This window comes from Kryptolebias marmoratus, linkage group LG22 (assembly GCF_001649575.2).
Source record: "Kryptolebias marmoratus isolate JLee-2015 linkage group LG22, ASM164957v2, whole genome shotgun sequence".
Classification (NCBI taxonomy): domain Eukaryota; kingdom Metazoa; phylum Chordata; class Actinopteri; order Cyprinodontiformes; family Rivulidae; genus Kryptolebias; species Kryptolebias marmoratus.
In genome coordinates this window covers 7,838,585-7,980,173 of record NC_051451.1, presented here as the reverse complement: position 1 = coordinate 7,980,173, position 141,589 = coordinate 7,838,585, and the positions used below count along the sequence as shown (strand labels likewise).

The window sequence follows — 141,589 nt, the reverse complement described above, 5'->3', positions numbered from 1 at the left end:
GAACGGGGCTCGACGTAACAGCAGCAACTCGAGCACATTGCTGCCCCCTATATGTCAGGAGGACAAATAACACCTTTTCTGTTCAACTTGCCAACCCGCCACAGTGGCGTGTGTGTTGATCAAATTCACCCGCCACTTCAAATATTTACCCGATTTTGGCGGGTGGCGGGTGCTAATTTCCACCCCTGCATTCAACTCTGCTACCTATATGAGAAAACCAGTAAACACGAGCACTTATTTTTTATATTTAGTTATTATTTCGAGTCACTATCTGAGCTGAATTGTTAGTGAAGCTATTTGGAGCCGAGGGATGGTGTGGTTTTAGCTGAAGTTCATCTCATTGTGATGCTGGAGCTCTCACTGCTGCCACAGTGTGGCTGAAGAGAAACTCTGAAAATTTTTAAAACCAGGAATGAACAGCTAAATCTCTCAGAGAAAAATAGTTTGATGTTTCAGAAACAGGATATTTTTTCAGACAGCTTTAGGTCCTCTACTCCTGTCCATGTCCATCAAAAATACCTGGGATCACGTATTTACTTTTAATTTAAAATCTTTTCTGTGTTTTATATCAAAATTGCTTTTTATTTAGCTATATTAGTAGCTTGTCTGGCTTCAAAATAAGACAATCTGATTATCTCAAGTTTAGAAAAGCAGATTTATTTCTGTAATCAAATCCCATAATTTCATTTTATTTTCACGTAGAATAAAAATAATAATATTCAGAGCGCTTTTTGGTGTGAGAGCGTCACATTATTTGTCTCAAGGTAAAGTGTTAGCTTCAGTTTTGTGTTTCAGTGCCAGAGGCAAATGGATATTTTTAATTTATTTATTTATTTATTTCATATCAGCATCAGTTTCAGGTCCAACAGGTACAGAAGCCCATTTCTGCCGCTTTGATGAAAAAATAAAGAGTTCCGCTAAGTCACAAGTAAGAAATACTAAGCCATAATCTTGCTTTGCTAATTCATAATTTTGAGATGCAAAGTCAGGGGGCTGCAACCTTTAGAATCAAATCAGACATTTCTGCCCCTTGTCTCACATAAAAATAAAGATTAAAACAACTGAACTGTATCTTAAGTTTTAAATAAATACTACATATAACAAAATATTTGATCTATTCTAAAATCGAAGAACTTAAATAAATGGTTGAAAATTATCTTATCTTTTTTCACATTTTAGGACAAAGGAGAAAAATTATAAAGAACGGAAAAATATTTAACGTATACACCTTTAAGAAAAGTGTAACCACTGAAATATGGAGACCCATGTGAGTCTTTGTTATATTTGTACAAAGTAATAAATACCACTCTCGGAAAAAGTAAAATGTATATTTGTGTCCCCCAAAAAATATTTGAGTAAACATAAAACTACGGATAATTTGTTGGATATTTTAATATGATTCATTGAATTATCTCTAATAATAACTGACTCTTTCTTTTTTACTTAAACTTTTATTAAACTTTTTGTGAAAGACAAACCTTTACTTGTTTACAGAACTCAAGAGTCACTGTGAATTTTGGAGACTGGAGCCATTTCAAGATGGCAGGAATCAACCTCTGTCTTCGCTGCATTTGGTCTAGCTGTTAGCTTGTCATTCCAGTCAGAATAGATGAATTGTGCAATCCGTGCGTGCATGTGCATACCAGACTGGGATTAGAAGGGTCAGAGGTCCGTCTGAGTTCAGCTTGGCTGCCTTTTTGAGAAAATCGGTAAATATTACCACTCTTTTTTTATCTGTCCAACCATTTTATTTACCGACTTTTTCCTGTCCAGATTGCAGGGAGCTGGTTTCTATCTCCAGCAGTGACAATGTGACAGAGGCAGGGGACACCCTGGACAGGTCTCCAGTCCATCACAGGGACACAGGGAGACAAATTCACACTCTGGCTCACATCTAGGGACAATTTAAAGTTACAAATTAACCCAACATGCATGTGTTTGGTCTGTGGGAGGAAATCAGAGTACCCGGAGGAAAGATGTGTATGGAGAGAACATGCAAACTCCACAGATAAACTGGCAGTGAAGATATTTAAGTGCCATCAGATGGTCTGGTTCCTGCGTTGCTGGTTTATATTCGCAGGTATGATACAAACTTGGACCTATGTGAGCTGGAAAGCCATTCAAATACATTGACAAACATGGCCTGTCTTTGTTCAACAGGGATGTGCAGTTGTAAAGTTTGAAACCGACATCCTAAAGGACCTCCTGGCTTGTCAAATATCAGAGCCCCAGTGAACAGCAGCCTGTGAGGATTTGGATTTTTGTGTTTTCGGTCTTGTTTTCTTTATTATTCTTGTTGTTGTTTTCAGTTTGGGTTTTTCCTGTTTGTGTTCCTGCTCAGTATTCACTCCTCCTCCGTCACTCTTTTGCCCTCCTTGCCACGCCCATCTCCACCTGTCCGTAATTATCCCCACTCACCTGTTTCTACTTACCTCATCACCCTTGGTATTCAAAAACCCAGTCACTTCTCTCATTATCCGTCGGTTCATTGTTTGTCATTTGTTGGTTGTTGCTGTTCTCCGTACCTTGGTTCCTTGATGTCTTGCCCTGCCGTGCTTTTTGTTCTGTTTTTGTTGCTGCCACCTCAGCTTTTGTTTTGTTTTTCTTTATTTAATAAATTAGTTTATTCCCTTCACTATGAGTCTGCGCTCATAGTCTGTAAATAAATTGTTTCTTGAATTATTAATTGTGTGTTTTTATGATGACTTTGTATTTTTGTGTTTTCATGATGTAAAGTACTTTGAACCATCTTGTTGCTGAAAACTGCTTTAGAAATAAATTTGACTAGACTTGAAGTCTTGGAGAAAACCTTAAAGGAGCACAGAGGCTGACACAGCAGTCAAATATTCATTCAGAGACGGCCAAGAAATAAACAAGAAATACGCACCAACAATGCAAAGATCACTCCTCTCAATCAGCATCAGAATACGCATCATCACAGATATGTTTTAGGAAACAGTTCTCACCACCACGTAAATATGCTCTAAAGACACTTAAATATCTGCGCTACTAATTGTGGTGAAAAACCGTCGTGAAATAATAAAGAAGAGTGCTGATATTTACTGGGTTTTTAAAAAAAATAAAACATCATTACTGTCAATGGCACGCAAGCTCAATGTGTCTGTGATTGACCTCTGACCTTTCTAGTCCTGGGCCCATTGGTGCATGCACATAAGGATTGATTGATTCCTGTATTGAACTCTATTTCTCCAAACAGAAGTTGTCCAAAGAGCTACCAGGTAAGATGTCACCTGTTAATATCCATCCATCCATCCATCCATCCATCTTCTTCCGCTTATCCGGGGTCGGGTCATGGGGGTAGCAGCCTAAGCAGGGAGACTCAGACTTCCCTCTCTCCAGCCACTTGGGCCAGCTCCTCCGGGGGAATCCCAAGGTGTTCCCAGGCCAGCCGAGAAACATAGTCCCTCCAGCGTGTCCTGGGTCTTCCTCTGGGCCTCCTCCTGGTGGGACGTGCCCGGAATATCGCAGAGAAAACTCATTTCAGCCGCTTGTATTCGCAATCTCGTTCTTTCGGTCACTACCCAAAGCTCGATGAGGGTAGGATTGTAGATCAACTGGTAAATCGAGAGCAAAGCTCAACAAAAGGCAGGTTCTGTGGAATGGTTAATAACCATTCCACAGAACCCCACTTTAAAATGTCTGAATTTGTCCCCTTAATTGTGACTTTTCTCAAATGTATTTTATAGATCAACTTCATTTGAGATGGGTTTTTTTTTAACGTTGAGTTGAACTTTGTAGCTTTTGGGTTACATCAAAATTTGGAAAATTATAGTTAAATGCCAGATACAAAGGTTCTCCTTATGATTCTTTTATGTTGGCAAATTTCTGTTGTTGGCGCTGCAGTTTTAGGCGCCGGTCACACTCTTTAAACCTGAGATTGTTTAAAACCATTATCTTCAGTTTTCAAAAAAAAACAAAAAACCTTTATTTGTTGTTGGAAGATGTAGCATTTTAAAGAAGAAAATGGGAAGAGTTTGTTTCATCATTGACCAAAGTTTGTTTCGTTTTTTTTATTTCTGAAATCACCTAAAAGAATAAAACAACAACAGTGTCTGAACAAATTAACATTTATTTGGAAGAAGCATTGGTGGCTTTAATGTTTTGTTTGCATAAAAACAACAGATTTTTGACATTTAACCTTTGCATCTGTAGCTATTTTTTTAAAATCACATTCATGAGGTAAAAAAAATCCAAAAATAAAACTTTGAGATTATCAGGCTACAATCTCATCAAAGTTACGAGACCAATATAGAGCCACATTTGCACATTTGAAGTATATTTTTAAAGGCTTCATTTTGCTGGATCTACCTGAAACGATTTAAAGAATAGCCCCACCCCAAATTTCTTTTTTAACTTATCACCATGTTCAGCTAAAATGTAGTTATTGTCTGATATTTACTGATTTCAACATTTAATCAACATTTAAAGATGACACAGTACAATACTCGAGGGCCAGATCTGTACAAAAGAAACAACAAATTCTGAACTTTGAAGGTACTTATTGCAAACTCATGAAAATCGTAAGTTAGAAATAAAATCCACCCAATATTTTTCTCACATCAGTGGTCAATGTGTATTTAAATTAGGAATTTGTAACCAAAACCTGTGACTGTGTGTTTGTTTACATACAGAAGCAGTTGTCTTATTCAGTCTTTCTTTAGCGGCAGATTCATTTTTATATTTCCACCTAAAGGTCTCAGATATTCTTTGCTTGACTGATTCCACCATATTTGTTTGCCTACACAGACTACGGTCAGCCTAATGTAGGTCAGTCTTGTGACTCAAGCTTCTCCTTGGTTTTCGGTGGATTCAAATGAGTGCTTGGTTTACGCTGAGTGCGTACCCGTGTTTCAGAATTTTATATCAATGTATCTGGAAAACTACTGCAGTAAACTCTTTCAAACTGCAGCATTTGCTATAGTTTTGGAATAACTTTTTTATGTTTGATTTCATACTTTACAATGAGAACCTTCAAGTCTTGCTTTAATCCAAATAGTCAAAGTTCCTCTGCAAGCCAGAAATATCCTTATTTAGTTGTTTTAATGTGCCAGAAAATTAGTATTTATTTTCTTATTCGGTGCATCACTTTTGCAGTCAACATCGTCAGACTGACAACCTGATGAACATTCATTAATTGGGACTTTCATGGCCCAAAAGTCATCGCTGGGGCGTTCCCTGTTTGAGTGAGCTGGTTTGTGTCCCGTCTAAAACTGGCCTCGTGTGGAGGCAAAGCAGCAGCTTATAGTGCATCGACAAATTCAGGGTTTTGGTCTTATCGATGCTGCTTGAATCCCTGAGGACGTGGAACAGTGACATTGTGATGAAGAACACTGAAGTGAGGCGATGAGGCGACTTGTGGAACAAACTTGGTCGACTAAACCCCCCTTCACACCGGATGACGACCCTGAAACACCAGCGGTTCCCAAACTTTTGTTCTTTCAACCCACAAAACAGCAGATGAGGCTTGTGGCCACCACCATCACCGGTTTATGTAGAAATATTACAAAAAAAATAAACAATGACGCATGGTAGCTTAGTGGTCTGGTAATTCTAAGACTATTTTGCTGTTAACTTTTAGAGTCAAACCTATCTGTCTATTAGCAAAATATCTCACAAATCACTGGATGGATTTTAGTGAAATTCTCAGAAAATAATCACTGCGTGTACATGTACAGCAAATTAACTTTAACTTATATATTTGCGTACTAGGAACGGGGTTGTACCCTCTAAATGAATGTCCCACCTACACACACCCCTAACATGTCACATTGTCAAACACAGTGTTATATAACATTTGTTTAAAAAATCCCTCAAATAAACAACTTAACTCAGCACATTTAAAAAATGCATATTTGAACATACAGCAGCACGGTAAAAGTTACGTGAATCAACAAAAATCAACACCTGAAAACAACGATCTGAGGCGAATTTTAATTTTTTTTAGTCAGGACAACAACAAAACAGAACAATTAAAAAATTGTACTTCAGCCAGCCTAGGGGGCTCTTGTCCTTTGTGGCTTCAACTTCCAGCTTCCTGTCCTCTCTCTAGTTTTAATATATCTCCATGGTTAAGCCAGTCATGATGCTGCTACGCTATACTCGTCAACTACATGGACATAAAGATGGATGTGTTTCAGTGTTATCTTCCTGTGTATAGTTTTTATTATGTCAGTGGTCTAACAGGCTTTTCCTGATAATTTTAGCATCTCTCTCCTGTGCCCTTACCAGGCTCTGTACCCCCTGCCCTGGCAGGACTCTCTTGTATGCAGCAACAGATTAGATCACACCAAGCTAACAGTTGTTTCCATGGTCTTGTCAGTCAAGGTTGTAGCCTATCACAAGGCTAGTTCAGATTCTTAAAGACCAAACCACACTGGTGCCTATGGGCCCCACCTCACAGATACACTGCTACCAAGATGTTAATCCACCTCAATACAGACGTTTTGTCCATACTCAGAACCATCCTGGACCTTTCACACTCTATCACATGTTCTGTCTTATTAAAACCCTCTTGAAGACCTGCCAAGACACTACAAAGACCATCCAGGTTCTAGCTGATTTTTAGAGGGTTGTCATCCGATGTGAAGCAGAACTAAAGATGAACACACAGAATCTTTAATCAGCTTTGATATTAAAGTGTTCCTGCTGTAGTTTAACCCCAGAATGTTCTGGTTTCTGGTGAATCAGGTTCTGTTTGTTTCCTGATTGCACACGTGGCTTTTTGTGACATTAATTCAGATTACAAGGCGGGTTTATGTTCCAGGTCTCACAGTTTACATTCAGCAGCATGTAGGGGGGTGGCAATGTGTGTGTGTGTGTGTATGTTGAATTAGGACGCAGGCGTCTTTTTGTCCTTCTGTCTCAGGTGGATCTTCAGGTGCCTCCTCCTCTCGTCGCTCCGCGCGAACTTCCTACCGCACTGCTCGCAGGAGAACGGTTTCTCCCCGGTGTGCGTGCGGATGTGCGTGGTCAGGTGGTCGCTGCGGCTGAAGTTGCGCATGCAGATGCGGCACTGGAACGGCTTGTGGCCCGTGTGGATGCGCAGGTGCCGGCTCAGCTCGTCCGAGCGGGAGAACCTGCGGTCGCAGCTCTCCGCGGGACACGGGTACGGCCTCTGGTGGACGGGCGTCTTGCTGGGCCGGTTCGGGTACTTCCTGGGCCTTAGGATGGGCCTGAGCGGGAGATTCTGGTGGCTGGGGAACGCGGCGGCCATCGGACCTTCTGCTGGTGGCGCCGCGAGCGTAAAGTTCCTGATGGTGTTCAGAGGTGTGAGAGGTGGGGGGACCCTGAGGGACTCCAGGGGGTACGGGAGGGGTTTCCTCTCGGGGAACCCGCTCTGTATCTCCCTCTGGCAGCTCTGCTGGTAGAAGCCGCCGTACTCCGGCATGATGGACAGGAGCGCGGCGCCGTCTGGTGGTTTCTGCGCGGAGCCGTACGGCTGGTGGTAGGGCGCGGCGCAGGTGGAGGGAGCCAGGTAGCCCCCTGACGCAGACTGGTCCTGGTACATGTCCCCGCTGCAGGAGTAGGACGGGTGGGGGTGACCGGGCGCGTACATGTGGCTGATGTCAGGCGGCCCGTGCGCCATGCTGCTGCAGTCTCCTCCTCCTGCTGCGTAAAGCTCCGAGGCTTCAGGTGATCCAGACACCGCAGCCGGCACCGAGGCTCCGATGTCGGCGCTGACCACGTTGATGATGTCACTATGTGTCCACGGTCCACCCGCAGACCTGGAGTCCACCGAGAACTTCCCGGTAAACACCACCGGCTGCGTGCGTAAAGTCTCCGCGTAAAGGTCTCCTTGGATGTGGAGCGCAGGTGAGTTCCTGGCGTCGAACAGAAGATCACCTGCAAGCGGGAAAAAAGCAAAAGAGATGACATTATGGGATGTTCTCTGATCCCCCCCTTTTTCAATGAGATCAAGTCAGAGTTGGAGTTCATCCACAAACCGACACGAATCTTACCGGCTCCATCTTCATTTGTAACCCCTTCATGTTCCTCCTCTCCAAGAGGTTCCTCCTTAAAAACAATCCCTGAAGTCAGCGCCCCCTCCTCGCTGAACACATCCTTAGTGATGCTGTCCACAGCAGAAACCTCAGCGGTCATTCTGCAGGTGGATTTAAACTGGTTTGAATTCCCTAACAAAGCGTTTCCAGTGAAGCTGTCGAGCTGGTTTTTAATCCCTCATCGTGTCAGCTATTAACCTCCGTGTTTTCAGCCTCTCATCCCTGTTAAACAGCTCCAGGAATGTGCGCTATGGTTATAAAGGGATTTTCTGGGTGTCCCCTGACGTCATTGACCAAATATGGACTTTTAAAAAAAAAGGAGGGAACTCCAGAAATAGGAGCAGCGGAGGTTGCCGTGACGATACATGGAAACAAATGCGACTGTTTATTCGGCAACATTTGAAAACACGCAAACTGGTTGAATTTAAGGGGTTTGATTTTGATCGCGAGCATCCTCGGGAATCTTTTCAGACTGGTTCTGAAGAAAACAGAAGCTCCGGGATGGTTCGGGGAGTTCCGGTGAGTCCATAAATGGCAGGTTTCTCCGGTGAGGCGACAGGAGCTCCGGCTGCTTATATGGCTGCCATCCGGGGAAATGGTTCTGCGCTCGTGCCAGCTGAGCCCACACACAGAACCGAACAGAGCCATTTGTTATCTGCTCTGCCTGTCAGGAGCAGATGATTGTTGCTCGGCTCAGATGGATGAGGTGATTAGTGACAGAATAATCACAGCTCCTCGATTGGTTTTGTTGGACAAAAATGAATAATAATAATAATAACAATAATAATAATGAAAAAAGCATTTAGAATTTGGTTCTGATGTGAAGATAGTTTAATGTCAAGCAGGCAGCTGCAACTTTTTCAGAAGATAAGTTAGGTTTTGTTTGAGACTATGTTAAGGTAGAAGAACAAAATGTTAATTGAACTCCCAAAATCAATCACATTTTATTTTGAACTCCATTTAAGGAACTCTATATTAAGAATAAATTAAAGGCCTACAAATCCTTGACTAAATGCATATTACTCCTTTCATGAGGGAGTTTTCAACTAGAATTATCTTTTTTTGAGAAATGACAAAGTACTCTTATCATTTTTCCAACTTATCCGGTGAGGCAGGCATGCAAGCAGGTGCCGGGGTGACCCGCTCCGGGGTCAGTGGCAGGTGGGCAGTTTGACTGGGCTGGTACACCTGTCAAACGGTAACACAGGTGTCATAGGGACAGCTCAGTAAGGATACTTCCTGTGAAGCTGAAGCGAAGTTCTGCACAGTGGATGGGCTGTTACTCTTCTTTTTGTCTCCCACCAAACTCTTCGGTGCACCTTTCATTTTGCAAGTGCAAAAAATGCACACAGCGTCAAGTTACAAACACAGACATGATTCCACACAGCTCTCTAGAATTGCTGAAACTTAAATGGGAAGGGTTTGAGACAAGTTCCTCAGGAAAACTATCTGAGAACCTCCGCGAACGTTTCGAGACATTTTCAAATCTCCCTTGCGAATGCAATTCACAGATTGTCACCAAAAGTTGCAGCTTAGTGACATACTATCTTTAGAGTAGTCATAGTTAACATTACATGGTTATGGTCTGATCCATCCATCCATCCATCCATCCATCCATCCATCCATCCATCCATCCATCCATCCATCCATCCATCCATCTTCTACCACTTATCCATGGTTGGGTCGCAGAGGCAACAGGTCCAGACATCCCTTTCCCAAGCGACACACTCCAGCTCCTTTTGGGGATCCCAAGGTGTTCTCAGGCCAGAGAGGATACATAATCCCTCTAGCAAATTCTGGGATTGCCTCAAGGTCTCTTCCCAGTGGGACATGCCCAAAAAACCTCCAAAGGGAGGCATCCAGGAGGCATCGTAATCAAATGCCCAAACTACCTCAACCGACTCTTTCAGTGAGAAGCAGCAGCTCTACTCCCGGATCATGGAGCTCCTCACCTTATCTCTAAGGCAGAGCCTGACCACCCTATGAAGGAAGCTCATTTCAGCAGCTTGTATCCGGGATCTCGTTCTTACAGTCATCATCTAAACCACATGACCATAGGTGAGGGTTGGAATGTAGATGGACCAGTGAACAGAGTTTTGTATTTCGACTCAACTCTTTCTTCACCACGACCGACTGAAGCAACGCCCTCATTCCTGAAGACGAGGCCCAGATCTGTCAGTCCACCTCCTGCTTCATCCGACCATCCGTCATGAACAAAACTTCCAGATACTTGAACTCCTCCATGTGAGGCAGAGACTCATTCACAACCTGGAGGGAGCGTTCTGCCCGTTTCTGGTTGAGAACCATGGCCTCGGAGGAGCCGACTCTCATCCCAGCCGCTTCACACTCGACTGCCAACCGTCCCAGTGAACCCTGAAAGTCATGGCCTGAAGACGCCAACAGAACCACATCTTAAGCAAAAAGCAGAAACGAGTTCTTGGGGTTCCCAAACCAGACAAACTCCTCTCCACGACTGCACCTCGAGATCCTGTCCATGGACATCACAAACAGGATTGGGGACAAGGGACAGCCCTGGTGGAGTCCAACCTGCACCAAGAACGAGCTCGACTTTGTGCCAAACATGCAAACACAGCTCCTGCTTTGGTTACAGGGAACGGATAGCCCTTAAAAGCAACCCAGGCACTCCGTACTCCCGCAGCTCCCCCACAGACCACCTCGGGGAACAGTCATAAGCCTTCTCCAGATCCACAAACACATGTACACTGAAGAGTCAAACTCCCATCACCCCCTTAGCAACCTTGCAAGTGTGAAGATCTGGTCCACTGTTCCATGACCACAACAAACATCACACTGCTCACACCTTTGGTCTAAGCTGGCCTAGTACCAACTACACTTATGTTCCACCCTATGCTCAAAGATACAGATACACAAAAAAACTAAATAGTTAGAGTCACATTCAAAACTAAAACCTGCATAGTTGGGTTAATTTACTAAACAATAACTCAGGTTCATGAAAACAAACATTTCTGTGTTTCTCTGCACCAACAGAATTTTCTATTTGGTTCACATCGCTCTGTTTTCCCACGTTGTCTGCATTGTAAATACTGAAGCTCCTTCCAGGATCGACCTTTTGGGTTTGTACATTTTCAGCGCGATCTGAACATATTTCAGCTGGGGTTTGATGTGCTGATGTGAGAAGCCTTCTGCTGGAGTCGAGCAGGAGGACTGCAGCTCTCCGAGCCTTTTGAACGCCCACAGTTACAAAAATGTTGGTGTGTATTGTCGTTGTGTGGCGAGCCGCCCACCCCGTGGCAGATGGGGGTTCATTTTGTCTACACACACAAGCACACACACACACACACACAGCAATGAATCGAGTCATGCAGGAAACACAATCTGACGCGTAAACTCACAAACACTCCCACACACACTTTCTCTGTGCAACAAACAAACTCAATTTGGCTCGTTTTCCTGTCAAAATCTGTCGCTGAAAATCTTTATTTTTTCCTCTTTTTTTATGCACACACACACACACGAATGCACAAACAGCTCCATGGGGACGGTGCCCTGCTTCCACCCTTCGCCCACGCTCCTCCAGGCCGCCGAGGCTCTGGGGGGTTTTTGGTTTTGTGTTTGGTGGCTCGGGGTGTCAGCCGGGGGTCCAGCGGCTCGGCAGACCCCACCGTGCCGATTAATCATCTGTCATCTGTGGGTTTTTGTTAATATGGATCTTTGTCTTCGTCTTGAAACACGTCGAGCCTGCTCACCGCCTGCTACCCTCTTTAACAGTTTCGCAAACAAAACAAGACGAAAAAGCACCAAAAATAACCCAACTGGGCATTTTTGGGCCTTTCTCTTAAATCTGTGGAGTCGTGAGCTGCTGTTGGAGCAGCTCTTGTGACCTCTGAGACCTCGCACCTCCACTGTCAAGAATACAGCAGACCTTTTTATGTATTTATTTATGAAACACAAGAAGATTGGAGCTCTTTCGGTGTGACTGCACATTAGTTTTCTAAATCTAGAAAAAGCAGGTAGAAAGCTTTTGCTGAAATAAATACCAACTGAGAAGGAATTTCTGATCTCTGTTCAAGAACTTAATTTTATTCGCTTTGGTCCAGTTACCTCAGCTCTATGTGTTTTACTTGTGGGAGGTTTTAGGTTTGAATATTCAGAAACACACATTTTGGTTTTTTTTCACATTTTGAAGATGTTCAGGCCCAAAATAGACATCCTAATTTTCTGCTACCTTTATGTGTCGGAGCTGCAGGTCTTTTAAATATAGTGGGTGACTCATTTTGGAAGGAAATCCGTTTCCTGGTTTATTCTGCAGCTCAGATTGGAGATTTGGGGTTTATTTGAAAGAAAAATGGCCGCAAGAGTTCTGTGACAACTTATTAATGTAACAGTTGAATTTCGAGTAATTTAGTTACTAATACTGTCTCTAAATATTTACATTAGAGCATGATAATACAAAAGTGAATCCTTTTCTCTAGATGTATTTAAATGGAGCTTGAATTTAACCTTTAAGCAGCAGATATCAGGTGTCTAAATGTAAAACCAATCTCTAAAAGTTTATAATAATGTATGTTAACTTACAACACCCTCTCAAAGTCTAATCTTTAAATTTTATAGCTGTTGCTGTATTGATTTCACTCCTGTTTTAGTAAGGGTGCCAATAAAAAAGTTTTGGCCCCCTTATTGTTGTTTGATGGCGATTCTTCTGTTTACGTCAGTATTTTTGCTTCACGTCGCCTTGTACAGCTTTGGAAGCACCCATAGCAGTGGCAGTACATCGTACGACAGATAAAATTTGCTAAAACATGCAAACAGTTTCCCTATAGGTAATAAGATTTTGGTGAAACAAGCAGGAAAACCTTGTCCTGTTTGGAGCTCTACAACTCAGACAGACTTCACAGCAGAAACATCCTTCAGAGTTTAAACAGGTCACAGAAAGATTGACTTTACATGAAGGAGCTGGGGTTTGGATATGTTTAATGGTTTTTACACAATCACAGTTTCAGGTTTGTGAGTTTTGGAGATTTCACTACAGAATATTTAACTACTACCTTTGAGCTGTTTTTGAGAACAAACTCTTCTCGTCCCCGCAGTCTTTACACTTCCTTTACAGTTTATACATCAAAATAAAGGGATTTTTGTTGCTGTTCATCCAGCATGTCTCTCACAGCTATAGGACTAATAGTTTTCTTTCAGATCCCCCCCGAGTGCTGAATGCACAAACCAAGACTCCCATTGTATCTGTGCCCAATGGAGAGTTTCTTTTTTTTTTTTTTAAACCACCTCCATAAAACACTGTAGATAAATAAAAATATACACATACGACCACCAGAAGTTTCTGCTGCTCACAGTTTAAGAATTTGTTCTCCTAAAGGACACTATGGTTTAGGTGAATTAATATCAGCAGCACCACTGAATGAACTGCTTGTTCCTGATCAGATCTTCTGTTTTCGGTTCTATTTCTTCATCGACAGTCAGATGGATTAGGTTTTGCGAGGTTTAGGTGAAGCTAAGCCGTCAACCTAAGTGATTGCATATTCATGGGAAACGTATCGACTGCTGGGTTTCAGATAATAGACAGGCACATCAATGAGCTGCAGAGAAAGGCTCGGACAGAATCTGTGAGTCCCAGAGTGAGTCGACTGAAATCACACAAGGACAATTAGAGGCGAATCCGTGTGTGCAACATTCATGGAGTTGAACAGATAAATATCCTGATGGTTAGAGGATTTTTTAGAAACTTAAGTGATTCTTATGACTTCTTCTTGAGAGTAATTCTCAAAATTCTAAGTTTTCTTTGAAGTTTTTAGAAACTAATAACACAAAAAGGCCCCAAAACAAACAAAAAAATGTTGATAATATCTGAAAACTTTTTGTTTATCAATCCTTTTGTTCATTTCTGCATTAAACAATCTTTCCAAATTATTAATATGAACAGTTTTGAAAACATTTTCAAATTAGGACTTCAACTAAAACTTTTTTTATTCAAATGTTGTTGTTTTTTTAAATAACTTGTTTGCATTGTGCTCGTAATTTTAAAGGAATACATAATACATGTTTATAATAACTAGTTTTTTTAGATCAAGACAAAGAAACTGATCCATTTCTGATGTTAAAAGGATAAAATTGCTTTTTTGTGTAACTTTGTCTTGAAAAACAAATGAAATTATTAACTGGTTATTAAAAATCCCACCTATTTTATTATTCATGGCTAAAATTTGCCCCAAACAAGAAACATTTATTTAGCCTACAACATATTTAAGTTGCTTTTCCAAATAGTTTATTTTCATCCTTTTTTCTGACTCCTGGCATTTTCATGTTTGAATATTTTAGAGCCATAACTAAACTGAATCACTGATAACACAGAAACATGAAGATAATTTCATATTTGTTTGCATTTTATTCAAAAACATTTAAACCCTATTGGTTGAATTTTATGTTTTTAGACTATAGAGAATCTAAAGGCCTCAAGCTGTGATTTTAGATGTGTTTAAATGTTTTCCTGCAGCCATTTAGATGCACAAATAAACGCAAATTTCAAATAATGGATCAATAGAACATAAAAATGTACAGTTATTGTTATATTTGGATTCACTTTAAAAAGCTTTATTGACTCAAATCTCTGCCAAACCAGCTGATAAGGTTGTTTGTTCAATATTAAGTTCTTGTTATTTGGCTCAAACTCTGGCAGATTTAAATTTAAAAGTGAGAAAAAAAAAGCCAAACTAAAACTCACTGAGAGGAAATCCTCCGTCAGGGTCGTCCAGCGGGCCTCCTCCGCCCCGTCCCCCTCCAGAGAGAGCCGAAGAGCCAGATGAAGATGTGAAACCAGAAAAAAAAAACCTGATCAGATATGTTATATGTGACCGCAGGCCAGTGTTCGGACGGAATAGTTACCCGCTCCTCTGGATTTCTGGCTCGCCCCCAGAAAGGGTCATCGGCTTCCTGGGCTCTGAGTGGGCTGCTGGTCACAAAAAGACTCAGAGAAAGTGTGTGTGTAGNGGGGGGGGGGACAATAAGACTGTTCCCACCTCACTTTGCTTCCACCCTCGCAGTTAAAATTGTTATGGTAATGAAGTGGATTTTTTGCTGGACAGCAGATTGGAGCGCAGAGAGTTGTGGAGAATCGGCAGAGAGGAAAGGACAACACACAAATGGCTGAAACTCAGCTGAACAGATGTTGAGCTAAAATTAGGTCTGGTAGTAGCTGAGAGTCGTCCACACCAAATGCTCTATGCTTCAACTGATCACGGGAAATTTTTGTTTAAACTCTTGGCATGCAGGGCGGTGCTCGATATGCATTCCTTCAAGGAGTCCTAGTTTGATTTACCTCAGGTGTAGAAACATCTCAGGCACATGAGCTAAAATTCAAGTGTTGTTGCGAAAGCTTCGACTTCTAATCAAAACGTGACATTTCAAGGTTTTTTTTTTCCTGAAGATATTTATAAAACAGTGTTTTCACTTTGTCTTTAAGGTATATTTGGTGTAGATTAATTAAAAGGAGAAAAATTGAAACAACCAAATGCCCAAATTAAAGGTCTGAATACTTTGTCATGCCACTTAATATGAAACCTTTCAGAGGTTGGTTTTACACTTGGAGGCACCTTCCTGTTTGCTTAAAGCTCAGATTTTATGCCCTAGTCAGAGCCCCGCCCTGATAAATCAGAGGTGAAAGACCGATCTTATTTATCGAGCTTCTGTCATGATGTTTGTAAAGTTTCAGTGATGAATTTAAAAGCCCAGCATTGCTTGAAAGATTGCACATCACCTGCCAACTTTCATAATAAACTTTTAATTCAAGATGGCCCCCACAGACAAATCACATGTCAGGAGATTTTTTTTGTGTGTTTTTGCAAAGGTCAGTTAGTTGTGGTGGCCATCTTGAATTGGGTTGACTACAACAGTCAATCAGCTGCAGATGTGCATCCAATGATTACTTTCTGAGAGTTTCATTAAAATCCATCCAGTGGATTATTAGATATTTTGCTAACAGACAGACAGGATAATGCCAAAGTTTAAAGAAAAAGCATCATGCAATGTGTAGCACTCAAAGTATGTGTTGGTAATGACTCTCAGCTGCTATCACACCAAATTTTAGCTTAACGCTTGTAAAGTTAACTGAGTTAGACCTTTTTATGTTAGCTAAGGTTGAAAAGCTGTGGCAGCCATCTTGAACTGAGTTGTCTGCAAACATTAAAGGCCCAGCAATTCTTGAGGGGATACATGTCGTCTGTTAATCATTCATGCTGGCATTCTATACTAATATCATCTTATTTAGCCATTTTGGTTAAACCTTGAAAATAACATTATGCACAATCTCAGACATTATTTCGCACGATAATGATAGTGAACGATTTTGTTAGTGTTTGGAGTACATGTTGCAAGTAACTCTCAGCTGCTACCACATTAAGTTTAGCTCAGTATCTGTAAAATTCACGGAGGTATAACCGTTTTTATATGAGCTGAGGTCAGTTAGCTGTGATGACCTTCTTGAATTGGACTGACTCCAAAAGGTAATCCGATGTAGACGTACAGGGAATGATTACTTCCTGAAAGTTACATTAAAATCCATCCAGTGGTTCACGAGATATTTTGCTAACAAACAGGGTCAACTCCGGGCTCAGCTGCTTTCACACCAAATTTTAGCTAAATATCAGTAAAACTGACTCACTTCTGTCAGTCTAAACTGTGGTTTCTCAAGGTTTAAGAGTTTACAGACATGATGGTTTGTGGGTTCAAATGTTATCCCAAATCAGGGACTGCTGGGATTTGAATCCAGGATTTCCTTCTTACAAGACAGACACTTGGTTTCAATCCATTTATTTATATGTTTGTTTATTTTCTACACCCACTTTATCTTGTTCAGGGACACAAGGAGCTGGTGTCAATCTCCATTAGTCAGCAGATACTATGTGGACGGACAAACAGCCATTCACGCAAACACCGAATCTGCTTTTTTTTTCTTTTTTTTTTGTGGAAGAAAATCAAAGTACTAGAAGAAACCCCATTTACATAATGTGGGGAACACGAAGAGCCAAGATTCAAACCTAAAAACGAATGAAAATAATTTCACAAAAAAATCAGACTGAGCTGAGTGTCTGAATGAGAAACTTCCTGCAAAGGAACAGAAACTTCAATATGTTTTTTTAAAATTTGCAACTATAATGAATTTTGTTTTAAACAGAAGCATTTTTAAAAGTCTGAAGAGTTCTGTTTTCAGTCAAAGACCTCATGAGACCATTTGAGAACAGCAGAATAACAATACAAAACTTTGTTTTAGATCTCTGGACTGAAATTATTATCCAGCCATTTTTGTTACCTGCTTCTCCTTTCCGGGTCGTGGGAAGCTGGAGCTTATCTCCAGCCATCACTGTGCGAGAGGCTGGGGACACCCTTGACATAATTTTCTCCAAAAATCATCATCAGATTATCCATCTTGTTGCTGGAAGAACGTTTTAATGGTACCAAGTTTGTTTGGTGGATTTCAGGTCCCAGATCTGTTGTGGGGAGATCTTAGAAACCTCTGCCTGGAGTTCAGTCCAGATTCTCTGGAAAAGCAGCCTTCTGATTTTTAGGAATTAAATCTTGGCCAAATGTGACTTCTGGATTCAGCTAAAGACTGGACTCTTTTACAAGCTTTTCCTCTGGCAGCTGCTCAGAGTCTTCCACCTGAATATCTTCTGCTGACTAGTTCTCAGACTCAGAGACCTCTGGTGTCACTGAAAACTGATCCAGAGTCACTTTAACTGACCTTAGATGAAATTGTTTTCTGAAGACAGTCTGAAGAGCTCCAGTCTGCAGAAACATTTCTGGTTGACAGCTTTCTTTGAGTTTTTGAGGGTCTAAGTTCTTGGTGTCCCCAGGCTAAAGTTGGATTTCAGCTTTTGTGGACTCCCATTTTCCACCATTGTTCTTTGTTGCGCTCACGGTGGCTCTGAAAATAAAATTGTAAATAAATCTGAGCTTTTCTATTTCTTTATTTGCACTCATTTCCAACAGATGCAGAAGTAAAAATGTTTAAAAAAATCCAGGCTGAAGTGATGAAAAGTGAAAACAAGTTGCAGTTCTGGTTGTAGCTGATCTTCGTCTCTGACATCGAAGAATATCATTCTGCAAAACTCATGGTGGTTGGAGCTATTTTCAGATGCCAGAGATCCACTGTAGTCAAAAAATGTTAACATTTCTGCAAGAGGTGCCCTTGACTGCAGTAACAACAGCTTCAGCTGCTATTAGAAATAGCTGCACCAATCGATGTTAAAACCATTTAAAATGAAACTGATGCATTTCTGGGATACAAAATTAACAATCTCTGTCACAAAGCTCTAATCAGATGTGTGGATTAGTCTCTGTTTACAGAACAGTACTGATTACTAGCAGTAAACAAAGATTTCACCTCCATATATTCTTGTTTTTTTTACTTTTGTTCATTGCTGAGGCTTTTACATGACAAGACAGCTGTGTAATCAGAATGACTTTGTTGGTGATCTCAGGCCATTTTCATCAGTGATCACTGATGATTGATAGATGCAGGATCTTAATACCAGCTGATTGTTGCAGTCTGACTGCTGAAGGTTTTGAAATTTGGTTTATTTTTCTTTAAAACTTTGAATGTTTGTCAGTGGTGGGAACACCTAACCAGAAATCCTCCTTTCAAAGGTGTGAAAATCAGAAAGAGCAGAGTGGGCTGAGCATCATGAAGCCACTATGAGAAAAACAAAAAACAAACAAACAAAAAAAGATACAACTAAACACCAAGAACGTTATAAAGAAATCTAACAAAACCTCCATTAGCTGCTTTAGGTGTGACATATTTACTGAATTTGAACAAAAATTATCATTCTTTCCTTATCAATTGTTCCTGCAGTGTTGTAATTTCACCGCTAGATGGTGGTGGTTTACTGGAGGATTTTTTTTTTACCTTCACATTGTTAAGACATTACCGTTTTTAGCAATTGTAAACTTTTTATTTTATCATCTACATCAAATAACACAATGAGATGCTAATATGTATGGATAGTTATATTTTATTTTATTTTAGATGTGATAAAAGGGTTGAACAGTTGAACAAATCTATGAAAAAGGTTTTAATAAAGTTAGCCATGTGGCTCTGACAATAAATAGGGTTTTGAAATGGCTATAAAAGATCCTATAAAAGATCCCTAGGCCTCAGCATCATTAAAAAATAGTACATTTTTTTCATGTATTACACAACATCAAGTGTATGCAGGAGTCAGATGGTATACAGTATGTTGATATGACTTTGTATGCATGTGGTTGGGTGTTTGGTGGAGGTCGGAGTGGATGTTGGTGCAGAACGTCAGTACCTTCTGTCAGACGGCCCCAGGGCAGCTGGGGCTCACCACCAGAGTGAATGAATGAATAACATAATGGAAAAGTGTCTTAGAGTGTCAAGAGAAGCACAACATAAAACTGATTTTATTTTTATTATTATTATTATTATTGTAAATAATAATAATAATAACTATGATAACTATGATAACTGTCTTGTTTCAGGGGTTTTAGCATATGTAAACCTTTCATGTACATGTGTAAATAAGGTTGTGTCACCACAGATAAGTGTGTGTGTGTGGGTGGAATGTGAATATACAAAGAATGTGAATATAGATAAATATTATGTGTGTGTGTATCATATAGATATTAATAAAAAATATATAAAAACGTATCAGTCGTTCAGTCGCTGTGTTTTGCAAAACTTGTCATACAATATAATATTCTATTAACCCCACCAAAAATATTTAAATTCGCTGAACCAGATTTAATGGCTGTATGTCTAAGATTAAGGGGGAAAGCGTGAAAATGAGTTTAGTATTCAGCGAGCTATGACTGATCAAACATGCAGAAACTTCATTGCTCCTGTCAAACAGATAAACTGACGGGCGACCGCTCCAAGATGGCGGCTCGTCAGCGCAAATAGGCGTCTACTCTTTATTATGTCTTTGGCAATTACATCGCAGTAGCCCACACAGCAGCAACCATTTTGAGGCTGCGCTATAGAGAGAGTAACAGGGTGTGGACCCCCTCATGAAAAATATCTGGGATATCTGCTGATATAAAAGTCGGAGTCCGGTGGATTAAATCCTGATCTGTGGAAATGAAGATAGCGGCTGGTTTTCTGCTCCTGGCAGCGGGGCTGAACGCTGTTTTGGCCGAGGATGTTTACTTTGAAATCGGTGGCGAACTTTCTTTAAAGCCCGTGCCTCTGAGAGGATCACCAGCATCACCTGGAAACTTAATGGAGACATTGTGGCTGAGTGGATTGAGGGAGCTGGTGATTTGGAATATTTTAGAGATTTCAGAGGCCGATCAAATCTGGACTTCAACACCGGGGTGTTGATCATTAGATCCATGAGCAAGACCGATGAAGGAGTCTTCACTGTGGAGATCAACAACAAAATCCAGGGTCTTGTGTATTCTGCCAAGGGGATCAAGAGTTTACATGATACACAGGTTGAAGTCGTGGTGAGACCTCTGATGTGCAACCATCTGTCACAAGCTTGTAACCTGAGCTGTTTTGGAAACATTACAGATGCTGGGCCTGTTCAGTACTTCTGGAAGCGAGGAGAAGGAGAGTGGAAGGAGTCACAGGAGGACTTGGACATCACCAATAATGAGGAAACACAACAAATCAAAACGTTCTCCTGCAACATGAAGAACCCGATCAGTGAGAAGGAGAGTGGACCGCTGGACAATCCATTCAACAAACAACCACAACCACTGGGACCATCTGGTTCTGGTACAGTTCCTTAAGACCAGAACCAAACCATACCAGAATCAGACGACGTGGAACACTGGTGGCTGGAATTGTTCCCCTGGTTATATGGCCGGCTTCAGTTATAAAGAGATGAGAAATGCTCCACGTTCTCCCGGCTATATGTAACAAAATATAATGCGGTATTACTAAATGTCTCCCGGATGCCTCTTGAGTGGGTTAAATGATTACAGATAATTAATCTCATATAAAATTGTATAATGTTTAAGTCATTTCTAATAAGAGTGTTTAGCCTGCTAATCATTATAATCACCCCCTGTATTATGCCCTTAACTGCTTTTATATAATCTTGACTGTCTCACTGCACAGCACAAACTTGTCATATTAATCAAAATAGTGTTTCAAGTAATTATAAGTATTAACGTAACAACATGTTTAAACATTTAATTAAAAACTGGCATTTCAAAATGTTCTGTGTGTCGATGATGAATCTCTGATTTTAGACACAGCTGCTAAAAACCAACTATTGCTTTGGAAGTGGAGTCAACAAGATGTGTGAATTATTTGGTTGTTCATGGCTGCTATAACTGCAGCTGACCAGTAGAGGTCAGTGGTGCACTGCATTTTAGAGGCTTTGAAGCCCCAAAAGCTTCACAGGGCTTCATCTACCCATCTTTACCTACAAATATCTGTAGAAAATTGCACCCTGTGTTTCTGTGAAAGGAGGTTAACCGAACTCTGAGGAACCTAAAGGCAAGAAGGAACATGGCATGTCCTTCCCTCTAAGACAGTGTTATGTAATCCTGGTCCTGGAGGGCCACTATCCTGCATCTTTTAGATCTTTCCCTGCTTTTCAGCAGGTCTTCAAGTTCTACGGAAGCCTGTAAATCACTCATCCATTCAAATCATGAGTGTCAACGCTGGGAAGCAGCTAACATATGCAGGATAGTGGCGCTCCAGGATCAGGATTGGACACTGCTGCTCAGAGAAAACCTGCGCCTGACACAACAACTACACTGGTGAGGTGATGCTGAGGATCCTCTCCTGTACTGAAGCTTCATTTTGGGATCAGATCAGTCCTGGTCTGTTTCTATGTAGGTCTTTCTTGGACAAACACCCTGACAAAGTTTTTATTTTTATTTTTTACTGCCATACATATGTATATAGCTTGTCCAAATACATATAAACAATAAAAACTGATAGCGACCACCTTTTAGGTTGTCTCATATTTCACAAGTGAGAAAAGAAGTCTGAAGATGTGAGATATTACCACAGCTATTTACCAGTGCTTTTATTTTTCTTTATTTTGCAGAATGTCCCTTTTTATTCTGATTTTATTCTGAAGTAGCAGGTCAGCTTAAAAGTTTTACTCCTCTCAGTCCACAGTAATCTAAATTATAGATTTATATTTTCATGACTCATCTCTTAATCACCCGTTTGACCCTTTTTAATATAAATTTATTGGAACCTTTTCATTCATTATTCTTTGATCTGCAAATAGTTTGTAAATATTCATTTCATTTAACAAAATGACATAACATTTAAGTACGTAATTATTTTTTGTGTGTTTCAGAGGGTCAAACTGTGCTATGAACCTTGACTCCAATACATAAACCTGAGCTAGAGGTGCATTGTTATGAAATTTTAATATTTTTCTTTATACATTGAAGGTGTTTGCTGCAGAACACTTTCAATTAATAAATTTTAAAACCCAGTAAAGACCAAATCATTTTTATTATGTCTCGAACATTAAACTCTTCAAGTGAAAGAGGGTGGACTTTCTATTCACGGAGACTATCATGAATGGTCCTCATTTAATGCACAAAAATCTGAATTATTTGTGAGACTGCTGGGACTGTAGAATAAATCCATATTTTTCTGTCTCTCCTCCAGCTGATTAAGGGTTGAAGTAAGAGGGAAATGAAGACCCCCTCCCCCCCTCATGATGACTTATTAGCAGATCCAGATGATCTGTATCTGTAAGAGCTGAAGCTGTTTTCAAATGTCTTTATAAAATGTAAACAACTACAACTGTTTACTTATGGTAAAATGCTAGAACTTTATGAACTGTTTTGAACTTTCTGCTGATTTTGTAACTGTCTCTACACTTTCAATTTGCCTTTGACTTTAAAGACATTCAGATTTTCTTCATTGTTTTTTGTCAGTATAATTGAAAAAATTGTCAGCAAATGTTTCAGTGTGAGCAAAAAGATTTGAAGAAATTAATATTAAATGTTTTATTATTTGAATAATAAGTATAAAGATCTTGCATACAAAATGATATGCTTGTTTCTTTGAATATTTACAAGAAAGGTATGTATAAGTCATGCCAAATATTTAAATTAAAATAAAATATACTTATTTGTTTTTTTTCTTTATGCAAATCATGTTGATGTACAGTACTGTACTGAATACTGTAGCTTTAATGTAGGCCGCCTCCGGTCGTGCGTCCTCCTGACCAGCACGCGGCGCTGAAAGACTTAATGTTTACTGCTACCGAACCGGAAGTATCAGATTTCATCCCAGTTTCGCAGCAGCCATTTTGAAGCTGCGCTATAGAGAGAGTAACAGGGTGTGGACCCCCTCATGATAAATATCTGGGATATCTGCTGATATAGAAGTCGGAGTCCGGTGGATTAAATCCTGATCTGTGGAAATGAAGATAGCGGCTGGTTTTCTGCTCCTGGCAGCGGGGCTGAACGCTGTTTTGGCCGAGAATAAATATTTCGAAATCGGCGGTGAGCTTTCTTTCCAGCCTGCGCCTCTCTCTGAGAGGATCACCAGCATCACCTGGAAACTTAATGGAGACATGGTGGCTGAGTGGATTGAAGGAGCTGGTGAGTTGGAATATTTTAGAGATTTCAGAGGCCGATCAAATCTGGACTTGATCACCGGAGTGTTGGTCATTAGCTCCATGAGAAAGACCGATGAAGGAGACTTCACTGTGGAGATCAACAACAAAGTCCAGAGTGTTGTGTATTCTGCCAAGGGGATCAAGAGTTTACATGATACACAGGTTGAAGTCGTGGTGAGACCTCTGACTTGCGACCACAACTCAGAAAAGTGTACCCTGAGCTGTATTGTAGACATTACAGATGCTGGGCCTGTTCAGTACTTCTGGAAACAAGGAGAAGGAGAGTGGAAGGAGTCACAGGAGGACTTGGTCATCACCAATAATGAGGAAACACGACAAATCAAAACGTTCTCCTGCAACATGAAGAACCCAATCAGTGAGAAGGAGAGTGGACCGCTGGACAATCCATTCAACAAACAACCACCTGGTGGATCAAATGGACCACTGGTGGGTGGGATTATTGTCCTGGTTTCGTTAGTATTGGCTGGGGGAGGACTTGCAGGTGTTGCCTACAAACATCCAGAGAAAGTTGCACCTTGTATACCATGTGTTGCTGGAAATGGCAATCCACCAAATACTGAGGACTCTAAAGACAATAAGGAAGATGTTGAAGCGAAAGTGCCTATGGCATCAGGACCAGGGGCTGACTCTGGAGAGTCTGGTTAGGTAAAGCTGAGGATCCTCTCCTGTACCGGAGCTTCACTTTGGGATCAGACCAGTCCTGCTCTGTTTCTCTGCAGGTCTTCCTCGGACAAACCTTTTCACTGGATTTTTTTAATTTGTCGTTTTGATTTGTCGTGTTTAATTTTATTTTTACTGCCATACATATATAGCTCATCCAAATGCATGTACACATTCAAACCTGAAATGAGCTGATAGCGACCGCCTTTTAGGTTTTCTCATATTTCACAAGTGAGAAAAGAAGTCTGAAGATGTGAGATATGACCACTGTGTTAAAACAATCAATCAAAAGTCAGGCATTTATTAATATTGAAAGGAAAACAATGAGAAGTGTCCATTTTTGCAGAATGACCCAATTTAGAGTGATTCTTGATTATATTTAAGGTGAATGTGAAATAAGTAATCCATACAGTGCTTAACAGCATGTGTTTTAATGCTTCTAATACAGCTTATTAATTTTGTTTTATATGTCACGTTTCTGTGGCTGTATGTATTATAATTTTTTTTTTTTCATTTATATCATTGATCATGTTTAAATCCATTAGCAAGTCCTTTACAAGATATGTAAACAAACAAAAAAACAAACTTTATGTTTCTTAATTAAATGCTTGCCGTCACCTTGCAGCGTTTAGACGGTCCCCATGGTATCTTAAAGGGGACCAGGAAACCACTTCTGCTTTTTACCTGTCTGTGATTGTGTGTTTCCGCTCAAGCTCCTCGGACTGCTGCACATGCCGGAGCATTTGCATAAGAGTGACTCAGACAAACATGTTCGTCGTGCAAGACGGCTCGTTGTTTAAATTGTTAAAACAAGGAATGTAAAGTGTTTGACTGTTTGTTAATGTTTTAGCAGTGCTGTGCAAAAGCCTGAGAATTATATACTTTGATTTCTTCTTTTTTAAAAAAAAATATTTTTAATTTTTTTGTCCCTGAAAACGGCAGTATTTTTGATAAAGTAGATGAGCAGCAGAAGGATGATCCTGTGTCGGGTTTCTGTAGGATTTTTTCTTTTTTTTCTTTTAAAACATGACTTTTAGAAACGTTTTGTTTGTAGATAGTGTTTCAGGGCTTCCATTTTGTTCTAGTTCATTTTTAGGCAATTGTCCACCATCCTGAAGGTTAAATAAAGTATAACACAAGTTCGTACTAAAAGCATCTGGCTACTCTATTGTGATAAAATATAAAGAAATAAGATGTATATGAAGGCTTTTGCACAGTCTGTTTTTAACAATAAGATCATGTACATAATTTGTAATATAATTGAATGCGTTTTCATTACAGAAAAGACAACTGCTTAAAAATCTGTGATCATTTTTAAACCCCACTTTTTTGTTTGTTTTTGCACAGTTAAAAAATGTTGCACTGTTATAAATGTATTGGCTGTCTGACACTATTCTTTGTTTGTGAATGATGAATTTTTAAAAGCACTCTATTTGTATTATTTATTGCAGTTAGGGTTTATGTTTGTTCAATGTCACGAACATGTGGAAAGTGTCCTTTAAATCTGTCACTGCTTCACAGACTCATTTTCTAAAGCCTTAAAACGGGGGGGGTGAAGAAACGAAATCAGAATGAGGGTAGGGTTACACTCTTGCTTATCTGCTTTGGCGGTGATGCTAGCTCAGAATCAGTTGTAACAAATAACCTTTGAAAGCATTTTATGCCATATTTTTAAAATAATACGTATCGTATTTAGGGTTTATTAAAAATGTGGTTAAATTGCGTTTAGTACATTTTTAAAAATGTTGCTTCAGAGACGAACCCGGAAGTAAATGCGGAGTCACTCTCTTGCACACCTTTTGTCTTTGGCGGCGATGCTAGCTCGGATTGCCAACCGCTCGCCCTCTTTGGCATGGATATTGAGGCAGCTTTTCAGACCGTCGGTGAGTTTGGACCCTATCAGAAGCGAGCGGTGACCGTGCTCGTCCTGGCTCAGGTTGGTGGCGTTAAAAAAATAAATCATTTAATTATGAGAAAGAAAGCGGAGAGGGATGACGTTAGCAGATGCAGTGCTATTACGTGGCTCTCACTCGCAGCCAAAGTAGCCTGAAATGCTAAAACACGTCAAAGTTCTGCTTTATTGACAATAAATAGTCCTTAAAATGACGTAAAACTGTTGCCGAATTTATCGTAATGGTTCCCTTTTTTCTTTGTTATCTAGAAGGGTTGGTAATTAAAATATTCAGTACGTCCTTGACATGTTTAAATAAAATGTTACAAAATCACTGTTTAAAATGTTTCTTTATGAATGAATTTGAGATTCGGTTTTGTGTCGAACAGCAGAACTGTTTCCATTGAAGAAAACATCCTATTAACATTTTTAAAACAAAAAAGAGAGTCCGGTCCCAGCATGTTTATGGCCCCAGGTAAAACCCAGGTGTGTCTGAGTGTTTCTGAGGAGAAACCCATGTATATACAGCAAATAAAACAGACAAAAACTAGATGTTGTTGCCTTTTATTGTTGCCATAGCATGAAGACATCCCACTTTAATATCAAAAGTGTTCATCGTCCCGTTTGAACATATTTATCAGCCTTATCAGGAGTTTTTGTGGACCTCTGCTGTGGTATCTGACTCCATAATATGTGTAAATAAAATGACAATCATTCTACAAGTGTACACCTGATGAATAAAAGAAAAGTCCTCCATTCTTACAGTCACTTTGTTTTTTGGAATGGTCATCCATACATTTATAATAATTCACCTTACTGGATCCCGATAATTACTAGTAAGGGGGAGGGGAAATATATCACCTTATTTTGGTGCATAGTTCTTATCAGATACAAAGAGTTTCCTATTCACTTTTCCACTCTGTTAAACAATGACTAATCTGGTGCAGTGGTGTCCAATCCTGGTCCTTGAGGGCCACTATCCTCCCATGTTTTTGATGTTTCTCTGCTTCAACACACCTGATTTTATTAAAAGGGTAAGTCAACCATTGAACCAGTCGAGTTAGAGCAGGGAAACAACAAAAACATGCAGGATCGTGGCCTTTGAGGACCAGGATTGGACACCATTGGGTTAAAGGGTTTAGACCTGAGGTCTTCGGGCTTGGCCCACTTTACATCCACCTTGATAGCCGCCATTTTTATGATTTCATCTCCTGGAGTACACTTTCTTTAAGTGTGTGTGTGTGTATGTATATGTGTATATATATATATATATATATATATATATATTTATTTACTATAAAGATACAAAGTCTTTTGTTCATTATCGTTTATTCTCAGCATGGTTTTTATGAACCTGAGACTGGACTTATGTTTTGGCACCACTCATCTGTCTGTCAGGGACAATTTCTTGTCCGAGCTCTAAATTGATAACCCTTTTAACACAGAAATGTCAAACTGCACAGCTGGACACCTCATGGGTCAGGGATGATTTCTGTTGAAAACCTCGTCTGTTCTCCAACTCCAGACACATATTTAGGATTGTTGTGTGAGGAATTTCCTGCTTTGGATTATGATTATTCGGACAGTTTTCTGACAGGTGTGCTATGCACAGTTGGTGGTACAGTTGTTAGGTCTGGACATTTGTGGCTTTAGTTTTGGATGTTTTGTGAAAAAACCCTTATCTCAAGATAGACAAAAAAAGTTTAAACAGCAGTTCTATACAAATTGGGCGTTAAGCTCCTAAAATAATTCACATTTTTTTGCCTAAAAATTCAAGCGAAGTCGGCTGTACTCTGTCTACAAGAAAAATTAGACTCAAAACACCTGCATTCATGCATCAATAAACTAAATGTAGGCTCTTGATCAATGTGGTGGGGGTGAACCCTCTGATATTTAAGGGCATCACAGACCTGTTATTCCTCTATCGGCCGTGGTAAAACGCCACTACTCTTGTTGTTTTTTGTTTTTCCTGGAAGCACCCAGGCTGTGGTGACCCGCTCTGGAGATGGTAAGACGGGTGATGTAAGGAGAGCTGAAGGAGAAAACTTCCCGTGAAGGGAATCTCTGCACTGCGTCGATGAACAGTTACAGAAGTCCAAACGTTATGATGAACATTTACTTTGCAAGTGCAAACGACGCACACAGTGTCACGTTACAGATGCGTCCACACTTCCCCATCCAGCGGCAAAAATAACTAAATACACAAGTGGTATTTCAGAAAAGATGCGGCTTGAACGCGACAATTACTGAAACTAAATTGAGAAGCTCATAATGACTGAGAAACAAATTTGAGAGAAAATTTATTTTCGCTAACAGTCGCAGCCCAGTGAAATATTGGCTTAGCTATTTGTTAGCAGTTCAGGATAACATAAATCAGTGGCTTCTGCATGAGTTATACTTTAAATGTTTATTTGGTGTTTAGATTTATTTTCCAGTGACAGTTTTTGTAATAGTTTAGCACTCTTTATCATGTAAATGCTATGTTACCGGCCGTAAATCTCTTAACCTAAATTGACTCAAATTTTGTCTTTTTTTAAATTTCTTTTTACTTTTTAGGTATAGTAGTTACACTTAAATTTGTTATTTGAAAACTTTTAGTTTCCAAGAATCAAAGCAGCAGAAAAACGAGCGTGTTTGTCCTGTTTTTAAACCCCAGATGTGCAGGTTTTTACAGTCGTGCTTGTGCGTTTGCTTTATGTTAACGCCGTTAAATTCGCTTCAGATTGTTGTGTTTGGCGTGCATTTCAGGTGTACATGGCCTGTCAGTCCATGCTGATTGTGCTGGTTGGATATACACCGGAGTATCGGATTGAGCAGCAGAACGGGGTCCCGTCCAGTCAGCAGGAGCTGCAGCAACATGTTACCTTTACAGAAGACGCTGAATCCATCGTGACAGAGGTCAGAGAGCCAAACACACTTTTTCCACATCGGTCTGTACGCTCGTTCGGACTTCAAAACACCTGAAGTCTGCAGCTGAAACAAAAAGAACCAGCCCACGTGTGCCCACTTTTTCCTTTGTGTCCCTCAGTGGTTTCTCATCAAGCAGCAGGCCTATAAGGTCAGTCTCGCCGGATCGCTCTTCTTCACTGGGCTCCTGGTCGGGAACGTTGTTTTTGGGCCTCTCTCAGACAAGATCGGTAGGAGACCCGTTTACCTGACAGGTGAGGAAAAACGCCCATTTTGACAGGTTTTCTTCCATAAGTGAAGTAGACTTAATTTTTCTTGCGTCCTGGCAATTCTGCACTGATGAAGATTAAAGTTTTTGGGGACCGGTTCAGAAGGGCTGCCAGTTCTTGGTAAAGTGGTGATCATTTATAATCTCAAGACACTAATTTGGGGTGCCAAATCATAATCATTCAAGCATTCTTGGTACAGTTTTTTTTTTTTTTTTTTTCTTGTTTCTGTAACAATTTTTAATTCACTGCTCCTCTCCCAGCTTTGGAAAAGCTGTGGGAAGAAAAATCCATACAAAAAAATCATCAAAATATTCAACTCCATCAGGAATAGTTTGATGTAGCTTTTGGTAAAAGTGTAATGTGTAGACATAGACAAAAAGCAGAGGCAACACAGTTTAAGTTGTATCATTTTTAAGATTTTACCACAGAATAATCAGCTTAGGTGTCAAACGTTCCAAAACCTCTTCAAAGAAACATTTTACTTTCATAATTTTTTCCCTTCTTATACAGTTTATTCATCAAAACGTAGGCATTTTTGTCCTCTTTCACCTCGCGTGTCTTTCACTGTTCTAAGATTTTTGGCTTTTTCTCAAATTTGCGTGGAGTGCACACCGAAACACTCATTGACTTTCATTATATCTGAGCTCTAAAGTTTTTTTTCAAACCCTGAAGTGGAAAAAAAAATGTACACACACGGCCACCAGAAGCTTCTGCCCCTCCCGATTCAAGGATTTTGATTTGACCTATAGAGCATTTGAGGCTCACTCTCTAGTTTGTATTTCTGTCTGCCTGTCTGATTAGGAGTGCTTCTGTGTGCACATGGCAGTCAGTGACTCAGCAGATCCTGAGCCAGTGGATCTTCAATTATTCACCACGTTCTTCTTCATAATATTATTTCATCATGGTCTCTCCCATAGATTTTGGCAGCATTTTAGAGTTTGAAGTCCAAAAATAAACTTGAAGGACAAACATGAAGAGGTTTTGATCTGAGGTTTCAAAATAAATCTCATATCTTCCCTTCAAAATAAAAGTCTGGCTCTGTCATAAGTTATGTTATTATGAAAGTAAGTCCCAGAGGAATTTTGGGCTTTAGAGTTAAAAGCTGATGAATGATGGGCTGTCAGGCAGCAGCTGCTTTGGCCGTACGTCAACATCTCTTCACGGGTTTTCTAGTTAAATTAAAATTCAGGTTTCTATGAGGAAACAGTAAAACGGAACAAGAACTGTAAAATAACCGAAGCACCACAGATGAACAATATTCATTAAACAGTAACATGCCAATACAACAAACTTTTATTGTAAATAATATTTCCGTAAAAATGTCCAGAAATGCACATTTTGTAATTCCAGATTAGGACCCAATGATTCTGACAAACCTGGGGAATGAAAAGTGGAGTCATTCTAATCAAAACAGCTCAGTTCTGCTCTGTTTGCTGTTTAATTACAGTGTTGGCTTGCCAAGCTTTTAACATCTCCCTAAGGCGGAAGAAGTGAAGGGTGTGGACTGGATGGGTCTTTAAAACTGCGAACAGCGTTTTCTCAATATGTGTTGAAGCACGCCATTGCAGCTGCTGTGCAAAAATGAAGTCTTATCAAAAGAATTCTTAAAGCATGATGGCATAAAGGTTACAGCCATCACAAATGTTTCTTTATGCGTTTCTTCAGTATTTCAGGTAGGCGGTATGACAAGTTAAAACCCTCCACTTCCTGCTTTGAAGAGAAAATGCTGAGCTCGGATACAGTGGAAGTCAATGAGTGTTTGGGTGCGCACACTCTGCACCCTGGGGGGATTTGAGAGAAAATCTCATGTAAAGTTCAACTCTCTGTTACCGTTTAATCTCTGAAGGATGTTTCTGCTGTGAAGTCTGAGCTGCAGAGCTCCAAGCAGGACTGGGTTTTCTCACTTGTTTCAACAAAATCCCAGTTGTTGTTCATGGGTCCATTTTTATTGTTTATTTATTTGTTTTTTCTTGTGAGAATTTGGTCTACATCGTTTCACGTACTGTTAACAAAAGTCATAGTGCAGTATTCCTGATAGAACCACACATTCTGATACTTTTTTTTTTGGGGTGGGGGTGGGGTTTGAGTTTTTCCAAAGCTGCAGGAGGAGCAGCCAAATGAAAACTGTGACAGAAGCATAAAAATAAGAAGAAACAACTTGCCAAATGTATCTATGTTGCTCCCTCCCTTTCTCCCTCACACTTCATCTCATTAGCATAGTTTAATTAGCTTAACCTATAAGTAAACCAACATTAGCATAGTTGCATTTGCTGAAACTTCAGTTGAATTAGCTTTAGCAAAGGTATAGTTTATCTTAGTCTGTTCTACTGAGGTCCTTAAATGATAGTTTAGTTTAGTTTAATGGTAGTATAATTATATCTTAGTTTGTTTTTTCCCCAGTTCACTTTAGTATGACTTGGTCAATTTGATCCTGCCTTTGCTTGTTTAAACTTATTTTAGTTTAGCAGCTTTTATCATGTCTGATCTGTTCGGCTGAGGTTTTTAAATCCTAGTTTGGTTTATGTTCTATCATAGTTTGGTTCTCCTCAGCTTATCTTTGCTTTATTTGTAGTATGACTTAGTTAGATACATTTTACTCTCTACTTATTTAGTGTCTAATATTTTAGATATGTTTAGTTTCCTGATTTCATTTAGTTGATCTTAGAATTAATTTAGATTCATATTTTAGATATTGTTGTGTGTTTTATGATTCTGTATTTTTGTGTTTTTCATGTTGTAAAGCACTTTGTATTGCTTTGTTGCTGAAAGTATTATATAAATAAATTTGACTTGACTTGTCAAATAGTATATATAGTTTTTGACACTTATTCATTAGCATCTTTTACTAACACATCTGTAGGCTGATTTAAATATTTATTTATTGTATATTTTTTTAAAATAAAAAAGTAACTAACAGCAGAGCTTTCAAGAAAGCTAAAACTGAAATCAGCAAACATCTCACAGATGACAGAATGAGAAATGGAGCCACATTTATCATGAAAATGTAATTTGATTGTGGCTTTTTGAGACTCTGAACTTTTTCCCCCTTGAGTTCCTGATTTCACACCGAGCTGTTGGAGTTAACATAAACTTCATTTTGTAGAAACAAAAAAAATTGATAAAATTAATGATTGAATTTTATCCTCTTCTCTTCTCCACATTATTGCTTACCACCATTCATTCTTCCCCCCCCAGGTTTGTTCTTTGAGGTGATCTTTGGTTATGTGACGGCCTTGGCGCCCAGCTATGAGGTTTTCGCTGCGTCTCGTCTCCTGGTGGGGCTGATGAACGGCGGCATGGGCCTCGTCTGCTTTGTCCTCACTCAGGAGTACGTGGGAAAGTCCTACTGGGCCATGACGGGTATGAAAATGACAGTTTCATATCATTTTTTATATATATATATATATATATAAGTACTAACAGAGCTGAACTTGTTCCTGTTGTAGCTTCTGAAAAATGAGCTGCTTCGGATTTACTTAGATTTAACTCCTCTTCTTTGCAGGAACGCTGACCAGCATCATTTTTGCTGTCGGCATCGTCGTGTTCGGAGCTCTGGGATATTTCATCCGGCCGTGGAGGACTCTGGCCACAGTGGCCAACTCCTCAGGTGTCCTCGTCTTCCTGCTGTCTTTGTGAGTCCAAACATGCAGACAGGACACATGAAATGGAAACGCTTTTCATCCATGATGACTCCTTAAACTCAAAGAATAAACAGACAAAATGAAATGTAGTAAATAATTGTATGATATATGTTTTTACTCAACTTCAGATCCAGGCAAAAAACTTTTTACTTAATATAAAACAATGCAAAGTTTGACTTTTAATCAAGTTCAAGAAAAACACTTTCAGATAAAATACTGAGTTGGGTTGTCAGTTGTAGAGGTATATCTATCAATTATTTTCTGAACGTCTTATTAAAGTCTGTCCAATGGTTAATCTCACACTCACACACACACACACACCTCTCACCTTTCAGTGGTGGCCAATAATTAATAAACTCAGAGTGTAAAAAGTGTTAAAAATACCAAAGTTAATTATAGAACATGTTTGAAAGGTATTCACACATATTTTGCGGATCAGGTTGGAAAGTATTTGTTCGGTAAAGTCTCACTCTGACGCTTTGACTTTTAAGCTTCACATTAATCTAGTTTTAAAATCCTCTATAAGTAGTACCAAGGAGAACAACTCGCCTGGCACAGAAGTGTTTGTCTTTGTTTTTATCACAAACGCCAGGGTGGTTAAGACGTCACATGATTTAAGTTGCACCAACACCTAAGCTTTAATGGTGACAGGTGTATTAAACAAAAAACAGGGCCTTATTGTCCATTTAAACCAAAACCACCCATTACATTCATAAAAATGTGTTGTATTTTCCTGCAGAACTCTTCCTGAATCACCTCGGTGGCTGTATTCTCAGGGGCGAATGGAGCGAGCTGAAGAGGTAAATATTGCCCCTTTTCTACTTGCTCTACTTAAGTAGTCCGGCTCTACTCGGCTTGGCTTGGCTCAGCTCTATAAAAACTGCATCGCGTTTCCACCGGCCAGTTTGGTCGGTAGCAGAGGAACGCGTCCTTATGTTGCGTTTTGGGGTGGGGGGTGGGGGAGGGGGTGCTACTGAAACTTGGCGTCATTTATGGAGACAACTGAAGCGCTATGGACAATGTTGGCCCTGTGTTGTTGCTGGTTTTTAAACTTATGGGGATTCTCCTGAGACTTCAGGAAGAGAGGCACAGTGGAAGAAATGCTCTGAATGCCGGAGTAGGACAGCTGTTATCCATCAGAGATTTCAGCCTTTACAGCGCCTTCAGCTGGGGTCTACACGTTGCAGGGTAATCTAACGCTGTTGTTTATATTCCTATTACTTTGCTACAGTTCCAAAATTGTCTTTTGTTGTTTTCTTCGGTCTTTACTTTTGCATCTGACCAATGAGTGAAGAGGAGTTAAGCTTGCGCCACCCAACAAAGCAGGGCTGACCCAGCTGGCCCTGCTCCAAAGCAGGGACCGGTGGAAATGCGCGCAAAGCAAGCCGAGTAGAGTGGAGCCGGGACCTTTAGAGTTGGTGGAAAAGGGGCATATGTCTGTCAGTTCAGAGATGGAAACAGCTGCGGATGCACAAACTATTCCTAAATCTGGTCTTTAGCATTGGAGGAATGTCAACACTGTCGGTGTTAGCAAAATATCTCTAAACATTTGACAGAATTTAGTGAATTTGTAGAAAATTATCATCAAATGTGTATCTACAACTCATTAACATTCAGAGTCAGCCAGTTCAAGATGGCCACCATATACCTTAAATCAATTTAGCTGATATTCATCTAATTACATTTCTGGTTATATTTAACACACTTCTGTAATTACAGTGAAATCATCATTTGAACGATGGGGCAGAAATTGTGATTATAAATTAGCTAGCTTTTACAGATTTTTTTATTATTTTATTTATCTTGGTTGGATCAGCCCAATTTCTTCATTTGTTTAGGAGTGTACTGTTGTTAGTGAAGTCCTTAGACGTGAAAAGCAACCAACATGAAATGAGCAGAGTTTAAAGAAATGTTGCCACACCCACATTTCTTCCAGATAAGCCAGCACTCCTCCCAGAAAGTGGGTACATTTGCAACTGTTTGAATATTCTCGTGTTCTTTTATTTGCATTTGCATTTATTTTTTTATCCATAGTCCAAAACAAGGAAAATGGGTCATACAAAAGAACCCTCTTTGTCTGCTTATGTTTATGTTTTAGGTCTTATCAGTGCAAAAAGATGTCAAAGTGTGGCCATTAAATGTAACATTTAGGTTTGAGGGTATTCTGCAGCACAAGCTGTCTGTGACTGATCGATATCCTAACCTGGCTTTTTACATGAACTCACTCAGAAGCAGAGAAGATATCCATCTTTGACTTTGTGGTCTTTTTGTGTTACGGGCTTCTGATCTGTGGCTTAAACCTCACAAGAGTTATCAGATGCAAAGATGCTTTTCTTTTCCGTTTAGATCATGTGTAAAATTTGCATGAAGACAGGAAATGAATACTGAGTAGCAATGCACAGAGTTTAATGTGCTTTTCCCTTTAGTGATGTGAGAAATAGGCCTCTTTTTAGGCTTCTTCATCTTATTTAGACTCTGTAACGTTTCCTGGATTAGAGTGGTGAAACAAATGACAACGTGTGCAGAGAAGGCGAGCTGTTGTCTTTTGTCTTTCCAGACTTATTTTCATAGACTGTATGAAAAGCATGAGCTCAGGGGGAAATGTGCTGCTTAGAGAGTATTAGTCAGATCTGCAGAATGAGTGGACATTTTCAGAAACATAAATTATGTGTTGTGTTTCAGTGTATTTTTTTTTATTTTTATTTTGTTAATAACACTAGATTTTGCTTCAAAATTAGTCTGCAGGGTTTGTGTTTATATTGTTTTCTTCGTGCGTGTCTTTTTGCACGCAGCTGAGAAGGTTTCTGTATTGGCTTTAGTTTGGAGGAATCGTTAAAATTGTCTCCTCGTCCTACTTGTCGGCTCTTACAGTGAGAAAATGCAAGTCAGTGTCGGGAAGGAAGCCTGACAGAGTGTAACGCCTTCCTTTTGTTGTTTCTTGCTGGTTGGTTGTTTTAAAAACAAAGTTGACCTTCAGGAGAGTTGTGATAGGGCTGTGTGATGTTATACAGTCAGCACAACAAGATAGTCCACCGTCTTTCAGTTCTATGATTTTTCTGTATCAGGACATATTAAAAATGTTCTGGGTTTTACCAAGTTCTAACAATAACCTAATAAGCACACAACGGACTCCACAGTGTCATTATTTATTAAACAAAAATGGAGAAAAAATTAAAAAAGCTGTGTGTGGGAAAAACTATGTCCACCTTTGCTGTTTCCACAGAATTTAAGAGGTTCAGTATCAGCCTGGAGCTGCAGATCAATTGATCATCATCAGTGTGATCACCTCAGTAAAAGCAGGAGTTTTGGCATTTTGCTGCTCTGGAGCATACATGTGTGTGTTAACACAATGTCAAAGTGGTAAGACATCAGCAATGACCTCAGAGAAGCAACTGGCTTGAACTCCTCCACAACCATTTGAGAGAATGATAATTTTCCATGACTGCATGTCTTATCATTTCAAAACACAGCTGTTTGTTTTTTGCTACAGTTAGGAAAAACAAAACAATAATAAAAAAAACCCTGGTATATTCAAAAGGCAGGATGAGTAATCAACATTATTTACCATTTTGAACAAAATTACAAATTCCAGGTTATGTTTCTGGATTGCAGGTTTTGCGCCATATGGCTCTGAGGAATGGCAACCATGCCAACAACCTAAAACTGCAGCGCGTTGGTGCCGCCAAACCTGGTAACTGTGACAACAGGCGGTCTGGTGTTCTGCAGCTGGCGATCCACCCGGTCCTCCGCCTGCGGACGGTGGTGCTCATGTACATCTGGTGAGTATCGTGCAGCAGAGATTGGACGGAACACACGATCAGATTCATAACCACACAGTTCCCGCCTGAAAGCTCGAGTTCTGGGAAGGATCAGAACCGCTGCTGCTTTAGTTACACTGTTATTGCTTTTACCCCATGGGTTAAAGGTGATCCCTATTGATTTCAAGGACGCAGTGAAAACCTTGTCTGTGCTCCAACTCTAGACACATGCATTCAGGATTGTTGGGTCAGAGAATTCATTCTTTGGATTTTGATGACTCAGTTTTCTGATGTCCCGTTGTCCCATCTAATATCGTTAAACCTGCTGTCAGACTGCAAAGAAAAATGCATCTTTCGCTAAAACAGCCTCAGTAATCATTTTTCCATTCTGAGTTTTAACACATTAATAAATAAAGCTGCTGCTTCCTCTCTTGTACTTCCTGTTTTGTGTGTATATTTAACATCTCTTAACATGGAGCATAAATACTCAGCTACTTTTAGCTGGATGGCTGTAAAGGTTTGCCTCTGATGTGACACCGTTTTGTTGGAAATCTTATACTCATGTCAGTATATTAATACAAATTCTCTTTTAGTCATTGTTCCTTTTATTTAAGAGTTTTAAGTTCCTGTTCATGCCTCACTGAGCCAAGGGTGTAGTTATAGAAACTTGCATCTGTTAACTGACTTGTATCATCTTTGGAGGCCTTTCTGATGATAAAGATCGAACTCTCCCGGTAGGTAGGAAAGTTAGTTTAGTGAAAACTCTGAGTTAGTTGACCCAGAGTTAAGGGAATGTTTTCTGTTCCAGAAAGAGGTAAATTAAACTCAGTGCACCACCGTGGTTGATAGGCTGCAGGTTGAGTCAGGAGGAGCATCCGGCGTAAAGCAACTGTCAAATCTTTACTGCAAGTTTGCTCGATGTTGCAACCTCTGCAGCAGGAAACAGCCAAAAAAGGAAAACAGAAAGTATCAGACTTGTTGTCACTGAACATCATTTCAATCAAAATGATTAAGTATCAGAAAAAAAGTGATTTTTTTTTTTTTTTTTAGAATCTCATTTTACAGACGCACTATCTTGAAAACAAATAGGTTTTCTCATATCCTTAAAAACAGCCAGCATGAGTTAAGGCTTTGGGATAGACCAAAGAGTTGAGCTGAACTGTGATGTCATCAGCTGTTCCTCCGTTTAGCTCCCCTGTGTTCTCACGGCCGGTTTTTAGAAACCGACTGTCTTTGTCTGCTGCTGTTAAGATGAATTAAGGTGTCCGTTGAAAATGGCTTTCTATTCTGCACATTTATGCTCTTATCTCAAGGTTGTTTAACCTCATCGTAATCAGCTTCTGTAGAACTGAAAACCTGGGGTTTTCTCCCTCTGGGTTAGTTAACTCAGAGTTTAAGAATAAAGTCAGAGTTTGTTAAACCTCCTTTCTGCAGTACCATTCTGGTGTTTATTTCCCCTTTCACTCTTAACATGATGTGTATAAGTTATTGTATCTCTGTGAAGGAATTAAATAAACCTAAAAGGAGGAAAAATACTCAGAGGGTTTGGTTTGAGAGTGTTTTTCTTTCTGTCACAAGGAAGTAAAGGAAATGAACACTTTACAAGGTCCATGTTTTAGAGGTCACCGTCAGTTTAGCATTACTTGGCTTTTCTTGCAATAAATCTTTCAAATTAGTTTCTATCCTCAAAGACACTGTCATGTTCATTTTCTATTCTCATGAATATATATATATATATTTTTTTTGTTGTTTTTAGTTTGCAATTGTGAGGTTATGACATCGGAGTGGCTTCAGTGTTTGTTTACTGTAAAAACAGTTTACTGTAAACAATCCTCTTTACAAGAGAAGACAGGTTGTTCCTCAGGACACAGTGCAGTATGATGTGGAATTAGTTTGTTTAAAAAACAATAACCATTTATGTTAATGTAAAACTCCATACATCCATATATTTGTGGCGTCTCAGATCATTTCTGAGCTGAAACACAGAAACTGTCAGCCTCCTTTTCTGAAGAACCCTTGCAGCTCTCAGGTTGAACTTTAAGAGTTGGTTCTTTTAAAATATGTGAAAGTATGCAGCTCAGTAAGCAATAGTGTTTTGACCTTTTATAGCAGTACATTGTGTAATGCAATACTGTTTAAAATTACAGTTTGGTTTCTTCACTCCTGACACTATCACAAAAGTAAGTCCCCAAATTGGGCTTCAGAGAAAGAAGGTGGAGTTTCAGGCAGCTGCTTCAGCATTTCTGCAGAAACTGTCCGAGTTTTTAAAGATCGTTTCTGAGATGGGTTCTGTACCTGGTACGTGTTGCAGGTATGCGTGCAGCCTGGTGTATTATGGTCTGACTCTGGGGGCCAGTGAGACGTCCGGTAGCCGTTTTGTTAATGTTGCCATGTATGGCCTGGTGGAGCTGCCCGCCTACCCTCTCTGCATTTACTTCATCAATAAAAACTGGTGAGGAACACACACACTCTGAACTTCCTGCACATTTGATCCGCTCACACCTCAGAGTATCTGCTTTCCTGCCCAAAGAGGTTTCTGAAAAGTGGTTTTCGATAAATCCTGGACTGATTAAATATGCAGCGCTGCAATGTTCTGCCTATTTCTGCCTTCTTCTGACAAAAAGAAATAGATTTAACTCTTCAGAACGCTGAGCAGTGCTACTGTCAGATGTTTCTTAAGTGAGTAAAGTTTATTAAAAAAATCTAAAATGGAAAGATGGGAGGGAAAAACGAAGCCCCTAAATATATTTTAAAATGTATTTAAAAATAAAGTAATAAAGTCAAACAGAAAACATTAGAAAGATATAACTAAATCATGTATTTTGTTTAACTGATTTCAGGTTGGATTACGTGAATGTAAGGTGTTTAATTGTCAGGAACTTCAAAAATCCTAAAAAAAATAAAACCAAGAATGAGGGAATTAAAATAAAAATTGACTGCAGCAACTCTTCTGTTAGTCCTGTGTGGACTCGTGTTTAAAACCCATTACAGAAAGCTGTTTTAACACAAAAAAAGTGTTGTTTTTTATGTTTTAAGGACTGAGTCAGTCTGAATGCATCCTGAAACATCTCATTCCACAGTAAAGAGTAATTTTGTGTGAATAAATTCCAGTATTAAATTTTTAAAGGGGAGTAAAATCAAACATTTAGTCATGAAGGTCCTGGAACAGCTGTTTAGTTTGTGCACGACATAAAGATGTGTTTTTAGGACATTTTTAGTGGAAGAAACTAGACTTTAGTGTAAATGTGGAAGTTTTCTTGTGAAAAATGTGAAACTCTCTGATAAGTTGTTTGTGTTACTGCTTAGGGCTGGGAGAAGGAAAAGCATGGCCAGTTTTCTGTGTCTTGCTGGCTCCGCCTGCCTCTGCACCATGTTCATCCCTGAAAACACAGGTGAGGCCCTGGTATCTGCTGGTACTGGTGAATAACCAGGCTGTGAAGAGAAACTAAATCACTCCGATATGACTGCAGTATGTCAAGTTTCCAGTGAGTCAGAGTTCATCAGTGTTTTAAAAAAAGGAGACATTTTGGGAAACTCAAGGGTGGAGCTGATATGAGGTCAGTCATGGTGGGAAAATCCCCATGGAGTGTAAGAATGGTTTCCACGACACTATTTCAGCTGTTGTTTTACACATCAGAACAAAATGGAAACGATCAGGTCTTTAGCAGGTCCTAACATTACTCAAATCTAAATTCAAGTGTACAAAAACGCGCAACGGATTCCACCGTGTCATTATTTATGAGATAAAAATGAAGCCAAAACGGAAAAGCTGTGTTTGGAAAAACTAAGTCCTCCCCAGCAGAACCTCCTTCAGCAGCAAAAACTCCTGTTAGTGGTTTTCTGTCTGACGTTATCAGTCTCTCACGTGTTTGTGGAGGAGTTTTGGCCCATTCTTTCCAACGTTGCTTCAGTTCCCTGAGGTTTGTTTCTGCACAGCTCTGTTAAAGTACCACCACCTGGCTGATACTGAACCTCCTTATTCCTGAGGAAGCAGCAAGGGTGGACTTTTTAATACATTTTTTTTTTACACAGTTTTCATTTTGTTTTTGCTTAATAAAAATAATGACACGTTGAAATCTGTTGTGTTTTTGTGCACATGAGGTTAGATTTGATAGCGAATTAAACTCTGCCACTGTTTCTATTTGCTAACAGGAACTTTGCTGAGCATCACAACTTTGGCTCTTGTGGGAAAACTAATGGTCAGCGCGGCGTTCAACATCGCCTACGTTTACACGTCTGAGCTTTACCCGACTGTGATCAGGTGACCTGAATGTGCAGAGGGTTCGGTTACGTGCAGGACTCCGTTGCGCCGGAGTCAAACATTGAGTTGTTTGTGTTGCAGAAATGCTGGGCTAGGAGTCTGCTCCATGTCATGCAGAGTCGGAGGAATCCTTGCACCATTTGTTCCTTCTATGGTAGGTTTTTGTACCAACACTTTTTTTTCATTTTTGACCCAACTTGTGAAAGGAGAAGTTCAGCTCAGTTTCTGTTTGTAACCTTCGTCGATCTTTATTAAGCGCCAGAGGTTGAAAATGTTTTAAGGTCAAATTTCACTTCCTGTAAAATGAAAGTAAAACTATTCTGCTCAGATGAAGCTGAACATTCACATAAACCTGGAGATGAAACACAAATGCCAAACATGAATATAAAACAACTGTCCCGTGTGTATAATGTTGATCTGAAGAGCCGATTTAAAGCATACATGTAATCATAAGTGTAACTGTTAGTGAACACATAAAAGATGGGTGATCATGCAGTTGCCTGTGTGTGCGTGTGTTGGTTCGTGAGATTTTGACAATCGGGTAAATTTTAATGAAACTCTCAGAAGTTATTAGATCTACATTTACAACTAACGTGTAGAGTCAACATGGCTGCCACAGCTATTTGATCTTAGCAAACACAAAATGGCTGTAACTTAAGTCAGTTTTACAGATGTAGAGCTAGAACTTATTGTGACAGGTGCTGAGATAAACCACAACACGTACTCTGAGCTCTAACTGATCACATTAGATTTTGCGATCTCTCATGGGATCCCTCCCCTCCCTCCTGAGGGTCGTTGGGCTCTTTGTTAAACTCCTCACCATGTGAGATGTTTCACATACATGAAGGTGTAAATTAGTGCGAAACTGTCTGGGGATTAAACTCAAAGGTGTATTGTCAGTGCTGGAAAGTTAAAACCTGAGGCCGCCTCTTCTGTTTAATGTTGGTTTTACCCATCTGACACACAATTTTGTTCTGTTGCAGCCTGATGCTACAATTGTTTCAGGGTTTTTTTCTCAATGTACAGTTAGTGCCCCATAATGACAAATTTTCTACAATTGTGTAAATGTATTATATTAAACAAAAAGCTGAAATAACACATTGACATAAGCATTCTCTTTAGGAGGCCTCCTAGCTGACAATGGATATTAAAACAAGAACCAAGCCATGAGGTTAAAGGAACTGAATACACCATCCAACAGTGAAGCATGGTGGTGGCAGCATCATGCTATGGGGTTGTTTCTCAGCAACAGGGCCTTCAGATTTCAGAGAAAGGTTTGTTGCAAGGCACAGACCTGGGGAAATCTACAAAAAAAAATAAAAAATTTTGCTGCGCTGAAGGTTCCTTTAAAGCTCAGCAGCCTCCTTATTCTCAGACTGGGCTGGAGGTTCTCCTTCCAACATGACACCGATCCAAAGCACACAGTGAAGACAACACAAGACCGTGTTAGAGACAACTCTGTGAATGTCTTGGAGTGACCCAGCCAGAGTCCTGACCTAAACCCTATCAAGCATCTCTGGAAAGGCCTGAAATTAGCGATCTACTAAAAGTACACATCCAACCATACTAGGACTGATAAGATCTGTGAAGTACAATGATAGGGAATCCTCCAGCTCGGTGTGCAAAGGCTGTTGCATCAAACCCAAAAATGGAGGATGTAACTGCTGTCAAAGGTGCTTCAACTCAGTGCTAAGTTAAAGCTCTGAATACTGTGAAGTGAGGACTCTCTGAATCTTCTCTTTTACTGTATTTTCCGGACTATAAGGCGCACTTAAAATCCTTCAGTTTTCTCAAAAAACGACAGTGCGCCTTATAATCCGGAGCACCTTTATATATGTAAGAAGTCGTGATGTTTTAGTACAACTTTGGTTAAACTACAAAGCTGCACCGCTTGCAGCATTAAGGCTCAGTTATTGTCACACTTTGCTGTCTCGCCCAGAGCTCCGCGCACGGCACGTAGACCTGAGCGAGCGTTGGAGGCGTTTATGCTTGACGCTTACATCGGTGCAGTATTCTTTCGAAAAGACGGGGGTCCGTTTTGTTTCGCTTAATAGTCCTTAATAGTCCTTTCGCCTTATAGTCCGGTGTGCCTTTATATATGACAAAAGTTCAAAAATGGACCATTCATTGACAGTGCATCTTTTAATGCAGTGCGCCCTATAGTGCGGAAAATACGATACTTCTCAAAGCCTCTCAGTGCTTCCTGACCTCAGTCCAGGTTTTAGAGTTAAAGTGGGACCTTTGTGACGGTCTGTTAAAAAGGCATTGTTTCTGTTGTTGGAAAAATGCTGAAGTCTTCAACACAACTTTCAGTTTTGATTTTTTAAAAAGAGCCCAGAACCCTAAATATGTTTAGCACTTCTTGTAACACCCAGTTATCCTTCTGTCACATCTGGACTTCATGAGGTTGTTTTGGGAGTTACTCTGTGATGGAATGTGATGACCATATTCCTGGCAACAAACACTTGGTTCAACAGCGTCTCCTGTACAGAATATTATCTTTTACCAAAAGGCATTGTGTTTGTTAGTTTGTCTGTCTGTCAGCAAAATCTCATGAAGCACTACAAAGACTTTGATGAAACTCACAACAGAAATTGGACATCTACAACTGATTTAGCTTTTGGAGTCAACCCAATTTAAGATGGCCATCACAACTAACTAACTTTAGTTAACACAAAAATAGCTCTGATTTAGTCAGTTTTACAGATATTAAGATTTGGGATTAAAGTTCTCCGTTGCCATGACAGATTTTTGGTATCTGCAAAAATGAGAAGGGGGAGAATGTTTTATTTTTATTTATTTATTTATTTATTTATTTATTTTGTGGTCCTGTTAAAGCTGTCCAATCTAATTTTAATACAGGGATTAAACTGACTCTGCTTTCAACAAATAAAGCAAACCAGAGCCAAAGTTTTAGCCAACCAGAGCAGAGTGGAGCAGGTTTGGGTGCAGGCAGCGTTGCCAGCTTAGCTGCAGCGGGCCATCCTTCTTCTTACAGCCCTCTCAGGCAGCTCAGTCCTCCTGCAGCGTCCCTCCAGCCGCAGTCAGAGCACAGACACACACTCCACTCCTCGGCACACTGCAAACGAATCACGCATGCGCGTAAGTGCCGATGATCCCGCCCTGTCTGTCATCACCTCCTCAGAACCTGTAAAACCTGCTTAGGGTATTTGGTTTCACAACTGGAAAAAAAAAAAAAGATCCATTTGCACAGTTGCACTTTATGGTAAATAGTTCTTTATTGTTTTTGCTTATTGTTTGAAGTTTGAAACTTGCACTGAAAAGTTATGGAGATGGTAGAATATTTGTATGACTACTTTACATCTGACTCCAGCCTTATTTAAAAAGGTTATTATTGAATAGATTGAACACACTAAAATGACATGAAAGTAAACTACAGAAAAGCTGCTCAAAATCGCCCTCTTTCTTAAAAATACTGTTGGTCTTCAGGATCTAAATGGTGCAGGTTAAAGTCCTTTTTACAACACTATAAAACACTATACTGTGTACTTTGACTAAGGCCATGTAGACAGTATACTCCTCTTTACATGAAAACCTTTGGGAAGTGACCAATACGCAAAAAAAGGCTCTCAAATGTGGAGCGGGCGGTAAAATGATTGTGTAGAAAAAATATCAGTGAAATGATTGTTTTGCTTTAGCCCCTATGAGCTAAAATTTGATGTTGTAGTAACTAAGGTCCATCCTCATCGTCATCACACACTCTGAGCTCTAAAAGATCACGTTAAATGATGCGTTACACATTATTTTTAAGGTTTGCCCAAAGCGGCTACAGCTCCGTCCCTTGTTCACAAGTTGTATCTATAACGGTTTATTGGATTATAAACCCCTTCAGTCTCTGCATGGAATACTGTATACTCCTTTTTTTTAAGAGTCATACTGGTTTGAACTGACGTTATCTTTTGATCCCGTTTTAAAACTATGACAACTAGCATAACACACACACACACAAATGCACGAACGCACCCTCGCAAATGGGATTGTTTGGGGAAATTTGAAGAAAGCTGTTCAGAGGTTAGAAATCCCCGATCTGAGCTGATCTGTTCTGAACTCCGGGAGTTTCCCGTTCTATTTAACTTGTGAGGAGCTGAAGCCCGACGGTGTTGCGACACCTGGTGGTGACTGCAGTGCACGTTGGCAACTAAACGACAAACGTTGTTTTTAAAAACGGCAGCAGATGAAACGACAGAAACATTCACAACTTGAAAAACCCTGAGTAAATTCATCCACGACACGACTGTATTTGGAATGAGGAGACACCTGGTGTAGATGTACGAATTTGCATATACAACTACAATAAATGCATGAATAGAAGAGAAAGTGAAAGCAAACAAAAATACCTTTCAGTTTCGACTAAACATAGTCATGGAAAAAAAAACAAAGTTCACCCTCTTTCCGTTCTCCGGTTTTACGTAACAGGACAAAATAAACATGATCTGGTTTTGAACAGGTTATAAAATTATCCAAATCCTATCTCAAGTAAACAAAAACACGCAACAGATTCCATCATGTTGTCATTTATTTGACAAAAATAAAGCGAAGATAATTTTTATTATGTCCTGATATGTAAAACCCAAGAGCTGAAATAAGGTAGGCTTTTTTTCTTCATGATTGTAAGGTTCTGTTGACCCCACTGGACCAAACCTGTAATCTGTAAACTCAGAAATCTACAGTTGAAATGGATACTGATCAGTCGTTTGTTTTTATTGTTTGTTTTTTTTCCCAGCGAGCTCTTCACACCTCGATGCCCTTCACCGTGTTCTGTCTCAGCGGCCTGTCTGCAGGATGTCTGGGCCTCCTGCTGCCTGAAACCCTCAACAGACCTTCAGCAGAAACTCTGGAGGACCTGAGCAGCCCGATCCACAGCCGTGTTCTGGAGAGCAAGGTGATAAAACGCAGCAGTAGCTACAGCAAACAGCAGGAGTAGCTTATTGACACTACAGCATTCCCTTCCGACAGTCATATAAATAATATAAAGCTAAATTCTGGGGTTTAATCCTATCTTGTTTTCTGTTTGGGTTCTGCATACAAACCTTAATGATCTTCTTTATATTTAACACCTCTAAAATCGCATATTAACACTTCTTAGAGACAGAACTAAATAATAAAAGTATCTGCTCACTGCAAGGTAAGACTTAATTATTTCCAAAAATAAAACTGGATAAAACCTGTTGCCTAGAACTTATGAAAGCACAATCCCTATTCCAAAAATGTTGAGACATTGTGTAAAATGTAAAAAAAAAACCTCATATTTTCACAAACTCATATTGTACTCACAGTGGAACATAGTAAACATATCAAATGTGTAAACAAAAAAAAATAGACAATGTTTAAGAGAAAATATGGTTATTTTGAATTTGATAGCACCAACACTTCTCAAAAAGTTGTTCCAGGTTCATGTTTTAGGTTCTGTGAGCCCTCTCGTCCTCTCTTAACATCAGTCTGTAAACATCTATGAACTGAGGAGAGCAGCTGCAGGAGGTTTTAGAGGAAATGTTGTCCCATTCTTGTCTGATGGAGGACTCTAGCTGCTCAACTCTACTGGGTCATTGCCAGATTTTCTTGTTCGTGATGCACCAAACTGCAGGTTGGCCAGTTCAGCACCTGGACTCTTCTAGATGAAGCCAAGCGGTTTTAATGGATGCAGTTTAGGATTGTCTTGCTGAGATATGCAAAGCCCGTTCTGAAAAAGACGTCATCTGGATGGGAGCAGATGTTCTAAAACCTGTATGTACTTTCTGCATTGATGGTGCCTTTCTGAATTTGTAACTTGCCGTTGCCATAGGGTAATACACCCCCATACCATCAGAGAGGCAGTTGCCAATTACCTGATTTAACCTCAGGTTCCTCTAGCTGTTTTTCCTACTGCTTTTTTACAGCCTTTTGTTTCCTCTGTCACAACCTGACCTTTTTATGGTCCAATTTCTTAGTTTCAACATTTGATATATTTATGTTCCTTTTGTGATTGAAAATATGAATTTGAGATTTGCAAATCATTACATTCGGTTTTTGTTTTTCCATTTTACACAACATCCGGGATTTTTCATAATCGGGTTGTAAACTCACAGTTTCTAACTGGCTAGGTTTATTAAATGAACAAGGAAAGTTGTCCAAGTTTCAGATTTTCTGGTCTTACACTAAAAGCAATGTTTACCTTAGACACAAACGTGAAACTTCTTTTCTAAAATCCCGTCTTAAACTTCCTGATCATCGCTAAAAAAAACTGCAAATCTTTATTGATTTGAGTTTCTTTGATTGACCAAATCTTCCTGTTTTTTTTCTGCCTGCAGGCTTTGCTGTACGAAGATAACAAATGGAAGTCAAACCACAAGTGAAGCCAGTTGTCTCGTCCTAATCTTTAATCCTGTGGGAACATCTTCATCAGAGCCTTTTCTCGTGAACTGGGGAGGGCTGATGCTCACCAGGTTTCCTTTAATGTCTGTGACATGATGCTGCAGGGATGTTCTGCCTCCGTGACGAGGCTGCACAGTCGATCGTCTCTGCATTTATTTCCTGTGTTCTGTTGCGTTATCGGTGCCTTTTTTTCTGGAGGAAAACAGGACTGATGTGTCTCAGTGATGCAGAGAAGAGACCAAAACAAATGTCTTTTTAAATTATTGACTTTATTCAGGTCAAAAACCCACATTCTAAGTAAAACACAAAACATTCCTTTTAAATTCTTGGAGAAAGTTTTCTCAGTCAAGAATAATGTTTTTTTGTTTTTTTTAATTTCTTTTTGTAGATTACTTCAGAAAGACCAGAGTTAAAGTTTACTGATAACAAACACTAACAGGAGCTCTGAGTTTATGTGAAACATGAGCTGCTGGGACCAGAGTTTGGTTTAGAAACGGAAACGGTTCATCATCATCATGAAACAAAGACAAAAGGGAAACATGATGGATGAATTGTTTTCACTTTAAGTGACCATGAGCTTTTTTATTGGAAGCTCGTGTGTCAGATACGTTCCTCTGAGTTTGATTTTCACCCACAGAGCTGGCGATAAACAGTGTTGGAAAATGGAGACGTTACTTCAGTGTTCTGACTTCATGCTCAAAGATTGCTTACAAAGTCTTATCTTCTTCATAGTTTAACATTTGTATTTAGTTTTCTGTGTAGATTTTCAGTTGTTACGGTGATCCGAAAGGCTTTAAGGTGCTCTTCACACTGGATGATGACCCCACTAGGCTCTCCGTGACCTATTAGAACATGGCTGGATTGCGAATTTGGAAACCCTCCCTTGGTGTAAAAATAATCATGACACTGCCGCACCTTTATTACTCTATAGTTTTTCCTGCCATTGAAATGCTGCCAGTATGGTGAGGGAGTAGTGGGGTCATAGCCAGTTTTCATGAATAATCTGCTATCATAATAATGCACCACAAACTTAATACTAATATTTTGTGTATGCTCAAAACCCCTCATGGACTCCCCCATGGTCTTGTGCGATTGCTCACTGCATTCCTAATACATCGCTGAAGAACTCACCAAAACCATGCAAAGACCATCCACAATCTGGCTGTTCTTATTTATTTATTTATTTTAATATTGTAGTGAGATTTAAAAGAAGAAACTGGACCAAGTAAAGAAGTAGAGTACACAGATTATTAGAAAATGTAAACATTCATTCCAGGCAGCAGAGTTACAGGTTAATTTTGCTTAAAGATGCTTTGATATTCAACTGATATTTGATATTCACTGGGCTGAAAACGTCTTGAAACGTTTGTAGGGCTACAATAATTCATATAGTCATCTCAGGCATCTGAAACCCTTCTCAAATAAGTTTCCAATATTCTAGAGATGTATGTTTTTTTTTTTAAATTGATGCCTGTTAATTTATTTATTTCCTGTGTTTGGTGAAGTTGAGTGAATCAGTGAAATTTCAGGGCCAGTTTGGGTAATTTTAACTAGAATCCCTAAATAACTGCCTGCTTAGAGACAAAATATACATAGAAGAGGGACACTCAGGCTTGGTCGCAAACAGAATTAGGTGTGAACGCAACCAAATATTTGTGTATTGTTTTTCACAATTTTGAGTCGGCTCCTCCCTCAGCAACCTGTCATATCCTTTTTCTAAATTAACAAAAACACAATGAGGTTCTTTCTGACCCTCTCTGTACTTCTCCATCAGGCTCTCAAAGCAAAGATGGCATCTGTGGTGCTTTTTCTTGGCATAAAACCATCCAGCTGCTCACAAATAGTCACCTCTTGTCAAAGTCTAGCACCCAGATCATCATTATGTGGTTCATCAACTTAACCCCCCTGTAGCTGCTACAACTCTGGACATCAGCCTTGTTTTTAAAGATTGGTACCAGCACACTTCTCCATTCCTCAGGCATTTTCTCTCTCTCAAACTTGCCATTGAATAATCGAGTTGAAAATCTCACTGCCATCTCTCCTAGACATTTCCATACCTACACTGGTATTTCATCAGGTCCAACTGCTTTCCCCTTCTTCATCCTCTCTAAAGCTTTCCGAATTTTATCCTCACTAATCTTTTCCACTTCCTGGTCCACAGTTTCTATGGTCTCTACTCTTCTTTCTCTTTTATTCTCTTTATTCATCAGCTCCTCAAAGTACTCCTTCCATCTTCCCATCACACTCTCCTCTCTTGTTAGAGCATTACCATTTCTATCTTTAACAAGCCTATCATGCTGCAGATCCTTTCCAGCCTGATCCCTCCGTCTTTCCAGTCGATGCAAGTCCTTCTCTCCCTCCTTAGTGTTCAGCCTCTTGTACAACTCATCATACACCTTCTGGTTTGCCTTTGCTACCTCCCTCTTTGCCCTGTGTTGCATCTCCCTATATTCACGACTACTCTCTTCAGTCCTCTTATTGTCCCATTTCTTCCTGGCTAACCTCTTCCTCTGGATAACTTCCTGCACTTCACGATTCCACCACCAGGTTTCATTATCATCTTTTCTCTGTCCAGATGACACACCATGCACATTCCTACCTGTCTCTCTAATCGCTGTAGTAGCCCAGTCATCTGGAAGCTCTTTCTTACCACACAGGGCCTTTAACAGCTCCTTTCTGAACTCCTAACAGCATTCTTCTTTCCTCAACTTTCACCATTCGGTCCTCTTCTCTGCCTTTACACTTTTCTTCTTCTTCAACACAACAGTCATCCTACACACCACCATCCCCTGCCACAACCTTGCAGTCCATAATCTCTCTCAGGTTACCTCTTCTGCACAGAATGTAGTTTACCTGCGTACTCCTGCCTCCACTCTTATAGGACATCCTGTGTTCCTCCCTCTTTTGGAAATAGGTGTTGACTACAGCCATTTCCATCCTCTTGGCAAAATCCACCACCGTCCATCCTTCCTGGTTCCTTTCCTTAAAACCAAACCTGCCCATCGAGATCCTTCCAGAATTTCTCTTTCTCTTCTACATCACATCCAACCTGTGGAGCATAACCACTGACAACACTGAACATCAGACCTTCCACTTCTACCTTCAGACTCATCAGCTTATCTGACACTCTTTTCAACTAGACTACATTCCTTGTGAACATCACCGGTGGTGGTTGTTGTTAACCAGGGCCTCGACCAATCTGGCATGGTGTTGCTTGGATGAACTCACATGTTTGTTTTGGCAAAAAAAAATTTATACCAGATGCCCTTCCTGTCACAACCCTCACTGTTGACCCGGGCTTAGGACCGGCACGATAGATACACTGGCTTGTGCTCCCTAATGGCTAGATTCCACGCAGATCCATTCATCCATCCATTTTCTTTCTCTGCTTTTTCGTGCAGGGTCACAGGTGTCTATTTCTAGCAGTCATTGTGCGAGAGGTGGGGGACACCCTGGACAGGTCGCAAGGGACACATGGAGACAAATGAGACGGGGGTCTGGCTTCCACTCCTGGATCTGTTTGCGCCACAACCCAACCTCTAAAAAAATGGAAAATAGTCTGAACCACTTTAGCCTCAAAGAATAAGTGCCAAACTCATGCAAACACAACAGAATGACAAATGTTTTTTTAATACCCCACTTCTGAGACATCTACCATAGTTGCCATAAGAAAGTTGTTGTTGTTATATACATCTGGTAAAGAACCTCTGTTTTTCTTTTTTTTTTGTAAAGGTGCTAAAGCCTCTGTGGAGCTGATCGGGGGAAGTACCTCTCTGAGTGTAACCATTTTAACAATCTAAAACTTTGTCTATGTTCTTTTGGAAACATTTCTTTTCAGCTCAGCTTAGCAGGTCATCTTTGGTTCTGACTAAAAGCTACAAACTTTGAGGTTTGACTTTGATGATGATTCGAAATTTGGTGAATAAATACATGCCAAACATCGGTAAAACGGGTGCGAACCAACATTTAGTTGACAAATCAAGGTGCACAAAAAAGCAGAAACTGTTTCAACTTCCTTTTTGATATTTATTTTTGTTTTTTACAAAGAAAATGTTTGATTTGGAAATCAACAACTACATTTCATTTTATTGTTTTCAGAAAACCCAATCTTTATTTTGACATTTCTGCACAGCAACATATGAGGGCGAGCACAAAGGTGAAATGAAATGTCTAATAATCTGTAAATACGGGAGTTTTTTAACATACTGTATTTTTCTAATTCTAAGCTGCTTCTCACTTAAACTTCCTGTTTGGATTGAACAACCCTCAAACCTTGTTGACACTTCATGTCTGACTGAAAAATCTCACTGATTTAAAAGATAAAGTCTATTTGACACATCTGACTTAACTTGATGAGTTAATTTCTGCCAAAAAACAAGCACTTTAAAAAAAAAAAACTGAAGTTTTCCATTTGAGTATTGCAGATTAAAGGGACCAAACATATTTTGTTTAAATTGAAGTTGACATAAATAAAGTAGAATAAAATTACGTATTTTGATAATTTCATCCAATGTAAAGCTGTCCTGAGGTTGAGTTTAGTCAGTCTGGATCTTTGTTTCCTTTTGAGTAAAACTACAAATTTTGATGTCCTGAAAGGTTTGAAACTGCAGCAGTTTGTGAACGCTGTGTGTGGGTTTGAGTCTGAAAATAAAAGTCCTAATAAACTAATAATTATTCTGGGTGTGTTTGCTTTTTAAACTTTGCTGCATTCAGATACAAATTTTGCTGAAACAGTCTAAAAAAAATAACTGCACTGCATTTTTATGGTCTTGTAGTTTAATGTAACACAGAGTAGAAGTTCCCCTTCGCCATCGGTCCACAAAGAGGATTCAGTTCTTGCTCTTGTATCTTTGTTGTTTTTGTCTGGTTGTGTTTACAGTTTGAACCATAGTCTGTACAATATAATATATACAGTCTATGGTTTGTACTCAACATGAAAGCTTTGTGCATGTTCCACGTCTAGTTTCCAGTTTCTGGTGTATTTTCATAGCAGCGTTACAGCGCCAATACCTAATACTTAAAAACAAACAAACAAAAAAACTATTGTGATTTATTGATGGTATCACTATCAAGACTCAAATGGTTTCTGGCACCAAAACATGATCATATTTGAACTCTATATTATTTTATAGTGCCAGGATTTTCTGGTTTCTTATTTAACTTCTGAATCTGCTGAAGATCCACCTTTAGATGAAATTGAAGATAACAGATATGGGATTTTTATTTGTCAATTTGTACTGTATTTAAAAAAAGGACTATTGCACGGACCTTCACAGTTAGACTGTAAAGGACAAGATCAGTATTTTATACCTGTAGCTGAATTTTAACGCTGCAGAGTGAAATGTTCTGAAAAAATGCTCTAAACAGACACTAGACCAATCCTTTTCTGTCTGCTCCTATTTTAAAAACAACATTTCTAAAATGGCTTTAAAGTTTTAATATTGAGGCCTGAAAAGAGGCACAAAACTTTATACTTTCCCACCAAACATTAGTTTTTATTCTTTCACATCTGCAGCTGTGGTTTAAAGCTGCAGGCTGAGGTGACATATTTGTGGTAAATGACTCTTCAGGAAGCTTTAGACTGATTTTAACTCCTGTCTGTGACTGAAATGATAAAGTTGTTTGGTCGATGCCTTAAAATACTAAAAATTGGACCGACATGCAATACAGCTAAAAGATTTTGACAAATTAATTGAAAAAACAAAGGTATAAAATTATTTTGAAAAGTTTTTGAAACTTGTGGACTGATTTCTGTAACGCCACGAGGGTCGGTTTTACAAAGATGAAACTCAACAAGGAAACAGGAAGAATGTGTATAAATTTTGTGGTTCTCTGTCAGTATTTCACTGACGTGCGATCATGAAGACACAAGCTGGTTTTCTGCTCCTGGCAGCGGGGCTGAACGCTGTTTTGGCCGAGGATAAATATTTCGAAATCGGCGGTGAGCTTTCTTTAAAGCCCGTGCCTCTCTCTGAGAGGATCACCACCATCACCTGGAAACTTAATGGATACATTGTGGCTGAGTGGATTGAAGGAGCTGGTGAGTTGGAATATTTTAGAGATTTCAGAGGCCGATCAGATCTGGACTTGATCACTGGAGTGTTGGTCATTAGCTCCATGAGAAAGACTGATGAAGGAGACTACACTGTGGAGATCAACAACAAAGATCAGAGTGTTGTGTATTCTGCCAAGGGGATCAAGAGTTTCCGTGATACACAGGTTGAAGTCGTGGTGAACCCTCTGACGTGCAACCATCTGTCACAAGCTTGTAACCTGAGCTGTATTGGAAACATTACAGATGCTGGGCCTGTTCAGTACTTCTGGAAACAAGGAGAAGGAGAGTGGAAGGAGTCACAGGAGGACTTGAACATCACCAATAATGAGGAAACACAACAAATCAAAACGTTCTCCTGCAACATGAAGAACCCGATCAGTGAGAAGGAGAGTGGACCGCTGGACAATCCATTCATAATGATGCCAAAATCAGTTTTAGGTATTGTACTGAGATCTTTGGCCCTCCTGACTTTCTGTTGTTGTTCTTGGTTCCTTTGGCAAAAACGAAAAACGCTCTGTCAGTGTAAGACCACAGAAAATGAAGTTAATGATATTTAGCTTTGCTTCAGCACATGGGAATCCTTTTATTGTATTTTACAGCAGTGCCACAACAGTTTATTCACCCTTTATGTATCCAGTTTCTACGACACTGTTCCATCTGGTTAGGTTTAAATATTCAGGGGATGGTGAGTAATGCCTGCTCTACCAAAACTTAAAGGAATGATGAAGGCATTTTGGTATCTGAACATCATCTCCATGACTGATGAAGAGTGAAGCAATAATTTGAAGGTAAAACTCTGAGCTAACAGCTAATGTTAACATTTATTATGCTTCCTATTTTCTGCAACACCTTTTACCTTTTATATTTTGTCAAAATAGACATTTTTTCTGTTTACATTTACTTTTGTTACTAAAAAATACTTTGTCCCAAATATTTCTGCAATTTCTTTTTTCTTGTGCTCTCGGTGAAGCGAACACTTTTCTCTTCCCCCCTCCCCCCGTAGCTCCATTCCTCCCTCCTCCTCTGTCTTACCTTAACCTGTGTATGAATCAGCATTAGCATAGCTGGGTTGGCTGAGACTTTCATGGAATTAGCTTTTAGGTATAGTTTATCTTGATCTGTTGATCTGTAATCATTTCTGATCTGTTCAGCTGAGGTTTTTAAATCCTAGTTTAGTTTATGTAGGCTTATTCTCAGTTTATTATATCTTAGTTTGGTTTTCCTAAGTTTATCTTTAGTATGACTTGTTTAGTTTAGCTTTTTCTGTTACTTTTGCTAATTTATCTTATTAAAATTATCTTAGCTCATGTTTTAGTTTAGCTTTTTATGTGTGTGTTTTATGGCTGTATTTTTGTGTTTTAATGATGTAAAGTTCATGATGTTTGAACTGTCTTGTTGCTGAAAAGTGCTATATAAATAAATTTGACTTGACTTAATTTCATCCTAAGCCAAAGTTCTGATGTTTAACTTTTGTTATTTTCCACTGAAAAGTGAAGTGTGGGATGTTTCTTGCAATGGTTTTGTTTGTTTATGGGTAAATGAGGTGCACTTACACAGAGTGACCAGCAGGTGTCAGTGTGTATTTACCTACAGGGATATTAGTGTTGGTAAAAGATGACAGTCACACTAGGACTGATATTTATTTTCCTTTCCTTGTTATCACGCTGCCATAAAGCAGGAAATGAAGTAATAGTAAGGAAAGTAAGTGTGTGTGTGTTTGTCTCTCTGTTAGCAAAATATTGCATGGACCACTGAACAAATTTTTCTGTTTCTTTCAGAGATAATGCGATAACGTGAAAGTTTTATTGAAATTTGTTTTGTGGTTCATGAGAGAAACAGGCAAGTCTATGATTGCTTATCCTTCATGGTGGCAGGCACTTAGAGACATAAGATGTTTAAAAAGAGTTTGTGGTTTAATTTCTACAGTGTCACAAGTTATTTTTTTACAAAAATCACCACCTTGAGAACATGTTCTCCCTGTGTTTACTCCGGGTACTCTGGTTTCTTCTCACAGACCAAAAACATCCATGTTAGGTTAATTGGTAACTCTTAAATTGTCCCTAGGTGCGAGTGAGAGTGTGAATGGTTGTTTGTCTCTACGTGTCTCTGTGATGGACTTGCGACCTGTCCAGTGTCTCCCTGCCTCTCTCACAGTGACTGCTGGAGATAGACACCAGCTCCTTGTGACCTGAAACGGAGAAGCGGGTAAAGAAAATGATGGGTGATTAACAGGCTTCTGCAGAACATGAAGAGGTACTTTAACCACTGAATAAGGTGTGTTGGTGCAGGGAAACAAGGAAAACATGCAGGATGGTGGCACTCGAGGATCAGGATTACCTGAATGAAAACACTGAGGCCATTCAGATTCGCTGTTACGAATCCATTGCAGGTGATCTGAACGCACGTAGTCAGCCTCTAACACCTGTTCACATTTGGAGGTCAACTGCGAACGCAAAAAAGTTTAGCAGCCAGATGTCAAACCTGTCTTGTATGCACAGCCATGCTACACAGACGGCTGTCAGTGCGCAAAACAGGACATCAGCAAGTCCGCTCATATTTCTCTAAAAATGACATTTGGACTATTTTGTTGTGATATTTACAGTTTGGAGCCATTTGAGGTATACTTGTGGTCATCTCTTGAGCTTAATTATTACTTAACAGATACAATCTAAGAGAAATAAAGGCACATATACAATGATTAGAGACTTCACAGAGCAAATAATGAAGAATTTAATCTTTTAACAAGCTTTACTGTAAACGTATCAGCAGCTTCGTGTTTAATAAAGTCAGTATAATGCTGTTTAGATTGTTGCCCTCTGACACACACCATTATAGCCTATGGTGACCGCAGAGGTTGAAAAACAATCAGAATAAGCTGTCATGGTTCTTAGTAAGCTGTCTGACCCACATGCAAACACTCTCAGGAGACAAGAGTTTTAAGATGTTTATTTACAAAGATAATGAACGGCCTTGAACGGTCAGGATCACTGGAGGAGGAACAAGAGACAGTGAAGTTTTAGGAAGATTAATGGGAAATGATTCGAATATTTGCTTCTTACTGTGAGAATGATGGAGATCCGTCAGTGAGAGATGAATGGTTGAACCCAGAAGTCATGAGAATGGAGCAGTGGAGCGACGAATGCATTGGAAAAATGGAAAGGTTACACTGAGGGCTGGACAGAGGAGGAAGAGGAGCCTTACAGAGCCAGCAGTGGGTGGATGAAACTTAGCCTTCACAGAGTGTTAGTAGATGATCATCTGGAGAGTCCCAGAGAATCAGGTCCAGGATGTTGGTGAAGGTAACCTTTAGGGAAAAGAACAAGAGTATTGAGCAGGTTAAACACACAAGGAAAAAAACTCAAAGAGACCTCAGAGGGCAAACACTCAGGCACCAAAGGGCTGGCTGCAGGCTTCTCTTATCCTTCTGTTGATGAGAGCAGATGAGCTGCAGGTGTACGACTGCACACGTGCTGGAGATTCTACCCTCCTGCAGGTACGCTCCAGGAGGACCTCTGGTGGACAACTGCTGAAACTGAAAACAGGCAGAGACCCCGGATCCCAACACAAGCATTAAACCAAAGACAAACTCAGTCACACAGTGTCCTATAATCCACTTTGATTTATAAAATTCAGACAAATTGCACTTTCATATTGAGGATTCAATAAAACCTTTAGCCAGATATATAGAGAGTACTCTCAAGGATAGCTGTTTAATTACCTTTAATCAGCCAGCAGCAAAGCAGACTTTTTTTAAACACCCTGCTGCTTGTGTGGGGTCTCTTCAGTTCAGTAAGAGGTCCTACATCAAGGATAAAGGACAGATTGTCTTCAGATTACCAAACATATGCAGATCACAATGGGATAGTTAAAAAAAGGGTTTAAACCACTTTAAACAAGAGGTCTGAACAACCTCTTTAAAAAATTAAGAAACTATTCCATGGAATTTAAGGTATTTTGCATGCATTTCTTATTTTATAGCAACACAAAACTAAAAGCAGATTACAAAACAGACCCATTTAATTAAGTTTGCATGTTTTTATTTACCAGTGTTGTTAGTGTTTTTATATTATCAGCCTTTGTGCTCATGTGTAAAACTGCCTACGTGAGACACGAAGGTCAGACGGTGGGCGCCACACCATCTGGCTCTCCCAAACAGAGATGTGTTATGTGTTTTTGCTATGAACTGGACTGGTCTTGGCTGGCTCAGATCAACCCCTTTTTTCTTCTTCCTTTAATAAAAGAGAAAGCCCAAGTAAGGAGTCAGAACTTCCTGGACAGCACGCCGTTAGGAGCTGTTGTGGAATTTCTCCTCTTTGCAAAGGCCTTCACAAAAAGACAACGAGCCTCTCAGGTGTGATTCTTTCTTAGCAGGTTGAATAAATCAAAACCCTGACAAGTGTACTGTGAGGATTAAAGTTCTCCTGTGAGTTCTCCTTCACTCTCTATGGTGAAAAGACTTGAACATTTAGAAACTAAAAAGGATTCCGCTACACTCGCTGCATGTCTGGTAAACCCAAGTATCCCCCTCCTCAAAATGGTCGCCCCTTCCTATCAACGGCTGACCAACTGACCCCTTCCAGCTTATGAGGAGTGGGGGGACGTTGAAGTGTTGCAGGTCAATTTTGCATTCAAGGCTTTTGGTGTGACTTTCCAGGCAACAAACAAAATATTTATTTTCCTGGTTCCTACAAACACACAGAGGTTAGTGCGCACAAATGGCAGTTGCACTGCTGGGCTGCAGTGAGCCCCGAGAAAGAGGCCAGTAATGAGCTTCTCTTAGGGTGAGGCCCCAGGGCCAGTCACAGCCATACCTCACACAGTACTGATCGGCTCGGAGATAAGTGTGGCCCAAAGTCCTTAACCCCTCCTCCATCTTGTCTTCACCTCTCTCTCCCTATTCTTGATTCGGTAAAGATATAGCTGTACTCGTGTCAGGGTAATTATCATTGATCCGCTGCTTAGGACAGTGGAAAAATTCTGCTGTTGCTCCACCTGGCTGATCTGGACTCTTTCACCGACTTCTTCATGGTGTGGACAGGAGCATGTTGTGGTGAGGGCTGCACTCTACTAGTGGAGGAGTTTGGGTTGCGCAAGAGAATTATGGCATACTAATGATAAACAAAAATTAAACATCGAACATATAAAGACTGAAATTTTGCCCATTCTTCTGTGCAAAATAGCTGCAGCTCAGTCAGACTGGATAGAGAGCATCTGTCAGCAGCAGTTTTCAAGTCTTACCACAGATTGGATTTAGGTCTGATCTTTGACAGGGTTTCTGCACAGGTATTCTTCCAGGACTGTCCTGTATTTAGCTCCATCTTTCAACAATTACGTTCTTCTTGCCGCTCTTCCATTAAGGCCAGGTTTGTGGAGTGTAGGACTAATATTTATCCTGTGGACAGATTGTCCCACCTGAGCTGTCGATCTATGCAGCTCCTTCAGAGTTACTATAAGCTCCTTGACTCCTTTTCAAATTAATATTTGCCTTGCTCGACCCTGTCAGTTTAGGTGGACTGCCATGTTTCAGTGGGTTTGCAATTCTGCTATGTTCTTTCCATTTTCCTTTCTCCATGCTCAAAGCTTCATTTTGTTTTATAACCTAACCCTGCTTTAGACTTCTCAGCAACTATGTCCCTGATATGTCTGGTGTGATACTTGGTCTTCATGATGCGGTTTGATCACTAATGTTCTGTAACAAACCTCTGAGGCCTTCAGAGAACAGCTGGATTTATTTTGACATTAAATTACACGCAGGTCAACTATTTGCTATTAAGGTGACTTTTGAAGGCAGATGGTTGCTCTGGATTTTAGTATCAGAGTAAAGAGGGATGAATACAAATGTATGTCACACTTTTTAGAGCTTTATTTGACAAAAAAACAAAAAAAAAACATATACCATTTTCCTTTCACCTAACATAAAATGAAAGGAGAATACTTTGAAGTTTGCGATTATAATTTAACAAAATGTGAAAACGACAAAAGACCTGCAGGGACCTTGACATAGAGAACATGGAGCTGAAAAAAATGGTGAACGGCCTCCGCAACAAGATGGAGTCCTCCAGAAACAAACAAACAAAAAAGAATGAGCATATGCAGACTGGAAAATTGTTGACATTATGAATGTTTTTGTGCTCTCATTTGTTGTTGTTTTTATCATTATTGGATTATTGTGTGTCACATCACGTGACCGGTCTAATTGAACACACTCGTGTATAATAAAGGGTGTGTCCTTCAAACATGGGAGGAACAACACGAAAGCAAAACGGTTTTGAGTCTCATGATGTCACGTTGAACGCTGTGCCGAAAAGCGATTCTGCTAACAAAAATAAAACTTTTCTCTGCAAGAATAAAGCTTCGCTAGGAAGTTGATTCTCTGTGCTACCGAAACTTGGCGCCAGTTGTGGGAAGCGCTATGGACAACGTTGGCCCTGTGTTGTTCCTATTTTTTAAACTTATGGGGATTCTCCTGACACTTCAGGAAGAGAGGCGCAGTGGAAGAAATGCTCTGGGTTCTGCGATTGTTGCGTTGAGTAGGACAGCTGTTATCCACCAGAGATTTCAGGCTTTACAGCGCCTTCAGCTGGGGGACAGACGGCAGAAACGATGCAGGGTAAGCTAACACTGTTGTTTATATTCCTACCGTTCGCTCTTTATGCTTGTATCTGGTCACACCCACGACCAATGATTGAACAGGAGCTTGCGCCACCCACCAAAGCAGGGCCAACCCGGCTGGCCCTACTCCGAAGCAGGGACCGAAAAAGCAGGGACCGGCCTCAAAAAAATGCTGGTGGAAATGCGCGCAAAGCAAGTGGAGTAGAGTGGAGCCGGGACCTTTAGAGCCCATATGAAAGGGGCATTAGTTACTTGTGGCTTCATTTAACCACACATGATGTCATCCACAGTGACTTTTAGGTATTACACCAAAATAAAATATAAACACAAACCCCAAAATATGGCTCTAATACAAGGACATGGACAAACTCTGTCTGCACAACCAGGAGCTGAAAGTCACAATAAATGACCTCGAGACGGATAACATCTCCTTAATGCAGAAGGTTAAAGAGCTCCAGAAAAGTTTGCTCACAGGTGAGGAGGCCATGAAACAACACAACCAGGGACTCAAAATGCAAACCAAAAGCTACAAAATGTTCTGGCAAAACTGCAACTTATTGAAAGTGACTGTGCTGAAGTCATAAAAGACAATGAGACCCTGCAGCAGCAAAACAAGGCCTTAAAGAGAGACATTTCTGAGACCAATAAAAAGCTGATGGAGAGCCATCAGACCTTACAAGAATGGGATGGAGATCGTCAAAGACAAGGCCAGGAGCTTCAACTTACTCTGGAGGCTCTCAATGCGTCTGAAGATGGCTGTAAAACTTTGAGTCAAGTGAATTCCTCCCTGACTGAGGAAAACCAGGTCTTGAAAGACAAAATAAAGCAGTTACCCAGAAATGTCTGTGAAGATCAGGAGGCTGTGGAACTTGATGAGGCTCAGCAGCACAAGGCCAAGGAACTTCAAGCTGTTCTCACTCATCTCAAAGAGGTTCAGTCAAGAGTTTCAACGATTAGGTAATAATTAAAGACCTAGCATTCCCTGAAAAAATGCAAGTCACACTGCCTTTCATGACTGTTTTATTTCAAGATGGCCACTAAAACAACAATTTTGCAAGATGTGTTAATGCTCGGAGTATGTGTTCAGAATGACTCTCAGCTACTACAACTAAATGTACGTCATTATCTGTAATTTTGAGTAAGTTAAAGCCATTTTTGTGTTGGCAAAAGTCAGTTAGCTGTGGCAGCCATCTGGAATTGGACTGACTCCAAATGTTAAGCAGTCCATACTTGCGGACTCTTGGACTCTGCCTCCTCGGCAAACCTGCAAAAGAAAGGGAAGTCAAGATTCATCTCCTGCAACCAAGCCTTACCCAGTCATTGAACAAAATCCTTTCCCTCCTACAGTCTAGGCATCCTGAGAAACTGTTTAAGAACTAAAAATACACTGAAACAGAAGAAACAGGCAAAATAGTTCATATGTACAAACAGATAAATACAAATTTAAAAAAACAGTAAAAACTCCTGCATTGTTGTTCTGGTTTCTAAGCCACAAAGTGATAGTGGCCATGTGTGGAATATTGTTTATCAAAGGTTTCGTATTTTGAGTTCAGATTGAAGTTGAAATATCAAAAATCTTTGTGATGTAGAGATGTAGAGTAACAGGCCTAAGCTTTTAGTCTCTGTTCTTTTACACACACACACACACACACACACACACACACACACACACACACACACACACACACACACACACACACACACACACACACACACACACGTTATTCTGCTACTAAGTCTCTTAGGTCGTATTCAGACCTGACACATTTGGTCCGCTTTAATCGAAGCAGAGTTCGTTTCCAGCGTTGGTCCGGACTTTTTGTGCAGGTGTGAATACAGTCATGCGAACTCCGGTGCGGATCAAACAACTGGACCGAGACCCGCTTTTTGAGGTGGTCTCGGTCCGCTTTCAAACGAACTCTGGTGCGGTTCGCTTCTGGTGTGAATACAGACTGGACTTGAACCAAACTAACTACGTAAAGCATGCGCCTTTTTGGACTTCACGGGCCATCGTTGCTAAGCATCATGGGACAAATAGCATTATTGCTGCTAATGCTAACACATGTACCAATGACTTATATGTATATACTTTATACTCCATATAAGTCATTGACATGTAAGCTAAAAACAATGAGTCGTGGACAGACCTGGAACAACGAAGAGACATTGGAAGAGACACTGTGCCTCCTCGACATTTCTGGGTCTGTGCTCCAACCGCTGCCCCCGTCTTTCTGTCCAATGGGAGCAATGACCGTCACCCACGTGGCTTTGTTTATAAATTATAGTGCGTTACAAAAAAGCACAATGTGTATGCAAACCGCACCAAACGAAAAAAATAAAGTCCACTTTTGGTACGGACCAAACAAGCGGACCAAAGGACTTTCCTGGTGTGAATACACCCTAAAATTACAGCTTGTCATTTTTTTCTATGAATTGACTATTATTTTGCAAGAAGTTAATTTGTTAAACATAAATAGAGTAAATCAAATGTAAAAATAGATTATATTAAAAGTAGCATGCTAAACTACTAAACAGGCTAATTAGGCCTAAATCTTTAATTATGTACAATGTCATAATTTGTTATTATCATTATTAATAAATCATCTCCCCACCTATTTGCACATGCACATGTGAATGTTTATATATTTATAAATGTGTAAAGATTGATACATTGTATATACAGATTACTGTATTTTGAAACTATTTTGTTTCATTAATACACTGTATTGCTACTGTGTGGCATGTGAATTTCTCCTGCTAAAGATCAATAAAGTCCTGTCCTCTTTTATTATTATCATTGTTTGTTTTTTTTTCTATATCAAAGGCTGCCCTCCGTAGAGTCTGATAAAAGAGTAATAGTCCCTGACTAAACAAATGTTGTTGGTGACCCCTGTTTTATGGGGTCAAAGATGTTTCAGGTGCAGTTACACAGAGTGACCCGCAGGGGTCACTGCTAGCCTTTCATCGAATGCCGATTGACGTCATTGTTGGGGAATTTTCAAGATGGCGTCGGTCTGTGGCAGGAATGCCGCTGCTGCAACAAGCTGAAGGGATTTAATTAATCTTCCAGCCGGCGGAGTGCTCCACTTCTCTTCACGGTGAAAAGATTTGAACATTTAGGACCTGACAATGATTCTGTTACACCCGCTGCACGTCTGGTAAACGCTGAAGTGTCCGCCGGCTAAAAATGGTAGCCCCTTCCTCCGAGAACAACAGAAGCTGTTGCTGCGGAGCACCGGAGCCGGAGGAGGAATTCACGCCCGGGGCCGACGCGCCTATGGCGGACTGAGTGGTCATGGAAACGGCGAAGGAGAACGGAGGGTCGTTTTCCGTCGACTTGAACGACAACGAAGAGGAAACCGGAGGAGGGGCGGTGAAACCGGGTCACAGACCCTACAACGCACTCAAAGACCGCAGCTTAGCGCTGCTTGCCGGTGTCAGCGGGGGTCAGGGGGCTGTGAGGAGCCGGAGTTATGCGACCAGAACCGGGAGGAATGTAAACAGTGACGACCTGGAGAAAATGTTAGTGGCTGCAGATGGCTGCCTCCCCGGGCGGTTTGTTGACAGCTGTGCAATTTCGGGGGTTTGTGGAGGCCTGAACGGATTTTCTGAGTCACTCAGTCCGGAGGAGCTGGAAGCAGGAGAGGGAGGAGGAGGAGGAGGGCTCGCTTCCTGTCCAGCTGTGCTCCGAGATCTGGTTTCCTCACAGATGCTACAGGAGGAGGAAGGAGGAGAGACCCCGGAGGGTTTTGCTCCAGCGGAAGGGGGCTGCATCAGGACTTCTGTACCCCATGGCCTGCTGTCATGTCCGGGGAAACTCCAGCAGATCTGCACTGAGGTGGGTCTCTCCTGCCCGCATGTAAACATGCCCAACGGGGTTGTCGACAGCCCGAAATGTGGAAGTCCTGAGGGGGACATGGAGCTGCTGGCCACCCGGATTCTGAGCCAGAAGCTAGGTTTGTGCGACTGTGAGGAAGTGAAAGTAGCCAACGGTGGTTTGCACATTTTTAACCCCGCATGTGAGTGGTCCGGTTCGGATTCTGACTTTGAGACAAGGCAGGGAGAGAAGCCTGGGTGGGGTTATTGTCAGAGTGACCCCAGCGGGAAGTTGGACCTTCAGTACCAGGAGCAGGAAGCATCGACTGCGGCTGAGCCTCCTCACTCTCCACCTCCTGCCAGGGACTCCCCCACCCCAGGATCATGTGCCAAACCCCCCTCGCCCTGCCCATCAAGCCCCTATAATGTGAACAGTGACAGCCCGGTTTCTGAGCCCAACATCCAGGAGGCGGGGGAAGAGGAGGAGGACGAGGAGAATGTCAGGGACCTCTATGTCCCCATCAGGCCTCAGAGTCTCAGGACTAACCCCAATATATCCGTGTCCCTCAGCTGTGACGCCACCCCGTTGTCCCCAGATGAGGATGGCGGTTTTTACTTTGAGCAGGAGGGGTATGAAGGAGACCTGTGGACTGTTTCGGACTCAGGTCGGCGGCAGAGCGCCCCGGACCCCCTTAGTGAGCAGACAGACAACCCGAACCACAAGGTGATGCCCAAGAGGTTCGGCATCGCTGATTTCTTCACCAGGTAAAAGTGTTTCCCATTTGGATAATGTCGACACTCCAGAAAGTGACAGAACCGAACACACCGCCCCCCAGAACCTGGCTTTATTTACCAGAGAAACGCTTCCTCATATAAGAAGCAGAAGTTTCTGATTAAAATAACATACTTACACACCACTCCCATCCCACTGTCACCAGCTCTGAAACAGAACCAGAAGAGACATGTCAGCACACTAATTACAGTAAAATTTATCCTGATGTAAAACATTTAGAAAAGTGAGACTTTATGAATTAACAAGGCTTTAACCAGCAGCCTAAACATGTAGGATTAAATCATTTTCTGCACGTAAAATTATACATCACGTGTCAAACTCAAGCCTCCACGGGCCAGATCTGGCCCTTATTACAATTACATCCAACCATGAGATACTTTTTAAGTGCGTTAGAACTGGCCTGCCATTTCTTCATTTTCTTTTGCTTTAAAAATGACTGATGGGACTTGCGTCTCTTTTCTGGGAACCCAGCTCATTTGGCCCCACCTCACCAAAAAGAAGCAGCTCTTTCAGCTCCTTCAGCTTCATTGAGTTGTGCTTGTGAAGAGCTGGCTTTCAAGCAGCTTAAAGCCGGCTGTTTCAGCTCCTGAATGACTTTTTAAAAAGCCGATTCTCAAAGAGTTGATCATGAGATGCTGCAGACCTCGAGGTTGTCTGCTGAGTTTGCAGCTTTTAGAATAAAACACTTTTTGAGCTTTAACTTTGAGTTTAGAGTTTTGTCCTTGCAGCTCCACACACTCCTCCCTCTGGACCTGTAACCTCCACCGCCTAGTGCGGATGTCATTAAAAGACATTATATCTCCACCTGTAGGATTTGGTATTTGTTCAGCAACTGGATGTGAACATTAAATCTTATTTGGGGGAAATTCACGGCCAACTTTTTTCTTGTGATGAGCAGCTTTGTTTTGGTTTGTCCAGTAAGATTGGAAAGTAAAATAAATGTTGTTTGGAACATAACTTACTGATAATTTAGTCTTATGTTTGTAGAAGTCATTTTTACTTTCTTTTATTATTGATTTATTGTACTTTAATTTTGTTCCTTAAGAATATTTCTGCTTTTTTCTTACTAGTTAATCAGCTTCAGTTTGATCAGTTTGCAGCATAGTTTCCGTTCGGGTCCATCCAGCGGGCGGTCATGTGACTTTCAGTGAAGAATGGTTTCTGTTTGACCCAGGGTCCTGATTGGTGGAGCTCTGCTCTGATGTTTGATTCTCACATCTCTACAAAGGAACTCATTCACGGTTTTTGTGTCAGGCCGAAGGTCCTCATCATCGATCAGCAGCCTGATTCATGAAGTCTTTCCTTGTTTCCAACATGTTTCGAATGCTTTGGGGCGCTTTACATGTTCTTGTGTCTTTGTCTTGAATCAAGTCTGTCATGAAGCTTTAACAGACTATTCTCTCGTCTTTATGACTTGTTTCTTTCCTCTGACATCCACTTCCAGCTGTGGGAACTTATTTTAGACTGCTGTGTTTTTTTTTTTTTTGACTCCACTTTAGTTGTAGAAGCATCGCTGATAGAAGTAAGACGACCTAGAGCTCAGTTTTGTCACAACAAAAAGTCTGAATACTTTTTATTTATGGTTTTGAGGAAATGTTGCTGTAATATGGACATCTGTCAATCAGAGAAGTCTGGAGCATCTCTTTATGCAGCACTGCCTTGTTCATGTTCTGACTTTATTTAGTTACGTGCAGAATCCTGCTTTCATTCTGCACTAAAAACTTTGATTTTTCTTTTATAAATTGCACGGTGTGGTATTGAAATGTCACCTTTGCGATGTGTTCAGGTGCAAACTTTTCTCTCTGTGAGGCACAAAGAGACAAAGCTGCAGCTTTTTGCCTCTCCTGGTTCTTAAAACCAGAAAACCGATGGAATAAAAATATCAAAAGAAATAATAAGATATACTAAACCTCTTTTTTGCTGTTTGTGTTTGTATGTCTTCTTTACATGGCTATAAGTTGTGTCAGATAACATAAAACCAAATTTCCTACAGAAAACTCCTTATTCTCCTAATTCCCTATCGTTTAAAGTAGAAATTCACAAGTTTTTTGTGAACAGAGTTCGAAATTCTGGGCTTAAATTCACTGAATTAAAGATTTGTTGAAAACACATCCTGCCATCCAGTGTTGATGTTTGTTGGACTGTAGTTGAGATTTCACATCAGTTTCTGTCAGTATTGAGTCAGAACTGACCACTCAGATCGGCATCTGTGTGTTTTTCCTCTCCCTGCAGTCTGGGCCCTGTAGCTTTGTTTTAGTGCATCTCTTAACTGACAACAGCAGCGATCGGTGAGCTTCGACTCCGCACAGCCTCTTTCCTCAGGGCCGAGCACACATTCACTGCTCCATCTGCTCTCTGCTGCGTGTTCCTGCAGCAGATTCAGGCACCAGAACGATTCATCACACCGTTTAACCTTCACACAGCCACCATGATGCAGCAGAAACGTTGTGACTCTGCCTCTCAGGCGTGAAGAAAATCACATGGTCTCAGTTCCTGAAAGCTGAAGATACACATTTCTTATACAGTCAAGGCAAAGAAAAGTCCTCCTTCAGTTCTAAGGCAATTTTTGTATTAGGACATAACAAAAATTATCTGTTTTTGACAAAATTCTGTAATTATTCAAATCTAACCTGAAATGTACAAAAACACAACAGATTCCACCGAGCCATTATTGATGAAACAAAAACAAAATGGAAGAGCTGTGCATGAATAACTAAGTCTACCCCAGCAGCTTGTAGAACCCCCTTGAGGAGTAGGAACCTTTGGTCGTGGTTTTTTGCAGGAACCTTATCAGTCTCTCACATTGTTATGGATTAATTTTGGCCCACTCTTCTTTCTAATGTTGCTACCAGTTCATCGAGGTTTGCAGACATTTCTTTCTGCTCAGCTCTCTGAAGGTCCCACCACAGCATTTCAATCAGATTGAGGTCTGGAGTTTGTGTGGACCATCTCAGCAGTGTTTCTTTTCCTTTTGAGCCATTCTGTTGTAGATTAGCTGCTGTGTTTGGGATCATTGTTCTGTTGACCCAGTTTGGTCCAAGCTTCAGCTGTCAGACAGATGGTCTCACATTTGACTCTAGAATCCTTTGGTCTACAGAGGAGTTCATGGTCGACTCAATGACTGCAAGGAGACCAAACCATCACACCTTCACTTCTGTGCTGATAGATGGTATGTGGTGTTTGTGCTTATATATTGTTTAGTTTTCTTCAAACATGGTGCTGTGCATGATGGGTAAACATCTCTATTTTTGTCTCATCTGTCCAAAGGACATTGTTCGTTCGGATGAAACTTTACAAACCAAAGTTGTTGCCATGTTCTTTTTAGAGAGAACAGTTTTTCCCCCCCACAACCCTTAATTAAGGGGGGAATATTGGATGGTACCTTCATAATCAACAGTTGCTTCTCTGAGGTCATTGCTGATGTCTTTCCATCTTGGCATTGTGTTAACAAACACCTGTATGCTTCAAAGCAGCATATTGACAAAACTCCTGCTTTTATTGAGGTGGTCACACTGATTATGATCAGTTATTCAATATATTTGATCAGCAGCTCCAGGCTGATACTGAACCTGTGAAATACCCTACAAGCAGTAAGGGTGGACTTAGTTTTTCGCACATCCGTACCATTTTGACTTTGTTTTCATTTAATAAATAATGACATGATGGAATCTGTTGTGTTTTTGTACACTTGATTGGAATATTTTTAGAATGTGATAAAGAAAGATTATTATCATTTTGTCCTGATACGTAACTCAGCAAGAGTGAGCATCATTTTATTTTTTATGATTCAACTTATTTAGACTCAGTTTTGAGCTTTCTCTTTAAAGTCTCAGTCCAAATTCTTAACAGCTCTGCTAAAAAAAAAAAACCCCGCCCCAGATGTTGTAAAGTTGTTTCTGGCACTGAGTTCAGTTCTCAGACTGACACCAGGAAACAGATGCAGCTTTTTCAGACATGTGTTGGCTGAAGAGATGAAAACTTCAGCTGATATCTGAGGTGTCTGTTCAGAGAGTTCAGGCTGCTTTTGCAGCCACAGCAGAGCTCATCTCTGCAGAAACACATCATCATTATCTGTCTTTGTCTCTGGCTGCTGATTAGATTTCAGTCCTGAAATGGATCTGGGATCAGATTCGGTGTTTGTCTGCTGAAACCACAACACTGGCTTTAAGCGTCCTCTGAGAGATTTGGGTACTGCGATGGCCTGTTTTTGTTTCTGGTTCTGTTCTCACTTCAGATAGAAACCATGAAGGGGTGCATCATACAGCTGCAGACTGTAAACTGGTGAAAAATCACTTCACAGTTTTCACTGTCTGTTTATTGCTCTGCTTATTTTCTAAACAGTGTGAACAGTATTTAAATATACATTTCAGTAATGCTGTTTTGTGTTCAATTCAATGCAGAAATTACAGATGGCTTCCTTTGTGTCAGGAAAGTGCCTTTAACATGTACAAGTTAGAACAACTCATAAATTAAAAAGCGGTATTGTAAACTCTAATTGGTGGCAGTTAAATAAGAAAATAGAAGGTGAAGTTTCTTCAAACGTTCCTGCAGTTTGAAATCAACTTTTTACAGAGTGTTGTCTTTAAAATGATTGTAACACTCTCACAGAGCACAGAGTGGTATCCAGCCCAACGCAAGCCTTTCTCAAATTATACTGCAGTACTCAAATTATGCTACTTTGTACGATATTACAGGTTGCATGGAAAGGCTTCTTGTGGTGGTGTCTTATTACTGCACCTACTGTTATTTAGGGCTTGTTTTATTAAGGGTGCCAGTTCTTAAGCACTGAAGCAGCTTTATTAATATTCACCTGTTATTCTTCAGTTTCCATCACAGTGTTTGTTTCAGAACTCCCTCATCCATTCATCCATCCATCCATCCATCCATCCATCCATCCATCCATCCCTCCCTCCCTCCCTCTTTACCCGCTTCTCCATTCCGGGTCGCGGGGAGCTGGTGCCTATCCCCAGCAGTCACTGTGCGAGAGGCGGGGGACACCCTGCACAGGTCGCAGGTCCATCGCAGGGCCACATAGAGACAAACGAGACAAACAACCATTCACACTCTCACTCACACCTAGGGATAATTTAAGAGTCAGAACTCCCCCCGCAACTTTGAAAAGAAAAAAAAACATACAAAAAAATACCCACAATCGTCACAATTCTTATACAGAATATACATCAAAATGTACACATTTTTGTCTTTTTTTCACTCAGTGTGTCTCATCACACCCAAACTCTTGTTGATTTCCATTGTATCTGAGCTCAGAACTTTCTCTTCAAACCCTAAAGTAGAGGGTCACTTGAACTTTTCATTAACAATGTAGGTAAATAAATAAAAAGAAAAAAATACACCCACTGCCACCAGAGGTTTTTGCCATTAATAGTTCAAGAATTATTTTGGCACAACTTGTGGTTTTCACACAGCAACAGTTTTATAGACTTAGTTTCTAGAAGAAGTCGGCCGATGTGAGTTTTTTTGTAGCTGATGCAGATATCGATATCAGTCTTTCGAAATCAGGGCGGCTGATAAACAACACCAATTTTTAATTGTATTTTGGCCTGTATGTATTTTCCATTTAATAAAAACAGTTTCTTAAATTAAATAAACAAAGTTTTACAACACTTAAAAAACGTATAATTGTATAAAAGAGCGTTCTTACTGGGGAGAAAAGACAACTGCAGTAAGCCAGTTGTAGTAGCTGTTGCTGCATTTTCATCTTCCTGCTTGGTCACCGGTTAAAGTCTCCATCATACTCCATAAGAAGTCAAGAAGTTGGATCGCTGCCACATGGCTGCGAGACATTTGTTTTCACACACAGCTTTTATCATCCACGAGACACTCTGATCAGAACTCCCAGGAAGCTCTTCCCTCCTCCTACAGCGTTAAAATGGGTTTCTTCCCACTGGCTTCTCAACTCTTCTGTCCTTGTACAGATTTTAGCTTCCCTTACTGCGACTAGACTGGTTTATTGACCCAACTGAGACAGTTACAGCCACAAAGAGCCGCCTCTGTCTCTGTTCATTTTTTTTTTTAAGTTTGTAGGTTCATAAGTTTTGTTGGAACAGTAAAGACATCATCCGTGGTCAGGTCACAGAGGCAACAGGTCCAGGAGAGAAACCCAGACATCCCTTTCCCCAGAGACACTCTCCAGCTCCTCCTGGGGGATCCCAAGGCGTTCCCAGGCCAGAGAGGATACATAATCCGTCCAGTGAGTTCTGGATCTGCCCTGAGGTCTCTTCCCAGTAGGACATGCCCAGAAAACCTCCATCCTTCCTCTTTGTTATATTATTCCATCATGGCTGCCCCAGTAGATCCTGTAGAATTTGAGCAATTTTGTCCTGATTTGAACTTTAAGGTTTGGATTTGTATGAAAGGCTCTGCATAATTTAATATTTGAAGTCCAAACTAATTTAAAGGGCGCACAAGAAGAGGTTCAAAATTAAGCTATTTAATGTTCTTCAAAATAAGAGTCTGGCTCTGTCATAGCTTAGAATAGTACTCGTATTTCCCAAATTACTATTGAGCTTTGTAGAAAGGAGTTGATGTTTGTTGTTTGGCACCCTTTAACAGGAAAATCTGCAGTCTGGCTGGCAGGTGGAGAGAATTTTCTCCATCCGAGTGTTGGTTTGGACCCCAGCCTTGGCAGCAGATTGGAATGTCACAGCGACTCAGAAAAATCCAAGCAGACGGAGAAGAACCCTGAGGAGGAAGCTGAATATTGCTGATCACATGATCCACACAGAGCAAACACAAACATGAGTCTTTCTGCAGTTAAAATCTTGCCCTGAACATTTTATTAACTCTCAGAAACTATTTTTTGCTCTTTTGATTTCTATTGAAGGACACCGGAATGATTTTTATATATTTAAGGATATAATAATCTGTCGTCACTTCTGCGGTTTAAATATTTAAGCATTGATTCTGTTAAGTGGCTTCGATCATAAACCAAATCATCTCTTAAATACTTGCGGCCTGTTTGATGTAACCAGCACAAAGTGGAAATCTACCCTGTTGCTAATTTATTGTATCCTGCTTCCAAAGCCTCATACTTATGTTCACAGATGAGACTGAAACCCTGGATGGTTTTCTCTTTTATTGTCAGTTAAACCACAATTACACCAAAAACATTTAATATCAAATAGATGTTACTGTTATAGGTCGAAGAGAAACACATTCCAGTCGGTAAGAACAGAATAAACTTCCTCTTTTCTATTTTTGTTTGTTCTTTCACTTGTTGCACCACAACTACAAGTGAGACAATAACAAAGTTTAAACGTTGGTACTTCAGTGCGTTTAAAGTGGCCTTTCCAATGCGTAATATACAAATGACCATTTTGTAAATTAAGAGGAAGTGGTAAAAACTGCTGGTGTGCACTTTTTTTGTGTTAAAATGATTTGAATCAGTTGTATAAAAAACAGACTTCACTGTCAGTTCACTTGTTTGTAGTTTCAGTTCCAGTTTTGTAAACTGGGGTTTCCAGGTTTTTTTTTTCTTTAAACAGGAAAAACATTCTGTTCAGTCTGCTTTGGATTTTAGAACAAAATTTACTGAAAGTGATCTTAAATCACCTTATATGGTCAGAGAATATTGACTTATTCGTGAGAGTAAATCATCATAGAGAAGGAAAAGGAAACATTAAACAATAACTAGAAGTAGAACATTTCTGAAGGAATGTTGAAGGATGCCAACGCAGCTGCGGCCTGAAATTCCAACATCCAACTTTTTTCTCTTAAGCCCAGTAGTAATTTCAAATTTATTTTGTAATAATCACAGATATAATAGACTGAAAATCTGTCACTGGTTGGTGATTCCAAAGTTTTCTGGGGAGCAGAGGGGGAAGAGGCAGCACACAGCAACACTTCAAACAGGCAGACATAAACACAAACTAGTAACTGAGCCTCAAACAAACAGTCACTGTGAAAACTACAACTTGTATCAAAACAAATCTTGAACCTTAAACAGCAGAAGCTTCTGTTTATCACATAAGTCACCTTGTAAGTTTCTACACTGTTTCATGTCGGAGATATGGCACATTATTAAGAACCTTTCACTTCCAGCTTGAAAGAGAAAATTCTGAGCTCGGATACAATTGAAGTATATGAGAGTTGGGAAGTAGCTATAGCAGTGAAAGAAGACAAAAACACCTACGTGTTGATGTATAAACTGTATTAGAAATATAAAGTTTGTGGGAGAATACGTTACAGGGTTTCCCCCAGAAATGCCGGCCGTTCGCTGGCCGACTGTGATTTAGTAAAAAAGAAAAAGATTAAAATTGATAGGAAAGTTGAAAATATAGCTATTTATTATGTGATATTTTAAGATATTTGTGCCAAATATTTATTCAACTACAATTTTACAAAAAGGCATTTTGAAATACTTTTTCAAACAAAAATACAATTAAAATAAATACAAATTGTTTGTACCTAATTTGAATCCTAATTTATGTCACATTTACAAATAAATTAAATTAACATAAATGAAAAAGTGCAAACAAGGCACCAACACACATCTCATATCGAGGCCAATGAGTAACAACAGAGAACTCTGAAAAACAGAGAGATGCTGTACTGTACTGAGCTTTTTGTGGCACAGGCTGCATGTTGGATCACTACATAAAACAAAACATATCTAATGCTGAATTTAATAGCATGATTTTACTGGTAAACAAGGATAATATTTTCACTAAGCACAAAACATGCATACAATATTCGGTCTTGTAAAGCCACCTGCTGAATTTTAGCTCAACTAACCATTTTTGGTTAAACCGGATAATGTTTATTGCTAACTCCAGCGGGAGCTGAATGAGGCTCGGCCTCAGGGCTCATTAGAGTCGTGCAGGGCTCCACAAACAGTGCGCGGTGGAAGTGTTTATACTTGGTGCTTACGTCGGTGCAGTTTTCTCCGAAAAGACGGGTGAAATACGGTACGTAACCAGTGGAAATACGGTTGAAAAAGAGCAGATGGTTGTCACATCAAATATGGCCGTACGTATTTAGGAGGAACAGCTGTTGTGTTTCTGGCTGTGATACAGAGAGGATGTTTAAACTTAAAGCATTCAGTTTGACTTTCATTGATTTATTTGCTTTAGTGGTGATTCGCCCATCATAGAACTAATATTTCTATAAACACTCCTTTTTATTGGCTGCAGCAGTAATCTCCTTCCATGAGTTTTGAACCGTTTGATTATCTTTGTGATCTCTCATAGAGGGATCATATAAATGCTGATACAGGCAAACCAGCTCCGCTAGAGCACCAAAATCGTCCATTTTGAATGAAGCGTGGCGTGCGCGGCCTGCGCCAAGTTACAAAAACGACCATGCAACGTGACACCACGCGGGACCTTCGTGCAGGGGCAGGGACAGCGCAATTGCGTCACTGATGGCGCACCCTCGCGCGGTGAGGTAGATAAAGGTAGTGGTTTTGGGGGTGCAGGTGGAAAAAAAGTGTATAAAAAATGATATATTTATAATAAACAAGCGGAGCTTAGCCTGGCGGCAGTGTCAGCAAAGCCTGGCGGCCCGCCAGGCTCATAACACACTGGGGGAAACCCTGCGTTAGTGTTACAATATCACACTTTAATTTGAACTTTCTGTGGTAAACTCTCTAAAAATCATAAAACTTAAACTGCAATTGTATAAAAATTATTAGATATCAAAACAGCATTTCAGTCATATAAAGTCCAACTGTTCTCAGTCATTTTACCAAAATCACGTTGTCTGTGGGGGGAATTTTGTAAATTTGCCTACGTCGTACAATCTAATGCTACCAAAGGTCAGAGTGCACAATTACCAGTGGAGCTGCACACTGTGATGTATTTTTGGCTGAGTATTTTTAAAGCTGCAGGGAGAGTAGTGGACCGAGAACTGTGACGGAAACAGAAAGTTTCCCTCTGAATAGTTCAGAATAGAAGAGGAAAAAAGACACAAAAAAGCTGTGCATCAAAGGGTGACTTTAAGGTTTAAGAAAACTAAATGAACTACTTACATGATTGTAGTCTAGTGAACAGTGTTTTATAATTAAACAGATTAAATGAAGTAAACTCTGTCTCTTGAATTAAAACAACTTTAAAGACAAAAGGCTCCACAGAGTCACTAACAAGATGTCTATCTCAGTGGGATTTTTCTCTGTGATGTTGAGTCTGTTGGGTTTTGAAAGGTGAGCGTTTGTTTCCAGTGATCAGTGAAAAGAATCTCGAGTTTGCAGAGCGTAGATAAATCAGCTCTGTTGTGTTTTTTCAGCTTGATTTACTTTGTGTTTGTTCTCCTTTCTTCAACGTCTTTTTCATAAATCCTCTTCGTCTTCATTCTGCCCTCTTCTACCTCCCCTCAGTTGTCCAGAACTCTTCCACTGAACCAAATGTAAAACTGTTGATTCAACAACTTTTTTCTTTTTCCCCTATCGTAGCTTCTAAAAGTGCTGCCTCGGCACAGTCAGTGGATACATGATGTTATGTCTGTAACCACAACTCTTGCCTAATTTTTCTTAGGAACTAAAGATTTTGTTTGGGTACGTTTTTCTTTAGTCATCAACAGCTTTACTCCTTTTTCGGGAAATGTTTTGATAGTGATTATATTCCCAACTTGATCAAAATAACCAAAGAAAATTATGTTGTCATGAGTTTGAAATGTGGAAAATGCAAAAGGGGACATTATCAGGCTTAGTTTTCAGTTTTTGCTTAAAGTGTTTCATGAGTTTTAAATTTTCTGGAAAATATTTGTGACTCAGTTTGGGCAATGTGCTATGTGTGTTTTATTAATTAAGCTGCAAGGTTTTGTTCTATGATTCTATATTTCTGTAGAGATTAAATGAGCTCCACAACGCCGAGGGTTTTCTCTCTGCTCGATACCCAGTACAGTGATCAGATAGGCTTTAACAACAATATTTTGTTCCGTTTTTCTTTCAGGAGCCTGTTTTCTAGGAAATCCAAAGAGCCCAAAGCAGCATCCCACAATGCAACAGGATGGAGACTGTTTGGCAAGACAGCAGCCCGAGAGGAGGATGAAAGCAAAGAGGTCGCCTCCCCGTCAGCCCCTCAGCAGGTCGGTTCTTTAAACACACAGACTATTTGCTTTAGGACTGTCTAAGTAACAGCGGCGTGCACATCGTTTAGAACATTTTATTGTTCAGGTTTAAAGGCACGTATCGACTGTAAAGTCCGTTTCTTTTCTTCCAAATCACAGAATCCAGATCAGATACAATCAGTCAAATCATTTCATTTGTTAAAATCCATCCATTGCTCCATTTCAGGCCGCAGCACTTTCCAAAAAACTTCTTTCAGTAAAGGCTTTCTAATTTTGTAAAGTCTCCATTCCCTTTACAACACTTAAAGAGATAGTCATGTCATTTTTGAAGTCATGTTCTGTCAAATAGTCTTCAGAGTTACCTTATCAGCTCAGTTAAGAAGCTGCTGAATGTATCAGTGCACCTGATTGGTCTAAAAGTGTTTTTAGTGAACTGATTCAGCATCTTCTCATCACCAGCGGTATTAACAGTAATGGTTTACCCTCAGTCTACGTTTGCACAATAACAATAATTGTTCAGTTGATAAAACCATGACAAACTAAACAAACAGTGTCATGCTAAAGTGAAGAGATTTAATATTAGCTGATGTAGTAGTTTTTTTCACACAGGTATGTCGTTTTTGAGAAAGAGTTGTTTTATAAGACTACTAATAATTTGGTGCTTAAACGTTCAATCCACAAAAAAAGTTGCAGCAACTTATGACCCTTTCTGTTGTTGGTTGAAGTATATAAACACAGCTAAAAATCATTTAAACAAAGAGGCTGATTAACCATTATATTATTTTTTTTATTAATTTATGATTACGACTTTGATCGATTTGTAACAGTTAAGCCTATTACACATCCAGCCTAGCCTTGTTTTTAATCAGTTTAATGATTTTTTTTGGTCTCACATTTGTTGATAAACTGGAAATTCTCTGGACAAAGTTTCCTACTCAGAAACCTTAATGGATGCTGATTTTGGACCAAACCAAGGTTAGATCAAAACAAGATCACCTGCTTGAACTAATAAAAATCTTTTTTGCCTTATTAGTAACCTTAACTCGCCCATGTTCCAATTTTTTTTAAATGCGTTTCAGGCTTTAAATGCAGACAATGATTTTGATGAAAACTGAACAGGAAATATCTTCGTTTTATGCTGTTCCCAGTGACATAAAAGACAAAATAAATGTATGAATTCTTGCATTTTTTTATTGTGCCTTTCCCCACCATCCCAACTTGTTCTGAATTTGAGTTGTTGAACAAATTTTTATCCGTTTTCACATTTTTATTTAGAGTCAAAAGGCCAGTCAGATCAGTTTAAACTAGTATCTCCCTTGACTGCATTGGTTGGAGACTAGTTGGTGAGTAGAAATTGCGAGATATTGGGTGACTTTTCAGTTGCAGTCTCACTGAAGTTTGAGTGATTGTGACCAGCCAGGTTTGGAAATCTCGGCTTATGTTTGTGAGCACGACTTGCAGAACTGTATTCTAGGCTGTGCCCATTATTTTGTTGCCAACGTCCTACTCGCCTCAGCCTGCATTTGCTTCAAAACACCTGCACTGAGAGTCTGTGACTCATGTTTATTTATGCACCGATTGCAGGAGTTGGAGAAAACAAACAAAATGCAAGCTGTTAGATAATGTGGACATGTAAGGGCATCACAGGCCTGATTTTGCTCAATCAATCATAGTAAAATGCCTCTCCTGTTATCATTTTTTTAATATTTATTTGGTGTGGCAGGGAGGCGAGTCCTGAGTGGTGTCAGGCGCTCAGGCTGTGATGAGCCGCTCTGAGGACAGTGGCAGGTGAGGAGTTTTACTGTCAGACAGTAACACACGTGTCATAAGGAGAGCTAAGGGAGGAAACGTCTCATGAAGCTGAAGGGAAGCTCTGCACCAAGGCTGAACAATTACAGATTCACATTTTATATAGCAAGTGCTAACAATGCATAAGATGTCAAGTTACAGATGGTTCCATACTGTTTCAAAAAAAAAAAAAGCAGGTAGAAATTCACCAAAATGCAGTTCTCGTGCTCTAGAATTATGGAAACACGATTTAGAAGGGTTCAAGTTCCCTGCGATAACTCTTTAAAATCCATGTGACGCTGATGAGTGGCTCTGTGACTCGCATGAGAAATTTGAGAACCCCTGTGAACGTTTCCAGACATTTCAGAAACTCCCTCATAAATGCTGTTCACAATTTGGCGCAGCATAGTGAGATTCAGAATTCAACCTGCTGATGGTTGATTGTTTGGTCTGACGTGTGATTTCCGTTCAGATTCTCCAGACGTTAATGCTGTTATCTTGCATCTGTTTAGATGAACACGGTGACAGTAATGAGCGTGTTAAATGGATTTACTGGGATTGTGTTGGTCGCTAAGCAACTTCCACATACACGCATCCCAGTTTTTACTGCTTGGGGTTTGGATTTAACCAGCAATGACACGCAGCTGCTGCTCTTCTCCCTCCAGTTTTCTAAAACAGACACAGATTTTTACCAAAACAGGCACCCAGCAGCAGGTTCCTTCTCCGTGGAAGAAAGCTATCAGGAGTTATGATCGTCCAGTCTTCATGAAGTCCCCTCCAGCCTTTGCTATGGCTCCTCGGCGTGACCTCTGACCTTCCCGTTCAGCAGCTCAGACAGCCCGAGAGCTGAGCGTGCTGACAGCTGCTGGTGTTCGCTTGACTCCGATGATTCATGTGGAAAGGAGCCCAGCAGATGTGGTTTGGCTTAAGTTGGTTGACACGTCAGACACAGAACTGTGGAGGAGGAAGAAAAGGAAAGGGTGGATTTATTTAAATTGCCTTAAATACAGTTTGTGCTGCAGTGTAGCATGAGCTGGTCAGAAAGGATTTACTGCCACAAGGCTTAGTGTTGTTAATTATGATGTAAATACTAAAACAGTATTCTGAAGAAATGTTGAAGAGCTATTGCATGTACAGCCCAAAACTCCAGCATCCATCAACTTTCCTCTATTAAGCCCAACAGGAATTTAGGATTTACGTTTGTAATGATCTAAGATATAACAAAGCTGGACTTTTATTTTGAAGAGTATCCACGGGCTTTGTTTTAAAGTCATGATGGAGGAATTTGAAAAAGAAAAGCCTGCTGGGTAATTTCAAAGCGAGTGACCCAGATTCTGCTGACTCACTGGTTGCCATGGCATTTTCCACCTTTTCTGGGTTGCAGAAAGGAGAGGGGCAACACTTTAGGCAGGCAGAATTATAGACTAGAAAGTAAGCCTCAAACAAACTGTCATCGTGTGAATGTCTAAGTTGCATCAAAAAAACATTTTACCCATAAGTGGCAAAGGCTCTGATGGTCATACTGTATGTTGAATTTGATGTTTCCATGGGGTTTTATGTTTGGAAAAATAAGTTGAAGAAGATCCTTCTCTCTCAGATCTGAAGAGAAAATTCGGAGCTCAGATACTGTGGAAGTAAATGAGAGTTTGGGTGGGCTCATTCTGCACTCTAGGGGGGATTTGATTGAAAACCATAGGTCCTGATCTACGATTATATTGTTAAAGTAAAATACTCCATATCCATATAAGTGTATTTTCTAAAGAGAAAGAAGTTATTTTATCTGCCAATCCCATTTTTCATGTTTAATTATGAGCAGTTCCACTTTATTTGCAACAATTTAGGGTTCAGCTTTTCCCCATTTCAGCTTCACAATAATTCACAACAACAATTTTTTTCTGGAATTAAAAGCAGAAAAGAACCTGAAGTTCAGAGTCATGGCATTAACCCCGTCCAGCATCTTGTTGAACAGGAAATGTGCACGAATGCTGTTGTGTCTGAACGGGTAAATCCCTGCACATCTGGAGTGAAAACTAAAACTTGAGCAGCAAGAATGTGCACACTGGAGTGACAACAGCTCCTGTTTTATCAGTTTTAGAACCATGTATGTTCCAGAGACCTGTCTAAACAAGTCAAACTGAAGTCATTCTTCCTGAAATTAAGATTTTATGAAGGAAAAAAACCACTTCTGTTCCCAGGTTTTCTGTTTGAAGAAAAACAAAGACGGCACATTTAGATAACCATTTGGCTGAAAGTTGATGAAAAACAGAATTTCAAAAAGGTCACAGAAAAAAAACTACTTTTAAGTAATTTTTATTATTCGTGAATCCTTACATTTTTATACACTTTTCACTTTAAACATGGGTTATTTACTATGACTCTAAATCAGAAGATTCAACAGTAAAGAAAAAAATTTAGGGACTTGATCAGTTCAGTTTACTTTTTTAGTTAAATTTAGTTAATTTTTAATCCAACACACATTCCTACAGTTCAGGCCTGCAATATATTCCGAAATATATTTGGAATGTAAAGTTTGACCATTTTATAATCGTCCTGTGTTTTTAAGAAAGTATTTTGTCTCATTTTTGCAGCACATGATTTAAAAAAGATAATTGTAAAGGATGACATTGATTTCAGAAAAGGGGGAAAAAAAACCAATGAAAATCTTTCATTCATGCCTTTGGGTTCAGACAATCGTCCATTTGTTCACCAGTTTCTGTCCATCAGCTTCAGCGTACCCGTGAAACATTTTATAGTAGATTTATATCAATGTGTCACCTGCTCCTCAGCCTGGTTGTGATCTAGAGAAAGTTTTCTTGAAGTCTTTTGCCAGGAAATCATCAGATCAGTCCCATGATTTTATTTTTACTCATGAATGTAGATACAGATAGATTTTCAGAGTCAGAAACTGAGCTTTGTCTCCCCCTGCTGGTCGAGGTGAGAAGTCTGGTCATAAAAGACGTGTTGTGTGACCCTCAGCTGTCCTGCTCCTGTCAATGAGCTGTTTATTGTGCAGACTGATCACACACAAACACACAATTCATTGCTTTGACCGTTAGATCACACACACTCGGGTTCACACTCTCACCGCGATACAAACATTTACATTCATCCCGACTGAAAACGCGTATAAAACCACACGTGGGCTCTTAAACACACATTTATTCTAATGCGGATGCTTCTTTCTGAGATGAATAACACCTCTGTTCATGTGTGTCGGCCTGTTGGAGAGACGTTAACGTTTTGTAAAAACGATGTAAAACCAAGATGTTTAAACAGTAAACACAACTAGAACATTTCTGAAGAAATACTGAAGGATGCCAGTCTAGCTAGTGCCTGAAACTCTAACATCCATTAACTTTCTTTGCTAAAATCTAATAGGGTTAATTTAGGACTTACTTTTGTAAGAAGATAAGCTGACAAAATGCTGACTTTTTGATGTAAAAAGTATATAAGAAGTGTAAAGTTTATGAGAGTGAAAGGAGTTTGTTTGTAGAAAGTACATCACACTTTAAGTTAAACATTCTGTGGTAAAAACAATAAAAAAACCTAAAACTTAATGATTTAGACAAAATAGCAGTTTCAAAATGCCACTTTGGTCATGTAATGTCCAACTTTAAGTGAGCTGTTTAAACTCTGAATGATGTTTCTTCTGTGAAGTTTGTCTGAGCTGTAGCACTCCAAATAGGGCTGGGTTTTCTCACTAATTTCATCAAAATTCCATCGTTGTCTTTGGGGAAATATTTATTATTGTAAACTGCATCTGCTTCCAAAAGTCAGAGCACACTGTTCCTGATCAAGCTGCACATGTTGGCATATTTTATTTAGATAGAACTGAAAATTGTGATGGACCCATGGGGATTTTAGGCATACATTCATGTAGGTTCTTCAGTTCCTATGGATTAGCACTCATGATAAGTTGCAGTAACTTCTTACACTAAAACTGGGTAATCTCCTCTGAGATGGATGTGAGTTTGAGCAGCTCATGGTACAGAAGTGAGTGAAGCTGCTGGATCTGTGACACCTTCTCTCTGTGTTTATTGTCTGCAGGAGGAGGAGGTGAAGGACTCTGGAGCATCCTCGTGTCCTCAGCGTCCCCCAGCTGCAGGAAGGAGGAAGAACCTAGATTTCGAGCCTCTGTCCACCACAGCTCTCATCTTGGAGGACCGACCAGTGTGAGTTGAACAAAACCACATTTTCATGACAGAATTGCCTCGTCTGACGTCGTTTTTCTTTGCTAACTTATTATTATCCAAGAGAACACAAAGAGGTTCTAAAATTATTTTTAATCTGCATGTCATTGGCTGTGTATAAGTCTGGGCACATGCAACAGACTGTTGGACAGGGAATAAAACACATCCTTTTTTCTCTCAGGTGTAGACATTGATCTCAAATTGAGCTGTTTGTTACAAGTTCAAACCACTTCAGGTTTCCTTAAAAAGCTGCACGTCTTCCAGCAGATCCTCAGTTATCACTCAATTCAGAGACCAGCTGGAGCCATTCACGGGGCTCAACGCCTGAGATGAGGTTAACAAACTGTCCAACTGGCTAATTGATTGTTCATCTGTGTTTGTTTTTTAGGAATCTGCCTGCCAAGTCTGTGGAGGAAACTCAGAGGCACAAACTGGAGTATGAAGAGATGGTGGCAGGAGCCAAGAGGAGAGGTAAACGCACACACACACACAGATATCTAAATTTCTACAACTTTGAGACCTTCAGAAACTCTGGAAAACCATCAGTCAACACTATTAAAAATATTACAAGTCAGTCTAGCTATTTGGAAGGAAAATAAAAAGAAATGAAGACTTAAACAGAAGTTTTAAACAGGGAAAAAATAGAAAGTCCACCCTCTATCAGTTTTAGGGTTTTATGTATCAGGACATAATAAAATTATCTGGTCTTTACCAGGTTCTAAAAATATTCAAATCTAACCTCAAGTGTGCAAAAAACACTACAGATTCCACCGGGTCATTATTTATTAAACAAAAATGAAGCCAAAATGGAAAAGATGTGTGTGAAGTCCATCCCCTGATTCTGCAGCTCCTCCTCCTTTCGCAGCAAAACTCTCAGTAGCTGTTTTCTGTAGGACTTTATCAGTCTCACACATGATTGTGGAGTACTTTTGGCCCACTCTTCTTTCCAAAATTGCTTCAGTTCATTGAGGTTTGCAGACATTTGTTTCTGCTCAGCTCTATTAAGGTTCCTCCACAGCTTTTCTATCAGTTTGAGGTTTGGACTTTGGACCTTTGCAGCACTTTGATTCTTTTCTTTTTGAGCCGTTCTGTTGTAGATCAGCTGCTGTGTTTGGGATCATTGTTCTGTTGACCCAGTTTGGTCCGAGCTTCAGCTGTCAGACAGATGGTCTCACATTTGACTCTAGGATCCTTTGGTCTACAGAGGAGTTCGTGGTCAGCTCAATGACTGCAAGGAGCCCAAATCATCAGCCCTCCACCTCCATGCTGATAGTTGATGTGAGGTGTTTCTGCTGATTGCCTGTGTAAAGTTTTCTCCAAACATGGTGCTGTGCATTATGGGTAAATATCTCTACTTTTGAACATTGTTCCAGAAGTTTTGTAGTTTATCAGACAAAACCTGACCAGCCTAAATCATGCTGCCATGTTCTTTTTAGAGAGACGAGGTTTTCTCCTGCAACTCTTCCAAATAAGTCATACTTGTTAAGTTGTTTTTTAGTCATTTCTCTGAGCATTGCACAGTCTGACTGCAGGTGAATTCACTTGGACATCCAATCCTGAGAAGACTGGCAGCTGTCTTAAACGTTTTACTCTTGAGAATAGTCTTTCTGTCTGTGGAATGATGAAGTCCAGATAGTTTAGAAATGACCTTTAACCCTTTCCAGCTTGATGGGCAGCAACAGTTCCATTGCTGATGTCTTTCCGTCTTGACATTGTGTTAACACATACTTCAGAGCAGAACTAACGACACTCCTGCTTTTACAAAGGGGATAACAGTGATGATGATGATGATGATGATGATGATGATGAGTTAAACCTCTTAAATCCTGTAGAAACAGCAATGGTTGACTTATTTTTTCGTACAATGTTTTAATTTTGGCTCTGTTTTTGTTTAATAAACAACGACATAGTGGAATCTGTTGTGTGTTTTTGTTCACTTGACGTTAGATTTGAACAATTATAGAACCTTGTAAAGACCAGATCATTTTTATTATGTCTTGATATGTAAAACTCTTGAACTGAAAGAAGGTGGACTTTCTTTTTACCATAACTGTATGTAAAAACATAAAAGCTGATCTCTTGGTTGGATTTGACTGGTAGAATGGATCAGACTGTTTGCAGCACCTAACAAAGACAATATTTCTAAATTCTCTGCAGAGATGAAAGAAGCTCAGAAGAAGAAGCGTCAGATGAAGGAGAGACATCGACAGGAGGACAGCATCTCCAACGCCATGGTCATCTGGAACAACGAGATCCTGCCTCACTGGGACACCATGTATGACCTTGGACTTTTGTGTTGGTGTAAATCAGTGTGAGTGTGTTTCTGCAGCTTTATGCATTCCTGTGTGTGTGCGTGCAGGAAGGGAACAAGACGGGTCAGAGAACTGTGGTGGCAGGGACTTCCTCCAGGTGTCAGAGGACGTGTGTGGAGCCTTGCCATCGGCAACGAGCTCAACATCACACCAGGTACAAAACAGAGATATTACAGAACGCTCTCAGCTTTGAGACATTATTCAGTTTTATTCATGTTTGTTAATTATAAATGCTCAGACAAACCAACAGAAATTAACAAGCAGTGTGTGTGTAAAAGACTGTCAGGACTTCATTCTGTGAGGCATAAACCTCCTTTATTGTTAAAACATGATAAAAACCCAATCAGTCAGGGCCCGAGTTACATGGTGCAGACTGAAAGGATTTCTTTTATATAGATTACTGCAGAGTTAGTTAATGTTTGTGTGCAATAGTTTTTGTACTAATTTATATTAAAATATGATCACAAGGCTCTTCTGTGCTTTTGTTGCTGTGACTGTTTGAAGCAGAATATTTTAGTTTTCACTGATTAAGTGGATCTGATAAAAACAAAAAATGGTCAGCAAACAAAGTTTTTTTGTAAAAACTGTGAGGAAGTGGGATAGCATTAGCTTATCATCTCAGGAGACTTCTCCGTGTGTCAATAAGATGGCTGAAAAGAAACATTTGGACCAGACATGATTAAGTACATGACTCTCAAATTAAAGGTTGCCAACAGAAAGATGTTTTTTTTTATCCATCCATCCATCAAACATCAGCCTCATAGACCATGGAGGTTTACTTCACCTTTGCCACAGGAAATTGTTGAACTTTTTTCAAAGCAAGTTTTTAAAAACACTCTCCGCTACTTGAGGTAAAGACTCGCCGACCTGGAGAACCACAGCCTTAGACGGAGAGGAGCTGACTCTCATCCCAGCTGCTCCACACTCACCCGTGAGCCACCTCAGTGCACACTGAAGGTCACGGCCTGACAAAACACCAACAAAACCACATCATCTGCAAAAATCAAAGATAAGGCCCTGAGGTTCCCAAACCAAACACCCTCCTCTGCATGACTTCACCTTGACATCCTTGTCCACGGACACCACAAACAGGATCTGAGACATGGGACAGCCCTGGAGGAGTCCAACTCGCACAAGCTCCACTTTGTGCCGAGAATTCAGACACAACTTTGATTTTTGGTATACAGGATCTGGATAGCTCTTAAAAGGACCCTGGCATTTCATATTCCTAGCAACTCCACAGAATGACTTGGGTAACTCTGTCATAAACATATGTAGACTGGAGGATCAAACTCCTTAGACCCCTTCAGTAACTCTGAAAGGCTAAAGATCTGCTCCACAGTTCCACAAAAGCCTCACTGCTCCTCCTGAAGCTGAGGCTCGACAGTTTGTCTGAGCCTCCCTTCCAACACCCTAAACCGGCTTTAGCCTTTCTCAAAATCTCATATAAAAAGTACTCTAGAAAAACCATAGTTTAAATAATACATAGAGTTCAGTAAAATCTTGATGTTTGTGTTTTTGTCCAGAACTGTATGAAATCTTCTTGTCCAGAGCCAAAGAGAAGTGGAGGAGTTACAGCGAGACGAGCTCTGTGAACGACAGTGAGAGCGGTACGACTGCATTCATTTCCAAACCTCTCAGAACGGAGGTTTTTACTATTAACTAAAAGTTCTCCTCCTGAAAATAATAAAACCATCATCCAAAGCTCTGTTCTCTGTGTTTCTCTATCAGATGGAGGAGCGTCGCTGGCTGACAGAGAGTCCAGTCTGGACCTCATTAAACTGGACATTTCCAGAACTTTCCCATCTCTCTTCATCTTCCAGAAGGTAACACACCTGTTCAGGTGGACCTGCTGCTATGACGGCTCAGATCTAAGACACTTATCATCTCTTTTTTTTTTTTTTTTCCTGCAGGGTGGTCCGTACCACGACCTGCTCCACAGTGTGCTGGGGGCCTACACCTGTTACAGACCTGACATCGGCTACGTGAGTTTGTTTCATCCATCACAACCACAACAGTTTCTTAGTTTTTACCAAACTCTCTTTTTATAAGCCGAATCGGTCATTTTAAGGGGGGGAGGGGGTTAAGACACATTCTGTGTTTGTTTGTTGTGTTTTTTTTACACAAGAAACTTAAATTCTCAGCAGTGATATGAGAGCACTGCATCTTTAATGAAGTCTTGAACTTGTAAATATCTTAGAGCAAATAAATAAACTCATAATGAATTCTTTTTGAAAAAAATCGTCAGCACTTTTATGTGCTTCTTTGCTTTATAATTTAGTGTGCATTAAAGTGCAAGTTTCTGGTTAATTTTAATTAATTTTTTTTTAATTTAATTAATTTTCTGAGTAAATCCACTTCTCTTGGAGCTGAACAAAAAATGACAACAAATTTGATCAATTTTTATTAAAAATTATACTGTAGGGTCTTAAAAATATTATTATTGAGGGGGCCAATGCAGAATTACTGTAGCAGCCTTTATTACTATTTATTGGTACACTTCACAATTTAGTCCTGCAGTTTAAATAAAACTAAAAAAAAAAAAAAATCAAAACAAGCAGCTCCATGGGGGAAAGTGTGCTATGACTTTTAGCAGTAAAAGTACAAAGTCGACGAAATTTGGATAAAAATCCCCATAAACAATGGGATTTTGGTCAAATGAGTGAGAAACTGAGTTTTGTTTGTCTCTACAGCTCAGACTTCACAAAAAAACATTATTCAAACTTTAAATGAGTCACAGAAAGATGGGCTTTACATGACTGAACTGGCACTTTGATATATTTTGTAAGTTTTACACATTTACAGTTTAAGTTTCATGATGATTTTACACCCGGATGTTTATTTTGATCTTGTCACACAACCACCTTGAGTTGTCTAAACTTTTTCCAGGCGAACTCTTCTTACTCTGACAAACTTAACACTTCTTATAGAGTTTATACATCAAAACGTCAGTATTTTGTCAGCTTAGATTAGTACAAAAAAAAGTCAGCAAGTAGCCGCATTGGCATTTTTAAAATATTTCTTCAGAAATTTTCTAGTTAATATAATTATTTGAAGATAAATTACAACCTACTTTCATTACAAGGTTTTATGTATCATAAAAAAATTGCATAAAAAAAATCTGATCCAAATCAAAACTTAATATGAGGTAAATGTCCTCAGATTTGACAGTGTTGCTGACTTTAATACTTATTCTTAAACTGGTTATATTTAGTACTTTATTGCATATTGTTTACATGTAATAATTGGTTTAAGTCAACATGATGTTATGCTTTGGAACAGATAAAATCCAGATTGAAAAGTAAAATAAATCAAAATGTTTGTTACTGCTCACTGAATTAATGATTTCTAATCAGGAGCAGAACTTAAAGGGAATGTTTTGGTTTTATTCTGACCTTTAGTAGTTAAAGCTAATTTGCTTATAAATATCCGACACATTGTACAATCCTTGTTTAAAGCTGCTTTTTCTTCTCTTTATTTTTGGTGTTTCAGGTCCAGGGAATGTCTTTCATCGCTGCAGTTCTGATCCTGAACCTGGAGGAGGCCGAAGCGTTCATCACCTTCGCCAACCTGCTCAACAAACCGTGTCAGATGGCCTTTTTCAGAGTCGACCATGATCTGGTAGGATTTATTCTCCTCAGACTGCAGTCACTCCACTCTCGTCATGTGACACATTCACAAAGAGATCGCATGTAGAGGAAAAAAAAATCTGCTGTTGTGTTTCATTTAATATCATTTAATGGTGTTAAATCATTTTTATTTGTGACTCATAAACAAGATGTTTCAGATCACTTGGACACAAACTGAATGTGTAAAAACCACCTTGGCTTTCCTTTTCTTTTCTCTGTTTTGTGTCAGATGTTGAAATATTTCGCAGCCTTTGAGATTTTCTTTGAGGAGAATCTGCCGCGTCTCTTCAGCCACTTCCAAACCAACAACCTGACCCCTGACCTTTACCTGATCGACTGGTGAGTTATTGAACTCAGCCATCCAACAAAGTGTCTCTGGGATTAATATTTAAGGTTTCTGAGTTTTACAAAGGTGAAAGTCCACCCCCAGTTATTATAATTCATTAGTTAAAACTCAGATAGTAGCGAATAAAGCTTCACTAAGAACAATTTGAAAAATAAATATTTAGTACCCATTTAAATAGAAAATGTCAGAAAAATTAAAAGTAAAGGCTGTTAGAAGACATATTATTAGTATTATTTTTAATAAAAAGTGCAACGGAGTTAAAGGACATGAAAACACACAAGATTCAAAGACAACAACATCATTTTGTCCTAAATTTATTTGATTTACGTATTTATGAATTTCACAGCAAAACTTGTAAGGTTTTGCTTCTGGTGCAGAATAAAACAAATAAAAAAATAAACATCTCAAAGCCCCAACTTTCTGCTGTTAAGAGTTGATTGGATAGAAATCCACCAAAAAATTACGTTTTATTATTAAGCAGTGAAAAACAAAAAAATATATATTTTAAAATTAATCAAATTAAAGTCAAAAGTCATCCTTTACCATTTAGCTCACTTAGCACCAGCTTTGTTTCTACCAGTGGCGGCTGGCCAATAGAGGGCGCAAGGGTGCCGCCCCACCACTCACATTACCTTGAATAAAAATGTAATAATAAAATTAAAATATTTGTAAATATATGTATATATATATTAAGTTGTGTAAGATAAATATTTTATAGTTAATGATAAGTAAAGTTGTTTTGTTCATTGACGTTGTCTAATTGGTGACGTATTTCCACCCTGGGGCGCAAAAATCTTTGTCCATAGACTCTCGTTAAAAGTTGTACAAGCGCAGTAGCTCCTCTTCAGTACAAGAGATAGGACCGTTCAGGGCGCACCTCTACTGCGCCCAGAGCTGAATGCAGCTCGGTTTGCATTTCACCGCCGGAGCGTGGGACTCCCGCCACGGGCTGACGTCACATCCGTCTGTCATAAAATTTGCCTGATTGAAAAATCGAGCCGCGGGTGTGCTGCTTTTTATTCAAAGACAGTAATATGTTCATTACGTGACTAAGTTACATACAAAAGGTAATAAATAAGTTTATAGTTAATGATTAGTTTAAGAAAATTTATGCTAAAAAACTTAAAATATTTGGCTTGGAATTCTAATCGAAGTGAGACATCTGATCTTCGTTATATTGTTTGTGCAGAATACGTGACGTAGTGAGTGCTTGCACCATAAAACAAGCTTTGATGTATTTCTCCAGTAAAGTTTTGAAAAATAAAGGAGAAAACAGGTCTTATAAACGCTAAATGAATGTGTCCTTCAGGCTTGTGCCTTGGGAGACCTCCGTCTTTATAAGTATTGGTCTGTTCAGGAAGCACTTGTGCATTTATATGTACATTATAATGTTGCTTTTGTTGTTTTAATTCATGTAAATACACTGGTGTGATATCGTTGTATATGCTTTGTTATATGTCTATTTTGGACTTATAGTCCCCCCCTGGAGAAAACTCCACCAGCCACCACTGGTAACAATATATAAATATTTAACAAAAAAAGAAAATTATTCAAGTTTTAACTCAGGCGTTGAGCCCCGTGAATGGCTCCAGCTGGTCTCTGTAAACTTATTCAAAATTATTCATCTTCAAAATGAAACGACACATTTTGAAACCAAACTTATTAAATTTATAAAGCACTTTTAATGAAACCCAAGAACATTTTAACATAAAAGATCAGACTGAAAACAACAAAAAAAAAACAATATAAAACCACAAATAGATATAAATATATAACTAGCTTAAATTTAATATTTAAATTTTGTAAGAAAACAAAAGCTGCCCGAACTCTGTGTAAAGTCTCAGTGATGTGTTTTTCACCAACATATGTAATGTTTTTCTACATTTCTACAGATTTTTTGAACCATATTTTGGTTCAGAAGGTGATGAACGCATAACATCCTACCTGTTACAGATAGCTCTTTCAAAGACTCAAAATAAGTTTAATTCTGACTGGACTGATGAGCTAATGGCTAGATCAAAGTGCATCGCTGATGTTGTTGTGGTTCGTGTGAAGCGACATGGTTGTGAATTATTTACGCAGAATCTGGATATTTTCCAACACACAAATAAGAGCGGAAGCACTTCCTGCAGGAATATCATAATATTTCTGCTGGATTAGCAGAGTTATGTGAATCTGATGGCAAATGGTTCCCAGATTGGAGTTGTTTTTATACAACTGAAACCTGCGTTGGTCTTAGCTGGGTTCAGACTGACTGTTCTCTAATGTAATCAACTGTGTCACACAAAATGGGCTAAAAAATTTTAAAAGAGCATTTGTATGAACTGCTGTGAAATTTTTAGAGATTCAAGTTATTTTAAGACGGCAACAGTCCACTCTAGTTTTGGTCCTGCTCGGACTAGCCATTAGTTCATCGGTCTGATCAGAATGAAACTCTATTTCTTCAAACCGAGGTCGTTCAAAGAACTATCTGTAACAGGTAAGATATTAACCATTTAAAACCTTTTAACAAAACTTCCCTTTAAAAAATGTGAAGTGTCCCTTCAAGGTGAAGCTAACATACAGCAGAAACATGAGCCGTCATTATGGGCTTTTTTCCCCCTGATTTTAAATCTTAAAGAAAAATTAATAAAAGAAAAACTGAAGTGCAATAAGAAAGAAACTCATACTTTTTAGCTTTTTGTTTAAATTGTTCTCTGTTTGACTTGATGAGCAAATAAAAGCAGAAAAAATACAGAGAAATTTTCTAATGAATCAAATTAAAGTCAGATGAACAGAATCATATATTTAACGGTATATAAATGGTTTTAAGTTTTATTCTAGCAAAATCAGCAACACAGTTAAAAAATTATTTTACCTAAATTAAACAAAACATATGTCAAATACATTTTTAGTTTTAGCTTGCTCTAATCAACTACTTTCTTTCAATTTGTGTTGACAGCTATATTTTTTCTGGTTTCCTACATAAAATAAACTTCTCCGGAGTTTTTCGTCATTCCACCTTTTACTAATGAAGAGTGTTTTTCCTCCCTGTTGTCCAGGATCTTCACCCTGTACAGTAAGTCGCTCCCTCTGGATGTGGCGTGTCGAGTCTGGGACGTCTTCTGCCGAGACGGGGAGGAGAGTTTGTTTCGGACGGGGCTGGGCATCCTGCGTCTGTACGAGGACGTCCTGATGCAGATGGACTTCATCCACATCGCTCAGTTCCTCACGCGCCTCCCCGAGGATCTGCAGCCCCAGACGCTCTTCAGCTCCATGGCCAACACTCACATGATCAGCAGGAACCGCCGCTGGGCTCAGGTCAGCGCCGTCACTTCACCGAGTCTCTGAGGGCTTTTAGTGATTAGTTTGAAGCGATCTTTTTCCATGCTGGAATGATTGTAGAAAATACAACTTAAAGCTGCAGTAGGTAACTTCAGAAATACACCGCTCCCGGTCAGAAACAACCAATCAGAGCCAGGAGGAGTGTCGTAGCTGCTCACAACCTTCCCCCGCACAGCGTGGACCGTCATTCAAGCTCAAGATTGCCGGTGTGCTGCAGCTGTGCTAATGGTGGAGAAACTACCTAATGTTACAGGAAAACCGCCAAGTTCTCGAGTGGCACCTGCTCAGAAAACAAAGACAGGTAAACAGAAGAAGACCCGTGACGAAAAGCAAGCTAAAAAGAAAAAAACTACTGTAAACATCGGAGCGGCTTGTCAGAGATGGAGGGAGTTAAGCATCCTGATACTGTAACCGTCAACATCTTAGTTGTGTAGTTATTAAAAAATAAAACAAATCAAGCAGAGATACTTGTCAAGCAGAAATGTGTCCAACTCTGCATCGGTTTTGAATCCTTTCAAGACACTTTTCTGGCCACTTTTCTTGGCAGAATTGGCAGAGTTCATTGTAAATGGTTGGTTTCCTGGTACGGGCCTGGCTCTGAAGAGTAGCCCACAGCTTTCCGCTCAGGTTGAGGTTTTTACAAGTCCAGTCCAGAAGCTCAGAAACATGTTCTAATGTGTGTTTAGGATCGTTGTCCTGTTGGAACACCCAACTGTGTCTCAGTTTCAACTAGCTGTTGATTTGAGTTGTTTTTGAATAAATTGGAGGTAGTCCTACTTGCACCAGTACCACAGCATGGTGCTCCCACCACTATGCTTGACAGTCGGTGCAGCGTTCTTCGGTTTGAAACCGTCCCCTGAGGCCATTTGGTTTGATAAGACTGTGCAGCTGCAGGTTGGTGGTTTGGCGGCCCAGCTGTGGTGTTCCCCGTCTGGGACTGGCTGCCCTCTCCTAGCTCCTCCTGATGGACATCCTCTGCATGTCGGGCTGTTCGTCTCCTGCTTCTCCAACCACAGAAGAGGCTCATCTATTTAAGTCCATCTCTCCTGTCAACAGTGGAGCTGGACTGAGCAGCTCACCTCTCATTGTTTGGTTGTTCTGTTGGACGTGGCTTGTTTGTTAATTTAAACTTATTATTATTGCCAAAGTCTTGTTCCTAACAGCGACCACTTGTTTGGTTTGAGGCTTGTCTTGTTGTGGTAACTGTTCAGACAAAGTTGTAAGAGAAGCTACCAGCTGCAGTCAGTTCTGATCACTAAGGAGAAGTTAATACACTTTGTCAAGTTAAAAGACCACCAATTAACAGATTTAGGTGAATGTTTGTGTATTTGAAGCCTGGACACTGTGTGGATCAGAGAAAATCCACAATAAATTGAAATTGTGTTCCCAGTTCTTGTTTTTAAAAATCATTAAAGTTGTATGTTGTATAATCATTCCACTCTGGAAAAACCAGTTCAAATAAATCATTAGAAATGGAAATTAATCATGCTCACGATGAGTGTACGGGAACTTCTGTATATTGTCACGTTCAGTGGTTCTCATCTGGTTCCTTTCAGGTATTTTCTGCTTTGATGAAAGACGGAAACAACAAAGAAGTGGAGAAAACCGGCAGCCCGGCTTTAAGAAGCTAACACTGGCTAATCCAAGCGCTAACTCTGTTCAAACTCCAGCCGTTAAGGTGAATACTCAGCCTGAAGCCAAACTTGATGCAGACGAAGTGCTTGTTTCTTTACAAGCAGCAGGTTCTGGGACCAGAGACGTTAAACCTGGCTGCTAGATGAACTCTACGTGTCATTTCCTCTCTGCTGGCTGAGAGCGAAGCTTCTGGTGGTCCCGCCTCCATGTTGGGAGGCCACTAACACCGAGCATCAAGCCCTGTGTAATTCTAAAGAGACCGCAAGTCTAACCGTAGGTGCTAATGATTTCCTAAAGGCTTCAGAAAAGACCTCCGTGGTTTCATTCTTCATGTGGATCCTCTTCATTTGCTGCATTTCTGGAACCAGGACTCTGGATTGGAACATGGGTGTGTAGCTGGTTAGTTTGGCTTCTGTAAAAGTCTTCATCTGCTGGAGAAGAAAAACCCTTGAATCTCAAGAAAAACCAGAGATTTAAAAAGGCGAAGGTTTCAGAAGTTTACAGGTGTTAAATGAGCCTAAAAGTCGTTATTTGAGGTGAATACTCTTTAAAGGCACAGAGGAAGGATTTTGATCTAAAGTATATAAGAAAACAAATAATTTGGACATCAGTGAGCCCAAGTTGTGGTTGTTTATTTGGGCGTTTGCATCAGTGTTTCAAGGATCCAGATTTTCTCTCAGAGCACTTTATTCACACAGCTCCGAAGCTGAGGAACAAGAACCACGATGCAAACTCAGAACGAGCAGAAGGAGTTCGACTAAAGCTTCAGGCTGCAGAATGAAGCTTTTGAAAGTTTCTGCAGAAGTTTAAAGCTGCAGAAAGTTTCATATTAAAGGGACAATTCAGACCTTTTGAAGTGGGGTTCTACATGAAGGTTGTAAACAATATCTGACTTGTTGTAGAAAGCTTTTTGAACAGCTTCAGTTTAGAGAAACTGAGTTGAATTTTTACAGAATTGACAAGCTAATGCCTAGTCTGAACAGAGCAAGGACCAAAGTAAATCACTGCCGTCCTTAACAAACTCCAGTCTCTACAATTTCATAGCAGTTTGTTAAAACACTATTTTACAAACCTTTACATCGCTGTCAGTTTCACATTCCATGGTTATTTACATGTAATTCTGTGGTTGTTTGTAACACTACATAGCAGCAGTAACTAGCTATAGCACTTTCTGTGCAGCATGGGGCACTTCCTGCAGGAATGTGACAAGACTTCTGCGAGATGACCCACGTAATATGAAAGTGAAGGCAATGTAAAGGTTTTCTTAAACTGCTGGATAATAAAGTCGTTTTAGGACTACAGTGATCCACTTTTGTCTTAGCGCCACTCGGAGTCGCTCTCACTGTTGGAGACTCGAAACTGTGGAAAACAGGCAAATTTTCAGTAGCAGTCTCAGTGAATTCTGAATGTTTGCAACCAGCGAGCCGAGCAGTGGCATCTTACATGGCCAGTGTTTGAAAATCGTGGCCCATTTTCATGTGCATGGATTGTAAATTTGTATTCTTGGCCATGTTTGTCATTTTATTGTTCACCTCCACCCACATCATACCCACCCCAGCAGCAGCAGGAGGAAGCCCCATTTTTGTTTTGATTTACTGGAGGACAGAAATATTATAACATTCCTGCAGGAAATGCCCCAGGCTGCACAGGAAGTGCTACAGCCAGTTGCTCTTTGCTGTTACCAGTAACTATTAAAGTTTAACTTCTGGTGATCTAAAGCTGGGGTTGAAACACCAACTGTAGGGTCTTGAGATGATCTCCAGAGTTTAAAATAAATTTGAAAATGGCCGACAATAGTATGTTTGGGTATAATTATAACAAAAAAAAGAGCAAGCAGTAATTATTAATGGGGAAAAAAAAGAGTGTGGCGGGTGTTTTTGTTGTCAATATGCTCTGATTTAACAGCTAAGCTACAGTCGGGGTCAGATCTGTCGAAAGCTAGAAGGTTTTAAAAGCACTAATGTAAATATTTATAAGGGTTTAGAAAACTGGAGTCGTTTTAAGACAGCAGCAATCCACTTTAGACTTGGCTTTGCTCAGAGAGCTCGTTAGCTCATCGATCTGTCAGAACTAAAGTATTTCTCCAAACTAAGGTCGCTCAAAGAGCCATCTACAACAGGTAAGATATTGTTGACAGCTTTTCCACAGAAGCCCACTTCAAATTGCCTGAGCTATCACTTTACAACTCTAAAAATCCTGAAACCTGCCTAATCATTCCTGTTAAACTAATTCATCAACAGATTTAAACGTTGATCGTTCAATCACGCGAGTCGCTTTTGATGCTAAAATGCGAAATATTCTTTCTAAAGGGGATTCCCTGTTAACTAGTGATGCACAAAACTGTTTTTCATCCTAAAAGTCGAATTAAACTTTTGTTTTTCTGATGTTTTGTCGATAATCTAAATGTTGCTGGAGCTAATAGTTAATGTCATCAACAGAACGAGTCTATTTACACAATAATGTCTTTAAATAATGGTCCAGTTTTACAGTGAGGGTGAGGTTAGCCATTCCAGCCACTAAGAACTACACATCAGTTGTAAATTATGTCACAAGGGGGATCAAATTGCGTTGAAGTTTAATAAGTAAATAAATCTGCAGCATTTGTTTAAACCCTCTCTGAAAGTAAAGGTGGAACTCCCACATCCACAAAAGGGACGTGGGAAAGAAAAAGTTATCAGCTTTTCACTTTAGTCATTAAACACCAACACCTCACTGTTAAAAAAAGGATCTGTGACAGACACAAAGCTGATCCGTATTTAAATCCAGTCATTTTTCTTTAATCAGACAGTAAAAAAATACTTTCTCAGACATTTTGCAGACTCGCAGTTTATAAATTTAATGAGCTGACTATTCAGTTCAAACTGTGTTAACCTTTAAAGGTTGGACATTAGGATACTTTAGCATCTTGTTTTGTTTTTTAATATATGTTTGAACAAATGGACAAAGCTTTATTTGATATTTAAAGTTTCTTTGCAGGATTAGAAAAGTTTCCAATGACGATTCTGACAAATGTGTTGGGGCAAAAAATGTAGCTTCTCTAGGTCAAATTGTACAAAGAGAAAAATTATTTGAAAAAACTAAATAGTTTTGTTGCAGCCTCTACAGGACCTCAAAACATCAGAGAAGATTTTGATGAAATGTATCTAAAAAAGATTATCACACATCTCAACCAGTCTTAATGGATTCATTCAAAACATGTAAATTCAACTAAAACAAACCTTCCTAAAAGTGATTCGTTAATTGTTCTCAAACGTCTGCAGATGGATTTCGGAGACGCCGAGCAGAGAACTGATCTGCAGATTAGCAGAGGTGTCGATCAGAGTTACAGTAACTAAACCTGCAGAATGTTGGCGCGCCTGTTTCTGCGCCTTTGATTTACAGACACCATCAACGTGCCGTTCAGCTCCAGCCTCGGCCACACCAAGCTCACGACTACTCGCCCCTACCTGCAGAATGCGTTCTTGCAGCATGAGGAACCGTTCCCTTTGCAGCTTTTGGCTCACTAGAGCAGAAATATCACCGGGGAAGCTGAGCGGAGCTGCGAGACGAAGGAACAGGAGAGGTTCTTTAAACAGTGAAGGATGTTTCATTTCTGTGCCTGCTGCTTAAATAAAATCATCACTGCTTGATTCTACAAGTACTACAGTGTTTTAAAAGGAGGACTTCAGACATTTAGTGGTGGGATTCTGTGAAAAAGCTGCAAACAATAGCTTACCTGTTGTAGATATCTCTAGGATTGACCTCAGTTTGGAGACATACAGTTCGGTTCTGACCAGGCTGAAAAGCTAAAACTGAACACTTTTATAAACCTTTATGTCATCACTACACAGGTATTTGCAAGCTCAGATAACTTCAGCTAGCTGTAGCACTTCCTGTGCAGCCTCGGGACACGACCTGCAGGGTAATCAAAACATCTCTCCCAGAATACCCGTTTAATGAACCACAATGAGAATTTTAAGATTGGAGTTGTTTTACGACCCACTCAGACCGTATTGACGAGCTAATGGCTAGTCTGAACGAGGCCAACTTCAAAGCAGAGTGTGCCGTCTCAAAGCAACTTCAGTTTTTAACATTTTAAACAGCGTTTCATGTGAATGCTATAGATAAAACTACAGTCTCACATTAAACGGTTATTCCAGCAGAAATGTTCTGCTGTTCCTGCAGGAAGTGCTACAGCTAGATGCTGATGTTGTTACTACTGGAAGAAACTACGAAATTCCATGTAAGGAACTGCAGAACGATGAGGTTAAAAACATCAGCGTGAAGTGCTGTGACATTTTAGAGACTAAAGTTGTTTTAAGACGACATCAATCCACTGGAGCCGTGGTCCTGGTCAGACAAGCTGTTAGCTCTTGAGTTGGGTCAGAATTAAACTCTCCAAACTGAGATTGTTTAAAGAGCTGTGTGCATCAGGTAAGATACTGACTGTTTGCAACCTTTCCTCAAATCCCCACTTTAAGATGTTCGAAATATCCCAGATCAGAAAAAGAACTAAATCTGAAGTGATGAAACTTTAATTTATTTTCTTAATTGTCTTTTCTGGGGAGTTCCTCTTTGTTGCTCCAGTAACAAGGGTTTGTTGTGTCAAAGCTGGGATCAGTGATCTTGAATTTTTTTCTTAGGTAATAAACACGCGGTATTCATCAGATGGCTCAGAAAGAGAAGTTTACATTTAGGGACTGGTTGTTTGTTATTTATAAATATAATAATTAAAAAGACAAACTCCTGCAAACGATCTGTTCTTCTACACTAAAGTTCTTATTTGTTGTTTAGGGGTTTTAATGAAGGAAGTGTTCTGTTATTTTCAAAATAAAACGCAACCAAAGCACTTAGCAGTAAAAACTTGAAACAGATAAGTTTATATATATATATATATATATATATATATAATAAACACATCCATAACAATTCTCACAATCTGATACAGTGAGACTTTAAAACTTGACATGTTTGGTTTGTGATTTATCTCGAGCACTTTGTGTTTCTTATTTTAACTAATTCAGCTGACTGCTGCTCTTAGAGTTAACCACAAACTGGTCTCCACAGATCTTTTTTTTTTCTTCTTATCTCAACAATCAAACAAACCAGACAAGATCAGCGAGTCTTCCTCCAGATTTTGGTGTCTGTAAAAAAACAACAAAAAAACAACACTGATCTTAAACACATTTGAAGTTATTTTAACTGATTTTTTTCATTTAAATCAAATCAACAGCACCCTTCATGTTTGTCTGAAACTGGTCAAACACTTTAAATTCTCACTTTTAACCATAAAAATTGCATTTAACCTGTTAATGGCATCATTTAAAGTAGGATAATAAAGAATAGTTCAGGTTTTTAAACAGTATTGCAGATGTTAAAGATACTCATTTGCTGTTTTTACCTAGAATTCTCTGCAAGATGTAACTCCTAACACTCCATTATTCTGCTTCAGATTAAACTAATAGGATAAATTATTCCACATAAACACTTTATTTAAACCTTATTGTTGCTTTCAGTTGTGTTTGTATTGTAAATTTAATTTCTCTTTTATTTTGACTTTCTTGTACAATTTGTTTTCCCCCATAATGCCTTACAGATGGTGTAAATAAACTGTAAATGTTCTTTTTTTTGTCATATTAACAGCCACTAGTTTAACATGTAAATAAAAAGTATCTGAGCAAAAAGGAGTCCTGGCTGGTCTTTATATGTACATCAATGAGCCACAACATTATAACCACGGACAGCTGAAGTAAATGAATGTTATCAACACACATTTGCTGTCAGGCAGCAAAGAACAACTTCGGATGTGTTTGAAGCAAACCAGTAAGTTTATAGTCTCAATGTTTTTTTCAACTTTTGTCTAATGCTAACAAACTTTACTCAAATCTGAGCGTGAATACATGAAGCATCAAAATTGTCTGACTGTTTGATCCAAATTGGTTCTTCCATGGACATCACCATCGTTAAACTGTTTTCAGTCACTTCGGCTGTTTCTGTAGGTAAATAAAACCTCCTGGTAGTTGGCAGCCGTTCACAAATTTAGCTTACAAATGTTTAACCATCGACTTGGATCGGGAGGACCCACTAACAGCTCGCCTCCATCCTCTGAAACAGATCCAAGCTCAAACACTTTCAAGGATGTCTGAGTTCTTCAGACAATTCAGGGGCTTTCTGCGTGAAATGTTTTAGTTTTACTACAAGCGACTGTCTGATTTCTGCTCTCAGACACGACTCTGCTCAGTCCTTCAGAAAGAGAAATGTGCAAAACCTGTTCGAGAAAATGAACACATTTCAAAGCAATAAAGAAATTATTAACACTGAAGGAATGCATGTCTCCTGCCCTCTCATCAAAATGAAGTTTTGATGAGAGGGTTTCAGTGTCTTTCCCAGGGACACTCGGCATAAAAGTGGAATTAGACCTCCATTTATCTCATTGGAGGATGACTCCTCTAACCACTGAGCCACAGCCACCTCTGTGACTCTCAGCTACCACCACAACAAATTTTAGCTTAATATTTGTAAATGTTACTGAGGTGTAGCCAATTTTGTGTAAGCTAATGTTGATTAGCTGTGGCGTCTTAAATTGGAATGACTCCAAAAGTTAATTGTGTTGGTTGTAGAAGTACAGCCACTGATTACTTTCCTAGAACTGCATGAAGCTCTGTTTATTGATTCATGAACTATTGTGCTAACAGACACATGAACACACAGACAAGTAACATCATCTTCTGCCTTTTGGTGGCGGGCAATAATGACGGCTGAACAGTAAGAACACTGGCAGAAAAAAAAATGCTTTGACTCGGTTGTTTTAAGCTTTGCAGACCTAAACTTTGTATCGAAGCAGCAGTTTAATCCCAGAATGAATCTGCAGCATCATGTCTCTGCAGCAATGAACCTACGATGTTCTCCTCTCTGCTCCTGGTGGGAGGCGGACGTGTTTCTTTTCTCTCCATCTTCTGAACATGTTTTAGCTTATTTAGCCTTCCTGTTCACTTAGTTTAGTTCTGTACATTTAGTTTAGTTTAGTTTATCTTAGCTCATGCTTTAGATATTGTTAGATTCCTAACTGTTGTTTAGTTTAGCTACTTTTTTGACTGTCTCAGCTCATGCTTAGATATGTCTGGTTTCATGATTTTATTTAGATTATCCTATATTCCATTTAGATTATATATGATTCATTTAGATAAGACATGATTGATGTTTTTTATTTTGTGTGTTTCATTGTGTTTCATTATGTAGGGATTCTGTTTTTGTTTCTGTTGTAAAGCACTTTGGATCGCCTTGTTGCTTAAAAGTGCTATATAAATAAATCTCACTTCACTTCACTTCACTACGAAGCCAGCAGGTGGAGTCTCAGGACCACTTTACCTCCGCCTCCTCCTCCTCACTCTGCTGGTTTTCAGCAGCTCCAACTCTGTTGTCTTTAAATAATCAAGTTCACTGATGCTGCTGGGAATAAATGTACCATGAAGAAGCACCCCTTTTTCATGACCCCTGACCTCCTGTCATCTTTCAGAAACTGTTCTCTCTGAAGTTCAATCTGATCTGAGTGAATCCTGACTGTTTTGGGACACACTTGTGGACGTCTAACCAGATGATTTCCTAAGGCTTGTGAAGAAAAACATGATTCATTGTTAAAATGAGACATGTGATTAACCTGATGAAACATGAAAAATGGTAATTGATCATTATTTGTGAGCAAATATTCAATATGAGAAAATGTTCAAGTGTTTTAACAAGCTTTTTAAATTTTGTCTTACAGGAGAATTGTGCTGAGTTATGGCCGAAAGAATCTGTGGACAGAGTGAGAAAAAAGCTTTTATGCTCAACCCCAAAATCTGAATGTCCCAGTTTTTATCAAACTAAGTCTGATTCCTGCTGTATCAGCTACCTCCTTCCTGAACCTCTGCAAACACCACCTCAACCTCAGGTGACCTTGGAAGGAATGCTGACTTCTGACCCTTAGTGGGTCTGGGTCCTAACCTGCCTCCTCGTCATGGTTCTGTTGAGGCCAGAGCAGCTTCCAAGTTCCTCAAAGACGAAGTGGCAACTGGCCTGATCAGAATATGTGTTAGGGATCAGTCTCAGCTACAACCACAAAAAAATGGGTCAATAGCTGTAAAATTGTTTGAGTTATAGTCATTCATGTGTTTTCTAAGGTCAATTAGCTGTGGAGACCATCTTGAATTGGGTTGAATTCAAAGGTTAATCAGCTGTAGATGTACAGCCAATGATTATTTCCTTAAGGTTTCTTTAAAATCCATCCTCTGGTTCAGGAGATATTTTGCTAACAGACAGACACACAGACAAACAAACACATAGACAGAGAAGGTGAATGGTAGGCAATGAAGAAAACCATGAAGAGCTGCTGTTTGGGAACATGGGTATTGTTGCCCATCAATGAAAGGCAAAAAGCAGGAGGGTGATAATGTTTTTGTTTGTGTCTGTGAATTTCTGTTAGCAAAACATCTCATGAACTACAGGACAGTTTTTTTTTTTTTAACTTTCAAGAATGAATCATCTGATGTACATCTACAACTATGGATTCACACCAGTTCAAGAAAAGCAAACACAAATATTGGTATAAAGCAGTCGATTTTACAGGTGTTTGGTGTGGTAGTAGCTGTGAGTCATTCACAACTCATAATCCAGGACCTGGCAAATCATCTGAGAACTCACAAATACAAAAAACTTATGATGAAAAAAAATAGCTACAACTCTGTCATTTCTCATTATAAGATGATCTTAGTCTAAAACTCTGGCATGAGGGTCAGCGGGCGACATGCAGTCCTTCAAGAACTTGTTTCCTTGTTTTAATTCGTCACTCCTTCATTGGAAACAGTTTCATTTATGTAATGTTTATCTGAAAAGATACTGGATAAGGGTTAGAGTTTAAATTAATAAATGTTTCTGAGCTAAAGAACTTGTTTTTTATGTCAAACAGAGAAACGCCTGTTTTTTCCCCCCCTCCTCATTCAGATCTAATGAAGACAAACCTCCCAGAGGAGATTTGATTTTGTCAGAAAAATGTTCGGAGCCCAGTTTCCTCTCATGTCATGTGGCGGTATGGCTCTGGGTCAGAATCTTTAGATCTTTATCTGCACTCTGATTCAAACAGGGTGTGAAGATCCTGATGGCGGCACAAAAATGGTGCCCTTGCTCAGGGATCTCAGGTATTTCCGAGGACGTGGAGCGAAGCGGCGAGGGGCCTCTCAGTCTGTGGAGGTATTCGGCAGCAGTCTGAGGGTTTTCCTGTGCAGGCGGGGCTGCAGGGGAAGAAGGAGCCCGGGCGCCCCCGGGGGGCCTCTGGTATACCTCAGCAGGAGGCAGGGAGGTCAGGGCAGAGGAGTGCTGCATGGTGTGGAAAGGATGAGAGTTTAAAAGCAGAAAAAAATGTCTGAGAGTAAACCTGCAGAGAATACTGAACTACTGAGTCATGAGAGGTTGTTCGACAATGTCTTGTTCCATTCACACTATTATTTTCCTGTTTATAGTTGTTTCTGGATGTTGTTCGAAATCAAACCACTTGCTATTTTAATCAATCATATATAATATCAAGTTATTCAGGAGCTGCAACAGTTCAGTTATCATAGGGGCTCGTAAGCCTGATGCTGCAGGTTCAAGACAGCATATGTCAGGAGTTGCCAAATCTTTTGTATCTTTTGGATGATGGGTGCAGAAGAGAGCAACCCTTATATACAAGCTTATAAATATCAAATGCATACCCATGTATAAATATATATGTATTGTTGTATCTCGTCAATCTCTAGGCGTGATCGCAGGTTTCGCTCTCAAATGTGGAAACACTGGGGTCAAAGTTGTTTCTTCAACAGTTTGGATGATGGGTATCTATGGTTTCATAATTCAGCACTTTGGTCCGCTGTAGTGTTTTAAAGTGCTTTATAAATAAAGTTGAATTGGATTGGATAGTTCCCACATCCTTCCCATATAGGCCTTCTTTGGGCTTGTTCATATAGTAGCATTCTAACATTCCAACATGTGTGTATGGGTATATATATATACACATATATATATATATATATATATATATATATATATATATATATATATATATATATATATATATCTCAAAATGTTATTATCAGTGGTTGATAAGATATTTTGCTAACTGACAGACCACAAACACGCACAGACGCAGGCAAAAATAACTGTGGATGATATTAAAAAGAACACTGGTTAAACTGGCCTAACTGGATTTGGGACGAAAGATCCTGACGATCTCTCTGTCGCTGTACATGCAGTGGACAAATGTCCGCAGAGGTATAGCTGCAGAGAAACCAAACAGGCTGCGACGATGGAGTGATGAGTGGAGGAGGAAGAGGAGGAGGGCGAGCGAACGAAGAGATGAAAAGAGTGCAGGAGGAGAGATGAGTGATTCAGTCATCCAGAGTGCTACCAGACATCCCAGAGGACAGGAAACACTGTGTTGACAGACAGTCTGCTCCTCCTCCTGCTCCTACATTTTCATCAACTCTTCTTTTACAAAAAAGTTAAAGAAGTGTGCAGAAAAAAAATGAATCTACACCCAGCAACATGTTTTTTAGCATCAGATACATGTTATATTTAAGACCTCGCATTCCTTGAGGGAATGCATATCCCCGGCTGCCTTTGCATGCTGTAGTTTGAGACTAAGATGTTAGGAAATGATGGAATTTTAGCCATTTTGGTTAAACCTTAAAAAGAATTGCAATCTTATACAGTAAATATCAGAAGATGTCATGCGTAGAGTATGTGTTTTAAACATAGACATGTATTAAAATACTAAACTCCAAACGGTAAGCCCAAGTCATTATAGCATCCCCACAGAATTGTCCCAGTACAACTTTTAACTCCTACCCTTTTATGTAAACAAACAGAAATTTGCTCTTGGTAAATAATAAAAATACATCTCAGGTAATCTTTTTCAGGTGTTGACTCTTGTTGATTCAGGTATGTCTTTACCCAGCTGCTGTATGTTTAAATATTAATTTCTCTACTAAGTTTAGTTGTAATTAGTTAATTTTAAAGAAAGCTCATGTAACAAAATTTTCGTGTACAGAGGAGCAGGCAGGACTTAAAGCCCCACATTGTTAGATGCGCAGACGTTAGTCCCAAATGTACAACGTGGCAGCTTCCCTAAACGGTTCCTATCCATCTATCAGTCTTATCCGTGGTCTGATTGTGGGGGCAAAAGGTCCAGGAGTGAAACCCAAACATCCCTCTCCATACATCATACATTATCTCTAAGGCTGAGAAGCTTATTTCAGCCGCTTGTATCCAGGATCTCATTGTTTTGGTTATGATCCAAACCTCATGACCTTAAGTGAGGGTTTTAACATAGATGGACCCATAAATTGAGAGATTTGCCTTTTGACTCAACTCTTTCTTCACCACAGCAGACCAAAACAACGCCCTCAATACTTCAAATGAGGCCTCAATTCATCAATCCATCTCCTGCTCCATCCTACCATCACTCGTGAACAAGATACTAAAACTCTGCTTGAGGCGGAAAACCATCCCCGACCAGGAGAACTGGTCTGGTTGAGAACCATGGCCTCAGATTTAAAGGAGCTGACTCTCATCCCACCTCTTCACACTCATCTGCAAACTACCCAAGTGCATGTTGAAGGTCATGGCCTGAAGACGCCAACAGAACCACATCATCTGCAAAAAGCAGAAATGAGTTCCTGAGATTCCCAAACCAGACACCCTCCTCTCCAAGACTGCGCCTTGAGATCCTGTCCAACACTTCAAACAGGATCGGAGACAAGGGACAGCCCTGGCAGAGTCCAAGTTGACCTGAGAACAAGCTCGACTTTGTGCCGAGAATGTGAACACAGCTCCTGCTTTTGATACACAGGGACTGGAAAGCCCTCAGAAGCAACCCAGGCACCCCATTCTCCCACGGTTCCCCACACAGAATGCCTTAAGGAACAGTATCATAAGCTTTTTCCAGATCCATAGAACACAGGTAGACTAGAGAATCAAACTCCCATGACCCCCTTAACAAACCTTGCAAGCGTGAAGATTTGGTCCACTGTTCCATGACCAGGATGAAAGCCACACTGCTCCTCCTGAATCTGAGGTTTGACAATCTGTTGTTTCTTTGATTGTCTAGGTCTGAATCAAGTTTCTGTAATGGTCTAGGCTTGGATCTGTGATGGCAGCTGTAATGTAGAAAATTCCAACAAAGATTTTCCAGCAACATCTGCTGCCTTGAAGACGTCAAGGGACGTCTGAGAATGTTTCACCAAGACATATTGTGATACATACTGTGATAGCTTGGAATAACACCAGGATCACAACCAGGGACGTGCGGTCAGGGGAGGCAGATGAGACAGAGCCTCCCCTGTCATCATGACAAGAAAAAAAAAAAATCATAACATAAAATGAATATTAATATTTGTCCACTGATCTTTATGTATGAGTAATTTTCGAACATTTTTATGCTCCAAACCGCATTTTTATAGTCAAAATCGCTGAAATTGCATATTTCCTGTTCAATTATGAGGGTGAAACGCGAGGTGCGGCAGCAACGAGCCGAGCTTCACCTCTGATTGCGCAATCCATCACAAACTGGGCTGATACATGCAATTGGCCCGTGCCTGTTGCCGTACCGCTGCATGTCGCCAATATAATGGTTTATATACCATGATTTTTCCACAGTCTGGCTAATGTCTTTAACCATTTACGTTTAATGTTTGTTAGTGACATATTTAGTCTTGCTGAGGGGACATAAAACCGCAGTGAAAAGGCGAAGGGTGAGGCAGGCAGTACTCTGCCGCACTGAAGGGGGCGCACGTGAGCCAACGGGAGCTTGTTGCTGCTGTCCTTTCACCCAGAGGCCAGTGAGAGTCACGTGCACTGCTGCCAGCCGGTAAGTTTTGTTTTGCTCCATCGGACTGCTAAAACGGTAATTGTAACATGTTTTTCTTATCTTATCCTTAATACTACTATGTGTGCGCGTGTGCGCACGCAAGCGTGTGTTAGTGAGTGATTGAGAGACGGGGGAGAGAAAGAGAGAGAGAGAGAGAGAGAGAGAGTGTGTGTGTGAAGAACGCTGATGAGATATGAAATAACCAGCAGCCAATTGAATAAGCTACCCTTTTGGATTTATATATTTGTAAATCTGACTCTCAGTGCCTCACCAACCATGAACCTCACCGCACGTCACTGATCACAACATTCATAGGATAAAAAACAGTCCAGCCCAAAAGCATCCTTAAAGGAATACTTAAGATCCCTTTAAATGGGGCCGTGTGAAAAGGTTATAAACAGTAAATATCTTACCTGTTGTAAATAGATTTTTGAGCTGCCTCATATTGAAGAAATAATGTTTAATTATGAATAGACAGACAAGTTAAAGGCTAAAGGCTGTACGTGTTGGGCCAAAACAAAAGTGGGTTGCTGTAGCCTAAACTGTTCCAACTCAAACATTTCGTAGCAGTTCATGTAAATGCTATTATTCAAAGTTTACCGTTTCTCATGGTATGCACTTGCATAAAACTCACAGAATTCTATGTAAATAACTGCGTACTGATGTGATGACGTATTGTAGCAGAGACGAAGAGCTAATGGGTTCCAGCTCTAAGGCAGAGCCAAAGCTCACTTAGCACCAGTGTTGCCAGGTCAGAAATGTAGGATTATCGTACCAGAGACATAAAATTATCGTATTTTGAGGGACCCGTCATAACCAAAAATAACAAGTCTATTGAAGTCACTCTAGTGTTGAATAGTGTCTGATAGGTTCTCAGCGCTTTTTCTTCCAGACTGGCTCTGCTTCTTTCTTTCTTTTTTTTTTCCTCACTCATGGGGCGGGCGCAGCAGAGTATTCAGCCAATCATGGACGATGTTCTGAGGCAAATGCATACACGTCACTCGTAGCTCACATTTATAAATGTCTGTTTCCAGAAACAGATGCCTTCAGGGTTCACAAAAAAAACAAACCCTGACAGGCAGTTGCGACAGGCTGATTACAACCGATTACAACCACACATTCACGGAAGGGTCAAATTATTGTATATTTAGCCACTTTTTGGATTATTGATCGTACATCATACAGAGGGCAAAATTATCGTACAAATACGATAATTATCGTACACCTGGCAACACTGCTTAGCACCAGCTTTGTTTCTACCAGTGGTAGCTGGCCAATAGAGGGCGCAAGGGTGCCGCCCCACCACTCACATTACCTTGAACATGATGTAAAAAAAAAAGAATAAAAATGAAATAATAAAATAAAAATATTTAGAAATATATATTTTTAGTTGTGTAAGACAAATATTTTATAGTTAATAATAAGTAAAGTTGTTTCGTTCATCGATGTTGTCTGATTGGTGACGTATTTCCGCCCCGGGGCGCAAAAATCTTTGCCCATAGACTCGTTAAAAGTTGTACATGTGTAGTAGCTCCTCTTCAATACAAGAGATAGGACCGTCCTGGCACGCACCTCTCCTGTACCCAGAGCTGCTGAATGCAGCTGTGTTTATATTTCACCGCCTCCTGCCGCTGCAGCGTGGGACTCTTTCCACGGGGGCTGACGTCACATCCATCTGTCAGAAAGTTTGCCTAATGGAAAACTCGAGCTGTGGGTGTGCTGCCTTTTATTCAAAGACAGTAATAAGTTCATTACGTGACTAAGTTACATACACAAGGTAATAAATGAGTTTATAGTTAATAATTAGTTTAAGAAGATTTATGCTAAAACACTGTTAAAATGTTTGGATTTGAATTCTAATCGGAGTGAGACATCTGACCTTTGTTATATTACACGTGCAGAATACGTGACGTAGTGAGTGCTCGCACCATAAAACAATCTTTGACGTATTTTCTCTGGTGATGTTTTGAAAAATAAGGGAGAAAACAGGTCTTATAAACTCTAAATGTGCCCTACTTGTGCCTTGTGAGACCTCCGTCTTTGTAAGTACTGGTGTGTTCAGGAAGCATTTATGCATGTGCATTTATATGTACATTATAATGTTGCTTCTGTTGTTTTCATTCATGTGAATATACTGGTGTGATACTTTAGTACATGCTCTGGTATCTATTTTGGACTTATAGCCCCCCCCTGGAGAAAACTCCACCAGCCGCCACTGGTTTTACCACTGCAAGGTCTGGCTTTGGTACCAAAAAAACAGTTGCTCTCTCAGCACCAACACCACGTTTAAAAATATGCAGTAATTTCACTTAGGGATAAACTGAATAATCAGCCAACCTGCTTTAATCAGCTGAGTGACATAAAAGGTGGTGGGTATTATGCATTTTTTCAAAGAAAGATAGGCCTTTAATTATGAAAATAAGTTTCTCTTAAGAGTCTGTGTCAGACTCAAGAGAATCATTTTTTGTCCGAGATTCCACTGAGGTGAAAAGGTCTAGGAACCCACTGGAGTGGTGACTCCAGGTGCTCCACCTGTGGAAAAGCTCAGGAGTCTAGCAGTGGCAGGAACTCGAGCTGGTTTCCCATTAAGTCCCTGGACCTACTGGAGGCCAATTCTCTTTAGCTCCCCTTTCACTCCTCATTCACCGGATACAAGCGGCCTGGCTGGAGGGGAAAGCCGCGAGGCGCCGAGTCGCAATTAGACGCTCCATTCTATAAAGGCATATTCAGATAACAGGGGCACCAATGAGGTCAGTACGTGCCTTTTGTCCGAGGATTAATGAGTTTTTTAATAAAACAAAAAAAATGCCTCCTTCGTTATTGTAATGACCTAATGAGTGGGCCAGTGGCGCCGGGCCACGTTGGTGGGAAAGTCCTGTCTTTTAGTGACCCCCCCCCCTCCTCTCTGCCTCCATCTTTGTCCTTTCCCTGCACCTGCACCCACCCCTCCTCCTCCGGCGAGTCCTGCCCCATGATTTCTGGACCTCCAGTGTTTGTATTCAAGAACCAAACGAGAGTTTAATTACCATAAAATGCTATGGGCATTTGGCCCTCCGACACAATGAATGGCAACATAGAGCTCATTGAGGTTATCAACAAGAGGCCCAGTGGTCAATTGGGTCATTGATTTGGATTGCTTGACAGAGCTGAAGCCAGGGCCGCAGGAACAAGCAAAGTTCAAAAATCCCCCTCAGTTGAATTGAGAAGTTTGTCACAGAATCTGTTGGAAGGGGCTGTCAGGAGTGATTAGGGGGCATGAAAGGGTCCAGCGATCAAACGGGGCCCGTCCCAACGCTGCACATTTAATTAGAATTTGCATGTCTTTGTTCCTGACCCTTCAGCGGGCATGATCTGATTACAAGGGTGAACAGTTAAGAGAATGCTACGCTTATTTGTCAAATAAAACTCTTCAGTCTTTTAAAAGAAAAAGTTCAAACTAATTTCAAAATCCAGCATTTGCATCTGCATCTCCATGTTAAAGTCAAAAACAAGATGCTGGTGGAACTCCGAGGTTCTGCTGAAAACATCTCTGTCTTCCTGCTTCAGTACTGCCTTCCAGTGAATTGTGGGAGTTTGGACGGGGAAGTGAGGGGGGGGTGGGGGTTTCGAGATGCTTGCTGTGGCTCATTAATTGGGAGGCACAGCGCCCTTTGACCCCAATGATGCAGGGTGACAGGGCAGACGAGGAGAGGCGATTGGCTGGCAGCTTCAGCGCTTGAATGTGCCACCAGTGGTGTTCCAGAGTGGAAAAGGGCAGCGAGGAACAAAACACTGCTCTCCTTTTCCTTTCATTACCCTTTCCCCTTCTTTATTCTGGTATTTTTTTCTCATTGTTTTCCTATTTGTTTGTTTTTTCTGTACATTTCTTGACATTTAACTACTTCACTATACTTCGTGCTATTATATATATATATATATATATATATATATATATATATATATACATAAATTAGCTCAAAATATTAAATATTTCCCCATAGAAGTACATTAAAATCTTTTCAATTCTTTTAGAGACATTGTGCTCCTTGATATCAGCTTCAGCATACTTGCTCTATTTTGTTTTCTTATACAACTTTTAGTTTTAGCTACCATTTAGCTTTTAGCTAGAGTTTTGCTTGTCTTAGCTTGCACAACTAAATATCAGCTTCATCAGCAGGTTTTAGCAGTCATTAAGTACTCAGCGTTCACACTTCACCCAATTAACATTACTGCAGTTCAAGTTACCTGTAATTTGCACTAAAGCATGTAGACTCATACATTCATTATTTTCTGGGTAGTCACTAGTTATGAACAGTTTTAAAAAGCTTAAAGCAAATATAGTTGAAACAATGGGAATTTTAACTCATGTATTACACACATCCTGTATTTGTTTTTCTATATATGTCTAGCAGAGGGCAGGTACAAGATAGTGGCAATGAAGCTAGCTAGGTATTAACCTAAACTAGCATAACGGGCAGCTTTTAGCTGCAGCTGAAAAGAGTGACTGATAAAACTAAAACAGCACGGTTTGATTTACTTTACAGCCTGAAAATGTATGGAGCACACACTTATCAGTGCTGGAGTGTCAAAGGTGATGTTTTGCTGTCTGTCTCTTAGAAGTTTGGCTTTTCCTGTTTGACACCATGTAGGAAAGTGTATGCCGTTGTTCAAGTTATTTCAGTTACGATAACGTGCAGCTCTTTTGCACAACAGTGTCCGATCCTGATCATGCATTCAGAAGCAAAACATAAAAATCAAAAATCAGAGAACAGACACAGAATGAAAAGTGACTCAGCTACAAGCAATTCAGCACAGAGAACAAGAGTGCTGTTAGCTATGCGTAGCACCCAAGATGGCAGAGGCGCCGCAGAGAGTCCCCATGTGCCTTTGCCTTATTGTGGATTGATATGCCGTTGGGCAGTAAAAGATCTGATAACCTACCACCTGGCTGGTGCCAAACCTTCCACAATTTACTACAGAGTTAAACAGCAAGCATATTGGCAGTAAAAATGAAATGCAGCATAGAGAAGCTCTGTGGCAACAGAGACAACAAAACTATTTTTTGACGAAAAACGAAGAGCGTTTTCCCCATTTTGAGCTTTTTCTGATGTCCGTGCTCAAAAGATTAGCAGTGTTAGCATCGTCACAGCTGGCAGCACAGCGAGCTACCACATTTTTTTTTAAAGCAGCACCATCCAAAGCCCATCTAAAAGCAATACACTGACATAGAGTTACTCATGGTTCACAAGTCACATCGTGGATGACATCATCAGATGAGGCGGTCAGAAGTCGGGAAGTCTTCACCTCTGCAGGCCTTTTATTGTGGCCAGCCTGAGGCACACATGTGCAATAATCATGCTGTCCAATCAGAATCTTGGTATGTCACACCTGTGAGGTGGATGGATTATCTCATCTCACTAACACAGAGTTACACAAATTTGTGAACACTATTTGAGGAAAAAAAGGCCTGTTGTGTACGTTGAAAAAGTCTGAGATCTTTGCATTCAGCTCATGGAAAATGGGAGCAAAAACAAAAGTGTTGCGTTTCTATTTTTGTTCAGTATAACTTTTATTCTTAAAGGTTCTGAATGCCCAGTCTGGATATTAGTGTTTGTTACTTGAGTGCAAACACGTCACCTCTTTAACCTCGTGTCCAAGCTATGAGGAGGAAAATCGTGTTAAGAGAACTGGAACAATTAAAAGTACAACATTTTTGTTCAAGTGGTAAATTTTCTTATCCAGGCTGACCAGATTCAAAGTTCATTTCCACACCTGCTTAAATGCTTTTTTAGCTGTTTATATATCAAAACATTCAGCTTTTTCAGTAGTAAGTTGCTTTGCATTTTAAACTACTTTTAGGTTCTAGCAGTTGCTTTGATACTTTTAGCTCATATAAAAAAATAATAAAAAATTTCATTAATCATGTCTGTAATGAATGTGTTTGTTTTTTTTTCTTATAGAGAAGTTTTCTTTTTTATATATTTAAAAACATATGAATATCAACAACATCTTTCTCGCAGGCTTCAAAAAGGATAAAGAAATGATATTCTTACGATGTCTTATTCTTACAATAACCTGCATGATATACAGTAACAACAAACAGAAGTAATTTTGAATCTAATCTTTTTACATTTGGAAACTATAAGCAGAAAACATTTTCAGTTAAAACTAGAATTATAGTATCTGTAAGGATTTTGTTTATTAAACATTATTTAAATATTGATAACTTATAAAATTCTCAATGCATATCTAATTATTGCATATTTCATTTCATAAGTACAATTATTATTACTGACTGTGATGAATTTAATTTTCACTATAATTTCAAACCTGTTCTTGTCATATATGTCATATATTGTTATTCCTTCTTTTTTGCAAAAATTTTTTAAGTGTTTTTGAATCTTTTTAAAAAACAAAAATGAACAAACAAAATTACTATTAAAGAGGATCAGTAGTTTCATGAGAACTGTCTGTAACTGTTAATAAAAAATCTGAAAAAGTAGAAAAGAAATGGCAGATTATTCTGTTATAATCTGTTATATAAAGAGAAATGATGCCAAAACAATCAGCTTCCTATTACTGATTACATTTATTTTGATGTCAGAATCAAAAATATTCACCTATGTGTTACAGTTTTATCATATTCTTACTATGACGTATTGTAAAACAGTTTTATGGATTCAAAATTATTGTGAGTAACAACCAAATTAGTGTAAGAACAAATTAATAACAATTATTACGACATATCATAATTTATTATTTCTTCATTTTTACAGCAAAACAATCCCTTTGTAAACAATACATTTTATTACCTCTTTAATCATGTAACAATTTTTATTATTTATTTATTATTTTTTACAAATTTTACAATATTAAAAGACAAAAAATAACATGTATTAAAAACATTGTTATGATAATTCAAATAATATACAAACAGTTTCCTAGTAATTAGACATCATGCAAAAATAACACCTTGAAAATGTTTAAAAGATTTTTTTTTAATTATTAATCAAAATGGAAACACATTTTGTATTTTAATTTTGTTGAAAGACTTTATTATAATTATAATTATTATTATTTTTAACTTTATTCATTAAAAACATTATTTAAAGCAACCAAAAAGTTATAATTTCTCAATTTTTTAATGTGTTTAACATGAATTTAACTAACAAAATTGACAAAGTTTTTTATAAACTCATTCATAAAAACAGAAATAATACCTTTTTTCACTTTTTGACACCTAATTCCAATAACTGATTTGTTATAAAATATAAAAGCTAAAATATACTATGAAATTATTTCCAAACAGTTTGTATTTTTAAGTTGGTTTTAGCTATTTTTTTCTGGTTTTATCATTGGTTTCTTTTTTAAACTAAATGAATACAAACATAAAGCATAAAAATAAAAGTAACAATAAAACATTTATTAGTTCAGGTTATTAACTTTTTTGTTTTTATTTGTTTATTTCTCACCTGGGCATGTAGAGACAAATGTAAACAGTAACATGTAAAATGATTTGTTGTGATATGCTGAAATTTGTTTTCTTTTTTGTAGCTAAAATGACAAAATCCCAAATAATTATCAAATAACAATAATAAGTCTATAATTTTGTTTTGAGTTGGGTACAGGACAATTTCTGTACATAATTTTAGAAATTTTTTGTGATAAATAATAGTACTCGTGTACATAAATTTAGAAAAGCATTATGACATCAATCCAAGATGGCGGTGATATTGTGATGCCATTGGTTACATCATCATATGCAAACTAGGTCATCAAGTTTATTACTTTACAAACTTTGGGTCAGACTCATTTTTTGTCTTTGACATTATGTGACTATGAAAAAGCAATGTTTATATTTTTGTGTGGATATAATACACTTTGTTTAAATTTCCAGTTAAATCCCAGAAATTTCCATAACTCGCATGGGAAGCTTCCAATTTTGAATATTTCCAAGAGTCCCTAGCTTAACTTTGCATGGAAAGTTTCCATAAATTTACTGGAAATTTTCCACCTTTTTGTGACCCTAACTGGGTGTCAAGTAAGCCTAAACACAAAGACAAAATGGATGAATTCAAGCACAGAAACAGCTGCAGGGGAAGAGTTTTAAATATCAGGCAAAAACTTACAAGTATAAGTCTTTTAAAACTGTTCTCATTTCTTGCATTTTTTTGTAAATCTATATATCATGATTGTTGTAGTGTAACAGCCCCTGTAGGTCTCTGCTCTTTTCTTGCAGGGTTTTGGAGACAGCCTGCTGCAGGTGGTGCTGGTTGGTGTAACTACCAGCTTAACAGAGAGGCTTTCCCTCTCCCTCCTGGGAACTCCATTTGGTTGGGTTTGTATCTTTTGTTAGGTTTGTTTTGGCTTTTTTTAATTTGGTTTATTGATGGGCTTTGATTAATTTGATTTTGGTTTCTCATTTCAGGTATTCCTTTTCAGGTTTTATTTCGTCAGTATAATTTAATAAATTATTATTTTGCTTAAGTAAGAAAATCCTTGTGTGGTCTCCTTTCATGTTACCCCACAAAACGAGCCTGGTGGATGTAACAGTAGTTTCTCTGCAATGTTTGTTTTAGTATTTAATTCAGGAAAGTCAAAGTTCTTTTTTGGCCTTAGTTGGTTGAAAGGCCTCTGCTCTGTTTAAGGACATGTTTTTATTCATCTTGTTTGCTTTTAAAGTAAAACGGTACAGTCCATCATAATTGTTACGTCTGTCACACTTGGGGTTTTAGGTTAGATTAGAGGTGAGACTAAAACATATTGTTTTTCAAAGGTTGAGTTTAGGCTGTCCTAACAAAAACGCAAGGGTTGTATTTAAGTTTTTTATTCTACTGTGGACGGGGATAGAGTTTTTCAGAATAAGGTTTGTGTAATTTGTGTATGGAAATCGATTATTCATTGAAAAACTGAAGTTGTATAATCATACCAGCATGGAGCAAGACTAGTTCAAATTAATCAATAAAATCCCCAAATTAATGACATTCATGCCCATGATTAGCAGATGCATTTTAGTACCATCAACTGTTAATGCTGAAGGTGAAATTTACTAGAGTTTGCTACTTTTTAACATTTTTTTTAACGAATTGTGTGAAATTCAATGTAATCCCAAGATATCCAGCTTTATTTACAATAAGAAGCTCCTCCCCTAAAACATTAGAGTGCAGTTTAGCTTCATATTGTTTTGTAAACATCTTACAGTCTTTATTAAAAGATGAACTTTAAAAGGCCAGTCTTGAGCTTGAGTCATTTACAAATGTCAGAATTATAAACATTTTTTACGGAATACAAATAAATGTATTGTCTGCATACGTGTTGACATTAACATTTGAACATATCATTTGGTAAACCAAAATTATAAAGTGCAAACAGAACTGGGCTGATAATATGACCTTGTGGGACTCCTACAGAGCAGTCAAGATGATTTGATCCCATCAACACAAACTCTTAGGATTCTCATTTTGCCCCCCAAAAAATGAAAACTGACTTTTTCATAAAACACATCACATTTTGTTTTATTACTGAATCTGTCAGCTCACTGATGTGTTCAAAAAGTCCTGCTCTGCTGTTCATTTTGTAATTCAATTTAGTTTCTAAATTAATTTCCAAAAAGTGACAGAAATCCCTGGTTATCACTTGTCATTTGGAAAATGACAACGGCTAATGTTGGAATGATGGAGGATGAAATGATATGATTTCAGCCACAGAGCTCGGTGTGCTCAAGCGAAAAACGGGCTCCGTGTGTTGGGCCAGAGTTTCTGTACTCCCTGAACCCCGAATTAATGACCCTTCCTTGTTCATTAGTGTCTACTCAGTCAATCATAAACACATCAAAAATGAGTTTAGCATTCAGGCGCAGGACAATTGACCTTGTGTGTGCCCTTCCTCACCAGCAAGCTGTCACAAGGCTTCATCCAAATTGAGGCAATTAGCTACGATGTGTCTCCCCCATTAAGCTGAGTCTCTTCACTGTGTTCTAATGACAGCAGCGGGACATGGCCTAATCAGCCAGTGTTCCCTCCCAGAGTTCACGTCCACCTCTCAGGCCATGACAGAGCTGATGCTGCAACCAAAAACCACCTGCAAGAAGACAGATATTCAAATAAAGCAGCAGCAGAGAAGTTACAGAAAAGGGAAAACTGATCTGGGTGAAAAACTCGAACACTTTCAAGTCGTTCTGCCACATTCTGCAGAACTAGAGTCTGAGCAGTCGGCTGCTCTCAGCAGGGGCCCCTTGGCAAGATTTCCTTTGGGAGGCCTCTCAATTTGCCATGAGCTGAGATTTATGAAGCAAATCTTAGATGTTATCTGCTGTTATTTAGGCCTAAGTGACAAAACTCAAAAGGATTATCAGCCGAGTAATCCCCAAACTACACCAGCTAATATCCTGTAAATATCAGATTACCAGTGGTGAAGTGTGCCGATTACAACTGCGCCTTGCCTACCTGACACCTCCACACATGCGAGTAAAAAAACAAGTTTAAGTTCTAAGCCAACACTTGCAGCACAACCACAACCTGTTGATGTTTCTACACAGATAGTTCACAAAACAATTATACCTAAACAGACTGGCGGGTGGTGCATTTCACACTTAGGCCTTCAGTGATGTCCAACTTAGTCAATAAATACCTTTCATTATGCCAGCATTCATAACACCAGGACTGGAGAGTAGTTAGAAACACACTTAAGCACTACTAGGCATTGCATCCGGGAGGAGGCCCAGAGGAAGACCCAGGACACGCTGGAGGGACTATGTTCCTCGGCTGGCCTGAGAACGCCTTGGGATTCCCCCGGAGGAGCTGGCCCAAGTGGCTGGGGAGAGGGAAGTCTGGGTCTCCCTGCTTAGGCTGCTACCCCCGCGACCCGACCCCGGATAAGCGGAAGACAATGGATGGATGGATGGATAGGCATTGCATCACCTAAGTTGTGTACAAAATGGGCTATTATCCGGCGCATTTTAAAAATCAACAAACCCGCATCAGTTATTAAAACATATCTGGTATGCTACTGTCAAAACTAAATAAAATAGAATAAAATAAATAAAATGTTTGCACTCACCAAAATGGCTGTGTCCCCCAAAACACTTATTTCAACACAAAATCCATTCTGGAACAGGTTAGCTAGCTCGGGGCTCGGCCATCCTCCTCTAACGAGATCTAGCTTCTCTTGGAAAGTTCGTCTTGAAAACAGCCTTGCCAGTATATCAGCAACCAAATCAATGTGTTGCTCTCCTTTGGCCATTGTGGGTTAAAAAAGTTTTTTAACCGTTGACAGTCCCGGGTGTGACTCTGTTGATATGCAAAGCACTGCCGTGGCTCAAACTAGTAAGTATCCATGTCCAATCACAGGACGTGTAAATGTCACATTTAACGTGAGGCTAGCTAGAGGGTCTTACTGACACAACTCGAGATCTGATTGGCTATCGCAACTATCTATCAACTGTATTTGCCCGTTCACTTACAGTGCACAGATGCTCGCATTGTTGATTCTGAAGGCCCGGGCAGATTTCATACAGCCTCTGGCAACATAAGGTAGCTGAATTCTGATTGGATAAAAACTCTAACCTAAAAACAACAGCACTGGAAGGAGCATAATATGACATGAAGAGAATATGAATACTTTTAGATATCTAGGGAAAGTAAATTAAAAACTAAATTAACCTTTATCATAATTATGATCATGATTTCTGGTTATTTTAGGCCAGCAGAGAAGGCCTTGCTGGCCCTGACGGCCCACCACTGGTCAAGACCCACAAATTGAAACATGCAGGACAAATTTAAAACACACCTTTCATAATTCATGCATCAACTATGTGTCTATATGATAACAAATGCAAACCCTAGACCCCAACTGGTACTGAAATAAATGTACCAATATTGCTAATAGATCATTTACCAAAGAGCATTATCAATCAGTATATTATTTTTATCTTTTCATGTCCACTGCTATTTTCTCTTTCTATCAGTTAAAGCTAAATATACTACTGGTAATCATTTTTAAACTTGATTTAATTTCTGTAGATCTTCTCAAGAGCCACCAATTGGTGTTTCACGACCCACAGTAGAGTCCCGACCCCAACTTTGGTAACCAGTGTTCTAAAACACACCAAATGGAAAAGTCAAAAGAAAACACCCATTTGCTACAACTTCACATCTGATTGGTTGATATAAAAATTTGGCTTGCATTCAATATATTATATTGTACGTATTAGGGGTTTAATGTTATGCCCAGTGTTGCCAGATATATTATCATTATCGTTTTTTTACAATAGTTTTAGGGTCTATACGATATACAATAAATAGTTTTTAAAATTCAATAATTTTGACATTTTCTTGCACCAAAAACCAAAAACAAAACTTGAAAAAATAAAACAGTTGGGTATGGTACGACAAGAAAGTCAAACAAATGTCAAATGCTAGTGTTTTTTTTGTTGTTGTTATTATCATATTTTTTTATTCCACACAATAACTCTCCTAAAAGGAGAGAAGACAGAAATCAAACTACTAATGGCGGTGGGGAGCCTCAGAGGTAGCAGGTCATGTACAGCAAGGTAGAATTTGTCAGCTAATAACTTCACTATAATGAAATTAAATAAAAGTTACATTTTACTGTTTTTTTCATCCATACTGAACTGTAAACAGTAACCCACAGGATATAAAATCCCTAAACATTATTAAGAAAACAAAACCAAGAACTGTTTGCTGCAATTAATTGGACCCAACCCTGATGCCAAATAAGTAAATACAGAACTGAGTAAGATCGTCCAATGTGAAAATATGAAGATAAATAAAATCTTAAACAATCAAACTTAGCTTCTTAGGGAGGCGATTGATAGTGTGGAAAAGATTATGCTTGATATACATGATATTGACTAAATATACAAATTGCTTGTCACAGTAGTTTTCAGTGGTCCTAATATATGATACAACTGCCTGCCATATGTTCACCTCTTGTCTTCCTCAATACAACTGTCTGCAATCAGCACCACAGAGCTTTTTCCATACAGCTGATTTGTATGAAACAGGCAGGTGTTCAAGCTTTTGCATAATTTTCTGAACAATTCATGCTTTGTTTGATTTAGAGTGTTTAGGCAGTACTTTCCTTTGCTTCTTTTCTGTGGTGCCAGTTAACAAAATACAGTTAAATAAACTGCGAGTCTGCCCTGTGAGCAGTGGTCACCTGTGACTGATGTATTCTTCATCTAATTCATGCACTCATCCCAAGCATCTGTGAACTGCCTTGTCAAAAAAAAAAAGGTTACACACTAATATTTCTTTGGACCGTCTTTAGCTTTGATTACGGCATGCATTCGCTGTGGCATTGTTTCGATAAGCTTCTACAATGTCACAAGATTTATTTCCATCCAGTGTTGCATTAAGTTTTCACAAAGATCTTGCATTGAGGATGACCACTGCGCAAAGCCTTCTCCAGCACATCCCGAAGATTCTCAATGGGGTTCAGGTCTGGACTGTGGTGGCCAATCCATTACACCCCTAATAGATGTGACTGTGATGGCTGCAGTTACAGCCACACAAATGTGGTAACATCCAATCACATCACACACAATAGTTCAGTCAGTCTCACCACATTTATATTTCGGTTCTTTAAGTTTAGGATTTAATTTACAGAATAACTGGGTTTTGTTCAAAGGGCAATACATTATAACACTGTATTCTACAAAATGGGTATTTCAGAGTTCTTTTAGGATCAGGATTTGTTTAAAAAGAGAGGAAAAAAATCTCAGTATAAAAGATCAGAAGTATACACAATGCCTAAATATAAAAACAAACAAACAAAAAAACAAACATTCGAAATATGATTTAAAGGTGAGGAAAAGGTGTACTATTACACAAATAAAATCTGAAATAATCACATTTCAGTTTAATATAAAAAAGATTAAAAAATAACTTTTTGCTTGTTCTTGAAGTTGGTGTTCGAGTGTCTTATTTTTGTACACCTATTCATACTTTATAATTAAAAAAAAAGCATATTGCCAGTCAGAACTTAAATCTGATATCTTCAATTGCAAATCAATTCAGGAAATTCAAGATCTATCTAATTATTCTGGTATTCAAGGACGGGTAGATCCAGCATCTTTCTAAACCACAAATGCATTTCTCTTTTTTTTTGTTGAAGAATTTTCACACTTTAAGGTTATGATAAATGATAAAATCATTGAGAACTTTTCAGCCTTTATCAGTCTTTGGTCAAATAGGTCCAGCGTAGGTCATCATAAATGTTTCTCATCATCCAGAAACTGAAAGGGTTTCAGTCAGAATCATGTAACCTCAAGGCTTCTGTTCGAGCGCCAAAACGAGGTACATGCTGATAACATTCCTATCCAGCTGACCTCCCTCTGTCCTTGTTCAGTTGCTACATCCCATAATACACCTCGTTTTCTATCGAGCTGCTCCAGTCTGAGGCCGCTGAGTTATATAAGCTTTCTGGATGAGATCTACAAGCACAGGTTTTTCACAAAATAGCAAATAATGAAAAATCATTTTTACATTTATAAGAAAAGTGCTTCCATTTTGTATAAGTAGGAGTTGTTGATGTCAAAACAACAAATGTTTCAACAGAAGGAGGAATGTTAAAGATTCCAGAGGGAAAATAAACTGTTAAATTTTAGTTTAGCATCAATCTTTCTGTGAATGTTCAACCATATACACTTTAACTACATAAAACAATGAAACCCGTTTGTTAACACAAGCTACGGACTCTTTAACCATAAACTGTTGGCAAACTCAGCATTATTCATAAAATGTTACAGAAATTATAGCACTCAATGTTTTATATGGATTTTTTTTGCAGCTCCTAAATAAAGGTGGAGCTTTTCATTCACTTTAACTCTTCTCATTGGTATTTAAAGAACTTTTTAGTGATACATGTAAACATTTGCTATCTTCTTAGACCTGTGTTTTGTTCAAAAGTGATTTCACCTCTTTCTAGATATGGTTGTGAGTTAGCGTCACACCCACGATCCGCTAGCTTTAGCATTTGCAAACATACAGTAGTAAACTATTTTTTTTACATAATTATTTTAATAAACTTTTTTTATTTACCAAATTGTCCAACTATCAACAAAATACCATGGTAAACTTTTAAGACTGCAACATACACTCATTTAAAAGCATTTTTACTGACCTGTGGTTAAGAATTTCATTGAGTTAGTATTGTGGCAGGAAGGTTTCTTCTTCTGCTTGCCCATAAGACTAAACCACCAGCTGTGACAGGCAGCCTCTAGTGGTTACAAGGAAGCCCCACATTCACAGCTTCAAGAACTTAAGGATCTGCTTTAGACTGCTTTGATCTTCAGAAGTCCAGCAGAACATGGGCCATGAGAAATTTAATTAATTAATACAATGGCTGAATGAGACAAATGTTTCTGTAGTTTAGTTTGATACAGAAACTAGCTCCCAAGTGTTCAAAATGAGAAACACATTTATTTTTTAGTTGTGGAAAATATCAATTTTGGGAGTTTTCCTGTGTTTTGTAAAATCTGCTGTGACTTTCCAACAATAACAACAGTAAGAAATCAAGAATAGGTGACTTCAACATTTGATCTGAAACATGTTAAAACTGGCATGCCTCTGGTACACAGCTTTCTGTTTGTTCAACAATCTAATATCTGTTTCTGTTTGGTCCTGTTCGGGGCTGTGGGGAGCTGGTGCCTTTGTCCAGCAGGTCTCCAGGAAGCAAGGTATGTCTTTGAATGGTCACCAGTCCATCACAGTGCCAACACAAAGCCAACAATCACACTCACTCCCAGATCTAAGGTCAATTTATCCATCTATCTATTTTCCTTCTCTTATTTTCAACCTTCTCGGGCTCCTCCTAGGGATCCCAAGGTGTTCCCAGGCCAGAGAGGATATATAATCCCTCCAACAAGTTCCTGGCCAGATAACCTCAAGAGGGATCCTAATCAGATGCCTGAACAACCTCAGCTGACTCTCTTCAGTAAGAAAGATCAGGTTTTTCTCTAAGGCTGAATCTGTGCATCATTTTTTCGTTCCATTTTCAATTAACTATCAAAAATCAAATAATGAAAAACTGACTGGTTATTTTGTGTTTTATTATAACACCAAAAACAAACAAAAAAAGCCTGTTTTTTAATATTTCACTTTTAGGCTAAGATCGGAAACACGAAATTGAAAAACGAGCAGGAGGACAGAATTTGATTTTAATATTTATTTGGTCGGGTTTAGGTGACCCGGAAGTGGCTCTGTGCAGTAGTTACGGTAATGTAGTGGATACTATGGCGGCGCTAGAACCACTGATCGAGGACTCGTTTGACAGCAGTTTGATCCTCGAAACAATACGTAAATCTCCATGGCTGATGGGTCTGACTGGATTATCCAGTCCTGATTGATCGATATTGAACAAACATAAATATGTAGACGCCTCATTACGTTTTGGGAGTATCCGCCGTCGCCGCCATGTTGGACGGATCTCTCCTCTCTCTAAGAACCAACAGGAGTAAACACAGAGTGAGCAGCTATGACCGGATTTTATATCACGTGGGATTACCTTTCACAAGTAAGACTAAACAATAAATTTGGTTACTTGACCATTTATTATATTATGTCATCGTAACTAACGTTTTTGGCAAACAATGAAATGCTAATAGGAGGAAATGGTACTCCCCTCTCATTAACTCTTTCTGTTTTTGATTTTTTTTTCTTCACATTTTGAAGGTTTCCCAGTAACACAGATTTAAGGAGGCAATGAGAAGTTGCAGTAAGAAGGGAGGGTTTTGTTGCTACAGTTGTCTCAGCTCTGTAGTGAACATGTCGAACCAGAGGACTTTAACAGGACCAGCTTAGAGATGATGTGACCCCATCTGTCTTCAGCTTCCCATCTCATCTCCAAAGAGGTGTTTTTTTACTGTACATGTTAACAGAAATGTCTATGATTCATGTGTAAAACTAAAGTTAATATTACACTTTGTTAAACCTGTTTTTACCAGTTAGTTCTTTCTGCATGTTTAGGAACGATGTATTGTGTGTGTATTACAATACACTGTGGGATACTAAAACCTTTTCAAGTTGTTTTCAATTAAATTGTTATTAAGTATTATGCATCTTATATTTTAGGAACACAGAAACCTGAAGAGAAGCTGCAGAGAGCTTCCAGTGGACCTTTCTCTCCCTGAAAGTGAAGCTCAGCTCTCCAGCCCCAGTTAAAGCAGGGCAGTGTGAGACCCTGGAATGACCTGGAGTTTTCAAAGATTACTTTTCCAGGCCTTTTAAAAAAAATGCATGTGTGTGCATGCACAGCACACAAAAATATAAAGAATTTATTGATGTGGTGTATACAGAAGGCTCAGGATTGTATGTGAGAGAGTGAAAATAATTTAAATGAACAATCAAACTTGTTTCTTTATTAAAATATGAAATGTATTGAAATATATAGCTATTAATAGGCCATACTATATGTCTGTCTTTGTTAAAGATCATAAAAAAAAGGATTTTAGCATGATAGCACATATTTTAAATGTGCGAAAACATCCTGTATCGTAACTACATCTCTGCTGTTTGTAACAAACCAAACTGTGTGAAAATTGGGTAAAGATTCAGATAGTTATGATTATTTTAGTTGAACATACAGTTTCCTCAGTACAAAGAGATGAACTGGGAGGCACGTGAAGGACCCAGCCAAGATGGCGGCGTCAGCTCCAGTAGACAGCACCAGTCTTTGAGGTGTCTATGTAAACATTGTTTATGGTGGCCGGTAACAAGCTAACATTAGTTGTTTGCTAGAGCTCCTTAGTAAACTTCCAACCCGACCAATTAAATATTAAAATCAAATTCTGTCCTGTTGCCCGTTTTTCCATTTCGTTTTTTCAATCTTAGCCTAAAAGTGAAATATGAAAAACCAGGTGGTTTTTTTCGTTTTTGGTGTTATGATAAAAAACAAAATAACCAGTCCGTTTTTCATTATTTGATTTTTGATAGTCAATTGAAAATGGAAAGAACAAATGATACATGGATTAAGCTCATTTCAGCCGCTTGTACCAGTGATCATTTCCTTTCGGTCATGATCCACACCTCATGACCATAGTTGAGAGTGGGAACTTAAATGGATGAGTAAACTGAAAGCTTTCAGCTCAACTCCTTCAACATGGAAAAATGGTTTTGCAGTCCTATTATGTACCGCTGGTATTTTTTAAATTTTCTTCAGTTCCTTCATAATTATGACTATTGTTGTTTTTTTTCTTTTTTAAATCATTGCTTTAACTTTGCTTAGTAGTTGTGGGTATGTTTACAAGAACACAGCAACAAAAGTCATAAGTACAAGAAAAATCAAGGATCTCACAAGAAGCCAAAGAAAGCCTGAAGTAAATGTCAAAATACATGTGTGTGAAGGGAGAGCAGAAAACAACAAGCGTAATAACAGACTTAGCAAATACATAAATGCGAAAGAGTACACAACATAAACTCCTTTTTTGAGTTTGCCAAGACTGATTAGTTGTGGCAGCCATCTTAAACAGGTTTGACTCCAAACATCAATCAGTTTGAGATAAACATTCAGTGATTACTTTCTGAAAGTTTATTTAAAATATATAGTCTAGTTCATGAGATATATTGCTAACAGGCAGACAAACACATGCAGACACACGGAATTACACTATTGCCCACCTTTTGGCAGTGGGCGATAAGAATGAGATGAATGACAGTAGATCAAAACGAGACACAGACCCGTTGTCTACAAGCGCCGGTGCACGCCTGGCTTGTGTGTGTGTGTCTCTCTCTGTGAATGAAATAAAAGCTGGTCTTGTTTGGCAGTGAAAAAAGGCTAATAGGGCTGACCCAACGTTCACCCCGCAGCAGCAGAACCGGAATGAGAAAGAAAAACAGAGCGGAGAGGAGCTGGTATTCTTATTGTGCACGAACAAGAAGGGTGAACGAGGGAACGGAGCAGCACCGGGTGGCAGATTAGTGAAGGTTGTGTCCCTCTGAAGAATGAGTGGAGAGGAGGAGGAGGGATGAGCTGCCGATGAGAAAGAACAACATGTTACAGTTTGATGAGGAGAATAAACAGTCTGATAAACATTCTTAATTATTTTTTCCAATTAAAAGCAAACTGTTCGCTTTACTTCTAAATATCTTATTTTAGAAGTCTGTGACGCACAAAAAGAGGCTAAAATGAATCACGGATTGTAGTCTGTAATTATGCAGCCAACCATAGTGCCAGTTAATCACTGGGACAGCATTCAAGAGGGAATCTCATATTCTATAAAAATGTTTGCTGGTGTTCTGAGTTTCCTTGTCTGTATCACAAAGGCCTGCTCTCAAGTTGCTGCAATTTTGAACATGTTCAAAAATTTTGCAAGACAAATTTTCTTTCAAAATAGTTACAAAGTTACTGTGGGTGTGTGTCTGGAACCAATCTCAAACTCTTTCCAATTTAGTTTTCTTAATGCTAGAGTGCTAGAGTTGTATTTTAGGTTGATATGTATGCAATTATGACCCAAAGTCCAGTAGGAGTTATTGGAAACTTGTCATTCAGTGTGATTCCAAGAGAAAACTTTCTTCCAATTCTTTGTATCCAGTTAGTTAGGATAACTGTTGAGGTGAAGAAGAGGAAAATGGTAAAGGCAGAAGAGAGGACCGAATGGTGGAAATTGAGGACAGAAGAATGTTGTTAGGAGTTCAGAAAGGAGCTGTTAAAGGCTCTGGGTGGTAAGAAAGAGCTTCCATATGACTGGGCAACTACAGCAACAGTGATTAGAGAGACAGGTGGGAAGGTGCATGGTGTGTCATCTGGACAGAGAAAAGATGATAAGGAAACCTGGTGGTGGAATCGTGAAGTGCAGGAAGTTATCCAGAGGAAGAGGTTAGCCAGGAAGAAATGGGACAATAAGAGGACTGAAGAGAGTAGTCAGGAATATAGGGAGATCCAACGCAGGGCAAAGAGGGAAACCAGAAGGTGTATGATGAGTTGTACAAAGGCTGAACACTAAGGAGGGAGAGAAGGACTTGTATCGACTGGAAAGACGGAGGGATCAGGCTGGAAAGGATCTGCAGCATGATAGGCTTGTTAAAGATAGAAATGGTAATGCTCTAACAAGAGAGGAGAGTGTGATGGGAAGATGGAAGGAGTACTTTGAGGAGCTGATGAATGAAGAGAATAAAAGGGAAAGAAGAGTAGAGACCATAGAAACTGTGGACCAGGAAGTGGAAAAGATTAGTGAGGATGAGGTTTGGAAAGCTTTGAAGAGGATGAAGAAGGGGAAAGCAGTTGGACCTGATGACATATCATTGGAGGTCTGTCATCAGGTCCAACTATGAATGATGGTCTGAGCTGATCTTAAATAGCTATGATGGTGGATAAGGATTTTGATTGCAGGTGAGAACTGGAATTAGATGTCAGTTGGCATTAGGAAGTGCAGAGCAGAGATTCAGCCAGCCCACAGCTCCACCTAGGACAGTGGTGTCCAATCCTGGTCCCAGAGGGCCACTATCCTGCATGTTTCAGGTGTTTCCTTTCCCTTCAGCAAGGTCTCTGCAGAAACCTGGTAATCATTCATTCATTCATTCATTCATTCATTCATTCATTCATTCATTCATTCATTTATTCATTCATTCATTCATTCATTCATTTATTCATTCATTCAGTCATTCATTCAAATCAGTGGTGTCAAAGCAGAGAAACACCTAATTGGACACAAATCATGACAGTTTTTTCATCAAAAACATTTTTTTGTGTGAATGGGAAGTGAAAATGCTGCAGAGAAATCTCAGTTTTTCAAAAATATCCAGAGTAGTGAGACATCTGTTTATGTCTTGGTCATTTGGGGAAAAAAAACAATCTGATGAAGATGAAGTTATTGGTTTTACGTCTAAGAATTCAATCAGATTTCCTTTTATTTGTTGTTTTTGTCCTGTTCTTCTCTTTATTTTTTATTAGGCTCCCCTCACACTGGAAGACGACCTCTCTGTGCTCTCCATGACTTATTAGAATGTGGCTGGATCACAGGAAATTTGGAAAACCTCTTACATGATACTACTACTCTTTTTTTTCCTGCTATTTATTGTGTCCTTCAGATGTTTCCTGCACCCCCACAACACTCTATACAACCATCCTTGGCACAAATATCCCGGGCTGTATCAGAATACAGCTACACCATATTACTGCGACAGGTATCGGGCCTGTGTTAGGTTGCTTCCATTACACAATCACAGTCAACGCTTTAGCATGTGGCTAAAGCCTTCTTCAGATAATAACTCAATAACCAAACCATGTTGATGCATGCGGGTTCCATGTCATGAATACTACAGAGGTTTTGTGCCTCTCAAAATTCTTTATAACCCATCAGCCATGTTAAGGATGTAATGAATTTATATAAATACTATTATTGGAACAAATCCTGGAGATATTCTGCATTGACGGTCATGTTTAATAAGGCAAAAAGCTCAAGTAAATATTTTGCAGACTTTTTTCTTCATTGTGCAGAAATATCAGCAGGAGAAACTTCTGTTTTTGACAAATGAAGCTGAGAATGAGGAGTTGTGACAGACTGAGCACCAGTAGGTTCAGATTTCCCTTCAGTAAAAACTTCCTGCAGCTGTTGTGTATTTGTTGTTCTGATCCCGTCAGCTCAGCACATCTGTGATTGGTGCCTGACTGACCCATCCACTTAAACAGGAAATGAAATGTTCAGAATAATCACTGACATGTTGTTATGGAAACAATCTGTAACTCTTTGTGGAGGCTCCTTTTGCCCACTGCCATCGCTGTGGTCACTCAAAACAACTCGTTGCTTTCATCAACTTTAAAGAATGAAACATTGAGGAGCTTCCAGCTACTGACAGAGCAGAGGCAGCCTGACGTGTTTGTGTGAAACAGTAGAGTACAAGTGTCTTTACAAGTACAATAATCTGGAGAAATGCTTCTTTAGAGACAAAAGATCTGCAGCAAGTTTATCAGAATAAAAAACAATCCAAGGCTGCAAAAGAATTAAGTGTAGAATAAGATTTGACATATTTGATATGCCCTGCAGGATTTCTCAACTTTTCAGCATTTTTGTGAATAATTATTTCCTGCATTACCTTGTCACACATAAATAAAATAAGGTCTTCAGGATTTCAATTTGTTTTCCATATTAAATTATTATTATTATTATTATTATTATTATTATTATTATTATTATTATTATTATTATTATTATTATACAGACTATTGTCCTGAGTGCTTGGTTGGTTTAAATTGTGTTTTAAAACTCAAATAAAATCCCATTTTTTATAGCTATTTAACAAGACAGACTTTTAAATTGGTCAAAATTTTTGGGAAAAGAAAAGCAGAACACTTAAACATAAACAAGATGTTAAAAATTTTCAAATAAAATTCTAAAACTTAAAAAATGTTTTTGATAAGAAAAAATTGCAACTTAAATGTTTGTCATTCAGTCAAGCATTTGAGCTGTTTCATCATATGATTTTCTTCTTAATCTTTTAAAATTAGCTAATTTTTAAAAAATGAACAATTACATTTGTTAGATTTATTAAAGTAAAAGCAACAGTGATATACAGTAGTTTAAAAAAAACAAGTTATACAACATTTTTTCAAAATAAAATATCCCTATGTACTTTTTTCGTTTTAAATGGAGGAGATTGAATCCTCTTTTTGTGTTCTTTTCTCATTACTTGTGTTCCTGTTCAAAAAAAGATCTATGATAGATATTTTAATAACTTAATTTCTGACAATCAGTACACATTTAGATGTTCTGTAGGTCTCATTGATCTGAGTATTGAACTGGTGCTTGAAAAGATAATTTATAGATTAATTTGACTGTAATGAATTTACAGGTGAAACATGTTGTGGTATTTATCACACATATGTGTCAAAGTTCTTCAAGAATATTTGTTTTGAAATTGTTTCAAATGTTTAATGATGATACAGGAGAACATGTTTTGCTTTCAGTCAGTACTGAGCAGAATAATTTTATTAGTAAAAAAATGAGCCAAGGCTAAAACCTTTATTATACCAAAACTACAATAAAAACTTAAATACAACTGAAACAACGCTGTGCTTATTTGTGAGAATGCCAACAGGTGTGGTTCTCATGGTGGAAAAATCCTCCTAAGGATTAATTCCTGTGTGGGTTGGCACAGAAGCCAAAAAGGGGAGTAAGGTGTGTGTGTGTGTGTGTGTGTGTGTGTGTGTGTGTGTGTGTGTGTGTGTGAGAGAGAGTGTGTCCAATCAAAAACAGATACACCTGAAGGTGTGGGAAAGAAATGATGTCCATCTGCTGAAGTCAATTTTACCCACCCATTGGTTCACACATTGATTTTTAAAGATTGGCCATTTTTTTTATTGGAAACAAAAGACTCAAATTTGAATGAAAATTATCCAGATTTATTTTAGAAGAATTGTATGGAAAAAATAATGGAGTCTTTTGTCAATCAGACAATAAGAAACAACCATTTTATAAAGAGAAAAGTTCTAAAACAGTAAAACCAAAACACAACAGGTGGGCAATGACAGTGTTGATTTAAAAGCAAATTTGACATTTACTGATTTTTCTGTCATTCAAGATGCACTTAAATCAAGATTACAGCACAGACTTTGTTTTACAACTTTAGTAATTCTGAATTTAGTAAGACTACATCAAAAATCTAATCAAGGACAGTGTAATATTTTACTGCAATGTGGACTGTTTTGGTGAAATATGTTAAATAGAAAAAAAGCTGCAAATTTGACCATTTAAAAAGTGAAATTATAATTTATTTATTTTGGGATTATAAACAGATTTCATCTGTCTAAACCATCTGAAAGGACCAGATTCAGTCAGATTAAACAGATCAGATGACAATGACTGGGGTTATGCAGCCATACACTTCAGCCCGACCGGTTAGTGGTTCTGGTTAGCAGAGAGGCTTACTGGTGCGGAACAGAGGAGCAGCAAGGAGCTTTGAGATGTTAACTGACAGCAGCAGTGTCCGACAGGGTGGGGGTGAAGAGGGGGATTCTTATTAGGCAGCGCTGCGTGAGCTTTGACCTCTTACACACTTCACGAGTTCATTAATGTAACTCAAGCCTCACTGTTTTTTCCTTCCTCACACAGACCTGAGATCTGTTTTAACTCAACTCTAGCTGATGTTGAATAAAACCTAATGAGTGAAAACATCAGTATTCACCACCTTGGCAATATCTCTGGTCTGTTGCCTTACAACACAGAATTTTCCTTGACACAACATAACTTCCACTTTGAGGATCAATCCACCCATTTCCTTTACCTGCTTTTTCATAGAGGGTCACATAGGCTGGTGCTCATCTTCAATCATCATTGTCCGACAGGTGGAATACACCCTGGACAGGCCACAGGTCCATCACTGAGACCACTATTTGGACGCTAATTATAATAAAAAACATAAGCTTCCACCATGCTCCTTCAAGTGGATGGGTGCTGCTATAAATCATACCAGACATTCTCAGTAGTATTGAGGTCTGGACTTTAACTGGGCTATTTAGGACATTAAACTGTTTCTGTTTAAAAGCGTGTATCTTTGGGCTGGCCTGTGAATGTTGGCAACAAATAGCGAATGCTATTTGCAAGAGAATTTCTAAAGTATCTTGAATCGTCTGTGTGAGCTCTCAGTTTCCTTGTGTGAGTTGCAGGGCTTTGGTTTCATATCCTAGAAATTTTGAACACATTCAAAAAATTCACAAAATAAATTTTCTCTCAATATAATCACAGAGTTGTTGCAGGCATCTGGAACCTCAAATTCTCCTCAATGAAGTTTCTATAATTGTAGAGCACTAAATCTACATCATTTGTTAATATGTATACAAAGTTCCACTGAATTATGGCCCAAATTTTGCTGGGAGTTCTTGAAAATGTGTTGTTGATGTGATTCCAGATGAAAATTTGTGCAGTTTTTCTCAATTATGTGTCTCCAACTAATCTACAACAGTTGCAGCCCAGATTTATCCTGCCTTAAGCCACTGGCATTGCTTTATCCAGGTGTTTAGGGTCATTGGCCTGCTGGACAATCAATGACACTGAAACTGGGTTGGAGGTTTCTCCTTCAATCCACTGTTGCCATATCTCTAAGTCACCAAATGAAATAGTGATAGAGGTTAAAAGTCAATGCATAAAAGAGTTGGTGTTGCGACTTGGGGTGTGATGTACTGATGACAGATGGTCTGTTCAACCACCCGGCTACAGGATTTAGAATGAAATGTTTTAGACATAGCACTAAATGCATTAAGCTATATAACTATTTTGTGAAAAAGCCTTTTGTCTCTGACCTGCATGGAGAGTTCCTTGGTCTTCATGCTGTCTTTTGCTTGGTGGTGGCCCCTGCTGCTTATGGTAGTACCTCACTGAACTGCTACTGTTGGAGGCTAGTTGGTGACTCAAAACTGTGAGAAAAGAAAATGGGCAAAAATATTGTTGCCGTGGGTATACCTGGACATGTTTTTATGGCCTTAGGAGCTCCTGTTCAGGTGTCAAAATCCAGTTCTAGTTCCCTAGAATTGATCTATTCCTTTTTTTTTACCTGCTTTTCCATCCAGGGTCATGGGAAGAAGATCTCCAGAGAGATGGGCTACACTCTTGACAGATTACCTGTCCATCAAAGGGTCATATAAAGACAAACAAGGCAGACAACCATTTACGCTCTCACTCACACCTAATGACAATTTAGAGTTATTAATTAACGTAACATACACAATTTTAGTTGGAGGAAACTGGAGTACACAGGAAATATCCACGCATGCTCTGGGAGAATGTGCAAACTCCACACAGAAAAAAGTTGCTGCCATGTTTGAACCTGCGATCTTCTTGCTGTGAGGTGACAGCTCTGTGCCAGCCACTGTAGGATTGCAGACAAAAAATTGAAATAGTTTTCAGATGTGTGCATCAACTGTGCGGCTATTTAGAGAAATTTTGGTGTACACATTTTGAACATGCTCAAAATTCAAGCAACAACACTCCAAGCCTCTGTGACTTGTGATGAAATAGAGAACCCTGGAAAGCCTTTTGGAAACTCCCTTGCAAACCGTTTGCAAACAGCTGAGATACTGTCCAGCAGTCCAGCGAGATACTGACTTAAAATATTTTGATGTAAACTGAACGACAGTTTGTTTTAAATTGGTAAAACAGTTGAGAATGTTTATCAGACCTTTTTTCCTCCTCACCTGATCTTTAGCAGATTTTTCTACGTTTCAAATTTGAACAACTTTTCAGACACCACCTGCATCGACTTAGCTGACCTCAGAGTCTCGTGTCCTTACTCTGGTTTCCGTTTTAGCTAAAACACATGATTTTCGGTAAACCTATAATCTGATGATTTGCATCATGCGTTAAATTGTATTTTAACACCAACTCGGAAAGCAACCTGAATTCTCCTTTATTAAACTGACACCAATATGCATGATCTGTAACCCTTAAAGCCACAGCCTGGTTTCACCATGTCACTCCGGTTCCAGGTCAGCAGAAACGTGCCCTCTTGTGTGTCTCTTGGTGACAGGTTTTGTCAGCTTACCATGAAAGTTCTGTATTAAAATGGACTTAGCAGCATGCCAAGTCTTTTAGTCTGCAGAGCCATGGACACCAACCCAACCCCCACTCCTGGAAAAGCCGGGATGAAGGTGTTTAAAGAGAAAACTTTAAATTTTAGAAGGGGTCACCAACTGATGAAACCACCATCAACTGGTGACAACCATCAGCTTAAGCAGATTTTGGTTTTACTTGCACCAAAAACATTTAACTCTTTTTGGGCAAGTTATTAACTTAATATGTAGTAATTTGACAGTAAAGAAAATTTTGTTGTTGGCTGGTGTCAGACTTCTGTTTTAAATACAATTAAGAACTTCATCCAAATATGGTTTTATGGTTTATTGATAAGACAATAAACCATAAAACAGTCAGAGGGAAAGTAATGATCTGGTTAAACTATAAAAAGCAGTGTGTCATGACGAGACTAGAATATCTCATCTGAGCCAAGAAGTAAATGAATTAGCTTCAGGTTAGAAATGATCTTCAGTGCTTCAGATTACAAACTAAAAAGAGAAAATCTCCTTCAGCTATGTGTTTCACAATAACTGAACAATTGAGTTATGGTGGCAGCAAAAATATGCAACAATAAACTTGATTTATGGAGCTGGAAAGCAGACTTTACAAAACAGGTTTCAGAATGATAAAAATAATAAAACCACAACACAAGAAAAAAGTATTTATTTATTAGTCTTTTCTTTTGGCTGAGATAAAACAGCACATTATCAGGCTTTCAAAAACATAAAATGAGGAAAATTAGAGAATTTAATCCTGTTTTAGACGTGAAATTAAAGTTTTCTTTTATTTGATATAAAAGGAAGAATATTTTATGACAAAAACACAAGATTTATGTGTTTTTGTTCTTTATTCATGTTAAAGACCTTTGAAAGTAGAACTAAAGATTCCAATCTTTGAACTTTGAAGCAGCATTCTTCTGTTTCTGTCACATTTTTCAGTTCAGATCTCACACGGCAGCTTTGGAAAAACACAGACAAAAAATACATTAATACTTGGGGTTTGAAAGGCATGGTAGCAGTGCATTGTAAAACATGGATAAAACTCACCAAGAAAATAAAAAAAAAAACTTCCCCATAAACAACTATGGGATTTTGGTGAAACAAGTGAGAAAACCCGTCCCTCTTTGGAGCTTTACCGCTCAGACAAACTTCACAGTAGAAACATTATTCTAAATTTAAAGGGGTCATAGAAAACTGGACTTTACATGTCTGAACTGGTATTTTGATAGCTTTATTGTTTTACATACATAATCAATCACAGTTTAAGTTTTGTGATTTTTTTTCCCACAGAATGTTCATCTTTGAATGTGATGATGACACACTATAAGTTTTGAGCTGTCCACAGATTTTGCAAACTCTTCTTATTTCCATAAATCTTACACTTCTTGTACAATTTATGCATCTAAACATATGTATTCAGTTTGGACTATTATAAACTTGAGTCACAAATTACTATTAGGGTGTAAAAGATGATGGATGTTGGAATTTCAGGCATTAACTGCATTGGCATCCTTCAGCATTTTTTTCTGAAATGTCCTAGTTATTAATATATTATAATATGTATAATAATATAATATATAATATATAATAAGGTTATAATATATTATAATATATATTAATATTAGTGGGTACCAATAACAGTCCTTATGGAAAAAAGAAAATCCTAAATAAAAAGCAGATTCTAAATTTTTGAAGCCATGTAGATGTAAACTAAAACTCTAAATGCTGAATAGTCAAAACAATGACCTAGTAAGATAATAGCTGCACAAGCTATTCTTATTAACTTGCACCTAAATTCGGTTCAGTCCATTTGTTGAATACTAGCTAAATTTAGAGAAAACACATTATTAATATTGGCATTCCTTCTTCCAACACTTAAAGAGATTCTGACATCGTGGGTACCAAGTGATGAATAGTTTTTGGTCCCATTATTTCTGCAAATACGTCTTAACAGCACAAAGTTGTCCTCATCACACATGTTGGGGACATGTCAGCATTGGAGGCAGGCAAGCCAAGAACCAGTCACCTTGTTTTCCTCAGCCATGCCATCAGAATGTGAACATAGTGTGGTTTTACATTGTCTTGGTGAAGAATGCTTGGACGTCCCTGGAAAAGATGTAGTCTTAAAGGTAGCAGAAGTTGATGTAAAATGTCTGCTGGACCTTTCTGCACTGATGGCCCCTGCACAGAATACAGATCAGATTCAAGCCCAGACCATCACAGAATAGGGCTTTTGGACTTGTCTTTCTTTGCAAAGCTAGATCTCCAGAGCATATTGCTACCACCACCATGCTTAACACAATGTTCTTGAAGTTACTGGTTGTTGTCGCCAGTTAGTTTTTGTCGTATCTTACCATTAAATATTGCTTCAGAATGTGCCTTCTTTGTATTTGGGGTTTAGCATTTACAGCACTCGGCATCCATTTCCCCCCCTAAAAATCCCTTGTCTAATATGTCTTTGGCTGCTTAAGATCTGGAATAGATGAGAATTCTTTTTATAACTTAGCCTTCATTGAGCGTAGCGTGGATTTTTTGACAAAATAAAACAAATTCAAAGCCACAGCAAACAAAAAGAACATTCATCAGTGTAGAGTTCTTCATTTTTTGTGTTTGTGCTTACCTCAGTGTGTGCATGTGTGCTTAAACCCTGCATTGTGTTTTCAAATTAGACCTGTGTTGGTGTGTTTGTATTGGCACTGATCTGTCAGCAGCAGACTTCTGTCCTCGGAGTCCAGAGGGATTTCATCCCCAGGTTTGTTGACTGACCAGCAGGTCTCAGGCTTAAGTCCTGCCTTCACCTCTGACCCCAACACTAATTGCATATCGCCCGAGTGCTGACGGCTATAATACACCCCAGGGGTGAGCAGAAAGCCTCTCAAGGTTGTCTACAAAAGCTACGGAAGCAGCTGAGCCAAAGTCGCCTTGAACCTTTAAGCCTGGACTGAGACCGTGGCTGTGAGGAGAAATGGTGATCACTGGGGGCTCTGAGGTGTTTCCTAAAGAATTAGTGTGCCGTTTGTTCAGCTATAATCCCACAGACAAATAATATGATGTTGGTGTTAAGGAGCTGTAGGGATAATGATGTCGGCTCCAGAAAACCTCTGAAATCTAATCGAAAAAGCAGAATTTTACTAAAAAATAATAAAAAAAAAAAGATTTCAACCTAATAAATTTATCATTTTGAAGCTAGTGTACTTTGTGTGTGGATTTTAAAAAAATTCCCATTTGGGAAGCAGAAGTTAAATCACTCCATCTATGAGGATGTTTCAGTTCTAATGTGGCTTAATGTAATTGTTTTGTAAAATTCACAGTCACTGTAAGTCAACTTAGATGTAACATAATTTCTTAAAGCACTTCAGTATTTGGCAATTAAAGTCTTTTGTTATCTAGTAGTTTTACCAACATATACCAGGTCACATGGTATCAGTGTATTAGAGGTGAATAGATTTTTTTTAATACTCTATTTATTGATTTTTATTTTTTTCCCCACATTTTAAATTAACAATTAACAAGTGTGAGTTTTATTTATGAAGTTATACAACTAAAAATGTCCACTTGGATCACTTCAAGATAAATGAAAGGCCTAGCATTCCCTTCAAGAAATGCATTTTGATTACTACTTTTCATTAAAACACTCAAAATCTCACTCTACAAAACTAAATATTGTACAATATGTTAGCAATTTGAGTTCCAGTGGGGGTATGATTTTCAGCCACAACACCAAAGTTTAGCTTAATACCTGTAAATTATTTTTAGTTATTGTCATTTTTGTGTTTGTCATGTTGATTTAGCTGCGGTGGCCACCTTGAATTGGGTGGACTTCAAAAGTAAATATGTTGGAGATGTACATCCAAGGATTACTTTCTTGGAGTTAGAGTAAAGGATGTTCACTGGTTCATCAGATATTTTGCTAACAGACACAAAGGCAGACAAAACCACTACTGCCCACTTTGCAGTGGTGGGCAATAAATAGGACTGAGGAAATCCTATTTCCACAGCGTCTTATGAAAATTACAGAAGCTCCTATGTGGATGAGGAAATATTTTCTGTCAAAGAGCTGAATCAATGATAAATGTTAATAGGCAAAGGCCACTGAAAATAAAACTTTTCAACTTTTCATGCTGCTGCTAATCTCGAGCTTCATACACTTGCTTTCTCTCTATTAACTTTGTACATTTTGATATTAATGTTTCACTGTGTTAAATTATGTTGCACAACAAAGTAAAGCGTTATTTCATATAAATAGAAGCATTCAAGAAGACTTGTGCCATCTTTTCATTCCTGCAGGGCGTGACACACTAACAAGCTGTAACTGTAACTCATTAGGAAACTATCCCAGGTGTAGGTGTATGTGTTTTGACAGTGATAAAAGCCTTCAGATTATATTAGCTCAGAGAAACTTAAAGCTGCAGTCCAACGTCAACACAGACAGCCTCGAAAACAAAAGATGGATTCTTATAAAACAACAAGACGGAGAGAAATCTGAGACTGAAGGCAAAGGCGTATAAATAAAAAGATAATTAAATATTTTTAAATTAAGTCTTTTTTCAACAATGACAGACACATCACTTCTGCAACAAAAAGGTCACGACCTCCCTGCAATCCAAACTGACTGAATGTGTTAGTCAGTAAATATTTATGAAGTCAAATCCTCATATTTCATCAGGTGTTGGGGTTTTCAGAAATATGAGCCAGAAATACATTTGGAAGTCATGATTAACTCTAGAAGTTGTAAAGGCATGTTGTGTACTCACACTTATTTAGAAGAGTATAGATTAGCTTCATTTTGAAACTGTATGTGAAACATCTCCCCGTTTGCTCTTGATGCTTTTGTGACATTTTAAGCAAACAGTGCTCAAAATGCTACAGCACCTCAATTTTTTAAAAGTACTGTCTCTTGTTGATTTATACTGAACAAAAACTTAAACAACACTTTTGTTATTGCTCCCAATTTTCATGAGCTGAACTCAAAGATCTTAGACTTTTTCTACGTACACAGTAGGCCTTTTTCTCTCAAATATTGTTCACAAATTTGTGTAAATCTGTGTTAGTGAGTTGAGATAATCCATCCACCTCACAGGTGTGGCATATCAAGATGCTTATTAGACAGCACAGATTCACATGAGTATTACAGCATATCTTGTTGACATTCATTTACATGACACCTGACTGTAAATACTCAGCGCACATTTATTAAGTACAACACTCAAGTTGTTTTTAAAATACAAAAACCGCTCTGTTTCCTATCTCTTATTTACTAAACTACTATATATACTACTACACAGAGGTGGAAATTTAAGAATTATATTTACTTGTGTGACTGTAACTGAGTAATTATTTTGTGTATTGTGTACTTTTGAAGCAGTTATTTACATTTGTTCATATATATTTTATTTCAAGTATTGTACCTTGTTCCATTTGAAATCATATCCATTACAGAGCAAAAGACACTGAACTGCAACAATTTTAGTAGTTTTTCTACCAGCTACTTTGTGGTTTGTTCAACATGTTTTGTTATCTGACTACTTATCTGAATCTGTATATCTGAACACTATTTGTTATCATGTTTTGTTATATTTGATAATATGTGTGGACTATCCTGCACTCACATTAAAATTTAATTTCTCCAAACGCTGTAAATGTTGTGTGTGGACATGTTTTAATTTGTAAGTGCATATTATTTGTGAAGGTTTTTTTTTCTTTTTTAAAAGCTCATTTGAGAAAAAAAATCATTTTGTCCTTTGTGCACCTCAGGAGAGACGCCCTTCCACTGTAAAAAAAAGAGAAAAAAGTAACTTTTAAGCCAAGTAAATTTTTAATGACTTACCTTTTTTAATTTTACTTGAGTAGATCTTAATAACTAACTTGTACTTTTACTTGAGTAAAATTTCAACAGAGTAACTGTACTTTTCCTTGAGTACATTATTTCATTATTTTAAGAGACAAACAAATATATATAGAAAAACACAATATTCAAAAATTGACAGGGGCACCAGTCACTTTTTTAAAAGAAAATAATAATGTTGTACCAGTTCTCAATTAATGTGAAGATGTTTGTTGTTTATTACTTGCAACTAATGCAATTACACTCACAAATTATCAGAAGTCAATCTACTCTGCATAATTAACATTTATTAACATTCAAACAAAACAAATTAAATAACATGGACAATAGGTTCAGCAGTAGGAGAGATGTTTACATATAAAAGATGGGCTTTTTGACCAGATCAGAACCTGGGATGTTTCTGGAGCAGTTCTGTGTGAAAAAAAGACTTGTTCAGGTTACATGTAAATCCTAAATTTTCCATTAGTCACACTGACACAAGTAAAAAAGCAGCATGAATAGATGACTATATACAGATTTGCAGGTCAGAGATCAGGTCTGCTCTTAACGCAGGACTGCAGGAGTGTGTTTATATGCTGAGTTTTAGTCAGTTTTTTTTTCAGCAAGCTCCAACATGATGGAAAACATCAACCTAAACCCTGGAGAAGGAACATCCATGACTGCTAGGGACAGGCGGGTTCATGTTGGACTGCTGCATGTTTTTGTTCAACATAACTGAAAATATGTCAGAGCTCGTGTTTGTGTTCATGCAGGACTTTCTGCAGCATCATCCAATATTTCACTTTGCAAAACACACCTCACAGTGCAGTTATGTGTCTTCTGCAACAGCAAACAGGTAAGAACAAACCTGCAGCATCCAGAGGAGATGTGTTTGGACGACTGTGGAGGAATCGTTCACATTCTTCTGCTGTGACACTTTAAATCACCTCCACAGAGCAGGACTGAACATCGTCTTTTGTTTGGCCACAAATATTACAAAAGAACTTAAGGTATGTAAGGGCACAAGAATTGTATTCTGTGTAATTTAAGCCTGAGCCAGAAGTATGAGAAGACAACAAATGTTATGTCACTACCCATATTTCATTCATTGGTTTTATCAAACCTGCTGATGTAAGTGATAAAATAAACACTGCAGGCTTGAGAGTTAAACAAATGACATTTGTTTATTATTTTAACTCCAAACACATAAAAACAGCACATTTGTGATAAACTAAAAATTTTACAGCTCAGTTTTATAATACAGATCCCATTTCTGGTTTTGGTCCGTTCTTGGTGATGCTTTTCTGGGAGTCTACTGAAGCTGGAATCAATATAAACTTTCTGCCTTTAGTTTTCTCTTTGGTAGGGGTCTAATGTACGAAGGATGCGTATGCACAAAAAAGCAGTGTGGACCTTTCTTCACGCTAAAGTTTAGATGAATCAATACTGCAATGACCATGGAACAGTTTCATAGCTGGCCTACGCACATTTCTACAGGTTTTGATCCGTTGGTAACACTTAGAGAGTATGCTGGGAAACTGTTAATGATGTGAAAACTATTGTTAGATACACCTGAGGGTTGTGATATGAAGCAAGGTTTCTTGTTTGCTGCTAACATGAGCTGAAAGTCAGAGTTTTTCGTGCTGGAGGACCTGGTTGAGTGTGGCTTGATCACCATGGTAACAGAGCTTTGGTTAATTGTCAGTACAAAGCACAACCCGTTCACTGATTCTGTTCTTATTAAGATCCCAGATAGAAAAATGAGACCGATACAACTTTTGGCAATAGTTTTGTCTGGTGCTGAAACATAAAAAAAAACAAAAACATCGGATTGTCGAATAATAAGAAAACATTCCACCATCATCCTATTGAAATGTTGATTAAAATGATTAAATGTTCTCAGGGTTGTAGCTGAAAGATGGTTAATAAATTTAACAAGCAGTAACTCACAGGGAGCTGACCAGGCTTGTACCAGTGTATTATGGTTCTTTCTAATTTGCTACTCATTCCACAGATTTGGAAAATCCTCCACAAAAATAAATACATAAATAAAAATAAATAAATATATAAAAATGCATCAAAACTCTCCTATTCCAACAATCTTTATTTTTCTTACACAATTTATACATCTATAGCCCTTATAATTTGGTCTCAAACCTACCCCGAATGCAGACATCCAAACTCTCATTAACTTCCATTCCATTGCTCAGAATTTGTCCTTCAAAACTGGAAGTGAAGGATCTTTATAACTCATAATGTCTCATACACAAAACACTATAGAAACAAAAATTAACATGCAAGACTATCAGAGCCTTCTGCTCCTCACATTTAAAGATTTTTTTTGACACAGCCTCTTGTTTTTACACAGTGACTGTGTGTGTCTAAGATTACAGTTTTAGTCTGTGCAAATGGGCTGATATCTGCTTTCCAAAAATATGGTTTCATTTCAGAGTCTTAATGTACAAAAACTTGTGTGGATTTTTGACTGAAACTTGGCGTAAGTCTGAATCAAGAAAATGAGGTACATACTAAAAAATCCAGATATATGAAAATGTGTGTGTATGCATTAATCCAAACATATCTCCTTTGTACATTCAGATCAATGTGGAATGTAATGCAAATGAGACACTTCGCCATATGTGATTCTCCTCTTTGCGTGATCAAAATTCATGTCTACATGCAGGCAAAGAAGGAATTTCACAGAATGTGAGTTGGACATGCTCTTAGATAAAGTAGTGGGGTGAAAAATGTTGAATTTAACACACTATCTTATGGCAATAAAAGGAGTGATGGTGTGTGGGTGAAGCTGCTGTCATCATGGCACACACAGTGACAATAAAATAGTCATTAATCGCCATTGCTGTCTTTAAATGTTATACACAACTTACATGAATTACAAAAACTGTTATTGTAAATGAATGTCCAATTTTACACAAACAGTCCCAAAGTCCCAAACACAAAAACGCAAAGTTACTCACTTTAACCAACATGCTGCTGCTAATTAGGTCAAGACAGAAAGATCCTACACTTTTAACTGTACAATCAAGAGGTTTATTTAGGTCTGACTCTGTCACATAATGTACAAATCACTTTACTGATCAAATACATCATTTTTAAATATTCCCTGATGAACAGTAACAAATTAAAACTAATAGATGTAGCAGATAATGAAAGAAGGGTGAACTTACTCTACTTCTGTTTTAAACTCTTGTTTTAAGACATACCAGATCAAATTTATCAATGGGTAACAGATTTAAATATATCTTATATGATTTAGATTACTTGATGTATTCACACTTGATAACTATTAGAACTCATTAGCTGGGGGCTGAATACGTTCATTCATTTTCATCATAACCATCACCATCAAATAGATTCTCAATGTGTCAAATTGATCATATTGAAAATCAAATTTATTCTCAATTCAAGGAATTGAAAAAGCTCCACGGATGAGAAGCGAAACGTCTTCAGCTACAGAATAGAAGTCCAATTGTTTTTGTTTTTAATCTATTTTGGATTTATCT

General features: G+C 39.0%; 5 protein-coding genes, 1 long non-coding RNA gene and 1 pseudogene across 6 annotated transcripts; 5 read left to right on the top strand and 2 right to left on the bottom strand.

Annotated features, from left to right (window-relative positions):
- Window positions 1-4,155: 4,155 nt before the first annotated feature.
- On the bottom strand, window positions 4,156-8,228 carry LOC108246627 (early growth response protein 2b). Its single transcript, XM_017434271.3, has 2 exons — window positions 7,980-8,228; window positions 4,156-7,863 (listed from the first exon to the last, which is right to left on the bottom strand). The coding sequence occupies exons 1-2, from the start codon at window positions 8,119-8,121 to the stop codon at window positions 6,851-6,853; spliced, it is 1,155 nt and encodes a 384-aa protein (XP_017289760.1). The 5' UTR covers window positions 8,122-8,228; the 3' UTR covers window positions 4,156-6,850.
- Window positions 8,229-19,964: 11,736 nt separating this feature from the next.
- LOC108246622 lies at window positions 19,965-21,939 on the top strand (annotated as a pseudogene).
- A 1,324-nt stretch (window positions 21,940-23,263) lies between these two features.
- LOC108246631 lies at window positions 23,264-25,655 on the top strand. Its single transcript, XM_017434274.3, has one exon. It carries the CDS (start codon window positions 23,384-23,386, stop codon window positions 24,245-24,247), a length of 864 nt encoding a protein of 287 aa, XP_017289763.1. The 5' UTR covers window positions 23,264-23,383; the 3' UTR covers window positions 24,248-25,655.
- A 265-nt stretch (window positions 25,656-25,920) lies between these two features.
- On the top strand, window positions 25,921-47,904 carry slc22a15 (solute carrier family 22 member 15). The gene is made up of 13 exons (XM_017434273.3): window positions 25,921-26,198; window positions 28,902-29,051; window positions 29,182-29,314; window positions 32,525-32,689; window positions 32,832-32,961; window positions 33,710-33,770; window positions 36,583-36,749; window positions 39,040-39,180; window positions 40,035-40,120; window positions 40,881-40,989; window positions 41,071-41,143; window positions 45,734-45,892; window positions 47,298-47,904. Exons 1-13 carry the CDS (start codon window positions 26,115-26,117, stop codon window positions 47,340-47,342), a joined length of 1,503 nt encoding a protein of 500 aa, XP_017289762.1. The 5' UTR covers window positions 25,921-26,114; the 3' UTR covers window positions 47,343-47,904.
- A 4,727-nt stretch (window positions 47,905-52,631) lies between these two features.
- LOC108246624 lies at window positions 52,632-54,857 on the top strand. Its single transcript, XM_037973744.1, has 2 exons — window positions 52,632-53,401; window positions 53,660-54,857. Exons 1-2 carry the CDS (start codon window positions 53,221-53,223, stop codon window positions 53,971-53,973), a joined length of 495 nt encoding a protein of 164 aa, XP_037829672.1. The 5' UTR covers window positions 52,632-53,220; the 3' UTR covers window positions 53,974-54,857.
- Window positions 54,858-56,346: 1,489 nt separating this feature from the next.
- Window positions 56,347-56,792, bottom strand: LOC112451286. The gene is made up of 2 exons (XR_003040080.1): window positions 56,476-56,792; window positions 56,347-56,403 (listed from the first exon to the last, which is right to left on the bottom strand). It is a non-coding gene; the product is annotated as an uncharacterized LOC112451286 (long non-coding RNA).
- Window positions 56,793-63,005: 6,213 nt separating this feature from the next.
- LOC108246628 (TBC1 domain family member 12) lies at window positions 63,006-98,549 on the top strand. Its single transcript, XM_017434272.3, has 13 exons — window positions 63,006-64,609; window positions 75,545-75,680; window positions 81,498-81,622; window positions 82,029-82,111; window positions 83,798-83,915; window positions 84,000-84,106; window positions 85,479-85,562; window positions 85,684-85,778; window positions 85,866-85,937; window positions 87,445-87,573; window positions 87,811-87,920; window positions 90,969-91,227; window positions 92,808-98,549. Exons 1-13 carry the CDS (start codon window positions 63,324-63,326, stop codon window positions 92,880-92,882), a joined length of 2,679 nt encoding a protein of 892 aa, XP_017289761.1. The 5' UTR covers window positions 63,006-63,323; the 3' UTR covers window positions 92,883-98,549.
- The last annotated feature ends 43,040 nt before the right edge of the window (window positions 98,550-141,589 follow it).

Bases quoted from the DNA above. Each gene is read 5' to 3' on its own strand.
- LOC108246624 (XM_037973744.1), top strand. From the start codon at position 53,221: ATGAAGACACAAGCTGGTTTTCTGCTCCTGGCAGCGGGGCTGAACGCT. The intron at 53,402-53,659 runs GTGAGTTGGAAT...GAAACATTACAG, and splicing joins TGAGTGGATTGAAGGAGCTG to ATGCTGGGCCTGTTCAGTAC.
- LOC108246631 (XM_017434274.3), top strand. From the start codon at position 23,384: ATGAAGATAGCGGCTGGTTTTCTGCTCCTGGCAGCGGGGCTGAACGCT.
- slc22a15 (XM_017434273.3), top strand. From the start codon at position 26,115: ATGGATATTGAGGCAGCTTTTCAGACCGTCGGTGAGTTTGGACCCTAT. The intron at 32,690-32,831 runs GTATGAAAATGA...TCTTCTTTGCAG, and splicing joins GTCCTACTGGGCCATGACGG to GAACGCTGACCAGCATCATT. The intron at 45,893-47,297 runs GTGATAAAACGC...TTCTGCCTGCAG, and splicing joins GCCGTGTTCTGGAGAGCAAG to GCTTTGCTGTACGAAGATAA.
- LOC108246627 (XM_017434271.3), bottom strand. From the start codon at position 8,121: ATGACCGCTGAGGTTTCTGCTGTGGACAGCATCACTAAGGATGTGTTC. The intron at 7,864-7,979 runs GTAAGATTCGTG...TCCCGCTTGCAG, and splicing joins TACAAATGAAGATGGAGCCG to GTGATCTTCTGTTCGACGCC.
- LOC108246628 (XM_017434272.3), top strand. From the start codon at position 63,324: ATGGAAACGGCGAAGGAGAACGGAGGGTCGTTTTCCGTCGACTTGAAC. The intron at 82,112-83,797 runs GTAAACGCACAC...AATTCTCTGCAG, and splicing joins GGCAGGAGCCAAGAGGAGAG to AGATGAAAGAAGCTCAGAAG. The intron at 91,228-92,807 runs GTCAGCGCCGTC...GGTTCCTTTCAG, and splicing joins GGAACCGCCGCTGGGCTCAG to GTATTTTCTGCTTTGATGAA.